Source organism: Helianthus annuus, chromosome 17, assembly GCF_002127325.2.
Source record: "Helianthus annuus cultivar XRQ/B chromosome 17, HanXRQr2.0-SUNRISE, whole genome shotgun sequence".
Lineage (NCBI taxonomy): Eukaryota > Viridiplantae > Streptophyta > Magnoliopsida > Asterales > Asteraceae > Helianthus > Helianthus annuus.
This window is the reverse complement of record NC_035449.2, coordinates 188760205-188904383: the sequence shown is the minus strand read 5'-3', so window position 1 is coordinate 188904383 and position 144179 is coordinate 188760205. Positions and strand designations below refer to the sequence as shown.

The following is a 144179-nucleotide window of genomic DNA, read 5'->3' as shown; positions in this document are numbered from 1 at the left end:
GAAATTGTAAAACCATTCAAGAAGCCGACAACTTTGCTAATATGGACAATTCTTTCAAACAAGGAGACATAAGTGCATGGTTCAACTATTGGACATGCAGGACTGGCCTTTTTGGACTAATGTACTGAGATTATGACCAAGATTCGGACATGTGAATACTTGGGTGAAGTGTGGAAGTTTTTAAAAAAATTTTGTCTTCTGGTCAACGGTTACGGACCGTATAGCCTTAGGCTTACGGTCCGCAAGGGAGCTAACTGGCGACATGAACTGAGTTCGGTTACGGACCGCAAGAGGACGGACTTACGGTCCGCAAGGGTTCATTACGGACCGCAAGGGGATTTCTTTACGGTCCGTAAAGATGTCGCTGGGCAGAATGTTTGGACAGGTGTATGTTAACCCGTATAACCGACTTAGATTGGTAAAAATTGATACCATGGATGCTTGAACGGTAATTAAAAACCACTAGGACACCTGGGGTGATCCTAGGGCCTTCACAAACACCTGGAAGTGATCCAAGATCAAGATGTTCACTATATAAGAGAGGCTAGTCATTTGTTCATAACTCACACTTGCAACAACTCAAGCTTGGGACTTGCTCTGGAGCTCTCAGCAGTAACAAGTGGACTTGAAGTGTAGAAAAGACAGCTTGGACCTTAAGTGAGCTTCTAATTACTTGTTTAGTTGTTTAATTTAGTTTAATTGCATTAAAGTCAAACTTTTAGTAAATTCAGTTTGACTTTCATTTTATTTATATAAGACTTAACCACTGATAAAATTGAAAGTGGTTATGAAATCTTATTAGCATAGGTGATTAACCCCTGAAAGGGTGTCACCTAATTATCTCGTTTGACTAATTAATTGTCGGGTCAAAGTAGTTTGACAAAAAGTCAAACTGGACAGAAATGATAAAAATGATTTAAATTAATAAATCTGAGTTTCTAAATTATGTTGTAACATTCTAATGACACAATAATGATTATATAAGCATGTTTTACCTGTCCTAATCCGACAATTAATTGTCTAAGCTTGAATCGTATTAAAAGTCGCAAAAGCATAACTTTTGCGATGACTATCATTCTAACCCATTCAAGCTTCTTTCTTACATGATTTAAAATTTCCGTTAGGGCCATACCATAGTATAATACAACTCCCTGAAGTTATATGGCATGGCACCTAACCATTTGTACTTTATGCTCTTGATCGTAATTATGCTCATAAATGCCTAAAACGCCCTTTTTGCATAAAATTGAGATTTTTAACATAATGATTAAACTAAAACCTTTGCTACTGATATTTAGTCATGTTCTAAAAGTTTGACATCAGTTCTTGGTCCCAAATAGGAGTTGTGCCCGATATCGTAAATTGAAGCTTTTAACTATGTAAATAACGATATCGTGCATAAGGCATGTTTAAACTTAGTTTTTGACCCGAAACTCATTACCTACTGTTAAGATATTATTTTTAGGGATTATTGGAATTATTGATCAGATTATAAACTGATCATACCATAGAGTTCTCGTATTATTCGGTAAATGACGGTAATACCCTTTTTATGCATAAAATGAGTTTTACAAATGATTTGAATGCCAAACCTTTTTCTACTGATTTCATATATTGAATAAATTATTTTAAGCATTCAAAGGTGATCAAAATCTCATATTTTCATAAAACCCCTTAACTATCGTCAATTAGCGAATTTACACTATTTTAGCGCATAGTATCGTTCTAAACTATAATTAACACCTAAGACCTAATACCTACTGAAGTTTTACATAAATTTTATTATTATTACAGTAGGTATAAGTCGTGAACTCAGAATTCCAAAAATGCCCTTAAAAGCCTATGTGAAATGACCAAAATACCCTTACGGGACATAGTTTGGCCATGAATGATAAAACTCACATAAGTATAATATCTTACTGATATAATGAGATAAAATAAATATTTTTGCTGATTAGTTATGACCAGAACTTCAGCTTGTTATAAAATCTCTTTTATAAATATTAAAATTATCAAAATGCCCTTAAGGGACATATTTTGATTTAAAATTTCTTTTAGGCATAAACATTAATATATTACTGATATATTAACATATTATGAGCATAATAATGATTAAGACCTGTTTATAATTTGTCCGGTTACCCGTTACGCATTTACGCGTTTCGATCGGTTCACGTGACTAGTTGCGTAAAATAACCGGAACGGGCATAACCATGTCATTTTAAACCTCACTTCCAGAATGTGTATAGCTTACCCATATTATACAAGCATCCAAGCTTGTCGGGTCAAATTCACATTCTATTCCGGTTCCCGCTTAATCTATCGGTTAGGTCCATAAGGTTTCTTTCTAGCTAATCGGTCTAAGTCCTTGACTTAGGAAAAGACCTAATAGCATCCTAATAGATAATTAAACCTTCTATACAGATTTATAGCTACCAGTAAAAAGTGCCTTTCAGAAAACTCTAGGAAATTACTGCTACGCCAGGTAAATACTTTTAACTTATTTTCCCTATACGGGCTTGGGATACGGTATACTAATACCGCTTGGTCGGGTATGGGATTGTTACGTTGGATTGTGATTTAATAAATCCGCATAACCCGTTTTAATCTGTATTGTTTGATAACATAAACATTTGGGGGTTAACGACCGTGTCCTGGATATCCTTGACTCATTTAAGTTATTAATGGCCACGACCGTGCACGGGGTGCAGGCATGCACCCGACAGATGCAAATGCTAAATATTAATTTACCCACAAGTTGGGGATAACTCCTTTGTGGGTTCAAAGTGGTGAGTCAGTTAATCATGTCCGGCTTACAAACCGGCCCCACATGTATGACAAGCATATAAAACTGTATACAAGATCTTAATAAGATTGTCCCAAGTTATAAAGGATTTGTGCCTTGTGCACCTAAATCAATTTTCTTAACATTTTCAAAATGAGTCAGTTAAATTGTATTTACCAGTGTATACTGACGTATTTTCCAAAGATTGATTTGACAGGTACTTATCGTAATATGCTGGAGCTATAGGGTGTTGTAGAGGATCTTGCAAATCCCGTAGATGCCCGGAGTCTGTTATTTTTAATTTTCTTGTAAAAATTGTACTTTTGATCCGCCTGTGGATCTTATTACATTCCGGTCTGTATTTTATTTGAACTCCGACAGACAGTACGGTTTGTAATAGTTTATTACCCAGCCTTCCGCTGTGCTATATTATTGTGTGTTTGACCATGACGATATCAACTACGTCACAATACCCCCACCGGGCCCACCGGTAAAACGTGGAAATTTTGGGGTGTGACAGGTACATCAACCAGTTGAACCACTATATCCTGTAGCGTCCCCTTGGCCGTTCATGAAATGGGGGATGGATATAGTAGGGAAGTTACCAAAAGATCCGGGAGGAAAAGTCTTTATGCTTGCAATGACGGATTATTTCTCTAAGTGGGTTGAAGCTGGAGCATTTGTTCAAGTTAGAGACCAAGAAGTAGTATCCTTCATAAAGAGGAATATCCTGACCAGGTTTGGAGTACCAGCTGAAATTATTTGTGACAATGGATCTCAGTTTATAAGCAAGAGGACTACTGACTTTTGCAAGAGTTGGGGAATCAAAATGATCAAGTCTACTCCGGTACATCCTCAAGCAAATGGACAAGCAGAATCCTCAAACAAGATAATTGTCAATAACTTAAAGAAGAGACATGGAGCCAAAAAAGGAAGATGGGCAGAAGAATTACCCTTTATTTTGTGGGTCGATAGAACAACAATAAAGAGTGCAACTGGCCAAACCCCTTTCTCCTTAGTATTTGGAGCAGAAGCGGTGATCCCAACAGAAATGGTGATACCTACAGCAAGATCCAATCTTCAGGATCCTGGGCAGAATCCTGAAGCAATGTGTGAAGAATTAGATACTGTGGATGAAACAAGGGATGCAACAAAGCTAAGGATGGCAGCATATCAACAGTGGATATCCAGGTCATATAACAAGAATCTAAGGACTAGAAGGTTCCAAGTCGGAGATTGGGTGTTAAGGAAAGCTTTTCAGAATACTACGAATCCTGCTGATGGAAAGTTGGCTCCAAAGTGGGAAGGACCCTATGAGATAGAATCAGAATCCGGAAAAGGAGCATACCAGCTTAAGAATATGGAAGGGGGATATACTACAAAGATCCTGGAATGTTATACATCTCAAATCCTATTTCAAGTGAGTTTAGAATTTAATTTCTGACTCGGGATGGTATGAATTCTATCTCTTTTAGATATAATTCTATTGTATTTGAACCCAACACTGACTTAAGCATCGGAGAGGTGCTAGCCAGGCTAACACCCACTTTAGTTTAAAGTTGTTTTGCAGTATATGCCTCGGGATATAGCTCCAGGATACACACTCAGGATACTTCGGAAGATTAGAGGATTGGCCCCCTCTCTCACGTTTAAGGGATCCTGATCCCTTCAAAGGTTTAAAGGTATTCACCTTTCTCACGAATTGGGTTTAAACACCCCGCCTAGAGCGCAGGTTATCCAGGGATAGTTCAAGGTGGCGGGACCAGTTCATGTAAAAGTGGCTGACAATTTCGTTACTGTTGGCTATACCCTGGATCCTCAAGGTATATGAGGATTGATCACCCTCTCTCACGAAAGGGTATTTTCATACTCTCTAAGGTTTAAAGGTTTTCACCTTTCTAAGTCTTGGAGTTTATACACTCCCGCCTGTAGCGCACGAAAACAAGAGTGTTTTCACACTCTTCCAAGGTTTAAAGGTTTTCACCTTTCTAAGTTTTGGGGTTTCCACACCCTCGCCTGTAGTGCACGAAACGTGGGTAAAATCCCCAGTAAAACTCAAAGACTTAAAGGTTTTCACCTTTTCAAGTCTTGAGGTTCTTATACTCCGGCTTAAATGCGTGGAAAATGGGTTTAGTCCCAATAAAATACAAAGTTTTTGGATAATCCCAAAGTATATTTTCAAAAAAAAAAAACATAATCATTTACGAGTCTACATAAATTTTTGAAAAAAGATTACTAAGTTTAAACAACTGGTTGAAGAATTGCTAAAGGATCATATCCCGGTACAACATACTAGTCTTGCACAGACATGGGACATTTATGCTGGAGCGAGAAGGAAACCTATGCCAACATTATATCCCACTGGGGACATTGCGAATGATTCAAAGGTTTAAGAATGAAGATTTTTGCCTAGGTGTTTCTGGTATGGATTCTTACTGTTCCTAAGTTTGAAGGCCTTATCTGAGTAAGTTAAGTTTTTATGAAAATTTGAATTTAACTAAGTTTTTGTCAAACATTTTGAACAAATGTGACAAAGCAATTAAGTGTCATATCAGTATCCTGATCAGTATATTCAGAACAAATTTTTCAAAATAACATATAACACGGAGATAAGGTCGAAAAGGTTAGTTTATTGTTATTGGTCCAAAAAATTGTATTCTTGGTTTCGTCTCAAAAAGCGACCCATTCACCAAGAATACAATTAAGTTTTTAAAACATATTTACATAAACAGTTGAAGGCTTCGTCCTGAAAACACAGGATCCCTCCACCTTCAACTGTCAAACTATTCTACTTGCAGGAAATTAAAATTGTTCTAAGTGCAGGACGACCAGATAATTTAGACCCTACAAAATATAAGTATCACTAAAGACAAACTAACCAGGATACATGTTCAGTATATGTGTACGGGATACAGGATCTGGATACTTACCTTATTAGGGAAGGAGATCATGGGCTCGATGGATTCCATGAAGCCAAGGTCACCATTAGAGAAACCTTCGGCAGTAGCAGCAGAGGGCTTAGAGCTAATGGCAACATATGGCTCCTTTTTCACCAAGGCAGGCTTAGAAAAGCTGCCAAGCTCCTCTGGATCAAAAGTAGCAGGGTCCTTGATGGAATCTGCGTAAAAGGGAGTAATTCTAATTTCATTACATGATAGTATTCTGAAGTAACCAAACCTATGCAGGAATATTTAAAACAGATATCCTTACCAGACATGTTGGAATGACTAAAAAATATACCCGTTGGAATCAGGATATCCAACAGTTATATTTTTGGGGACAATTGTTATGGGTGAAATTCTGAGCCCATATCCTGACTTTGTATCTTGATTTTTTATTAGTTGTATATGATCAGGATACCGGATCAGGATACCGGATCAGGATACCGTATCAGGATACCGGGCCAGGATATTGGTAATATCCTGAGGCAGTATCCTGACTATTACTAACGATTGGCTTGTAAAACGTTGGTTGCAAGGTACCAACGTTAAAAGACTTGATCTACCTGAAGATTCGCTCAAGGTGGTTGAAAAATGGACGTTGATGGTGGAAGAATGGGTCTTGTAACGGTCAGAAAGGCATATTCCGCAAGAATATCGGATGTTGGTCAATGTTATTGACATTGTAACGGTTATATGAGCTAAAGACCCGGTTTTGTAGTCAATAAGCACGTGGAAAACGTGTAGAAGCAGCCCTCAACGTTCAGAATGGAATATTCCAAAGTATCCCGGAATAATAGGATAGTTTGTTGGTTTCTTTTACTATAAATATGGATGGCCAGATCTCGTAGGACACTTCACTTCAACTCACTCCACTTCTAACTCTCGAATTCATACACAATTCACTTGTAATCGCACACTAACACTCATCACTTGCAATCATTGTAACACTTAGTAGAGATCTGAGCTTCATCCTGCACTGTATCCTGGTTATTCAAGCAATAAGAAGAACAAGGCAGCTGCGATTGTCAGCTCCCGAGGTTTTATGCCGGCGATCTAGATTGATCAAGGGCTTTCCTCGTACATCTCGTGTCATTTACTTTACTTTTTTGCTCATTGTTTGATCGTAGATACAGCTCAATATCCTGAGCCGTATCCTGAAACTGTTTTAGCAAATAACTTAACTTGAATATTTTTCACACATATTTCTAGCACACTACCTCACTTAACTAATTTGATCACTTAATTACTTCGGTAATTTTTGACCAAAACAAAGGTTATATGAGATGTTGAGTGAAATTGATGTTATTAGAGTTATTAATATGAATGAGTCAATTGGGCATAAAATAGTTGTACATTATGCTTAATTATTAGTATGCACGCCAAGTGTTTGTCAAAATGCTCGAATGAATTAATCGTAGGATTTACAATGTTGAAGGGTTAGAATAGAGAATCGGTTGTTTGTTAATGAAAGTATGTTGATATTGGAATGAAAGGAATGACATGAACCTAAAGCATGTGATTTTTGGATATAGGGATTAAAGAAGAAAGCTCGAGTCACTCCGGATCACATACAAACAACGACAAAGGTAAGTTCTTCGCTTACAAAATATTATTAGCATGTAACAATGTGATGCGTCAATGTTCTTTTGTCAAAGTTGCATAATTGTAATGAGCTTAGTGTAAATTTATACATGATATGGATATGGGTCGAATAAGCAAGAAATGATGTTGTGCTAAGTTGAGGAGTTCATGTTCGAATGACGGTTGAAAAAGAGTATATTGTAGTTCGACTAATAACTTGAGGTTGTATGAATTATCTAATTGAAATGTCTATTGGTTGGTTGTATGTAGGTAAAGCTACTTGATGGATGGCATAGTTGGACCGAACACACTTGCGATGCACGCTTCCGCGAAGTCTCTAGTCATGGTCTAAACTTTTGTTAAATGTTTTCTTTCGTTAAAAACGGGTCTTGTATGTAAGTTAACCCGGAAGTAGTTAGATGTTGAACTTGTAGTCAAGAACTTGGTTTATATTTTGTGAAACGTTTGGGGTTCAAAACTTGTTCATAACTATATAGTTGGTTAATGTGAAATTAAATGCAGAATTTTACTTATACATTATTCGACCCGTTTGGTATTTCGTTTAATGTAGTTCGATTGTCCTTTTACAAAGTTTGGACCTTACAATTCTAATGAACTCTCGATTGATTTCCAAAATTCTGTCTGATTATTAAAACTCCTATTCTGGTTTACAAACCCTGATTTCTAATGAACTCTCGATTGATTTCCAAAATTCTGATTGTTATACTTTCTAAAGTCATTTTGCTGAAAATTTCGACCACTGGTATGCTTGTATCAATTTTGTTGTTGACCTTGAAAATTCCTTGATTGACCATAATATTTGTTTACTCTCGGTGAATTACTTCTAGGTCTGTCAAATTTTTCCGAGGCAGATTTAGGCTGAAACCTTGGTTGATATCTTTGAAAACGAGGAAATTGTTGATTTCTTGCCTCAGCCTTATCTTCACAAACAGATTTCTTTGGTGAGTTGGAATTTTTCAACTCACAATCACCCTCCTTTTCTGGTGATTTTCTCTCTTTAATTATTTCTTTGAGTGGTGCTTCACTCTTCTTGTAAGGACAATAACTAACTACATGTCCTTTTGTGCTACAGTTGAAGCACGATCTTTTACCAAAAGCTTTCTTTTGGGAAGCTTTTGGATTAGATGGTTTTGATGATGTTGGTGATATCTTAGAAAGGCCTGCTTTTGTTGTTTGTGATTTTAAATTATTCATTTTATTTTCAACAAACTTTTCATTTGACTCTGTTTCAATTACTTTTGTCTTATCATTCATGACACCTCCATTTACAAAAGACACCTTTTTACCATTGTTGTCTCTTGTTGTTAGGTGGTGCATTTTTAGTTTTCAAAATAGTGTCTCTCACTGTGTCGTTCCTAACATCAACCACTTCATAATCAGACACATTGTCACTTTCCGATGCGTAAATTATCCAGTACTTTTACAGTTATCGGATCCACCACAACTGGTGTAGTGGATACAAAGTCTATTAGTTCATCCTCATGTGGCAAAAATGAATAGTCATGATTCGTAGAAGGTGGAACTTCATTGAATCCAACACACGTACCATCACTACTCTTCTTCAGATTTCCCATCATGTGTTTCATAACAAAAGATGAGTTTCTGAATTGATCTATTTTTCTTTCAAGTTCAACACTCTTAAGTTGTGCATCAGATAACTCTTTTCATTTATCATAAAGTTCTTTTCTTTTATCACTCATCGTCTCATGTGCCAAATCTATCACCTAAAGTTTTTGTTTTAGGTTACTAGTTAAAGTACTAATCTTAGCTTCACATAATTTTATTATCTTTAAATTAAGAGACTCCTTTCTCTTTATCAAAAAGTTTGATTCTTTTAGGTTACTTTATTCATCTAACTGAATTTGGTTGTGAGTGGACAACATGTCAACTAAGCAAATAGATCTAATTGTTTTTCAACTTACCTATCATATAGCGTTGCTTAAGTCTGCCATGAGAGCAGCAAAATCTGTAACAGTTTTCTTTTCATCTACATATCTCTTCTCATCCTCTGCAGCTTTCTTCTCATTCTCATCCTCTATTATTTCTACAGGCTTTGTCTGATCAGTCGCTTCCTTAATCTCTTAAGTTTCTACCTTTACCTCATGTTCAGCTTCCACTTTTTCCTCTTGATCATCATTTATCACAACCGAGATCTCTACCATGAACGCTTGTGTGATGGTTCCAGCATCTTCCAGATGAAGACTCCAATCATAAGAACCATCCTCAGTGGTAGTAGAAACCAGTGCATTTGATCCATTACTTCTAGCTACGATCTGTTGCAAGAACCTTGAGTAGGTGAGTTATGAAACATGGAAGTTTGATGAGATTCTCCCTTTTTTCTTTGAATTCTCTAGAAAAATGTCCAAGACCTTAACAGTTGTAGCATCTCACCTTGCATTTGTCAAATCCAAACTTTTTCCCAATAAACTTACGACTTGTTCTATTCATAAATCTCCTGGCTCTTATCGAGACCATAGCCATCTGCCATTGGATATCCATTTCATCTAGATCATCATGGTCAATTTATTAATAATCTTCATCTAGTGCGGCTGGATCAATCTTTCCTTGAATGTAGTTTTCGTATGATGCAACAAACGAAACAAGAAAAGATAAATGATCCTCTACTGATTTCATAACCATAGGGATGGATTTAAGTATTCTATTATTTTACACACCTTTTTGTCTCTTCCCAACTGCCAATCCTCCTGAAGATGCAATAAAACATGCTTCACCATCAGTATCAGTTACAATCTTATTAGTTACATTCTCATCAGAGAAGGATGATGTACCACTTCACTTGAGGCATTCACAGAAGACGAAGACAACAATCCATAATACATCTCTGGATCTTGGACCTGATCATACCCTGTCTCCTTCCTCTTCATGTTAAGTTCATAAGATCTTAACTTTCCTACAACCTCTTCTAGCTCCATCATTTCATACCCTTGATCACCTTTGAGTATAAGAGTGTAAAGCCCCATTTTGCTAGAAGTGCATCTAAAATATTGTCATTAATTTCACTCTATTCCGTAGTTCTGTATTTCAGTAAGTAGATAATAAAATCTAGTTATAATCTCCTCTAGAGACTCGTTATTCATGCACTTGAAACCAACAAACTGCTCTTCAGCAAATCAACCTTACTCTTCTTGACTTCAACATTACCTTCATATCTTTTTTCTAATGCATCCCATAGCTCTTTTGGGGTAGTATACCTTCGAAAGGTTTGTTTAATTTCATAAGGTATAGCCATTTTGATTGCATCCAATACTCTCTTTTTAGCTTCATACGTCTTCTTCTCTTGACCTGTCATATCAGCATAAGTAGTCAGTCGCTGTCTTCCTTGAAACTCAGGAGTCGGATTTACATACCCATCATTGATACACATCCACATTTCGTATCTTGACATTCGGCAAATGATTCTTACCTATTCTTCCATCCCACATACTGTGAGACTTTAAGTAATTTAGGCAGTTTGTTTGCCGTTCCAACTTCATGATCCATTTTGAATAACTCGTTTAAATTTGCCACTGGAGCCATCATTAGTAGTCAACAATCCACAAGAAAATGTTAACTTTCCAGAAACACTTGAATAATTTGGAAGAAAATAATAGTTCTAAACACTTGAATAATTTGGAACAAATTAATAGTTCCGAACACCTTAATAATTTGAAACAAATTAATTATCCGTAACACCTTGTAATCCTGAACAAATGAGTACTTCGGAACTTGGATAATTCGAAACTTTGATAATCCGGGACTTGAGTAATTCAGAACTTTGATAATCCGGAACTTGAGTAATTCAGAACTTGGGTAATCCGGAACTTGAGTAATTCGGAACTTGGGTAATCTGAAACCTGAGAAATTCGAGAAACCCTGAACTCCTATAATTTGTGTTGTTTTGATATTTCAGCAAAAATATGATCAACACACTAATTGTAAAGATCCACAAATCTAGGAAACCCTAGTTCTAATCCCAACTTCAGTGACGGCTGAAAACTTCCAACAGATCTGGAAATACTTGGTTTTCTGCAAAATCAATCTCAAACCAGATAATATAGAGCTGATTTCTCTGATACAAATTGCAGGTCCCTCTAACACGGATTGATAACGAGATTGATAACCCAATAAGAGTGTGGAATCCTCTTAGTAGATCAGACGAACACAGAAAACCAGTAGAAAGATGGCAAACACTTTTAAACACGGTTTTCTATTGATTATCGAACAAAACATGTTACAATCAATCAATATCGAACAAGAACTCTCACAACCTATCTCTGTGTAATTCTCTCAAACTCTCTGTAATGCCGCTCACAACGTCTAATCTAAACCCTAATGCATAACTGTGTTTATATAATACACATGCATGCATACTAGGCCAAGCCCAAATACAATTAATATCAAAACTCGGAATCACACAATGTATATAGTTCGGAATAAACAAAAACTTAAAGACATGAAACCTGGAAACTCCCAAAGCATTCTTTCTCGGAACACCTGTATAACTCAGAACACTCTTTCTCAGAACTTCCAACTTGTCTTTTCTGGAACTCACATAACAAGCACTGTACTTCGGAACCTTCAAGATCATATAGTCCAGAACTCTATAAGCCCTTGTTTTCCTTGAAACACTTTTCCTTGAAACCTCACAAGTCCATGTAGCTAAATCCACAAACACCGTTTAACATTTTCAAGATATCCAAAGACCTAACTAATAAGTTTTTGTCACAGAATATGCACCAACATCGACTAAGTATCTCCACAACCTTAAGTGCTAGGAAAACAAAAATATCAAATGCAAAACATGTGTTGGTTGTCAAGACATGCTTTCTTGTGTTTGGTTACTTTGCATGAAGAACCTTTTAATGCAGCCGGACCCCCCATGAAACCACCGCTCCCCAATCACATAAGAGAGGAAACCCATATTGGAGCCATACACGTGTGTTCCATTTCTATCCATCCAAAGACCAAAATGTGTTGATCTGAGTGTTAATCTTCCTTCAAACAAGTCAATTTTGAAATTCACAATGTCTTTTTCTTAACATAAATCCCGACACACCTGAAGATGTCATATGGAACGTCCTAACCAAATTATGTCGGTAATTGAACTCTGAAATCTCTCGACAATGTACAGTATGCTCCCCAAAGGAGTCCAATTATTCCTTGTGGCAAACAATGCATATCTCATCATTTGGAAATAGGGGAATCCCTAGACAATACTTAAAGATCGTACGATACTCCACCATCGACATATGTTGGCCTAGCCCATCAGCAAGAAGAAAATATTGAGCATGCAGTTCTCGATGACATTCAAAAGCGGATTTTTGTCTAACGGACATGTTAAAGTGTACCTCTATGTGCTGGACAAATTTACTAAAAAGGGCACTCGTCAATGCATATTGGGCTTAAGGGAGGTGGTCTCCTTGTTAGTGAAACCGCTGAAGTCGAAGCTTGAAATCGTATCATAAAGACAAGGCAAAGCACAACCATAATTAGAATCCATAAAACATATATTATAGTCTTGTAAGATGTGGTACTGAAGCACCCAAGATTGATCATTCGAGTACACGAAGGGATAGGATGAAGCCTCTATTGACGAATACAACCCCAAACCACCAAACTTAATGGATAATGAAGCAAGTCACCACTGAAAGACACCAATGAAAAGACCTCCACAAACTATCATGTCCTCAATCGCCCAACACAATCCTTTGTCAAATGACAACACAATTCTCCATTATGTGTATGGGTTGGCATGACCTCAGACCAAAGAAAATTTGACAAAACTCGTACAAGATCAAAGCAAAAGTATCTAACTCTGTTGGTCACCTATTTTGGGAATAACCGCATCAAATCTACGGCATTAGTAACTCTCTTATTTGCCAACCCATTAGTAAACCCCGCGTCTCTGCTAAACAATCCCCCACCTCCCACGAACTTCACCCCAATAACACCCTTCCCATGTTTACAGGGAATAAACCCTCACAAAACTTCCCACTTTATGGTTTTATTTTGTTTTTTCAGGAGCGGCAAACTAATATACTTCTATTTTACCCGCTTATTTCTCATCACTTGAAAACGATTATACCATAACAAACACTTTGTTACCACGATCTCATTTTAAATACTAAAATCCAAAGATATCACAGCTTAATCAAATATCATTAGTATCCATTTTTGAACCTCATAACATTGTAAACACAATGAAATGATAAACATTAAGTGGTTTTTAAAATTATGTATAACAACTCTCCTAGAACTCTTAAACTTGACCCGAAACAACCTTATATCTCGTACGCGAGAAACAGACCCGAAACAACCTTATACTTAGAAAAATCAACAAAAAAAATTCAGCAGTCGCTTGCAGGGCGCGAGTGCCTTAAGCTTAGGCTGTCGCAGGTCGGGACTGCCTTTGATTGACGGGCAAGTCATAGTGCCACGTGGCACGTGACTCGTGACTCACCAAAGCTAGACCGGTGACTGGTCAAAGCTATAGTCGACACGCGGTTCCTCGCGGGCCACAAAGGTCTTCTTTGCCTTCCTCGCGGGGCGCGAGCCTCCCTATTCCAGCCCTATAAATAGGAGATCGAGGTTCAGTTGCAACTCGTTCAAAATTCAGAATTCTCTCTCAATTTCTATATAGTAAAAGTAATACCCGGGCATAATACCTACTATGAAGCGAAGCTCTGCCTCGTTGTAAGTACTATAACCCTGCTATTACCCTACGAATCGATTTAGGATTCCATAACGCATGTCGGCTCTGCCCGACTCAGTCGTTGGAATTCTGTCTCGTGTTACACCCGATTGATCAAGGACTCCGTAATGCATGTCAAGGCTCTGCCTGACTCAGTCATTGGAGTTCTGTCTCGAGTTGTACGGTTAATGTGGTTTGGGTTATTTTACTAACACGTGTGCATTGTTTAATTTTAATAGATAATAACCAGGAAATTCCCAAGAAGCTTTAGTATTACTTAAATCTACAATGTGAGGCATTCCTCTTTTATAAACTCTTTTTGTAAATAAAACCACAAATGTTTTAAGATATAATCAACAGTGATTGAGTCTATGTATTCTACAATTACTGCCGGTATGTTGGGGGTTTTGTATAAAAAAATGTGAAAGACGTTACCATTGGACAACGGGTTAGCCAATGAGTAATATGACCCACAAGTCTAGTTTAGATAGTACTGAACGAGTAATTGTGTATATATAAACATTGTAATCGCTCTCTGTACTGTGAAAATATAAAAGTTGTTTTAATTAAACTGGGATGCACTCGCCAGTATTTGTTGCTGATAAAATGTTTTTAAAACGAGTTTCATGTAACAAAATGTGAAAGCCAATAGAAGCCAGCTGGAGAGCACTGAAGGCTTGAAAAAGTGGCTATAAAAGTTATCTAAATAAAAAGGAGTTTTTGTTTTCAATAATTAGGGTTTACCCCTACAAATGTATTGTCAAATGAACTTGCATTTTTATCCCAAAGAGTTATTATTATAAAAGTTTGGTGTTTTACTCTTATTAAAATATTTCCCAACTACGATCCTGATGTATTCCGCTGCCAAATTAATAAACACCAATACCACCCATCCAAATGTTCACAGCGCCTGCTCCTGAAATAGGGGTCGGAGGCTGCGACATTATGAAAATACATGAGTGAGTTTAAATAAAAATCATAAAAAATTGCCATGAAATAAATTAACATACACTATGTGGATATAAAATTAACATACACCATGACAATACATGAGTGACTTTAATAAAAATCATAAAAAAAACTGTCATGAAATAAATTAACATACATAATTAATGAAAGTGCACTAAATTTAACGTTATTTTACTAATTTCATGAAAATAATATTAAAAAAGGGGATGGTTAATCATGCTTCATGTGATGGCGTTGATAGCCGAAAGACAAGGGAGTATATGCACTAATTCGCCTTTGTCTTAATTCCTAAGGTCATGCGCCTTATGTCCAAGGCTTGATACAAAACTACCACCGAGTCGGGGGTCTCACTTGAAGCAGCCTCTCTATTCCTACGGGGTAGAGGTAAGACTGTTTACATTTTATTCTCCTCAGATCCTACTTTAGCTTTGCTATTAGTGGGATTTAGTGAGTATGATGATGATGTACACAAAAACTCAATCTTATAAACCTTGGGTTTTTCTTTCATACGATCCTAAGATAATACATCATTAATAGTCAGTATTAAATTTGATGAAGTGTCACGCGTTCACGGATGATTTTACTTGTAACTTAGGTAAGATGTGATAATATGAAATCTTGTGAGGTGAGTAATAAAATATTAAAAAAAAAACAAATTGATTATGTTATTTGATACTATGTTAGAAATCCATGTATTATACGGATTGAATAAATGTAATTTTATATATTAAATAATAAAAAAGTAATATCTTTGAGAACCCCGTGTATTGTACGGGTTGAGTAAATTTAATTTTATATATTAAATAATGAAAAAAGTTACATTTTTAAGAACTTCACGTGTTATACGGGTTGAGCACATGTAATTTTATATACCAAACAATAAAAAGTTATATCTATATAAATCTTATGTATTATATTGATTGAATAAATCTAATTTTATATATTACATAATAACAAAGTTATATTTTTAAAAACCCCGTGTGTTACACGAGTTGCATAAATGTAATTTTGTGTAGTAATATCTTTAAAAAAAACTAACAGATATACTCGATATACGATGGATGGGGTGATTGCGGTGATGGTTCTTATAAATGTCACGTAAACATAGTAATTACCGTATTTGAGTTGAGAATTGAACACGGAAATAAAAGTATAAAGCCAATAAACATTGATTAATATTTCTGTTTACCCCATATAAACATTTTTTAAATAGGTTCTGTCCTTAACTACTTTAGTTTAATAAAATAAATAAATCATGATATCGAAGGGATTAGTCCAAGCGTTATGTGATGTTTTAACCATATAAAAACGCACGTTTTGACATATCCGATTGAACTCAATATATCGTATAGTTACATTGCGATTGAATCAAAACGTAATGTAAATCGAATTTATATCGTACAATCATAACGTATTATACTCGACCCGATTAACTCGAATTTATATTGTCAAGGCAAAAACCCTTGAGGGGGGTCAACGTGGCATTTAAAAAGTCTATAAAAAGTTAAGTGGTTAAAAATTATGTTTTCTGAACTTAAAGGCTAAGAAAGGGTAAAGATAAAATTTGATAAAGTTTTGGGTAAGAAGGAACTATAACAAAGTTATAAATATTATAAAATATTATATTATCTCCTAAAAAATTGTTTAAATTTATATTAAATTTAATTTTATAATTAATTTTTAATTAATATTAATTATTTATAAAAATAGATGGCTTTAATGAAGGCATGTGTCCGTTCATTGGTTTCTTTTATGTTATATAGTATAGATAGATTATGTTATTATGGCCACACTAAATTGTAAAATTACTAGATACCCAAAACTAATTCGTGCTTACAACTACCATGAGAAACTAAAAATATTGTTTAATATCATTCATATTACATTCTCTATTCCATCCGTATACTAAAAAATATTGTTTAATATCATTTGCATTAGATTCTTTATTTCATCCATAGCATTAAATTATGGATAAAAAAAATAGAGTTTTTCATCTTTTGTTATTTCATCAACATTTTCAAAATAGAGATAAGATATTGATATTTACTATGTATCTCTAAATATAATTATGTGAGTATGTAAAATCGCAAAACAAAACAATAAAATAAGTGTTTGTGAATAAAATAGAAATAGAGAATATGATGTAAGAGCATTCATAATAGGTTATTCATTCTCTAAATTTATCCTTCATACATCTCATTCTCTATTATTATCTCTCTTTTAACCACAAAACTTTTATTAAACAAAATGAGGCTAGCCAAGCAAGAAAATGAGACATCGACTAGCTACACACATAATTAAGAACCAACCCGTACATCGAACCCTTTACATGGTCGTCAATCTTCAATCTATTCGCGAGTCAAAGGAGGGTTAATTCCTTAATGTCATCCAGCACCTTAGCTAAAGGATTAGCCTTGCCATTGAATACCTCCATGTCATGGTCGAGCCATAGAGTCCACACTGTATTGTAGAATATCGAGAGAAGAGTTTCCCTTTGTTCTTATTCGGGCTCCACTGTTGAATGTACTTCACCATCTCATTGACTTCACTTACTATAGGAGGTTTAGGAATTTTAACCCACCTACACATTGTAACATCCGAGATTGAATTTGGGAATTAAATCAAATTAACAGGAGGAGATGAACGGGTAAAATATCATTAATGGTAAAGATTAACCCAGTAAACATTAGAATTTAATCTAATGTTAATTAAAGATGAACGAATGCTTTATACAAGATAAAGTTTATAAAATGCTCGGGCTACCAAGACTTAAATTAAACCGGGTCGGTCATACCGGGACCCGAGATGGTAGAGACTAGGCTAGTCCACATTTAAAGATTGAAAGGTAAAGTTTATGAAATATGAACTTGGAGCTTTTTGCGTTAAAAATCTTAAGGACTCAATTAGTCTATTCATGCGATTAATTGATATTACTACTAAAAAGAAATGTGACATACTTTCTTAAGACTAATTTATGTTTATAAACATTTACTAGGTTTAATAATGGCGAATAAAACATTAACTCTTGGTATAATATTGAGAGTTAAGTTAGATTTGGGGTTAAATACTCACAAGGGTTAATGAGTGCTAAGGGTGAAGGGGGTGCTCACCTAATAGGTGAGTCCCCTCTCTTACGCCAAACCAATCCCCGTGTGCCACGTCAACTCCCCTCTTAAACTCCCCTAACACCCCAATTTGATGGCGCCACTCCCCTCTTAGGTGAATTGGTTTTTTTTTTAAAAAAAAAAAGAAAAAAAAAAGAAAAGGTGTGATTGGACCGCTGCCTTCTCTCTCCTCCCTCTCTCTCGGTGAGCCGCCACCGGTCCCCCTCCATCTCTCCTCCCCGATTTCCTCTCCCGCATCATCGGCGGTGCTTTGTCGATCGGTGTTTCATGTCACCGAAGGGGTCCCCGAAGGGTGCCCCGTACGCCCTAAGTTGAGAGAAAGAGACCATTTGTGACTTTTGTAAGTCATAAAATGGTCAAAATATGGGTGGACTATGGTCAAAATCAGAACTTAGGTTTGGATGGTGAAGATGGTGACATGAAAGAGAAAGAAAGAGAGAGAGAGAGGGGGATGGGTCAAAATTATGCTTGATTCCTTAATTGAAGCCTTGCATGAATGATTTTCGTGATAATCAAGTGTTTTTCACGATAAGGTATGAACTTTTAGCCCTAGATGTTCCAATCATCCCATACTTTTTTATACAACATAAAACTTACTAGTATGGGTTAACTAATGACCCAAAAAAAAACTGACATCACAATTTATTACACATATATTGCAGCCCAAAACACTAAGGTTTAAGACTCGAAAACTTTTGTCACACGTGAGCGTATTTTATCTTTTTGAAAAGATGTTCTCAAGGAGGTGGCGGTTTAAGAGTGTTCGGTTCTTCGCATGCTTGATCGTTCGTCCGATACCAACTTTTTTATAAATCTGTCATAAACAATAAAAACAATTAGTGTTTATATTTCTTTTGTGTTAATGGATCGAAAAATGACAAAATAGAGTGTTTGGAACAACTGGGTTCCATTGGGTATCGCGACAAAAACGCCTTTAGACGTCGCGTGTCACGACGACTAAACATGTGCGTGCACTTTACTGAAGTGTGCAGTTCACAAATATGTGCACTTTGTTGAAGCGTACACCTTACTAAAGCGTGCACTTTAATAAAGCATGGACATTACTGAAACGTGCACATTGTTGAAGGGTGCACTTCCCTGAAGTGTGCACTATGCATTTGGACCTGGTTTCTTAAATTTCAAACTTTTCCGTTCGATTTAGCGTTTTACCCAACCAACCCGCTAAAAAGGCATTAGCTCAATGCATCCATTTTTCTATATTTTCATTCTTATTTCCTTTTTTCCAAGTACAATTATACATAATATCACATGTTCTTTCAGTTTAAAGTTTTACCTAACCAACCTGTTAAGAGTCTTTGACCGATGCTAGCTCAAGCCTCCCAGGCTCCCATATTTAGTTAATGGAATGATCACCTCGATCATAGGACTCATTATCAAATCCACCTTAAAAATCAACAATTGCTTCTTCGATCTTTTCCCATAAGTGATCTTGTTCAATATTAGTGTCCCAAATTATATAGAATAAATAAATGATTATATAGGCACTAGATTAATTTACGAAGATAGAAAAAATAGATAATAAAATATATACAAGTAGAAAAAATAAATATTTGAACATGATTCACACGTTATTTGTTTTTGTGAATTGTGATGTACTCTTATAATATTACCACACAGGTAACGATAGTTGCGTATCTAATGACTATATAACCACTTATAATTTAAAAATACCTATGGTTATGTGTATAAAATATATAATATAATATATGTGTGTATATTAAAGAGACATGTATGAAACAGGGTCATGCTCAATCACGTGAGGCAAGTATTTAATTGTAGAGAGAGAAAGGTGGCGCATGTACACAGTCCCTAACATGTTGGTTCAGTTCTGTTTATACATGAAGGAAAACATGAAAACATACCTTTGATTGCATCAGTACAGGCCAGCAGAGAATCCAGATGTAGATGCAGCAATAGTTGTTTGACATAGTTGTCAGCTTTGGTCTGGTTCCTCCTTAGGGTGCAATCTAATGATGGTGGCTAAGAAAACCGAAAAGGGTATCGGCCGTAGGAGAGGAGGTCGAGCATTATGATGTTATGGCTAATGGGATGTCTGATTGTGTAACTGAGTAACCCCTTAACCTCCACATAAGTCTCCTTATATATGAACCCAGGAGGAAACCCTAATTAGTTAATAATGGTAATAAGGCCCATCAACAATTACCAACTAATTATTTAATGGATTGTTATATATTTTGATCCATATAATGTAAATGATTATAATGGCCATATATAAATAAATATATTATTTATTTATTCTTACATTCTCCCACTTGGCCGAGTAATCATTTACTATGAGTATTAGATAAGCCTGATCAGGAGTTAACACTCATTTTAGCCTTAAACAAGTACTATAGCAGAGAAATACAGCCTTTGAATCATTATGCGACTCAGGACCCCCATTAATCATACTATAGCCTTAATTTAAAACCTAATCGTTATGATCAAAATACGCGTAAGCCCTTTGTTTGATTTGTAACTATATTTGTCTATATGCCATTATGCTAGCTTGACATATTCTTAGAGACATACAAAATCAAACCGATGAGGAAAATTAACTAATACTTAGTCATTCATAGTACGATATGCAATTGCGCACGACTATTAATTAATACCCGTCTATGAGCTCTCTTAATAAGACTTATGGGTAATAGCCCTTCAGTTATAGGATCCTTAAGCATATCATGAATGTATTCGATACAAAACTTAGTTTCCTCAATTCGTTCATAAACGAATAATTAATTGCGTATCGAAACTTAATGCAGCACCTATTGAACTGTTACTGTTCAAGGAGTTATGGTAGCTGACTTTATCACACTAATTCTTCAAAACATTAATTATATGGAGTTAATAAACTTATGAGTCCACTGATAAATTTCCAACAACATTTAGTGACTATGTTATGTCGTTATAACTTAGGTTGTTAATATCAGTGCATTATGACTCCTCCATGAAATAGGTTTTGTCTGCTGACATAAAGATATACCCGAAATTACATTTTATAATCTTTGAATATCTCAAAGGTAGAGTAATAAACCGGTTTTAATTCTCACTTCTTCTTTAAATTGTAGTCTCTCGTTTCTTTTAAAGATATTGTAATACTCCGTTAGATGCTACACATTAATCTAGACATATCTAGTGTGTTGCAATGTGAGTAATATCTAAACGAGTATAGACTTGAACTTACATAAGGCTTCCAATTAATGAAGCGTAACTAAATAATCTCATTTATCCTATTATCCTCTTAAGGAGAGCAGTATTGTTTGTTACATATGTAAGGACCCATTTAATGTTAAACTTATGGAACGAAACTAATATCCCATTTGGTCTATCTCAGTACGTTATGATATCTATTACATAAGAGACATCTCTGAGATCTATATTATATCAAAGTTTGTGTTAACAATGCTTTGACTTATGTAACATATACTTGTCAAGAGAATATCATCTATATAGACAAGTTTATCTTAGTTGCTCCCACTCATCTTGAGGTAGGTTCATTAATCCACTTGATTCTTGATGAAAATAATTACGTTAAGATTTCATCACATTATGATGTTTGCATTAACCCATACATGGATTTTATTGGCTTAGAAATGAAATGTTCTTTAACCTTCAGTTTGGAACTTTCAGGTTGTTTTATGAACATGTAAATATATCAGCCATTTGTTAGGGAAAATTGTTTTTAATGTTCATCTAATGTAGCTTTAAACCATTATAAGCTACTAGAACAGTGATGATCCTCAAAAGAAAACTTTTGTTAGATATGTAATAAAGATTCTTTAATAATTTATCTCTTCCTGAGTACAACCTTTGACAACCAATCATGCTTTTGAGTGTCTTAACGCTTATATTAGGATTTGATTTAGTTATGAACACTCTTAGGTAATTCAATCAAATCCCAAACGTTACACGAACACATAAAATCAGTTTTACTAGAAAACTGTTTTATTTCATTCAGAGGATTGATTGACACTAATGGCTTAATTTTAAGAGATAAGATTAGTAAACTTTTCCAAAATCCATTACAACTTCAATTAGGGAGGTTATGTAATCATCAAAGTTAGTAGGCTTTTAAACCTAGATGACCTCCTGAGTTGATTATTGGGTTCATTAGAAGTTTCAGTTTTATGGATTAGCTCTTGGTTAGGTTGCTATCATTTTTATTCTAAGTTTGTAAGGGTTGGTGCAGTATGGTATACAAGAGGTGTAATCGGAGTTAAATTCGGAGTTAAATTTAATGACACTCTTCCCCCCGCCTCTTGTATTCCTTGCAAATCATGATAAGGACTTTGACTGCTCCTACTAACCTTGGAAATCTTTAGGAACTCAGCATGCGAAGGGTCAATATGTAACGACCAACAAATTCTAATAGAGAAACAAGTTAGTGACGTTAGTTGTTGTAGTTTCTCTTATTGAGGATTATGTTAGTTTAGGTAAGAAATCTAAGTGCGCCCACAATTAAGCAACAATGAAACTTTTGTAAGAGTAGCATTAGATTTTAAGGAGACAGGTGATGATAGAACAGTGACATGATGGAGCAGTGTCTTGTACAAGAGGTGCAAACTTATAAGGTAATGTAAAATTTTCACTCCCCCACCTCTTGCAACTATTGCAAGTTATTATTAAGACACTTAATGCTCCCACTGATCTTTAATATCTCTAGAATGCTACAAGAGAAGTTTCAATGAGATACATGACGTGGGAACCTATCATATATACATTAGACTTTATTTGATTTCTTTAATGTCCAGATATCATAAGAAAACTTAGGGACACTTTTAATAGAAATCTTATTAAGTATATATATGAATAGATTTCTTCTAAGACCGTGTACCATACGTGACAAAATTTAGATACAAGTTGATAGTCTTTCAAATGATAAATGAATTATGTCTGAATATTCCATTTGGAATAAGTTCCACGAATGTCAATGAATGACTTATGATGGACCCATGCTTATTCCTTAAGCCAAGTCATATTTTAGGGCTTTAACGTCATGATTTAAAATCACTTAAAATGAGATTAGATGAAAAAATCATCCTCATTAACCATGTTATGATTTCTCATGAATTTTGGTTCTAATGGATGAAATTTATAAGTCTCATTTTCCCTTTGTCAAATTCTCATTTGCATGATGACAAAAGTTGTGAAAAGTAAGGTATCATCTAGTTTCATCTTAGTAATGTTTCTATCCAGATATTTAGAACAAATAAAATGAGAGTTTACGGTAAGTGTGACTTTATGTTGACTATGCAAACCTCACAATCTTCATATCTTTGCTTAATTATGATACTATATTCTGATTAATCAGAATATATAAGGTATCGAAAAGCGTTGTTTGAAGACTGCTTATTATGGTTCTTATAGTCTTAACATTTAATTTTGTCACTAACTCTCATGTTAGTTATTTGTCGAATTCTGGTAAGGAAACGTATGGAACTAGAGTCAACTAATCATGTGTTAATTGGAATATTAAAATTATCAGACTTAAATATCATTAGTAAGTTACTATCTAATTAATTTATCCAAGTGTTCTTTAGAATAATGGATAGTCTCGTTGCTTATGCCTAGTCTAATGACATAATTATGCAGTGAGATTTTCCCTTGAAGAACCTTAACGTTGGGATTAGCACTTGTAATTTGTCTATGGACCTTAGAACAATCCTCTTTTAAAGTTTTAGTGGTTGTAAGGTGAATAACATCTTACTTTCCAGTTTCAAACATTTATTTCTATGTACATATGTTGCTTATCAACACACTCGTTATACTTTGGTACTTTTGAGTGTTATAGCTGATTTATAATGCATCAAATTGTACAAATGAAAACTTAGTATGTAATGTACTGGAAAATGTACTTATTTCCATGCGTAAGCCCTTAACTTTATGGGTCATGGTATTGTACATTATAATATATTCATATATACCACTTAACCTTATAATTTATAATTTTAAATGAAGACATGCACCTTAGGAGTTCTAGTGATTATTCCACAATTATAGATTAGTCTTAGGAAAAACTTAATCTGGAATAACTTTAGTGATAGCAATTATGTTAGAGAGTTCTTGATTATCATAAGAGACATCATGTTCGATTTATCCTAATCATCATGCTCTACTTTTCTTCTGTAGTGCTTTATCAGAAGAGAGCAATAGGGTTATCGTGTCTTAAGAGATAATCAAGGATTTAATTTAAGAGCTAATTCTTATAGAAACTTTAAATAAAGCAAAACATTTTAGGCTTAGGAATTAGAGTGGATGAGATATAGACTTATAGAAGAAAAATATAGTGAGCAAAAATTATGGGCACTAAGAATAAGGCAGACAAAATGATCACAAAATTAATTGAGGATCATTAATATAAGGATCATTATGTGAAGATGTTGTGATATGTCTATTACTAACATCAAAATAATAGACTACTTAAAGTTCTACTTAAACGAAGACAAAACAGCTTTGGCCAGAAGTGTAATCATTTAAGCATATGTGCAAAGTGGTTGTAACAAATCAGCTTTGGCCAGAAATTGAGACAATCACTTTAGTTATGCACTTGTTAAGTATGCCATCTATGAATGAATTAAATCAGCTTTGGCCAGATATTAAAACATTCATGCTTATGATGCACACTTAACATAGCTTTCATAATACTTGAACGATAAGTAGATGTATCAAGTCAGCTTTGGCCAGAAATGATATATCAAAAACTCATTCAAGTTAAGCCATTTTGGTTTTGTAAAACATTATTTGATCCTCATTAATTAACTAAGTAATTACAAAAACCAATCATTTAATAGCAAACCACCCGTTAGCGCGGATCGAGTTATGAGATCTTAGTTCACATTAAACAGCCTAAAATAATGAGGTTTCGAGTCAGGTTTTGACTGAGTTATGAGATCTCGAGTCAGTTATGAGGTCTCGAGTCGCAACCTTGTTGTCTCGAGTCGGAACCATGGTCTCGACTACTATATCTTATGAGATCTCGAGTCATGATGAGGTCTCGAGTCGCAACCACGGTCTCGAGTCGCAACCTTGGTCTCGAGTTATGACGTTATGGTCTCGAGTCGAGACCTTATGTCTCGAGTTGCAACCTTTGTCTCGAGTTAAGACGTTATGATCTCGAGTCGAGACCTTTGTCTCGAGTTATATAAGGTTTAAGGACCTGATGATTTCGAGTCGAGACCCTATGGTCTCGAGTCGAGACCCTATGGTCTCGAGTCGAGACCCTATGGTCTCGAGTCGAGACTGATGGTCTCGAGTCGTAGTCTGATGATCTCGAAGCTTCCTGTCAACAGCTGTTAATTGTGATAACATAACCGAAAATTCGAAATCTAAGGGATTTTATGATAGTGTTTCCTGTTTTAATAATGATTTAATTTTATCAAATATTTCAAAAACATAATCTGTTTATCTAATAACAGTTTTTTTCGAAATCTTTAGAGGACAAAACAGATCAAAAAAACAGGAAAACACTTAATAATCCGAATCATATTCCAAAACATAATAGAATTTTCGAATTTTCTAAGAACAAGTGATGAACCCTAAAAAAATTAAAACATAAAATTCTGGAACCCGAAACCTGAATATTAATAATTTTCTAAACAGATTTCGGCTAAAACATAAACCAGTTAATTTCGAATAAACATATGATTAAGCTTTTATCCGAAAACAATGATCTCGAGTGGACAAGGCCGACTCGAAACCGGCTGTTATGATTCATAAGGTTTCAAAAATTCCGTTTTCCAAGTTTCAATCCCAGAATTATGGATACGAAAACAGAACTGACTAATCAACATATGCTCTGATACCACATGTTGGTTCAGTTCTGTTTATACATGAAGGAAAACATGAAAACATACCTTTGATTGCATCAGGCCAGCAGAGAATCCAGATGTAGATGCAGCAATAGTTGTTTGACATAGTTGTCAGTTTTGGTCTGGTTCCTCCTTAGGGTGCAATCTAATGATGGTGGCTAAGAAAACCGAAAAGGGTATCGGCCCTAGGAGAGGAGGTCGAGCATTATGATGTTATGGCTAATGGGATGTCTGATTGTGTAACTGAGTAACCCCTTAACCTCCACATAAGTCTCCTTATATATGCACCCAGGAGGAAACCCTAATTAGTTAATAATGGTAATAAGGCCCATCAACAATTACCAACTAATTATTTAATGGATTGTTATATATTTTGATCCATATAATGTAAATGATTATAATGGCCATATATAAATAAATATATTATTTATTTATTCTTACACAACAAATTCACACAGTCTCAGTCTGTGGCTATGCATCTAACCCAGAACTCGAGGTGCCACTTCCTGACACGTATTCGTACGCACACCTCGGTCAAACTGGTTATTACCCGTCTTTACATTTTTTTGACTTTAACTTACCTGCTCATTTTACTACCTCTGTTAGCGATACCCGTGGAGTTATTATTGGAGAAAGACTTGTTGTTTCTTTTTAACTCAGATTCGACTCTTATTTTCCCTATTATTTTATGCACTATTCAGGTAAAAGACGAATACGGGTGACCTTGGTTCGTCTTGGATAGAAAGCGAGATTTTACCGATTATTCCACTGTGATGCCTTCGAACGGGTGGAGGTCGGATTTCCGCACATCGGAGAGAGCCAAGGGGCTGACGGCGGTCAAGTAGTCAACTTTAATCACAGCATCCAGTGTCACGATGTTTAAGACATCATTCCTTGAGGTTCAAAAAAATACCTATAAATTTTACCTGTATAATTGTATATCATACTTTTTTTTAGCTATTTTTTTTTCAGTGGAGATGGTTTTTTAACGGATTTACAGTTTTTTTTAATGGTTAAATTGGATATCATGAGAATTAGGGCTATCCTATTTGTTTTCCTGTAAGTTTTGACCCAAAACATGATACTTGTAATTTTTACACGGGGCTGTGCTTTTCAAACATTTCTTTGTGTCTAGTATCTGATTTTTTAAAAGTTTATTGTTTTAAACCTACATTTACACGTTTAATCAAATCTAACTTATTTTAGAAATATTAAAAACGTCAGGGGGACTTGAATCGTTTGTCCTAAATCAAGTCTTACACAAAACTCTACTTTGAACCGCTAAAACACCACAAATCTTTTTCAAAACATTTTTTATGTCTTGTTTTTTGTTTAAGTTAGAAAACCAAATTTTAAAAATTTACGTTTTTAAAAGTTTACAACTGATAGAGTCGTGATAAAAAGAACCATATAAAAAATCTATAAAAACCCATGAAAATCTTTTTAAAATTTGATTGTATATATATTCACATTTTTACCGTTTTTCCACAAATTATGAGTTTTGAGCCTTTAACGAGATTCAATTTCATATCTTTACTAAATACTCACTTTTCATTTCTTGTATGAATAACCCGTACGTTTCTTGCAAATCTAGAATTTGACAAGACAATACATTACTGGTCCTTACCAACTAATCCAAGTAAGTAAATGATTGAGTCATTAGTCTTATAAACCATTTTTATTTTTCAACCTTATTTTCTTTTTATCTCCTCACCAAAAACAAAATTTTCCTTAGTTAACCTCTTTTGAACCTAAACCTTTCGTTTCAAAATCCGAAAAATACTATTTTGCATAAATCACGCATCACCCAAAACCTTTTTATTTTTACACCCTTATTTTAATAAAATTCGATTCTTTTGAAATACATAAAAATATGTGATTTAGTTATCTGGTGAATATTTATTCTATAAAAAAATCTCTCTAATTGCTTAAAATAAAATAAGCAAATTTATTGCTTATAAACCTTTAGTTGTAGCTAAGTCACAAATAAATAAAATTTTCAAAAGAAAACCGACATTTTACGCTTTTAGCCACTTTTCAAATAAAACTACTCTACTCCTAACCAAAATCTACCATTTTTAAAAGTCTCTTGATATTTACAAAGATTATATTAAAAAAGAGGATATTTGATTACTTTTCAAGCATATGGTATGAGTAAGTTTCATACCGGAACCGAGCGTTCACTACGTCAAAAACTAGATACAGCCACACTAAAAAACTGTGACCATACGCCTATGTCCACATATTTTTTTCCAACTCAAGTGTGTTCATAGGTACCATACAGGCACATTCACATATGTGTGGTCGTAGCTCATAAACGTGTGGCTAAAGGATCTTGCTAGGATCAAGCATTTTGTCCAATAATTGTGACTAAAGGGTTGTAACGGCCACATGATTTAATATAAGTGTGGCTATTTCTATTATATAGTCACTGAAAAGTTTGTTTTGGCAACGTCAATTAAAAAAACGTGAAAAAAGGTTTGTTGTAATCAAGAAAATGGTCTATTAAGTGTGGCTAAATAGTATTAACGACCACACGAATTTACTATAAGTGTGGTTGTTTCTATTATATAGCCACATGAATTTACTACAAGTGTAGCCGTTTCTATTATATAGTCACTAAAAAATTTATTTTAGTCACATTAATTTAAAAGAATTGTGGCAAAATGGTTGTAATCAAGCAAATGGTCTATTAAGTGTGGCTAAATGGTATACATGGTCACATGAATTTACTGTAAGTGTAGTCATTTCTGTTATATAGTTGTATAAATTTACTGTAAGTGTGTCTGTTTATATTGAATATTCACAAAAAAGTTTGTTTTAACCACATCAATTTAAAAAAAAACTGTGGCTAAATGGTATTAACGGCCATATGAATTTATTGTAAGTATTATCGTTTCTATTATATAGTCATACAAATTTAATATAAATGTGGTATTTTTTATTATATAGTCATATGGATTTATACTTTAAAAGTGGCTATTTTATAACATTTGGTCACACATTAATTTTTGTTTCATGGCAACTTTTATGCAATTAACCATTTTGATTTATTTTTATTTTGTAAAATAAAAACAACATTAAACATGAAAAACCTAAAAAATATAGGATATAAACACATGTAGAAGCCTCGTAATAAAAAAAAACCTTATTTCTGTATTTGTTTTTTTACCTTTTTAAAAGTCAACAATACGTTTTAACTGATTGTATCATGTGCTTAAAAATCGTAATTACTTAAACTCTTAAAATAATATAAATTAGACTTTTTTTCCAATTTATATGTATTATAATATCGTACGTCTATATGTTCTCTAGTTATATACTAGCGGTAAGACCCGTGTGCAAACACGGGTGGTTTTTAGAAAACTATGCATAACACGTTTTTATAGAAAGTAAAAAAATAATTAGTGCAAACTTACAAAATTGAAATAAACTAATGGTCAATACGTTTAGTCAACATGAATTCCATTGTGTTGATAACCAAACCACTGTTGTCTATCGACTGTTAAAACCTCTGTTGCTTTCCAACAGACGTTTGCTAACAACTGTCATCCATTATCTATAACAGAGTTTGCCACATTGATAGATGGTAAGTATCAGATGTTAGTCAGCCTATGTTAAAAAGGTTAATCAACAGAATTTAAAATGGTTAGTGAACAAATGTTAAGAGAATAATGTTATGAACAATGAATTTAGTGCTCTCATTAAAAATGAGACATAGGAACTTGTTACTACAACACCAGATATAAACATTTTTCACAGCATATGTTCTCAGGATAGGCTTCATGCAGAGCAAGTATCAGATGCTTTCAGAAACTTCTATTTCTTTCCAACAAACATTTCCTAACAATTGTTCCTCCATTATACCCAACAGACGTTGCCAGCTTGACAGATGTTAAGTATCATCATAGATTTTGTAAAACTTCTTTGTAAACTACATTAGTAGTGGTTGTACAAACTCGTTTTTCTTTATCACAAATCAAAAGTTTCAACCCCTTCCTACTTTTTACCCTAGATACAGCAACATAGAGTTGGCCATGACTAAACACTGGACGTGGAAGATACAAACTAACACGCTCCAACGATTGTCTTTAACTTTTATTTCTTGTCATAGGCCTATAGCAAAACACAGTGAAAGTGGGAATTGTCTTCCAGAAATTGTAAGACCCTAACACGCTTTAACTGAAAAGACGCAGCGGAAATTCGTACTATAAAATTTCTTTCGTTAAAAACGTTTTGACCTACTTGCAAGTTCATTATAAAATATCTTCTTACAATATAGGCATCTTTTATACACATTTACAAAAATAAAAGCATAACTTATAACTATCATTTTACATAATCAAGCATTTCCGTACAATCTATCCCGTGACTCGGTCTTTGATCGCTACACTTCATGGTGATAATCTGTGATTTGTACAACCTGCACCCACCACATATATTCAAAACATTAGTACACGTTATATACGAGCGAGATTCTTAATCATGTAACCTCGTTACGTTCTATCCACATTTACTTTCCATCACATCATCCTTCTAGAATTATTCATTCCATTCGGGTGTCTAATCCTTGACGAAACTTCAATATTGTACTTGCACTACATTCATTCTCGAGGCACACTGTTAATAACGTTAATACTTAAGTGTATTGAAACCACGTATGGAATACATACATGATTGTGTTCATACATTCCTACTCACATAACAAACAAACATACATAACTACGTATAAACATACATTCTCGCATACATACGTACATACATAACTACATACCACATACATACTCACATACATACATACATACATACATAACTACGTATAAACATGCCTTCTCGCATGCATGCATACATACATACATAACTACATACAACATACATACTCACATACCTACAAACATACCTTCTCGCATACATACATACATACATAACTATATACAACATACATACTCACATACATATAAACATACCTTCTCGCATACATACGTACATACATAACTACATACAACATACATACTCACATACATACATACATACATACCTTCTCGCATACATACATACATACATACATACATACATACATACATACATACATACATACATACATACATACATACATACATACATACATACATACATACATACATACATACATACATACATACATACATACATACATACATACATACATACATACATACATACATACATACATACATACATACATACATACATACATACATACATACATACATACATACATACATACATACATACATACATACATACATACATACATACATACATACATACATACATACATAACATACTACATACATACATACATACATACATACATACATACATACATACATACATACATACATACATACATACATACATATACATACATACATACATACATACATACATACATACATACATACATACATACATACATACATACATACATACATACATACATACATACATACATACATACATACATACATACATACATACATACATACATACATACATACATACATACATACATACATACATACATACATACATACATAACATACATACATACATACATACATACATACATACATACATACATACATACATACATACATACATACATACATACATACATACATACATACATACATACATACATACATACATACATACATACATACATACATACATACATACATACATACATACATACATACATACATACATACATACATATACATACATACATACATACATACATACATACATACATACAATACATACATACATTACATACATACATACATACATACATACATACATACATACATACATACATACATACATACATACATACATACATACATACATACATACATACATACATACATACATACATACATACATACATACATACATACAATACATACATACATACATACATACATACATACATACATACATACATACATACCATACATACATACATACATACATACATACATTACATACATACATACATACATACATACATACATACATACATACATACATACATACAACTACATACCAACATACTCTCTCGCATACATACTTACATGTTTAACTACATACAACATACATACTCACATACATACAAACATACATAACATACTTACCTACTCGCATACATACGTTTCTAAACGCGTATGGCGCATTCGCCGAAGGATTCTCTTTTACTAACCATGTAGGTAAATCCATACTTATATTTACCTATGTCTTTCTACTTATTTCGCTCCATATAAATGCACACACGCTCATCGCATCCCATAAACATTCTATAATAAGTTTAGAATACGATTCGGGACTCCTTTTCAGTTACGGGACTGTTTTGGACGTATTCTGCACATTTTACTGAACTGGCAGCTGATGCACGGCCGTGCGTCCAACCGCACGACCGTGCAGTACCTACGACGTCGGGGGCACTGGTAGTGCACAAGCCCGTGCACTGATTTACTCGGATACGCACGACCGTGCGGCCAAGCGCACGACCGTGCACCACCAACTCCTTACGGCGACAACCTACTGCCTTACGGTAAAAAAAAGTTCAGAGCCTATCGTAACTTATGGTAGCTACCATAAGTTACGGTGGCACCCAGATCAGCTATCAATCATAAGTGCTAAAACTCGCATAACTTGTTCGTTTTGCATCCGTTTCACTCGATTCTTTTCCTACGCGACCGTAATTAAATTCCCCATCTCATGGAGTTAACATTCGACATCCGGATTAACAAAATTTTAATCTTTTAAGTTATCGACATATTACCTTTTTACTAAGTTTTGACCCGTTCATGCTTTTATCAACATAATCTGATTATTTGACCTCGGCTCCTCATGAACCTTATAATTTCAACGTTGTTTATCATAAAGGATCAATTTCTTAGATGCCTTGCATCCTCTTAACACACTTTCGCTCAAAGCTTATTTTGACCCATTTAATCCCATCAAATTACCTTCGACTTAGATAACTTCCCTCGTCTAAACTAGATCCATACTTATCTTAAAACTTTCATCATTTCATAATCTTACATAATTTCCCACACTCATGAACATGAAATCTATATGCATACTAAGAAGTGAGTCGAAAGTCACTTACCTTAAGCGTTAGTGTTCATGCTTGCTTCCTCGCCTCTGCTCGACCCGTTAACCTTCCGTTCTTGAGTCCATGCTAATGTGATTCCTATCCTTTCATGTCATCACAATCACATTATGGTTACCATATATGTTCGTTCATACTAACATTCGTTTCTTTCCATTCATACATTACTTGACTTTTTATTAACCAAATACCACATACATAAGGCATAGACTAACAGTCACATTAGCCCATATATGTGTGTATTGAAAACTTAGGTTTTACCCATATGTTTAATGTTATAAAACATGGTGGTTTACTCTGATTAAATATATTTCCTAACTACGGTCCTGATGAAAATTTCCGCTGCCAAATTGGATAAATAAATGTGATACCACCGAAACTGGCTCACGGCCGCCCGTTCCCGGGAGATAGGGATCGGGGGTTGTGACAGAAGGTGGTATCAGAGCTATGCCACTGATTCAGTCACAGAAGTGTTCTGCTGACATCAAAATTTAAAAGTGTTAGGAAATAAATTATGGAAATACGTGTATAATTGTATTTCTTGCTATGTGTTATCTGACTATTTGTTAGTTTACAGTATGAGCGACCAAGGACCTTCTGACGCCTATCGTCAACTGTCTGGTTCGCCTAGGAGCGAAGGCACCTCCTCTTCTCAGCCTGCCCTCTCGGGGTATTCTGCTGACACAGAAGAAGGAATCTTTGTGTTTAAGGCTCGGTCTGAAGAGCCATTTCCTCAGAAAAAGAGGGGATGCTTCAGTAGGGGAGCGCACGAGCGTAGGAAAAGAATGAAAAAGTTGCAGGAACAGCGAGTGTTAGCCGCAGCAAAAAGAGAAACTGATGCTTATAATCAGGACATGCTCAATAGGGGTATCGCTAATATCCATATTTTAGCAACCACTGCTGCTGACCCAAACCTGGAACAAATGCTAGCACCACAACCACAAAATCCTGACCAACCCATGGAAGTAGAAAACCAGATAGAAATGCCTGATTACAACCCGGAGGAGATACCTAGGGTACCTGCACCTGATCCCCTAGACCCAAACAATTACGACCCCTGGTGGGACGATGTTAGGGACTACGTGCAACAAAACCCAATACAGGAAAATGTGCCAATGCCCAACTTAGGAGCTTACCCAGGGTTAGATCCTCAAGATCCCTACAACATTAGTGATGCATATGTTAGGGAAATTTTAGAGAATCCATACCCGTACCAAGCCCCTATGCCTCCGTATCAGGAACCCGTACCCCAGTTTCCAAACCCAGTCCTAGAACCTGCACCCCCAATGAGTGCAGAAAATGTCCAAGAACTTAGGACTTTTGGGGAGGAAATTTTAGAAAGCAGTGATAGAATGCGACAGGTGGGAGAACGCCTCGTATGGAAATACGATGAGCGTAATATGGATTTTTGGATGAATCCATATCAGTGAAGGTGATGGCAGAAACGGTAGTAGTAATAATAATAATAATAAAATAAATGTGTGTATGTGTTAGAAAAAAAACAAAATAATACGGATGCCTACTATTAGTATTGTAGCTTTACATTTCAGTCAGTATTGTAATTTAAATTTCAGTACTAGTGTGTAATGATGCATACTATATAAATAGAGTAAAAGTCGCAATGCTCGACGTTTTTGGTTAAACGTGCGCGTCATGTGATTGGCTATATTCAAATATTAATTGTGATATTAATATTTGATAAATTGTTTAAAATTCAGATGGCCGACGAGGAAAATCAGGATAATCTGAATAACGATAACCAGAGTAACATTAACGTGGTTAATGAGAATCCGGACAACAATAATGATACGCGGTTGAAAACCGGTGCTTGTTATTGTTTAACTTAACGTTTTTACGTAAGTTTTAGTTCGAATAGCCTACTTTTAATCAAGAATGTGTCTTGCAGGTTTGATGGAGTTTAAGGAGCTTTTCGGGAGCTTTACGGGTCATCGGGTCGAAAACCGGAGCACCGGGATGCGTTACGGATCAACCGGAAGTGCAAGGAGCGAAAAATGGAAAGTTGGTTTTTAGGGGGCCGTCGGCGACGGGGTCCAGGCCGTCGGCGACGCCCCCTGGATAACCCCGTATGCTGAGTTACCCGTATCCAGTTGATTAGGCCGTCGGCCAAACATGCATTTTTGGGAGCCCGTCGGCGACGGGGTCAGACCCGTCGGCGACGGGTGTGGGATTTGAAAATCGCGAATGTTGGCCATTTGGGGGTTTATTTCGATTCCTATTGGTCCTAGCTCCTTCAATTCGGGAGTTACACTTCATTTGGAGTTTGAAAACAAGTCTTGGAGCCATTTATTCATCATCATCTCATCTCCAATCACCCTACCATCGATCCTACAACCCGAATCAAGAAATCATCATCATCTTCTTCTTGATTTCAACAACCCTAGTTCCATCCTCCCATCAATTCACCACACCACACATCCATTTACCATCATCATTCAATCAAAACTCCAAACCTCATCCATCATTCCATCTTCACGCTTCATGATGATCCAACTCAAGTCTACAACATCCGGTGATCAAGTTTATTCGATCATGCGCGGCTAATTCCTCGGAGGTTTCACCCCGGTGTAGGTTAATTGTAAGTCTAGGGTTAAAACATTGTTTTTGGATTGATTTTGTGACAAATTGCTTATTGATTTGAAACTTATGATAATTGTCTTGCATTTGTATTGAATTCGTAAACCGTCGAGTGAAGATTAAACTTGACTTTGTGAAATGAATATGTGCAATTATGCCTTGTCTAGGTTAGAGTTTACATGTTCTTGGTAACGAAGTGCATTGTGGTCCGTTCTTATAACGTTGATAGCTCTTGGCACCTAAGCCGTGTAACACTAAACTTGTTAATCGTTTTTGCAATTGAATCAATCTTAAAACGTGTAGGAACCCTAGGCATGCAATTGCCGAACCGGGTGTGAGCCTTGTTTTCTTATTATTGTCCAACCAACCATTTTCACTTTTTGCGTTTAGTAATCGTGCGTAGTTAATTTAGTTAATCATTTTAGTTATTCTAATTCACAACTTCCAATTAAACAAAAACACAAAAACATATTTAGCAAGCTTCATAAAAGTGACATTTTCAACATTTCATTCAAAGTCCATTCGCAAACCACATACTCTTCGTGGTTCGACCCCTTGCTACCACTAGCTATTTGTTAAGGGTAATTAGAGTATATAAATATTATCTTTGACCGGAGTGCGACTCTCCGATCAAATTTTGGCGCCGTTGCCGGGGAGTGCGTGCGCTTTGTGTTTGGATATTGTTTGAATTTGTGTGATTAACTGTTTAATTTGTTTTGCTTTCTTTTTGTATTGTCTTTTTCCTTGTTACGCGGGGTGTGTTACTTGTGCAGGTTACAGGTAGTGCATGCGTACACGAAATTCCGGGAGGACTTCACCTCTAGTCTACGAACCGGAAATTGAAAGACTCGCAAGAAGAAACTTAGCAAACCGGTTAGAAGCAACTCTTGCTTCTAATCAAACCAACCAAACACCACCATTCACACCAACCATTGAAACCGATTCAATGGCAAACCACAATTCCAACCAAGAATTTAACCCAAACCAAAACCTCCACCCAAATCAATTCCAATCCCGAGGAGCCTTTTATCCCGCTCAAGAGCAACCGGGTGGTAACACCAATGCAAGACCACCCACTCCACCTTTCCGAAACCAAAACACCAACAACACCCAACGAACACCTCAACAACAACTTCTTCACCGACAAGCATCGTTACCTATTAACCTTGATGATCGGAATGTCAACTCCGATCGAAGAGGTAACCGTGATCACGGCAATCCCGTAAATGAAGACCCGTTTTTCAACATCGATGATTTAAGGAATGCAATTCCCGATGACGAACCGTATAGTGTTCCCGGTTATCAATCGCCGGAACACGTGAGCATTCATACGGAAAATTCGGACGATGGGGGTTATTATGATGATCGAGCCAATGATGATGAAGATTGGGGTTACTTGAATAGGGGAAACGTATACAATGCTCGAAGGTACGACGATGAGGAGTTTGGGTCTCAAAACGCCAACTATGTTGGGGAAGAGGAATATGGCTACGGGGGTGGAAGAAACAATGGGTATGGGAACAACCGTCAACCACAAAATAACAACCAACGGAACCGGAATGAAGGGTTTTACAACAACAACAATAACAACAACAATGTAAACCCTAACCGGATTCCTCGTTTTGTGGGAGGTGGTAACCCGAGAGATAATCGAAGAGAGGAGCGAAGGGATGAAAGACGGGATAATCGAAGACCGGTCGATCAAGAAGTTAATGGGCCACAACGTCGTCAACAACCTCCACGGGGAGTAAACGACCGTTTCCGACCAATAGTGACCGAGAACAACTCTCCAATAGTATGCGAAAGGAGGATGTTCGATTGTAAGCCGCATTACATCAACATCCTTCCTCATTTCAACGGGAGGTCCAATGACGAGCCGTACACTCATTTGACGGAGTTCTCGTCTATTTGTGATACTATTGGAGGACATAATTTCGCACTAGAGGAAGTGAAGCTTCGGCTATTTCAATTTTCATTGAAAGATAAAGCAAAACAGTGGTTCTTTACACTTCCGGCCAATAGTATTCGAACTTGGGAGCAAATGCAACAAGCGTTTTTGGATGAGTACTATTCCATGGCCAAGACCGACGATGCTAGAGATGAAATTCGGTCATTTCGTCAACTTTCAAGTGAACCTCTACATGAAGCATTCACCCGATTCAAAGAACTCATGAGGAGATGCCCACATCACCAAATAGAAAAATGGGAATTGGTGAAATGTTTCGTACGGGGTTTGGATGATGCGACTTGGAATCGGCTCGAGACGACAAGCAATGGTACACTCTTGAGCAATCATGAGGATGACGATTGGGAATTTTTGGAGAGGATGAGCAAACGGTCCAAACAAAAAGAATCGGCCGATAGAGCAAAAAGGCATCCGGTTTCCCGATCACTTCCCGATCTCGATTCCAAGGATAGGATTTCCACCTTAGAGCGAGAAATAGCCCAATTGAAGAAAAAGAAGGAGGTGAATGCGGTTCAATTTGAAGTGTGTGAAGATTGTGGTGATATTGGGCATAGTACCAAGCAATGCCCAACGGGATCGAGTGACTACACCGAAGAGATAAATCAAGTGTATGGGGATCGGAAGCAATACGACATGAATTCCAACACTTACCATTCGGGTTTGAGAAATCACCCTAATTTCCGGTATGGTAACGCCTCAAATCAAATGAATCCGAATTTCCAATCGGGTAATCAAGGTAGTCAAGGTGGGTCCTCATACAACAATCGTCAAGGTGGTAACCAAGGGGGTTATCAAAGGAATTACAATCAAGGGGGTAACCAAGGGTATCAAAACCGTGAAGGTAATTATCAACGAGGTTACAACCAAGGCGGAAATGGGAGTAGTGCTTCAAACTCTCAAGGTGATGATTCGATAAATTCAAAATTTGATGCTATTATGAATGCTATCAATCATTCAAATCAAGAGATGAAGAAAGAGTTTGAGGTACGAGATAAATCCAATAAGGCGTTGGAGAAGCAAGTGGGGCAACTTGCTCAAGAGATGGCTCAAATTCGTGGAAGTGGAGGAGGACTTCCAAGCGACACCACGGTGAACCCTAAGCATCAAGGGTCGAGCTCGAAAAACACACGTGAGGTACCAATAAACAAAATTTCTTTACGTAGTGGTCGAGTGATAGATAACGGTGTTGAGCCACCACCACCCAAGTTTGTTGAAGGGGTGGTGGAAGATGCGAGTGATGATGAAGAGAATAACGGTCGAACGGGTCAAAATAAAAATGAATTAAAAATTAACAAAGATACACCCGTTGCGACCGTTCCCATCCCAAAGGCTAAGGACAAGGGTGTGGAGGGTAATACCGCCCCTTTTCCCGAAGCTCTTTTGGGACCATCTAAGAAAGTGGTAAACAAAAGAGGCCCACATCAAGAGGAGATGTGGGAAATTTTTAAACAAGTTAAAATTAACTTACCACTCTTAGATGCTATCAAACAAATTCCTTCATATGCGAAATACTTGAAAGATTTATGTACCCAAAAGAGAACTCACAAATTTCCTAAAAAACTTGATTTAACCGAAAATGTGAGTTCAATTCTTTCGGGTGCACTTCCACCAAAACTCCAAGATCCGGGGGCGCCCATTATTTCAATACAAGTGGGTGAATTCAAAATGACACGGGCACTTTTGGATCTTGGGGCGAGTGTGAGTATCTTGCCGGGTAGTTTATATGACCAATATGATTTTGGTCCACTTCAAGTGTCGAACACCACCGTGGTGTTAGCCGACTTGACCCCTAAACTACCCCGTGGGATAGTCACGGATGTAATAGTCAAGGTCGAGGACTTTTACTATCCGGTGGACTTTCTTGTGTTAGATTATGTTTCTTTGGACCGAACCAAGCAACCAACGGTGATCCTAGGTCGACCATTTTTGGCAACATCGAATGCCCAAATTAATTGCAAATCGGGCACGGTCGACATGACTTTTGGTAACCGTCGGTTGCGGTTAAATGTCTTTTCAGGATTAACGGATCCTCTAGTTGGCGATGAATGTTATATGGCGGACATCGTTGACGAGTGTATACCTCTATGTGACACTGGTGTCGAAGAGGAAAACACAATAGAGGAGTGTTTCATGTTTGACAGGTTACAAGGAGAAACAAATCGGAGCATGGATGAAGAGATGAAAGAGTTGGAGGTTATGGCGGCAAAAGAAGGAAGGCCCACTTGGACACATCAAGTGGAAAGTCTTCCGGAAAGCATAGACACGAAGCTGAAGCCGTCATTGGAAGAACCTCCGGCATTAGAGTTGAAGGTGCTACCCAAGCATCTTAAGTATGCTTATGTGGGTGAAGGTAGCACGCTCCCGGTCATTATTGCATCCAATTTAACCGGGGAGCAAGAAGAGAGGTTGATGAAGGTATTGGTCACCCATAGAGCCGCTATCGGGTGGACCATTGCGGATTTGAAGGGAATTAGTCCCTCGGTGGTGATGCACAAGATCATCAAGGAAGATGGAATGAACCCTTCTCGCGACACACAAAGAAGACTAAATCCGAATATGCGAGAAGTAGTGAAGAAGGAAGTTTTGAAGTGGCTAGATGCGGGTATTGTATACCCTATCTCGGATAGCCAATGGGTGAGCCCGACACAAACAGTTCCAAAAAAGGCGGGTATTCAAGTCGTCACAAACGACGCAGGTGAAGAGGTCGCCACTCGGCCGGTAACCGGGTGGCGTATTTGTATTGATTATAGGAAGTTGAATGCCGCAACTTCCAAAGACCATTTCCCTTTGCCGTTTATTGACCAAATAGTTGAGAAATTGGCCGGACAAAAATTTTATTGTTTTCTGGATGGTTATTCCGGATACAATCAAATTGCTATACATCCGGAAGACCAAGCAAAGACTACCTTTACTTGTCCATATGGTACTTTCGCATTTAGGCGGATGCCATTTGGACTTTGTAATGCCCCCGCCACCTTTCAAAGGTGTATGATGAGTATCTTTTCAGATATGGTGGGGGAGTCTTTGGAAATCTTCATGGATGATTTCTCAATATTTGGGTCATCGTTTGATACATGCCTTGACCAACTCGAAAAAGTTTTGAAAAGATGTGTTGAGAAAAATCTTGTTTTGAGTTGGGAAAAGAGCCATTTCATGGTTCAAGAAGGGATTGTGTTGGGGCATGTAGTGTCGAGTCGTGGGATAGAGGTTGATCGTGCAAAGGTGCAAGTTATTTCTACTTTACCCTATCCCACGAATGTTAAGGGTATTAGATCGTTTTTGGGTCACGCGGGGTTTTATAGAAGATTTATAAAAGGGTTTAGTGATATAACCAAACCCCTATGTAAGTTATTGCTAAAAGACCAACCGTTTGAATTTAACCAAGATTGTCAAAATGCCTTTAATGTGTTGAAACAAAAGTTGGTTGAGGCCCCAATCTTGCAATCACCGAATTGGTCGTTACCATTCGAAATTATGTGTGATGCAAGTGATTATGCGGTGGGGGCCGTGTTGGGTCAAAGGGTAGATAAGAAACCGGTTGCTATTTACTACGCAAGTAAGACTCTCTCGGATGCGCAATTGAATTACACAACCACCGAGAAAGAGCTGCTTGCGGTGGTATATGCGTTGGATAAGTTTCGTGCTTATATATGGGGTACTAAGGTCATTGTTTATTCTGACCATTCTGCAGTTAGGTATCTCGTATCTCATGGACAAGAAGGATGCGAAGCCGAGGCTAATCCGATGGGTTCTCTTGCTACAAGAGTTTGACCTAGAGATTCGAGATAAAAAAGGAAGTGAGAATGTGGTCGCGGACCATTTGTCGCGGTTGAGTGTAGAGGATTCTTCCCGTGAAGAAATCAATGAGACTTTTCCAGATGAGCAAATTTTAAAAGTTGGAATATTACCATGGTATGCTAATATTGTCAACTATTTGGTTACAGGTGACTTGCCGGCTCATTGGGATAGAAGGAAGAGGTTGCACTTCCTGTCTCAAATCAAGTATTACACGTTGGAGGAACCGGACTTATTCAAGATTTGTCCGGATCAAGTCGTTCGAAGATGCATACCCGACGAGGAGATTCCTAGCGTCTTGATGCACTTGCATTCATTTGCTTGTGGGGGCCATTTTAGTGGTCACAAAACTGGACACAAAGTGCTCAATAGCGGCCTTTATTGGCCGACTATTTTTAAGGATGCTTTTAATTTCGCTAAAAATTGTGTTGAGTGTCAAAAGTTAGGGAGTATATCAAAAAGGGATGAAATGCCCATGCAACCGATCCTTATTGTAGATATTTTTGATGTATGGGGGATCGATTTCATGGGCCCATTCCCTAATTCACATGGCAATTTATACATTTTGGTGGCGGTCGATTATGTATCCAAATGGGTCGAAGCGATTGCCACCAAAACGAACGACCACACCGTTGTTTGCAATTTTGTTCAAACGAATATAATTTCTAGATTTGGGGTTCCCCGGGTGATCATTAGTGATGGGGGATCTCATTTCAAGAATTTTAATTTTGGCAAACTCTTGAAACGGTATGGTGTTGACCATCGAATTGCTACTCCCTACCACCCACAAACAAGCAGTCAAGTTGAGGTTTCCAATAGGCAAATAAAAGAAATTTTGCAAAAGACCGTTCGACCCGACCGAAAGGATTGGTCAACGAAGTTGAATGATGCTTTATGGGCTTATAGAACGGCTCATAAAACACCTATTGGAACCACTCCTTATCGTTTAGTTTATGGGCGAAATTGTCACTTGCCGGTTGAGCTTGTGCATCGTGCGTGGTGGGCTATAAAAGAGGTTAACATGAAATATGACGATGCAGGAAAGGAGCGAAAGTTAAAGCTTTGTGAGTTGGAGGAGCTTAGGGAAGAAGCGTACGAGTGTGCCTCAAAGTACAAGGATGACATGAAGAGGGCACATGACGCGAAGTTGAAGCCAAAGGAGTTTGAAGTGGGTCAAAAGGTTTGGCTCTACAATTCGAGGCTTAAATACTTCCCCGGAAAGCTCAAGAGTAAGTGGATGGGCCCGTATGTGATTACACGGGTCGGGAAACTTGGAGATGTTACAATCAAGGACCCGAAGGATGGGTCGAAGCAAACGGTTAACGGTCACCGCCTTAAACCATTCCTTGATGGTAACGAAGAGAAAAAGGACGCAAATGTGGAGTTGGTATGTTTCTTGGTAAGCGTGCCAACATATGAGGTGAAGTAAAAGGACCGGTAACACGTTTTGTAAAGTTATGTATATTTATTCAATTGTTTGCGTAGTTAGATGTGAATCGTTTTCGGTTCATACTAACCTTTCTTGATTGTGTGAAGTTCGGGCACTCCAAACGGGTCATGAAGATATAAGGTATGTTTTGGACTTGATTTGGTGCATTGAGGACAATACACGATTTTTTTTTGGGGGGGTGGTAGGGCCGTTAACGGTTATTTGTTTAAAATTTTAACTTATAAAAAAATCACAAAAACATTTTTAATAATTTTTAGGAATTTCTTATGTATATAGTTCTTTTGGTAAAAATTCATAATTTTCCTTATAAAAAAAAAAAAAAGGCAACCCGTCGGCGACAGGGTCATGACCGTCGGCGACGGCTTGTGGAAATGACCCGTCGGCACCTTTTTGTCCGTCGGCAGACACTTAACCCGTCGCCCCCCTCTTCAATTCCAAGGCCCGTCGGCGACGGTGGGGGACCCGTCGGCGACGGGTTCTCAAATTATGTCCGACGCAGGTTCGTTCCAAACCTCTTAAAAACGATTTTTAACCCTCTTTTACCTCACCAACCCTCATCCAAACCCATTATTCACCACAAATTCGGTCCACAATCATCTTACACCATCTAAAGGCCACAAGGTTCCCTGCTCTCTCTCTCCTACGTACCCAACTTCTTCACCTTCTTCATCTCCTACTTCTAAACCCTAGCAACCTTCAAGCTACCATAACTCTCTCAATTCTCCACCAAATCCACTAATTTTTGGGTCCATCTTGGGTAATTTTTCAAGACGAACAAAACCCCCAACACGGTTTTCATCAATTCTTGCTATTGTGCAAGATTTCTGGGCGTGTTCTTTAGGGTTTTTGAAAGGGTGTTCATCAAATTGCTTGTTTGCCATCTTTTCTTAGTTCTTCTTGTCTAACAACATCAAAGGTATGGATTCTTCTCAAATTTATGCTTGATTATCATATATTAGTGTTTTTCTTCCGAAATTTTAAACTATTTGGTTTAAGAGTAGGTTGTTTAGACAATGTATGTTGTGCTAGCATGATTTTGAACAAGATTAGTTGTTTTGAATGGAATTTGAGTATGTCATAACCATAGTGAAGTGATTACACTGTTATGAACATGATTGAACATGAAGATGATGTTGACCTTTGTTAAAATTATAAGATATTGTAAGATTGACAAAAGATTAATAAGTTATGATAAAGTGAGCGACTTTGGAAGTTTAAAGAGGCGACTTTGCGTATACTTGTTAATTAAATTGTCAACATCATACTTCATGTTCAAAGTTTGGGAGTTAATGAAGGTTGAATCTATATTGATGTTTTGCTTGTTTGTGATTGTAGTCATGGCAGGAAGCAAGAGACAAAAGACTACGGGTCAAGCTTCATCATCCGGGATTGGGTCTTCTTCCGGTTTAATACCGAAGAAATGGGAACAACAGAGCACTGTTGCAGAAAATGATCCAAGATTATACCGACAAGATTGGGAATGGGCAAAGTTCAGGGATAGTCAAAATGCCAGAATTTGGGATGACGAGAAGAACAAACAGTTATCGAGCTACCAAGATAGAAAGTTGGAAGCTAAGTTGTGGAAATGGAAGATGACAAACGGGGTGAACACGTCGGTTCCAACAAGAGTGATATGTGAACGGACCGTGAATGTAGAAGAATTCCGGAAAATCGGGATTGTACAAATGTTTGAGAGGTTGGGATGGGAGAGCGTTTTGGATTGGTGTGAAGACAATACTCACCGGATTTACTTGTCGGAAGTATGTGAGTGGTTGTCCACTTTGAAGCTTGTAAACAAGAATGAATCTCCTTCGCAATGGAAGTTAGTGGGGAAGACATCTCGAGGAAACATGACGATGTCTTTCGAAACTATGAATCGTATTGCTAGGTTTGACTCTTTGGGGGTACAAGCCTATGATTACCCATCCATTGAGAATTTTTTGGATAATCACTTGAACATCAACGATATGGATCAATTGATAGATGTTATTTTGCCAACCCACCCAGGGGGTGACATGAAACGGAAACATATGTCGCTCGAGGGAAAGATCCTTCAAGGGATCTCGGTTGAGAACATTTTAGCAAGATTTGGTGATCGTGGGGGTGTGAGAGTAAGTGATTGCAGGGTGGTGCATGCCTTATTGTATGGGACCCCGACACTGTCGTGGAGGCACATAGTCATGATGAACACATGGGCTACCAGGGAGTCGTCTCAGAGGCGGTTTATTCCGTATGCACGCCTCATTAGTGCCATGCTTGTGCAGCAGAATTGCTTACCCTCGGAAGCACTATGGGTCTCTAAGCCAGTGGAGGAATTTACTTGGGGTTACATGAAGAAAAATTGGAGGATAGAGGTCAAGTTTTCAGGAAATAGGTATGTGGTGACCGATGATTTGGGGAACAAGTTTGAGGTTCGTACTTCCGGGGCACCACCCGTGCAGGAAGAAGATGTGGAGATGGAGGAAGAAGAGGAGGAAGCTGAACCCTCCGATGCACAAAGACCAAGGCAACGTTACATGCGGCCACATAGGGAGATCAACGCTGAGGTGGCAGGTTTTGTGACCCGACGACGGGTGCCCTCCTACAAAAACTTTGACAGGGGGCAACAGGAGATATATGATAATATCTCCGCGTGTATAGGAGAAGGTCGGGAATACAATCAAAGGAGAGAAGCTTGGAAAGGGTCTTACGGAGCTTCAATGCAAGAATACTGGGACGCTCAAGGAGCCCAACGTGAAAGAATGAATAAGTTCATGGAAGAGCAAGAACTGTTCCAAGCCATGCAAAGATCACACATGGAACAGTTAGCAAAGCAACATGAGGATGAAGCAGCCCGAAGGCGGGCATGGGAAGAAGCAGAAACGGCGCGTCGACAACAAGAAGAAGAATTGAACCGCCGCCGTTGGAGTGCCATGTACGTCTCTCAAGAGATGGCGCTTAATAACGCCAAAGTGTTGCATGATCAGGAGCGACACCATAGAGACTACCAAGCCGGCCTCCCCTACGCCGAGCACTCGGGGTGGACAAATTACTCCGATCTTCCCTATCCTCAAGGCCCATCCGACCCGACTCCGCATTGGCCCGAAGCGGTAGGGTCTAGCTTCGTTCCAATCCCGTACCAACCACCGCCCCAAGGGGAGCAAAGCCCCTTAGATAACTATAGGGAGATGTTCGAGGCCCTCACTGGTTATCCATACCAACCCAACCCGCCCATGGATCCAAACGAGCGATATCAGCGGTAGAGGTATGGTATGTTTTATGTTGTTGTTGTTGTATATTATTTTCCGTTATTTCTTTTTGTTTTTATTTAATTATTGCCTAGTTAAATGAACTTTGTGGGTGTGTTCCCTATATAACCCTCACGAGACCGACTCGTCCTCCCGAGCTATCGGGAGGTTTAAAGGGCTTGCGTGCATATGCTAAATGCCGTCGTGATTCCTACGAAAGTGAGTTAGGTTTATTGTTGTTGTAAAATATTTTCCACATAAAGTCAAAGGTACAATAATGTATGGCTTGGTAATAATTTCATAAAAGTGGTAGAACTAGGTAACTAACAAATTTTGATGGTTGTGAGAAGCATGCTTCTACACAAGGGTTAAGATTTGTAGGTACACTATGTTCGTGAGACGACCGCTTGGTTGAAAAGATGAATAGCACACGAGGAACTAGCGAAAAACCAGGTGCATACGTTTCTTTTTACCTTTGATTTTTAGTTAGCAAATAAGTGGACTGTATTTTGTATTTTATTTTCCGGGGGGTAATTTTGGGGAGGTTAGCCGTGTCACATCCCTTGTGCCCTAAAAACTCTAGTTCTTACACATTGAGGACAATATGTACCTCAAGTGTGGGGATGGGGGAGTAGTAAAAATTTTCGATTTTGACCCGTTCATTTAAATACTACACATTGAGGACAATGTTTACCTCAAGTGTGGGGATGGGGGAAAATTTCAAAAATTTTTCAAAAATGTCTTGTTTTCAAAGCAATCTCAAAAGCACAAGTAACCAAGTCGACGAGGGATGTCACAAACCATTTGGTCTTTTGTCATGGTCAAGTTCAAATTAATAAGCATATCGGGTATTTAGCGGGTGGTTATTTGAGAATAATTCGCCTAAGGAACTAGCAATGTATGCATATCACATATCATACCCTTATACGTGAGGATTGAGCCCTTTATACATCATAGATTCACATTCACATGTTTCTTTGTTTGAGTGGGCCATTAGTCGCGTATTGTAGAACTTGCAACTTTTGATACATTTGAGACTATAGACCAAATACAAGCACGAGAATGATTAAGGCATTAGGTAAACCTTTTCCTTTTAAACCATTTATCTATCCTTACCCAAACCAGTACCTTAGTTACCCATTTTGAGCCTATACCTTTCGTTTGATCACCCACTTAGCCCATAACCATAAGCCTTTTCGTTTTTAACCCGTGTGATGAAAAATTCGATTATAGGAATTTAAGTTTGTATAGTTGTGATTCATTTGTCTAAAAAAAAAAAAAAAAAAAAAAATTTCAGAAAATGTTGCGAAAAAGAATGAAAAAAAAAACGATGAGAAAAACACAAAAAGATGTGTTAGTAGTTTGTTGAATAAAAGGCGAAAGTTTTTGCCCATTGTGGATGTTTATAGTTTGCTTTTGTTTAGGATATTCTTTTGTAATAAAATTCGAATTTTTCATCACCATAGCCACTTAAAAATATCCTATTCCTACCCTTCGCCTAGCCCCGTTACAAACCCTCAAAGACCTTTTGACTTGTGCTTAGTATTTATGTTCGATAGTGGAGAATGATTGAGTTGCAAGCCTATGCGGGTACGTGTTCTATTTGGTTTTGAGCGATTAATTGTTGAAAAGCTAATACATTATACATGTTAGCAAACTTTAAGCCGAGTGGAGAGCACATTGTGAGGGATATGCATGATTTGTTAGTTTTACGGGCGGGTTAATCTTGGGTAACCATTTGTGTATCTAAAGCACGTCACCGCTAAATACATTGAATATCGTAAGGAGTTTGAACTTTTGTATGACATTAGACCTTAACCTTTGTCTCGGGAATGGGATGTATATTCATTGTTTGACCCACGTGAAAGTGAAAAACAGATTTGCTTGAGGGCAAGCAAACGACAAGTGTGGGGATGTGATACGCGGTTGAAAACCGGTGCTTGTTATTGTTTAACTTAACGTTTTTACGTAAGTTTTAGTTCGAATAGCCTACTTTTAATCAAGAATGTGTCTTGCAGGTTTGATGGAGTTTAAGGAGCTTTTCGGGAGCTTTACGGGTCATCGGGTCGAAAACCGGAGCACCGGGATGCGTTACGGATCAACCGGAAGTGCAAGGAGCGAAAAATGGAAAGTTGGTTTTTAGGGGGCCGTCGGCGACGGGGTCCAGGCCGTCGGCGACGCCCCCTGGATAACCCCGTATGCTGAGTTACCCGTATCCAGTTGATTAGGCCGTCGGCCAAACATGCATTTTTGGGAGCCCGTCGGCGACGGGGTCAGACCCGTCGGCGACGGGTGTGGGATTTGAAAATCACGAATGTTGGCCATTTGGGGGTTTATTTCGATTCCTATTGGTCCTAGCTCCTTCAATTCGGGAGTTACACTTCATTTGGAGTTTGAAAACAAGTCTTGGAGCCATTTATTCATCATCATCTCATCTCCAATCACCCTACCATCGATCCTACAACCCGAATCAAGAAATCATCATCATCTTCTTCTTGATTTCAACAACCCTAGTTCCATCCTCCCATCAATTCACCACACCACACATCCATTTACCATCATCATTCAATCAAAACTCCAAACCTCATCCATCATTCCATCTTCACGCTTCATGATGATCCAACTCAAGTCTACAACATCCGGTGATCAAGTTTATTCGATCATGCGCGGCTAATTCCTCGGAGGTTTCACCCCGGTGTAGGTTAATTGTAAGTCTAGGGTTAAAACATTGTTCTTGGATTGATTTTGTGACAAATTGCTTATTGATTTGAAACTTATGATAATTGTCTTGCATTTGTATTGAATTCGTAAACCGTCGAGTGAAGATTAAACTTGACTTTGTGAAATGAATATGTGCAATTATGCCTTGTCTAGGTTAGAGTTTACATGTTCTTGGTAACGAAGTGCATTGTGGTCCGTTCTTATAACGTTGATAGCTCTTGGCACCTAAGCCGTGTAACACTAAACTTGTTAATCGTTTTTGCAATTGAATCAATCTTAAAACGTGTAGGAACCCTAGGCATGCAATTGCCGAACCGGGTGTGAGCCTTGTTTTCTTATTATTGTCCAACCAACCATTTTCACTTTTTGCGTTTAGTAATCGTGCGTAGTTAATTTAGTTAATCATTTTAGTTATTCTAATTCACAACTTCCAATTAAACAAAAACACAAAAACATATTTAGCAAGCTTCATAAAAGTGACATTTTCAACATTTCATTCAAAGTCCATTCGCAAACCACATACTCTTCGTGGTTCGACCCCTTGCTACCACTAGCTATTTGTTAAGGGTAATTAGGGTATATAAATATTATCTTTGATCGGAGTGCGACTCTCCGATCAAATAACAATGGAAACCAAATGGATAATAGTGCCGTTCAACATATAGTGGCACAAGAAATTATAGATGCAATGTCATTTATTATTCAAACGGTTCAAGAAGCGAATAATAAAAGTAAGCATAGCAGTAAACGACCAAGTGAACTGGAAAACAGCGTGAATAATGGACCCGTACTTCAAGCGCCCATTCCCAAAAGAAGAAGAACCATGCTATATGGTTGTTCTTACAAAGAATTCTGGTCCTGTAAACCAATAGAATTCTCGGGCAATGAAGGACCCATTGCAGCCTTACGCTGGATAGAGAAAACTGAGGCCGTTCTGAAAATAAGCAAATGTGCTGAAGAAGATAAGATAATGTTTGCTTCAAATCTGTTTAAAAACGCAGCCTTAGAATGGTGGAACACTATCCTCCAGTCAAGAGGAAGTGATAAGATTTATCACATGGAATGGGAGGAATTTAAAAATATGGTAGAAAGGAAATTCTGCCCTCCCAATGAAAAGGAACAGATAGCAAATAAGTTTCTAAATCTTAGAATTACCGGGGTAGACAGTAAGGGTTACACTACCACATTCTTTGAATATGCTAGGATAGTACCAACCCTTTCATCACCTGAACCGGTATTAATCTCCCGTTATATCTGGGGATTAATTGGAGAGATTAGACATGTAGTCAAGGCAGCTAGACCCAAAGCTATAGAAGAAGCTGTAGAACTAGCCAATACCTTGACAGATGAGTTAATCCGTACTAGAGAAGAAGACCAGAGGAGAAACCTAACCCAAAGGCTTACCCAAGAATTCCGTTCTGGGAATTCCAACCGTAGAAATATAGGTTCTACCTCTGCACCATACTGCAGGAACTGTAAGAAGAAGCATTCTGGAAAATGCTCCACTTACTGCAATTACTGTAAAGCACCAGGACACAAGGAAGAAAATTGCAGAAGAAAAGCCAGTAATGGAATGTGCTACAACTGTGGAGAAAAAGGTCATATTAAGACCAACTGCCCAAAATTGACTCCAGCTGCAAACAACAAGAATACTAAAAATGCTAGAGCATTCGTTTTAACTGCGGATGAAGCCAGAATGATTCCAGACGTAATTGCTAGTACGTTTTTAGTTAATGATATTTTTGCGAAAGTATTATTTGACTCTGGTGCAAACCAAAGTTTTATTAATACTTCATTTTGCAAACTCCTAAATCAATCATTAACTAAACTACCACAAGAATGTTTAGTAGAAACCGCAAATGGAGAAACCGTTAGAATTTCTGAAATCTTGCAGGGAGCAAGAATAGAAATTTTTAATCAAAAATCTATTGCAAACCTTTACCCAATGAATCTGGTAGGATTTGATGTCGTGTTAGGAATGGATTGGTTAATAGCCAATAAAGCCAATATCCTATGTGATCAAAAGTCAATTCAGGTAAAATCACCAAGAGGTGAAAAGATCACAATTAAAGGAGATAAGCCATCTAGATCCACTAAATTCATCTCTGTGATGAAAACTGCAAGTTGTATAAGGAAAGGATCTATAGTGTATTTGATTTCTGTAATCACTAACACTAAAGGAAAAGAGTTAAAAGACATTCCAGTAGTGTCCCAATTTTCAGATGTCTTTCCAGAAGAATTGCCAGGACTACCGCCAGACAGGGAAGTTGAATTCAGAATTCACCTATTACCAGGGACAACACCAATTGCCAAAGCACCTTACCGTTTGGCACCCGCTGAAATGCAGGAACTGAAGAAACAATTAGACGAATTGTTGGAGAAAGGATTTATACAGCCAAGCTCATCGCCGTGGGGAGCACCGATTTTATTTGTCAAGAAGAAGGACGGATCAATGCGTATGTGCATTGACTACCGTGAATTGAACAAAGTCACGATTAAGAATCGGTATCCATTACCAAGAATCGATGATTTGTTTGATCAACTTCAAGGAGCTCGATTTTTCTCTAAAATCGATTTAAGATCAGGATATCATCAACTAAAGGTACAGGAAGAGGATATTCCTAAAACCGCATTCAGAACAAGGTATGGTCATTATCAATAATACTGTCATGCCATTTGGTTTAACCAATGCCCCAGCCGCATTTATGGACATGATGAACCGAATATGTAAGCCATATTTGGATAAATTCATAATTGTTTTCATAGATGATATTCTAATTTACTCTAAAAGTAAAGAAGAGCATGCAAAGCATTTGCACTTACTTTTAAGTTTATTGAGAAAGGAAAAGCTTTATGCTAAATTTTCAAAATGTGAGTTTTGGATAGAACAAGTACAATTTCTCGGACATTTAATTAACCATGAAGGAATTCATGTAGATCCAACGAAAATCGAGGCAATTACCAAATGGAAAACCCCAGAGTCACCAACTGAAGTTAGACGTTTCTTAGGATTGGCCGGTTATTATAGAAGATTTATCCGAGATTTTTCTAGAATAGCCATTCCTTTAACTAAGTTAACCTGTAAATCTGTTAAGTTTGAATGGGGACCAAAGCAAGAAGAAGCCTTTAGAATTCTTAAGCAAAGATTAACCCATACACCGATACTAGCGTTACCAGAAGGAACTGAAGACTTTGTAGTCTTTTGTGACGCTTCTAAGTTAGGTTATGGATGCGTATTAATGCAACGCCAAAAGGTTATAGCTTATGCATCTAGACAGCTTAAGAGTCATGAAGGAAATTATTCAACCCATGATTTGGAATTAGGAGCCATAATTTTTGCCCTTAAGATTTGGAGACATTATCTTTATGGTAGTAAGTTTACCATATTCACGGATCATAAAAGTTTAAGATATGTCTTCGGGCAAAAAGAGTTGAATATGAGACAGAGACGCTGGATGGAGTTACTTAGTGACTATGATTGTGATATCCAGTATCATGCAGGAAAAGCCAATGTGGTGGCTGATGCTTTAAGTCGAAAGTATCACGAAAAGCCAAAAAGGGTACGTTCTCTTAAATTAAATCTACAAGTAGATTTAAACAATCAGATTAGAAAAGCACAAGAATCAGTAATCAAGAAGGATACTGAAAAATTAAAAGGAATGATTAAGTAATTAGAACAAGGAACAAATGGAATTTGGAGGTTCCATAAAAAGAGAATGTGGATACCTAAATTAGGAAATTTACGTCACCGTATATTAGAAGAAGCCCATAAGTCTAAATATACGATGCATCCAGGAAGTGATAAAATGTACCAGGATTTAAGGAAAAATTTCTGGTGGATAGGAATGAAAAAGGATGTAGCAGCTTATGTTTCTAAATGTTTAACTTGCTCACAAGTTAAAGCTGAACATCAGAAACCCTCAGGTTTGTTACAACAATTAGAAATACCAGTTTGGAAATGGGAATTGATAACAATGGATTTTGTTACCAAATTGCCTAAAACAAGGAAAGGTAATGATACAATCTGGGTGATTGTAGATAGTTTAACCAAGTCAGCTCATTTCTTACCAATGAAGGAAACCTTTAGTATGGAACAATTAGCCAAATTGTATGTAAATGAAATCGTTTCTTTACATGGAATTCTGTTGTCGACTACGTCTAATGTCGAGTTCGGGTTGCGATGCGGATCTGGTCAAGCATGATGTCATCATGCTTAATGATGACATCATGTGACATCATCAAAATTCTATTATAATCATCAACAACAAACGACAAAAAGGGATATATGAAGTCAAAGGTTCATATTTTCCATGTTTGTGTTGATTGGACCTTTTGATGGTCCAATGAGATGCCTTGGTTTGTAGGTCCAATGATATGCTTTCCTTTAAATAGCAAATGACATGAAGAAACTCACAAGATGACAAAAGCATGTGGAGATCGCTTATACAGACTTTGTGGAACCGCGTTTATGTCACATGTCAAACCGCTTTTATGTCAATAGTGGAATCGCCTTTACGGCATATTTGTTGGAACCGCCTTTTTGTCAATGTCATTTGGAGCGGTTCCTAAATAGTATATATAGGTTCATTGTTGAGTTCATTTGTAACGGAGTTTAGAACTGATACCGAGGTGCTGCCGGTATTTCCTCTTACTGTAATCGCTGTTATATCAATATACAAGAGGATTAAAGTGTGATACAAGCTGTGTATACGTCCGTTTCTTTGTTTCCGCCGCTGAAACGGATTTGAGCTCTTCCGAACGACTCGTTTAGGTCGAAATCCGATCCTACAATTGGTATCAGAGCCAAGGAGGAGGAGATCTCGCATATACAGCTCGTGTTCATCACTTTTTCTGCTTCTACACCTTTCTTTTTCGAGAAACGCAACTTTTTACGGTCAAAATCGCTTCAAATTCTCACAATGTGTGCGGAATCATGATTTAACAAAACCTGGAAATTTTCAGACCTTAATTCGGATTAAATTTGGTTAAAATTGAATTTTTGCTTAAAAAGCGGTTCGTGTTTGCTGACGTCACTTCTGGAACCGCTCGAAATAGTATTTGGAACCGCTCGAAATAGTGTCTGGAACCGCTCGAAAATTCAGTCTGACTCGCTTTTAAGACCTCAGGTGGATCGCTCATTGGTTGAGTTTTTGGTCCGCTCAAAATTTAACAAGTGAACCGTGTTTGTGTCCCACTAAAACAAACAATCATTTTCTATTTGTCGGACTTGTACACCGCCCCACAAGCCCATGCTTTAGTCAACGCCCATTTAATTAGCCTACCTTTAATGTTTTGGGCCAAATCTCAGTTTTGTCTGCCATGTTATCACTCCAAAAAGGCACCGCCTCAATTGCCAATAATATCATTTTAACAAAACTACCTACCGCCCACATTAATAACTCAAGACCCAATCACAAGCTTTAAAAGAAAGGCCCAATCTCTGTTGTTCTTGTTCACTGCCCCATTTAGATTTTTTTCCTCGAAAAATGGCAATGGTGTTTGATGAACAGGAGAACTATTATTTCGAAAGATTTAATGATTGGCATCACGGATTTCTAGATGAGGGTTATAGAAAAGTGAGCAAAGATGGATGGGCAAAAAGGTTTAAATATTTCGTGTGTCTGAAAGACGAAACGTTGGATGATCTTAAAGACAGATATAGTGTTTTATTGAGTTATATGAAAGATCATGAGATATACCCGTCAAATGTTGAAAAATTGGAGAAGTTTGCAGATGCATTACCGATTGAATGGAGTAAATGTTTGAAGAATTTAAGGGAGAACTCAAATTTTTCAAAACTACCTCTAAATCAATTCATCAGCAAACTTCAAACTCATGAACTTGAAACCAGAAAGAAAAAGAAAGATTTGATCAAGGTTTTGGAATATAATGTGCTAGATCTAAGTTCAGATGTGATTGAAGAGATGCACAAAAGGGTTACTAAATGTATCAGGGCAAAACATGTGCTGAAATACGATTTCAAACGAGGTTGTTATATTGATAATAATGGAAATCCTTTTGATTTCGTTAAATTGTTTTGTGCAGGTACATTGATAGCAAAGGAAGAAGAAACTTCAAAAGCTGAAGAATCGGTGAAGAATGAAACAATGTGCTCAACATGCGATAACTTTAAGAATGACAATGACAAACTTGTGAGAGACATAGAAAGTTTGGCATTTGAAGTCAAAAAGTTGAAAGACGAGAAGCACGTTGCTGAAAACCAGATTCTTTCTCTGGAAAAAGATTGTGAGAAGTTGAAAGCAGAAAATGACAAACTGTTGATTGATTTTAACAGTTTGACTTTGAAATATCAAGAATTTGAGGGGCAAGTGAAAATTCTTGAAGATGGGAGAAATGTGTTTAGTAAAAACAACATTGAAAAACAAAAAATGATAAATTCCCATCTTCAGAAGATTGTCGAACTTGAAAAAGAAGGTGAAAGCGCTCAAAAGAGAATCAAAGAGTTGGTAAAAGAGCTTGAAAACAAACAGAAATCTTCAGAAGAGTTAGATTTCTGGATTAAGCTTGAAAACAAGAATCTGAAAGCGAATGAATCAAAATTTCAGGAACAGATAAAAGTTTTGATAAATGAAAAGTCTGTTCTTGAAAATTTGAAGGTTGAGAATGAAAATTCCATCAAGTCTTATCTTGAGAGAATATCTCAGCTTGAGGAAGAAGCTAAGAATTCCAGGACCAAGATAGATAAACTTGAGAAGAAATTGATCAGTTTTGCGACTAAATCTGACAAGTTGAATATTCCTTGTCCAAAACCGATCAATTCAGTTCCGATGAGTGAAAAGGCTACAAACGTTGACAAAGTTAAAGTCAAAGATTGTGATGATAAAACTGATGAGGAAAATGAGAAATTTTATTCAGCAGATGAGTCTGTGACAGAGTCTGATGATGAAAATGTTAAGAAAGAAAAACAAAAATTGTTTTTAAAGTTGAAAGAAAAATTTCAGAAAACTGTTCTGCAATCAACTGAAAAAGGTGAATGCTCTAAGCAAAAACCTGTGAAGAAGATTGTAAAACAGAATCAAAACTTTAAAAATGAAAGAAAAAACTCATCAGTACGATCATCCAATCAAAAGAAAAAATTACAAAAAATTGAAAATGAAAATTCAAAATTTATTGTGTGCAGAACAAACCACAGTGCAAAAGCGTCAAAACCAGCACATTTGAGGAAAGAATATCACCAAGCCAGACAATGCTATGATCTGAGCGTTTGGTGTGAAAATGGTAACTGGTATGATAACAGGGTGTGCTACAGCTGTGGATATCAGGGGCATATTGCTGTTAACTGCCAATACTGGAGTTATGAGACCAGGAGGTGCTATAATTGCAATATCAAAGGTCACATTGCCCGAGATTGCCCAAGGAGATCGCATGAAAGATTGAGGGCCAATTCTCAGAAAATGGCAAAGAAGATACCAGTCGTTGTCAAGCCCAAAGAATTGAAAGCTTCGGGTCGAAACGTCAAAGAACCGAAGGTCAAAGAATCTAAAGTTCAAGAAACAAAAATGAAGCTTTCTCAGGGGCAGAAAGATCGACTGAGGAAAAAGAGAAAGAAAGCGAGAGAATATCTCGAAAAGATTTTGTCCTCGGGTTCACGAGACAAACAGAATAACAGTTCTGATGAATCTACTCCCTCAGCTGAAAAGACAAGCAAAAAGAATTCATCAGATGCAAATCTGAGGACAAAAGAGGAGAAAAAGAAGAAAGTGAAGTTTTCACTTCCTGGCGATGAATCTGTTTCTTCGAAAACAAAGGAGCCACATGTCGGCAATGAATCTGACTCATTAAAGTCAGACAAGCCACATTCAGGCAATGATTCTGGTATGGTAAAACCAGAGGAGCCATGTGTTGAGGTAAAGGTCGAGAATTCTAGTTTAACAATGGATGAGAAAAATTTTCCACCATTGTTGAACAAGAATTCAAAATCACCCAAGGCTGGTCAGGCTTGGGTGAAACTTTTCAAATAGAAAAAACCTGATTTGCCGGAGCTCCCAGGTTTGTAAGAGTGGAGCATGAATCGGCATCTTTTTAAATCTGTGTTTGAAGATTTTGCAGGAATTGCCGGAGATCCCAAGATGGTATCGTGGATCATGAATCGGCATCTTTCTTGAATTTTATTCGGTAACGTCAATCATGCAAACGGTAAAGAGGTTTGGTTGTGTTTGTGAATGTTTTACAAGTGGTACAGAGGATTCTGGACTGCATATGGTAAATCAAGGACATTAACTTGTACTTGGATTTTCCTACTTTTGTGTAGAAAACAAGATGATGAAGTAACCCCGTACCTAAACTGTTTGGTAAACAAACTAAGTTTTCCGGAAAAGCCATTTTGATTAAAACAAACTTAAGTGTTTTGAAATCATAATGGGAAAATAGTTTGTTGTGAGGGGGAGTTCTGATTGTTTACGCCAAGTGGATGGAGAATTGAAGTGATTCTCATCAGGTTGTCAAGTTTGTACAGTTTGTTTCAAATTTTCCCAGAAAATCAAAATTGAAACATATTTTGATTTTAGGGGGAGAAGAATTTTAAAAAATTAGAAAATTTGAAAATGTCAAAAACATTGAAAAAGTCAAAAATGAGTTTTGTTGTGAAAAAGAGGAAATGATAGTAAATCATTTGAATATCACAGCATGCTAAAGAAATGTAATGCCAAATGTGATAAACGGTCTCACTGATGATGTGACGATAGGTTTTTGTACATTTAGTAGATTTATTCGGGATATAAACCTAAAATTTCAAACTTGTGAAATTTGTGGGGAACACTACTTGGATATATAGGTAACCCCTGAAATCTCGTTTGAAAGGTCGTTTGTGTTATGTCTCAAAAACTGATATGATCCTCTTGCACAAACTCACAAAAATATATTTGTTTTGCATTTAAATTTCTGTTTTTGCATTTATGTTTCATATTTTCAAAAATCCAAAAAGATTTTCGACAACTGATGGTGAAGAGCTGATTTTCGAAATCTCAAAGGCTAAACTTGATGAACAGACAGGTTGGTTAAGTCGTTTGAAATGTTTAAAATGATTCATTAGGTTGAATCAGTAATTGAAATGTTTCAAATTTGTGATCAGTGTTTAAATTGTAAAAATTCTCAAATGATTTGTTGATTCATTAAGTTGAATCACAACTTTATTTGTTTGTGATAGAGTGTTTGAGATGATGCAGATGATGAGCTGAACAGAGAGAAGCCAGGAGATAATTTCGATGGTGGTAACAAAATCCCAGACAACTATCCTAGCAGAGTGATAGGGGGAGTCTGATGAAGGTTATAGCCAAAGAAAGTTAGATCCAGGCAGAATTCTTGAAGAAGACCGAACTATATCCGAGAATGTCATGTTGAAGACTCTCACTGAAGATTCTGTCAACATTCAATCTGTTGATACGCAAAGCCAGGTGTCGATCCCAAAAGCACGGAAGCTTGACGAAAGGGGGAGCCTGAAGATTCTGAAGATAGAGAGAGAAGTCCAAAGACTGTGAGAAAGACTGAAGTCGTTGAAGACTCGACACTTAAGACTCGTCAACATCTGAGGGGGAGTCTGTTGGTGCAGTCATCTGTCGACTACGTCTAATGTCGAGTTCGGGTTGCGATGCGGATCTGGTCAAGCATGATGTCATCATGCTTAATGATGACATCATGTGACATCATCAAAATTCTATTATAATCATCAACAGCAAACGACAAAAAGGGATATATGAAGTCAAAGGTTCATATTTTCCATGTTTGTGTTGATTGGACCTTTTGATGGTCCAATGAGATGCCTTGGTTTGTAGGTCCAATGATATGCTTTCCTTTAAATAGCAAATGACATGAAGAAACTCACAAGATGACAAAAGCATGTGGAGATCGCTTATACAGACTTTGTGGAACCGCGTTTATGTCACATGTCAAACCGCTTTTATGTCAATAGTGGAATCGCCTTTACGGCATATTTGTTGGAACCGCCTTTTTGTCAATGTCATTTGGAGCGGTTCCTAAATAGTATATATAGGTTCATTGTTGAGTTCATTTGTAACGGAGTTTAGAACTGATACCGAGGTGCTGCCGGTATTTCCTCTTACTGTAATCGCTGTTATATCAATATACAAGAGGATTAAAGTGTGATACAAGCTGTGTATACGTCCGTTTCTTTGTTTCCGCCGCTGAAACGGATTTGAGCTCTTCCGAACGACTCGTTTAGGTCGAAATCCGATCCTACAAATTCCTTTATCAATTGTTTCTGAAAGGGATAGCCGTTTTACCTCTCATTTTTGGTCAAGTTTCCAAAAAGCAATGGGAACCAGGTTAAATCTAAGCACAGCTTATCATCCTCAAACGGACGGACAAAGCGAAAGGACAATTCAGACAATGGAGGACATGCTTAGGGCTTGTGTAATTGATTTTGGAGGTAACTGGGACGAACACTTACCTTTAATAGAATTTTCTTATAATAACAGTTATCACACAAGTATCAATGCTGCACCATTCGAAGCACTTTATGGACGAAAGTGCAGAACCCCAGTCTGTTGGGCAGAAATTGGGGAAAAACAATTATCTGGACCCGAGATAGTACAGGAAACAACTGATAAAATCATTCAAGTCAAGGAACGACTGAAAACAGCACGTGATCGACAAAAGAGTTATGCCGATAACAGACGCAAACCATTAGAATTTCAAGTAGGAGATAAAGTATTATTGAAAGTCTCCCCCTGGAAATGAGTGGTAAGATTCATCAAAAGAGGAAAGCTAAGTCCCAGGTATATTGGACCTTTCAAAATTCTTGAAAGAGTAGGACCGGTAGCCTATCAGCTACAACTGCCAGAGGAAATGGCAGGAATACATGATGTGTTTCATGTATCTAATCTCAAAAAGTGTTTAGCTGATGAATCACTCGTAGTACCTCTCAAGGATATAGAGGTTAATAAACAACTCAAATTTGTAGAGAAGCCTCTACAGATTGAAGATAGAAAAATTAAGAATCTCAAGCATAAGAGATTAGTTCTGGTCAAAGTGAAATGGAACTCTAAAAGAGGACCTGAATACACATGGGAACTTGAATCAGAAATGCAAAAGAAATATCCACACTTGTTCCAGTAGATCTCGAGGACGAGCTCTAAAACAAGGTGGGGAGGATATAACAACCCTCGGTAAAACCGACATCCTCATAATATTTCTGACACCCTAATATATCTTAAAATATATCAATATGTCTTTATATACACCCCGTATGTGAAAAACCGAGCCCAAAGTAGATTATATATATATATATATAGTAAATTAAAAACAATAAAAATTAAGTTGAGGCGGGCCGCATGGGACCTCACCTCAATATAACGCGGGCCGCGCAAGGGTGTAACCAGACTTCTCTTAAATCATAAGTTCATGCGGGCCGCGTACAAGTTTGGTTAAGTTAAAGCGGGCCGCGAGTGTCCAGAATTGTGGCATAGCCCGGTGCGGCCACGTGTCTGATGCGTGTCGAGCCTATATGGTGACCGGACCAAGCTACGCCGTTGACCCAGGTTGACGCGGGCCGCGTAAGGGTTGGCCTGTTCTTTACGCGGGCCGCGTGGAGACGCGATTACAGCCCTATATAAGAAGGCAACGGGCTTTCAGTTTCCGTCGTTCATTTCCTTTCTTTCTTTCTTAATTTCTGTAGTGGCGTTACTATACCCGGGCATTATACCCCCTAAAATAGCGAGGTTCTGCTACGATGTAAGTATTATAACCCGTGGAGACGTATTAGATACGCTGCCCGATTGATCTAGGGTTCCGTAACGGCTGTCGTGGTTCTGCCCGATGATGGAGAGTGTGAGATCCGTGTGTTAAAGTGTTTAAATTGCGTATTTTATTGTCGTTTACGTGACTGTGCGCGTTGAATGTGTTAACTACGAAGGTTTGCGATTTTTCAGGTTAAACGCGTAATACGATGAAGTTAGAGTGATTAGAGATGAAGTGGAACGGTCGATGTCGATAAACATAGTGAATGGTGTTGTTCGGGATTGGTTTCGAGCCGAAAGCTATAGCTTAGAGTTGCGAGAAACAAGAGAGAACGAAATTCACAAGGACCTATTAGTCATTTATTGGAAGTGCAGCAAATAAAAAGAAATCAAACAGAAGCATTGGAACGTAACCTACGGTATTAAACCGTAGGCTACGGTATTAAACCGTAGGCTACGGTTTACGGCCGAAAGAGATATGGCATGCATCACTTCATTAGGTGACTTGACGTGAGGAATTAATTGAAAGTCAACAATAAAGAAAGACATCATCATTAGGTGGGAACTCAATTAATGAATTAAAACATCACTTCATTTATTGGTTGGGGAAGTCACGTGAAAGAAGAATTGGCAGCAACATCAACTCATCATCATCACAATATTTCATTTACATCACGTGAGTGGGACTTCTCATTGGGCCGCATATGTGTGAAGGAGGGATTGGACTGGATGGCACATGCTGAAAGGAAAGACACATGCATATGGAGCCGACATGAAGGACTTATGGATTTGTTTGATTAGGCCGATAACAAGGCATCACAAGTGGGCCGTAATCATCATAAGGGTGAGTTGTTGGAGCAGTTTTTCATGACCAAGAAGTCACAATCACATCATATTAGATATGCACGTGGATGTGGTGGAAGGGAGCTAACATAAAAATTCACGTGGTCTTAAGGAACACACGTGGGCTTAATTTTTGGCGGCAGACATTAACGTAAGTGGGAGGAGACATTTTTTTGGAGGCATCATTACGTTAAAGTCAACATAGTCCTCACTTTGGTGGCTGAATTAGTTTACGTGAATCACAAGTGGGCCGATATTATTAGGGAATACACATATGGACAGCCCAATATTAATTGTCATTCACGTGGGCTTGGAGGGTTTATCTAGTAACAACATCACATCAGATCAATCTTCGACGACAGGAGGAGGGGTTTTTCAATCATAGTTCGGGATGACAACCGAAGCCGGTGAAGATCAACCAATCCAGATGAGCGGCTAGTCTCTTAGTGGTTTCCTCCGGATGGAGGGTTTTTGTAAGTTAATTGAAACTATGTGTTTGATACAATCGTTTTAATTTGGTGATCTAAGCATTCGATGCTTTTCACCATTGATTTGATTTATTGGTTGTAAACAGTTACGTTTATTTAAACCTTAATTTCTAAGCATTCAGTTCCCAAGAGTTCTAGTAATTGGGATATATTTGACATGGGGTTAGGATTTGTAAATTGTAATTGATAATCATTCGATAACCTCCCGTTATGTATTGACCGGAGTACTTAGTCGTTGGTTATCACAATTAATTAATCGAGTTTAATACCTATGTCTATGTAGGTTACGATTAAACACATAGTGGAAATTAACTGCAAAACCTGAAATTTGGAGGAACCATTTTCTCACCTATTGATTTAAACCTTAGTTTTTATTCGTTAATTTAGATAATTCTCACAATCAAACAAACTGATTTTCCAATTCTGTAGTAGTTAATTAAAACTTTTCATTACGACACTTTCCACAATCCTCCTCTGGTTCGATATCCGACTTACTCTAGCTACTAGTTCATTTCGGTTTTTGCATGTCACTAACGACAGACATCAAAATGGCGCCGTTGCCGGGGAGGCGTGCGCAAAGTGTTTAGTGTTAAGTTTTAGTTAAAAAAAATAAATAAATAAAAATTAAAAATTAAAAATCCAAAAATAGTGTCAGTTTTGTTTTGTTTTGTTTTCTTCAGATTTATGCGTGGTGCTTGTGTTTTTGTGTTTGTGCAGGATGAAAGATCTTACAATATTATGCGGCTCTTCTAGATGCATTTTGTGTAAGGAACCACTTCACCCGTGTATCGGTTGCCACGAGGCCCGATTTAGACGGGAAAGAGCGAAATTGGCAGAACCACCGATGCCTTGCTATGATAATCCTTCCCCTCCACCATATTTTTATGATTATGATACAACGGTGGAGGATGGTTATTATTCTGATGGATGGGATCGGGACGAGGATATTTATTATGAGCCAAGGACGGATGGACGATGTTTCTGTTGCGGTCGTTATCATACTTCTTATGATGAGGATGCGTGCGCGGTGTATTTGGAAAATCCAGAGTATTGGAATAAAAAAATGATGGATGTATACATCTCAACACCGTATCAGGGATACCGACAGTATCATCCCGAGGAATATCCTGAGCCCGAGGGTGTCTATACTTATCAGACCGAGGAGGAGAAAAAACTTGCTACGTTGGAAGCGAGTTTGTCCAAACTCGAACAATATTTATTAGCACCCAACCTTTCCGATGAAGATCGAATCAGCTGCCTAGTTTCCAAGTGTCAGAAGTTAAAAATGAAGATAGAAATAGAAGAACGTGTCTCACCATTACCTGTTGATATTAGAGATTATTCTCACATGGAGGATGAGGTTGTGGAGGATAATACCACACCAATTATTGTGGAGGATATTACAATTATCGTGGGTATGTTGGGGTTTTGTATACAAAATTGGTTACAACCTGGTTAAGGAGTAACATTTCCACAAGTCGGGTGTCGACAGTACCAACGGATGATAATTGATATAACTTGGAAACAAATGTAATTGCGGGATCGCCCTCAATACTGTTCACTGTGAATTTTATTTAAACTTGATTAAACTGGGATTCACTCACCAGTATTTCCCACTGACAAAATGTTTTTAAAATGCGTTTCAGGTAACAAAATGTGAAAGCCAAATAGAAGCCAGCTGGACAGCACTGGAGGCTTGGAAAAGTGGCAATAAAGTTACCTAAAAATAAAACAAAATGTTTTTATTAAATAAATAGGATTTATTCCTATGAAATGTGTGTATTGAAAACTTGGGTTTTACCCATATGTTTAATGTTATAAAACATGGTGGTTTACTCTGATTAAATATATTTCCTAACTACAGTTCTGATGAAAATTTCCGTTGCCAAATTGGATAAATAAATGTGATACCACCGAAACTGGCTCATGGCCGCCCGTTCCCGGGAGATAGGGATCGGGGGTTGTGACACATAATGAATAAATTGTAGCATGTAAAATTAATTTGTAAAAACACAAGTGATTGAACAGTAATAATAATAATATAGTAATATTACAAAGAGAGAACAGTAATAAAAACAGAAATGAATGAATAGTATCGGGTACCGGTATCGGTATTAAATTTACCAAACTAAGTGTATTCTCGGTATCTATTCGGCACCGGTATTCATCGGGTTTTACCCTCAAATACCAGCGCCGTACCAGTAACGACCGTATCAAGCCATACTGTACCAGGTATATTTGGTACCGATACCCACTTTTGGGGATTTCGGTAACGATATTTTCGGTACCGGTTTGTACCGAGCTCATCAAATCCTGTAGCAACGTAGCTTGCACAGTTTAGATTACTTTTCATACACACAGTAAGTAAACTGTATTTCGTAATGAGGTTTTATATGCACAACAACTTATTTTGCTTTATTTTTTTTTTTGTCTTTTTACATAATGAATGAATTGTAGCATGTAAAATTAACTTGGATATTTAGATTATTGATGAGCAAATTGTATCAAATCCTGTAATCAAACCGGTATCGTATCGGTACCAAATTTACTATACGAAATCATTTTCGGTACCAATTTGGTACCTACCTTTTGACATTTTCATAATCGTTACTTTCGGTTCGACACCGGTCTAGCACCATACCTATATTTATTGATTTTTACCTTCAAATACCATATCGTATTGTACCGAGCATTTTCGGTGCCCGTACCTAATTTCGATGATTTTCCGGATCGGTACTTTTGGTGTCGTTACTGGGATCGAGCTCATCCATATTTTAACGTATTAGCACCGTAATAACTGAACTGAAAGCAACCGAATTTCCAACGTGTAGGTCCTATTATTATATATTAGGGTATTTAAAATCGTTTTTTTAGGATGAACTGACTATCCTTTTCACGACATTTTTACTTATGTTTTGATATTCGGTATCTACTTGCCGTTACTGACACTCGTTTTGCAGTCATTGGGTCTCCGCCGCAACGCGCGGGCCGAAATTTAACTAGTATGATTAATTTTTTAAAGTAAAAAAATACTAGAATTAGGTTTGTATGATAATGTTAAAAACCTAACAAGTGTCAGGAGGGTTATTAATTATTGATAAAAAATAATCAATGGTTGAGATATGAGGAGGGGTATTAATTATTGATAAAAAAATAATCAATGGTTGATGAGATATTTATGTATTGATGTGATATAAGGGTGCCAATGTCATCGAATTTCTTGAATCGAAGGGATTTACGTGGTAAAACTAGAAAATCAAACGCAAATCAATTGGATTTTCAGATTAGGCAAACATTTACTACTTAAACCCTTCACTCCAAGTTAAAATCCTTCCCACTCTCTCATGTTTACATAATTTGCATTTAGTAAGAATCGAACGTGAAACTTCCCTAGGAGAAAACCACTTAGTGAAAACCTATCTGATCAACTGAGCTATACCATATTGGTAGAAAAGCAAACTACTATTGACTTTTGAACTTTTACAAAAAAAAAAAAAAAAGAAATCAAAACGTAAATAACTTTTTAATATATCATTTTAACGACAAATTGAATCACTGACGGACCGCTGGAGTATTTAATCGTTAATTTAAGTGTGTTAGACCATCTCCAATGCAAGATGGAATTTTTTGCAAAAAAAATGCCACATCATCTCCTTATTCTACTAACAAATTTTTTTAACCACAAATTTGAATCACTGACGGACCGCTGGAGTATCATCTTGCCACCAGCGGAACCACCCGATCATATTCATCTCCACGAAACATAATGCATATACACCAATTCAGAAGGAAACCCAATAAATATGAGGAACCCCCCTTATGGGAATCTAGGTCCTAAAGTCTTGTCCCACCCACAAAATGTCACTAGGCTATAGCCATAGGCTCACAAATATTATTTTCTATATACAAATACATGCACATTTATACCCTTTCTCTCTCCTCCCACTCATCACCCGTGTCACAAATATAACTCAAATGCATTGCATTAGGGTTAGACTTACAATGGATGCGTTTTTCAACATGGTGTTTCATATTATTTCAATATGGTGTTTTAATTATTTTCAAATGACATCTTATGTGTGTTCAGGTGTTTTAGTTTTTTTAATATGGTGTTTTAATTCCAACAGGACGTTTTGTTTGGCTCCATTTTTTTGACGTGTCAACTATTATCCCTTTATGACACGTGACGTTTCTTGATGGGTTTCTACACATTTTTTTTTAGCATAACTCACCCTATATACACGAAAGTAGCATGCTAATGGTATACCTAGCTCCATCGACTACTTTAATACAAAACTAATCTTAAATAGAAATATAAAAAAATCGTATAAATATTTGTAGGTAGTATTGATAAGATAAGATGCAATTTGAAAGAGAAAGACTTGCATGTATGATGCTTATTTAACAAATAACTTTCTAAATGAGGTAATTTTGATGGAGACAATAAAAGGTTAGAAAATAACACGTAGCTATCCAACTAAATTAATATTCTTTTGATGTAAATGACATAATTTAGAAAGGTTTTATCGACGTAATCCCCATCCAAACACCACATTACGTTCTATAATAAAAATGTATAATAATAACACCTATAAGAAATAGGGATGAGCTCGGTATTTCGGTATTGGTATCGAATTTTCCAGTACCAAAAGTACTAATATTGAATTTCGTCAAATATGACAATATATTTAAGGGTGAAATTTGATAAAATACCAGTACTGTATTGTACGGATACCGAAAACACCAAAAAAAATAAGTACCGAAAAAGATCGATGATACAGAAAATTTGATACCGATACGAGTACCGTATACTCATCCGTAATAAGAAAAGATAAGAGACAAAATTGATGAACATGGACACAAAAACTAACGCAAAATACCTTTTCCTTTATGATCAGAATCCATAAAAGAAGTAAAGCCTGTTGTTTGTTAACTTGTCACAGTTGTTGGATCATCAACACCTGCTCTGCTATCTTCTTTCTTCTACAATTCCTCTTACAATTTCCTTCGCATTTTCCTTCCAACATTTCACATCAATTCACGTGATTACCACCACTTACAGACACAACTCGCTTTCATTAGGGTTCTTGGTTTGGTTTAACTCCACCGACAACCTTTCTGATCCACCAATTTCAACCAGATCCGGCTACTTTCTTACATTTCTAACCTGGGTTTCTTTCCAATTTTTCATTTTGGTCACTATTCAGTTTTGCACACCAAGTGTTCGACGAAATTACCCTCAGTTCTGTACGGTTCTTTACTCGCGATTTGTGTGTTTTTGAAGAGGAGTTTTATTGTTTTAACTTATACTTGTCCGAAACTGGCTTCAATTTGAGGTTCTCTTTGCTGTAAATGTTAATTTGACATATTAGGGTTTATGAATTCAATTGTATGAGAAATTGAAGTGTTTTCAAGCCAATTTGGGGTGGTTTATGCTTAAGGACATTGCATTTGAAGCTGCAGTTGGGCTTCTTAACGTGGGTATATCTGTGTGATGGAAATATGTTGTTCAGTTGCATATATGGGAGCTTGCTTGATGTTAAATGATGCATATGTTGGTTCTTCAAGTGGGAATTATGTTACACCTATTGCTTAATAATCAGATTTTTTGAATATATCTTGGAGTTTCAAGGGTTTCGTTGATCATCGAGCGTTTAGTACTTCAATATGAATATGTTTCGTACTTTCGTCTGAATTGAGTCGTTTGGCCGGACAATAGTGGTGGTGGTTACCGGAATTTAGGGGTAGCAAAATGCCTCCGTCACCTGCGATGAGATGTTCTCCGGGAAGGGAACCAAGAGGCGATAATCATAAAAGAGGACGCAGTTTAGAGAGTGTAATACCGTTGAAACAAATTGACGATGATCTTGCTTTATTCAATGAGGTGCAAAGCAGAGAAAGAGATGATTTCTTGCTCGAGGCCAGTGATGATTTTGAAGACATTTTCGGTAATGTTTATTTGCTTTTTTGTTCATTTTAAGAAATTTCGGTTTTTTCAGATTACATTATTCGTAAGCATTCATTACAGGACCCGTTTTAAACAGAGATACACAAGAAGCTCGTAAGCGCTTGCACGAATTGTTTAAGTAGAAGCACGTATCAACTTAATATTTAAAAAGTAGATAAGCAACCATGAGGGGTGTGGATTAAGAAAACCGCTTGTCTGCATTTATTAGGGTGACATAAGCTGTTAAGATTAAGCAGTTTGAGATTGCTTATTTCAAATTGATTTCTCGGTGGATTCAAAATTATAAATTTGCTGATTTTGCTCTATGTGCATAAGCATATGCATACGCATACGTAGGGGTGCAAACGAGCCGAGCCGAGCCGAGCCCGAGCTCGATTAACTTATGAGAGCTCGGGCTCGAGCTCGGCTCGATTCGAGCTTTGTTTTCAAAGCTCGCGCTCGGCTTGTTTGTATTTTCTCAAGCTCGAGCTCAGCTCGGGCTCGGCTCGTTTATTATCAATTTATTAGTATATTAAATAAAAATAATATAAATAATAGACTTTTTAGGCTCGCGAGCTCGATAAGTGAAGCTCGGGCTCGGGGTCGTTAACTAAATAAGCTTATTTTAAGGTTCGAGGTCGCCTTGTAAACAAGTTTAAATAAGCTTGGCTCGACTCGGCTCGTTTACACTAAGGCTCGATAAGGCTCGACGAGCCTAACGAGCTTCACATGCGAGGCTCGAGCTCGGGCTCGATAAACAAACGAGCTTTGTTTTGAGGCTCAAGCTCGGCTCGGGCTCGATAAGGCTCGGCTCGTTTCGAGCTTTTTCCCGAGCCGATCTCTAGTAGCTCGCGAGCCGCTCGGCTCGTTTGCACCCCTATCCAGCATACGGTGTTCAAATAAGCAAAAATTCCAATCTCCAAAATCCAAACACTCTGTGGTCAGCTGATTATTTATGGCCGTTGACCTTTTAAATTCTTCAGTAGTCAGATGTTACCAAACACTCAACTGATTTTGTTATTATCACAGCTTAAACAGCAGATGCGCATCCAAACACTATTTCCTGCAAACCATTTTGTTACATCTGATTAACTAATTATTACTTAATAGATTATGTATAGAAGAACATCGTTTCAGATCTTCGGTTTGTTTTTTAAAAGGGAAAGTAGTAGTAAGTGAAAATTTTCTAATTTTGTTTTTGCAGCAAGTAAGTTGCGGTATTTTTCAGATTACAAGCTTGGGATAAACGTTCCTGCTCGAGGCGAAAGCAGTGATCTCCTCCATGCAGAAGAGGAGAAGAACGATTATGAATGGTCGGTACTTGTGCGTTCCGTATGCTCTTTATTTCATGTTAGCCCTGAACAATAAAACAACGAAGAAAAATAATGGATAATTTGGTTTGAAAAGAATATACTGGAAAACTGTAGAATGACGATATTACCCTAAATTCAAAGCTCTCGTCAAATCCACAATTGTAAAAATGACAAAAATGGACCCGAATCTACTGAAAAGAATCAACTCTAGATGGAATTATTATAATATTCTGAGTAGACTCAGGGCTATTTTTGTCATTTTACAACTCTAGAAGTGATAAAAATCTGTAAGTTCAGGGGAATTTTGTCATTTTAGTTTTACTATTTTCCAGCAAGTTAATCTTTTTTTTTTTTTTTAATCTTTTCTGGAATTGACACAAACGAATCCAAATTTACAGTTGAGTGGCCCCTAAAGTTTTAATATATGTGTGGTCTATATATGCATCATCACAAAAGCGAACCTGAACTATGAAATAATTTAGAGTAAATTACGTTTTTGACCCCTGTGGTTATATCACTTTTACTATATTAGCCTAAAATAAGAAATTTTTAACATATCTGCCCCCATGGTCTCTATAACTAACCATTTTGACCCCTAAGTCTAACCATTTTGGCCCCCATGGTCTCTATAACTAACCATTTTGGCCCCATGATCTCTAGACTTAGGGGCCAAAATGGTTAGTTATAGAGACCATGAGGGCAGATATGTTAAAAATTCTTATTTTGGGCTAATATAGTAAAAGTGATATAACCACAGGGGCCAAAAACGTAATTTACTCTTGTTTAATTCCATGATGGTTATATTTTTAGTTAGTATGTGTCTAACTTTTTTATAGTTAGTATATGCCTAACTTATTTCTCATAACATTAAAGGTTATTAACTCCTCCGGATACACCTTTGTTTCCGTCTTTGGATGATGAAGTGCCTCAAGTTAATGTTGCACAAAGGGGTAGACCTAGGACTCAACCGATTTCGATTTCAAGATCATCGACTGTAAGTCATCTTTATTGGTTTATTACCAACTATAATTTATTTGGCGATAAAAAATAACATACAATAATGTATGAAATCTATACTTTTAGATGAAGAGCCATAGAAGCAGTAGAGGCAGTGCAAGCCCGAACCGTGTGAGCCTATCTCCTCGATCTCATAATAGCGCGTTTGAATCTAGAGGTGTCCGTGCCATGTCAGCACCTAGTGCTAGTCCACCTACCGTTTTAAAACCCGCTACCTCGCCACTTAGATCGTCTCCACCATCTCGAAAACCCGTAACACCCGTTCCACGGGCTTCAACACCGCCTTCACGAAGGTTAAGTACGGGATCCAATAACAGTACCCCGGGTTCAAGGGGCAGTAGAGGAAATTCACCTTCACCAAAAGTCAAAGCGTGGCAGTCAACCATTCCCGGTTTTTCCTCCGAGGCCCCGCCAAATCTTAGGACCTCGTTGGCGGATCGACCTGCTTCGTATGTACGCGGGTCCTCACCGGCTTCTAGAAACAGCAGACAGTCGATGTCCCCCACGGCTTCTAGAAGCATCAGCTCATCTCATAGTAAAGGTTCGGTTGGTTCATCTAATGATGATGACGTGGAATCTTTTTCATCTGTTGTTGTCAGTGGTGGCACACAACGGTTAAATTCAAGAAGAGTTGGTGGCTTACAATATAACCATAAGAAGACGCCACATCAGCAGTTTTCAAAAAAACCGAATAGCATGGTTTCATCTAGTTCTGCTCCCAAGAGATCTTTCGACCTTGCGCTCAGACAAATGGTATTTCTTCTAGTCCACTTTAATTAATCGATGGTTGTAAATATTTTCATGAGTAGAATGCCATTTTCGTCCCTAAGGTTTGGCCAGTTTTGCGACTTTTGTCCAAAGATTTGTTTTTTTGCATCTGGATCCAAAAGATTTGAAATCTTGTCATTTTCATCGGCTCGTTAACTCCATCCATTTCTCTCCATTAAGTCAGGGGTATTTTTGTCTTTTTTGTTAACTTAAAGGGCAATTCGGTCGTTTGAATACTTGTACATTATGCTAAATGCTTGTACATAAAGTGAAAAAGACTGAATTGCCTTTTAAGTTAACCAAAAAGACGGAAATACCCCTGACTTAACGGAGAAAAACGGATGGAGTTAACGAGCCGGATGAAAATGACAAGATTTCAGACCTTTTGGATCCAGATGCAAAAAAACAAACCTTTGGACGAAAGTCGCAAAACTGGCCAAACCTCAAGGACGAAAATGGCATTTTACTCTTTTCATATTATTGTAAATATTTTTTGTTCTTATTTATTAATTTCTTTTGTAGGATCATAGAAAAGGTCCTCAGAACATGTTCAGGCCACTACTTTCGAGTGTCCCGAGTTCGAGTTTTCATGCCGGGATATCAAGTTCGCCTCACAATACCATGATTACAAGAAATTCTTCAGTTACTAGTAATAATGCAAGTTCCGGGCATGTATTAGGCGGTGTACATGAACCCGAAACGGGCCCGGATGATGCAACTAGTGAGCCCGTAAAAATTCAAGATCCCGATGTCAGTGATGAAGTGTTTCTGATGGAGAAAGATGATGGTGGTCTAAATGAATCATGCGATCCAACAACTTTGACTACCGGTTTGACTTTTGATGGTATCGGGGATATCGATATTCAAGTGGGTTTGTCAATATGTTCGAAATGTGGGTGTAAGTTTTCTCCAATTGGATTAGAAGACAACATTAATCTTTGTGGAGAATGCAGAGAGTCGTATTCGCCTTTGACTGTTGTTGACCCGGTAACTGAATCTGCTACAACAGTTGACCCTCAAGTGGCCGTAGCTGTAGTCAAACCCCGATCTAGTCAACATGATGTTGCGGTCAAAGACGGTCAAAGTACATACGGGGAACCAATTTGGAATTTTTTAGCACAAACTTCTCTTTCTCGATCACGGTCAGAAGAAAGCGAGACAAAACAAGTCAACCATGACACGGTCGACTCATCAAATTCAAAGGTTGACTCTTTAGAAGGTGCGGGAATTTCGCTACTGCTAAAAAGGTCGAATAGTATAAAGGGTACGGTTGTACGGAACATGACCTTTTCAGCAAGTAGTATTTCATACGATGATTTTTCATATGTTAGAGACAGTACAAATAATAGCATGAGAAGCTTGTCGGTTTCGTCTTCAACCGACTTTTCTGGAGTCAATCGACAACCCGGTGCCCGATTACAACGGGAATTGAGTAGCACAAAATCTGAAATCGAAACTTACAAATTTGACCTCAATAATACCAAGAGTGGATCATCATTATCTGCTACCTCGAGCCATGCTTGCCATAATGAAGAAAATGACACTTTTACCCCCGAAAACAACAATGGGGATGACTTTGAAACCGGCCCGACTCAAACCCATGTTGATTCTGCGGAATCTTTATTAACCGATTGTTCGAAAGTTGAAAAAGCCGCTGAATTTCAAGAAATTGACGGCTCTGGATGTGACGATACTCGTGTTTCAGAGACTTGTACTTTGGAAGATCGTACTGATGTTGATAAAGTTCAACCGGATACAGTTTCTGGAGAATCTGATCAAGCGGGTCGGGTTTCTCCTGGTTTAAAGCGTGACGGGTCACTAAGTTCAACAAACAGCATAGAAGAATCACAAGAAGTTGTTTCTGATCAGGACCGCGATACCGCTGACGATACAAGCAACATTATCGGTACGTATTTCATGAATGATGATGTTTTTCGTAAGTTATTAGTTTATAATGAGTTTCTTTTGTTGCAGAAGAATCAGTCGTTGTGGTCAAACACAAAGGCGAAACGAGAGGAAGAAGTTTGACTTTAGAAGAAGCAACAGACACAATACTCTTTTGCAGCTCAATAGTTCACGATTTGGCACATACTGCTGCGACGATAGCCATCGAGAAGGAATCCCGTTTGGCTCCCGTGGAAGACAACGGTTCTTGGCCGCTCATTCCCGCCACCCGGAAATCTGATATCGGGAAACCCGAGTTTCAAACCCAAACCCAAACCACAACCAGACGCCCGTCAAAGTCTCAAAGGTCTAGACAGAAAAAAGAGGCCGAAACCGACCCGACAAAATCCCCAAACACCACGGAACACCAAGGTCAAACGGGTCAACAGAAGACCCGTATTGTCGGGGTTCGGGACTGGAATAACGGAGAGAGTAAGAAACCTCCAATGCTGGAATCAAAATGCAATTGCAGAATAATGTGAAGGTGGTCAAAGGTGGTCAAAGGTGTATATTGGTGAAATGTAAAGGTTGGGTATTAGTGAGTGGGTAGGTTGACCGTTGACGGATGTTAAAGAGTGGTTGTATGGTGGGGTATTTACTATTTAGTGTTTGTATCCTTACACGTATAAACAAGAAGGAAGCCCGTTGTTGATTTATTATTTGTCTTGTACATTTGGAATGTGGGCTATTTTTTTGTAATTTTATTCAGGTGAAAAGTATTAATAATTTTTTTTTTCATTTCTATTCGTCTCCTTTTCTTCGGTTTCGTGATATCATCATATACTAACATAGGCACATGTATTTAGCTAAGTTAAACTTTTTTAAAATGCAGCTAAATATATGTAGTAAGAAGATTCAGTCAGATATTACTTTACTATGATATAAAATATGGGGGAGACTATTTACACATTTGGTGTGTAGATAGTCAGCCCAAAAAGAGTTTTTTGTCTTATATGCACATCCAACAGTGTCGAGCTGTGGCCAAAGCGCGGTGTTTTGGTCCGGTCAATCAGACAAAGACTGACGAGTGTTTGACGGGTCTTTTGACCGGACCAAAACGCCGAGCTTTGGCCGCGTGTTGGTCCTGTCGACCAGACACCCAATCAGTCTTTTGTCTTGTTGACAGGACCAAAACGCAGCCAAAGCTCGGCGCTTTGGTCCGGTCAACAGACCCGTCAGTCTTTTGTTTGGTTGACCGGACCAAAACGCCACGCTTTGGCCACAGCTCAACACTGCAGGATGTGTATATGGGACAAAAAAACCATTTTTGATGTGCATATAAGCATTTGAGAGTGTGCCAATAGGTACAAACCACAAGTTGAGTAATTTTTAAAAAATTAATATACCTTTATTAACATGGAGCCACCGAGGACACAAACATAAGCTTAGCTATTTATTATTACTTACACTATTTTTATCATCATTAATATTTCTTAAACGTGGCTTACATATTGTTTTTTTTAACGGCCAACAAATCAATCCCGAGCATTCTCGGGGCACCCACTGAACAAACGGAGTACTCCGAGAGTAACCCGAGTCGTCCACCACCAATTGCGAGGAAAACCTGGTAACCCACCCGCTCATAGGCACGACGGTAAATTACTAGTAAAACCCGTTTGGCTCAAGTATCGAACCCAAGTTTCCCTGGGTCTACTATCACTGCCCACCAGCGCCTCACTCTTTTTATGCACCAAATGAGAATTGAACTTGAGTGTTCAAAGAAAAACTCAACAGGTAGAGGTAATTGGCTGGCTTACATATTGTTATGTGCAAATTCTATTAACAAGTGTAATTAATTTTAAAACGTGGCTTGCCTACCTTATGCCTTATGGTTACTTAATTAATGATTACTCCCATTAATTCAAACAGTAATTATTATGTTATCAATAGTCATAACTTATTATTATTATTATTATTATTATTATTATTATTATTATTATTATTATTATTATTATTATTATTCTATGTGTTCAACTTGAAAACACAAATGATGTTTGACACTAGTATCTCTAAATCCAACATGTTTCATTTCATGTACATGTGAGATCTGATAAAGAAAGAATATTATTATTAAATTAAACCAAGTAAGTATATTTATTATAAGTTTTTAGATGAATAATAATTGATAAGAAGGTATCAACAAGAAATAACAAGAGCATATTCTACAATATTCGAATTTTCCAATATAATATATTAGTTCAAACAGACAGACAGACAGCGGTGAGCATCTTCATTCTTCTTCTTCTTCTTCCTCTTCCTCTGCGCACACTTGCATCTTTACTTATCCTAAAATCAGCAATTTCTGATTCAGGCACACACACACACACCTGTAATCATATACGAAAATGAGATCAGTAACAATAAGGCTGTTTACGTCAGTTACATCTTCTTCTCCTGTGTATTATATGAACTATGCCCTCATTTCTGCACTCGTTGCTTTCGCTCTTGCTCAATCCATCAAGGTCTTCATCACCTGGTACGCACGCTTCCTTAATTAATTTACACCTTTTTTTTTTCTTCTTCTGCTTGAATTGAATGTGATATTATTAAGTTTGGATTATCATCTTACCTACCGTAGCATTGTTCAAAAATTTCGGGCCGATTCGATTGCGTAAATCCGTCTTGACAAGCTTCAATTTTGAAATTTTTTTAGTTATTTGGGCTAATCTAGTGTGCTATTATTTAGTTAGAAAGAGTTAATTACTGTTTTCGTCCCTGTGGTTTGTCAAAAATCACTATTTCAGTCCATTAGTTTAAAAATTGCGATTTTAGTCCCTGTGGTTTCACTTTCATAACCATTTCAGTCCCTGTGGTTTCACTTTCGTAACCATTTCAATCCATTTATTCTGTTAGTACAGGGACTGAAATGGTTACGAGGTGGACTGAAATGGTTACGAAAGTGAAACCACAAGGACTGAAATCGCAATTTTTAAACTAATGGACTGAAATAGTGATTTTTGACAAACCACAGGGACGAAAACAGTAATTAATTCATTTAGTTATTTGGGATTATTATTTGGGTTTGTATCATCATCACCCAACTGGGCTTATTATTGGTTTGTAAAAATTTTTTGACGGGTATTCTCGTAGTTGTTTAGAGTTGTCCTTAGTATAAAAATCGAAGAAAAAAAAAATTACACTACCGAAAAAAAGTTGAGCCGTAGCCCGTGCTACGCCTGGACGTTCTTTAGGTCCGCCCAGGGGCTTAGATATTCCTACACTTTAGGTAAACTTTGCATGCGATTGAATTACGTCGTTTTGTGATGTTATATATGCTTCTATTTTCCAACCCATCGGGCCAAAGCATTTTAGGTCTTAAGTGGAATACCGATTCACAATGAACATGCAATAAACGAGAAAATATAAAGCACGAGAATTTTACGTGGTTTGGTGGCTACAACTAGGGATCTTTTTTTATTAAGCTCTGACAATTTTTACAATTACATAGATATCGATATGTATAGAGACTAACTACGAACAAGAAAACCAAACATCAACTTAAAAAGCTCAATAGCAATAATTAGCCCAAGACTTCACACCTAACAAAGCAGACAATTTTGAAACAAATCTGCTAAATTGCCACTTGATTGATAATCCCAACAATCATTTGTTTCTGCCATATTGTCTAAACTGTTTGTTAATTACAAATAATAAACGATTACAATAGAGATCCAAATGCCTCCATTTGCCACATGTTTGAAAGCGATTGATGGTTAGTTTTAGTGATACATCTTAAGAGTCTTATTATCATTTGGTAGAATTGCAGGTATAGGGAACACCGATGGGACCCTAAGCGGCTTATAGGATCTGGTGGCATGCCTTCATCACATTCTGCAACGGTAACTGCTCTTGCGGTTGCTGTTGGTTTACACGATGGCCTTGGTGGTTCAAGCTTTGCAACTGCCCTCATTTTAGCTATTATAGTATGATCTTTTGTCTACCATTCCTTTTACTTATTTAGAAAATTGGATTAAATAATCTCAACTATTACCAACCTATTGGCCGGCAACTAACGAAATGTTTCGTGAGAGTCCCACCTTTTAACCTATTTTTCTTTAGCGATCTCATACTAACCGAAAGTTCACCCAATTCGTTTTTGCTGACGTGGACTGCCACATAAGCAATCCACGTCATCAAAGCTTTGCCACATAATCGGTTCACAACATCAGAAATTTGACTTTTTGCCACATAAGCAGTCCACGTCATCTAAACTTTGACTCTTTGCCACATAAGCAGTCCACGTCATCAAAAAACTAACGGGATTGGACGGTTTGACCTCAGTTAAAAAAAGCTCGTTGGGAGAAAATAGGTTAAAATTGAGATTATGACGAAACATTGTTAGTTGGGACTGTTGCTGGCCAACAGGTAATACTTGGATTATTTAAATCTAGTTTTTCTAATCATTTTAAAACGTTTATACAAGGGATAATACATAGGCTACCAAGTAAAAAAACCCCTCTAATCAGGGGCGGAACTAATGAAGAACTAGCCGTAGCACAGGCTACGGCTCAACCCCGTAATCGTAATGTTTTTTTTCGGTTTATATGTTAGGATCAGTAACGGATTTATGTACAACTGAGGGGAGGCATGTGCCCAGCGTACATGGCTGACCAGAGTTATTGTTAGATATGGGATGATCGGACAATTTTCCGGCTGACAGTTGAGATGATTTGAGGAGTGGCGGCTGCTCTGTTACTACAGTGAAGAAGATGACTTAAATGATAAACCTAAGTCTAACACTAGTGAAGTGGGCCACTTTTTATAAAACCCAACCCAATATAGTTTCGAGGTGTTTAACCCACAAGCCAGTGAAGCCACAACCAAAACTCGAGAAGTACAAATACACTTAAATCAAACTTCAAACATTTTTATCTACTTAGTTACCTGTGTATTTAATTACTTTTCCTTTATTTATTCATTTAACTTAATATTAATATTAATATTGATATAAAACGCTGTTAACATCTGTTTTGTTATTTAACTTTTAGTTCTTAGTTTATACCAAACATCTATTTTGTTATTTAACTTTTAGTACTTAGTTTAAACCTTTTTATCACATAAACTATCTTTTTGTAAAAATATTTTTTGAAAGAAGTCTGCAATCATTCATGCGTTTGTAATATACTGACTGTAGAAAAAAGAAACTGACATATGTTGTGCTATGATTTGTGTGGTCGAAAAAGAAACTTTTGATAAAGTAAAAGATGACAACGTGATGGAACGATTTCAAGCTATGAAAAAAAGAAGAGGGCAAATCTATTAGATATTATCTTTTTTTTATTATTGTATTTATTATCTTTTTTTTATTATTGTATGATTGTACGGTAAAAAAATTTTGGAATACCCCTGGTTTTAAGGGCTAGCTCCGCCACTGCCTCTAATTTAAAGCTTTTTTCATATCTACTCATCTATAGTTGTGAAAATGACAAACATACCCTTCAATCTACTCAAAAATCTCTTTGACTAGTTTTTTTTTTTTTTCATTTTACAATTTCTTAAAGTGACCAATCTGTTATTTTATGGGATTTTGTCATCTTATAATATCTTCAATATTTGGGGCTGCACTAATAAAATCCTTACATTACTTGGCCTATATATATATATATATATATATATATATATATGTATGTGTTACCTCTTTATATAATTCGTATATTGTGATTCTAAAGATGAAATTGATGACAGGTGATGTATGATGCGACTGGTGTAAGATTGCACGCTGGGCGCCAAGCAGAGGTTGGTCTCTGTTATTTCAAGTGATCGTGCAAAAAATTTACCCAACATATAGTTATTAGTCAGGGACATATATTCTTGTATATATATGTCACTAAAATTGTAAAATTGTCAGGTTCTGAATCAAATCGTGTATGAACTTCCTGCCGAACATCCCTTAGCTGAAAGAATGCCATTGCATGAACTTCTTGGTCACACCCCTCCTCAGGTCCATTTTCATAATTTGGTCGATTTGATCTGTGTTTTATGTTAAACGGGCCAAATGGTTCAGATTATTAAAAAATAGCTAAAAAGGGAACCGGTCAAACGGGTTGCAAGTTATCAAAAGTCACTTTTATTGCATACAACCTCTTATATTGTTTTACTCATAGATTCAGATTATTATTACGTTGAGCTAAAAAGGGAACGAGTGAAATGGGTTAAATGTTGTTTTAAAAAAATTAAATTGAAGTATCTTGATTTTTGTAATCAAAGTTAACATATTTATTATTTATAGAGTAAACTGCCATTTTGGTCCCTGTGGTTTGGACAGTTTTGCCATTTTAGTCTAAATCTGAAACTTTTTAAATCTGGATCCCTGTAGTTTCACTTTTATTGCCATTTTAGCCCAAAATTCAAAAACTCCATTTTTTTACTGTTACAACCTGCCTATTTTGTTTTTTTGTGCAGGGGTATTTGATTAAGAAATGTATTTAATTTAGTTTTTTAATTAAAAAAATGTTAAATGAAAAGCAGTTGGACAAAAATACCTCAGCACAAAAGGACAAAATAGGCAGGTTGCAACAGTAAAAAAAGGAGTTTTTGAATTTTGGACTAAAATGACAATAAAAGTGAAACCACAGGGACCCAGATTTAAAAAGTTTCAGATTTGGACTAAAATGACAAAAGTGTCCAAACCACAGGGACCAAAATAACAGTTTACTCTTATTTATATAAAAAAAACTATTTATTGAACAATAATAATGTAAGGATGATTATATGATATGCAGGTAATTGCTGGTGGGTTATTGGGGATGATGACATCAACAATTATTTACTTGATCTCACATTCGAGTAATAACGCTTGAATTCATTCTGCATCAAGGATGAATGTTTGAAATTTTTTAATCTGAATGTGAAGATGGTCCTGGTTGTTTGAATTTAAAAGGCATCATGTAATTCCTAGTTATGTGTAGAATGCATTTTTTTTTTATTTACTTAATTGTTAATTGTAGATATGGTTGTAAAAAAAAACCCTAATGCTTTTGTATTAAATGTTATATATAGTTTGTTTTATTCAAAAAAGTATAAAAGAGTTTATTGTTTCAGGTAGTTAACTTTGAAGAGTTAATCTTCTATATTTCACCTTAAGAAAATAATTAAGTATGCTCAATAATATAGTGAAATGGGCTGAACCTGGAACCGGGTACGGGTCGGTTCTACCGGTTCGGGTTTGGAACCGGTCATTATGGTCATTATGCCCATCTCTAATCCTAACTATCTCTAATGTTATTTTTATGTTTCAACACCAATTTTGTACTCCTAATTACCACCTAATCAATTGCACAGATTTGAACCCACACCACATTTGTAAAGGGTAATCAACAATGTCACTAGACCGCTTACGCCATGGGTCACTCGCTCTATTTAGACAAATGTTATTTCAATGGTACGAATATTCGTGATTTCCTTTAAAAGAAAACTAATATTTGTGATCGGTTAAGCGTGTAACACATCACATTCTTGTGTTGGTAAATTCACCCGGCCCAGCCCGACCCGTGTAAGCGTGCAACACATCACATTCTTGTGTTGGTGAATTGGCCCGGCCCAGCCCGACCCGTAATTCTAAAAATATACTATGTTTTTGTGCATTACCCAACCTTTGGGGCCAGGCCATTTTAACAGAGAAATAAAGCAGCCCACCACATCATGGAGGAGGAACATGATAGCAAACTGTTTTTTTTTCCTTTTATGTTTTACTACTTGTACTTTAAAGAAGTTGCACATTTAACCCATTTAATTTAATTTTTATTTAATTTGAATTTCTCTAGCTTCCACAAAAAAAAAAAAAAAAAAAAAATTAACTTGCATTCGTTAAATTTTAAGAAAAGTTGAATACATGTGTATTTAAGTTTTTTCTCTTTGGTATCGCAAGGTATAGCGAGTGCAAGTGTCGTACCAATATTGTGACGAACCGAATCAATACTGATATCAGGTATTATCAGAACCAGTATCGGTATTCATCTTATAGTTTTCACTCGATATTAATGTACCAGTACCGTAACGTAACGAACCAATACCGAATTCCCGGCGCAACGCACGGGGGAATCCCACTTGTTTATTTTAAAACTAAAACTACAATATTTAAAAGGTACGGTTATAATTAATGATATTTAAAAAATCATTAAAAAATACCAAAATTATACTGGAACTAGATTTGGAATGGAAAAGTTTTGGCTGGGGCCTGGGATAAATTGGTGAGCTTTGTAGTGGTCCAAAACAGTTAATTAGTTACACTAATGTTGGGTTCGTAGGCTTTAGGGTAGCCGGCCCTAATTAGGGTTAGCCGGCCCTAGTTATTAAGCCCACTTAGTTAACTTGTTGACCAAGTAGGAAACCCTAATCTTGTTCTATAAATACCTATGATGTAACTGTAGTCTGTGTCATTCTGAAAACAGTTGTGAGCATCTAATAAAGTAAAACCCTAGTTGCAACCCGTGGACGTAGGTCACCTTGACCAAACCACGTAAATTCTCATGTTCTTTATTTTCTGCTAGTGTGTGTGTGTGTGTGTTTGTTCCGCTTCCGCTCGAGCCTACTCTGATCCGATACCCCTAACAACTAAACCCCCATGAACTACTGCCTAATATCATATAACCCCTTATACTATATAAAACTATCATAAAAGTACTAAAATTTTGGCATATAGAATGTCTTCACAGTATTTATATATTTTATATATATTTCATCATCTATACATAAAAAAACTATAAACTGCTTTACCTCCTCATATACATGTATAAAAGACAGGCTTGTGTTGACCCCAATTGCATTCTCATGGTCAAAATCCTGCTGATAAAACAGTCCGAGCTCGGTATGACACAAAAAAAAAAAAAAAAAAAAAAAAAAAAAAAAAAAAAAAAAAAAAAAAAAAATCTTGAGACTAACTGTAAATTACAGGATAAAAATAAAGAAAATCAATTGGTTGTGGTAAATACGGTTGTTCTTCCAAGTACAAAGAGCACAAGCGACAACTCGATGAAGAAGATCGTGTTTATAAGACTTCGGTCAACTGTCCAACCGTACAAAGTAATTCCACCTGGATTATTCTGCAAATACATAACTGCACAGAAGTTTAGTAATTGCCCTTTTTCGTGTGGAATGATATTGTTCTCTTAAAAAAAAAAAAAAAAAAAATTTAGTATTGTATTTTCATGTGCACATACTCAGAATCATAAAATTAGTTATTTACTTACGAAATGCTTGTCGCCTGTGATAAGACGAAAAATAAGATGCGAGTTGTGCATTTGTTGGCAGTGGAATATAACTCGTAGCTTCCGTATCACTTTCTAGAGAAACCGATCTTAACAAAGTACTTGCGGCATCAAAATTTCCGTTTATATTGGAAAACGCGATTTGAGACGTATCATCCGCCTCACATGAAGCTAAAGCATGCCACCTACTTGCTAATGATGCAATTCCTTGTGCCCTGTGCGAAATCTTCGCTGCAGCATTTAAGCAAAAAATTACTCCCATAACTTGCGCAATCGACGACACCTGCCAAAAAAGAAGCGCGGATTTATATGGGACGATTACACATGTACCCTATGACTTTTGAATTCAAATATACTCATTTAGTACTTTTTTGATACAAGATATATAATGTGTTACTGACATAGTGACATGGGTGAGTACATGACACATGATTTTTGGGGGAAATATTATATATGCAAAAGCAAAAGAGTAAAATGCCATTTTCGTCCCTGAGGTTTGGCTACTTTTGCGACTTTCGTCCAAAGGTTTGTTTTTCCGCATCTGCATCCAAAAGGTTTGAAATCTTGCTATTTTCATCCGACTCAATAACTCCATCCATTTTATCCGTTAAATGAGGGGCATTTCCGTCTTTTTAGACATTTTTATTCAAATAAAAAACACTATAAGAAATAAAGATCCACCTCTGTTGACTTTCTCCCCACCCAAACCTTTTAATCATCACAAAAAATGTCTAAAAAGACGAAAATACCCATGATTTAACGTTAATAAATGGATGGAGTTAACGAGTCAGATGAAAATGGCAAGATTTCAAACCTTTTGGATCCAAATGCGAAAAAACAAACCTTTCGACGAAAGTCGCAAAAGTAGCCAAACCTCAGGGACGAAAATAACATTTTACTCTTCGCAAAATATCCTTCAAGGCATAAAAAAGTTGTCCTTTATATGGAACAGTGACACAATGCTAAGTCAGGAGTCAGGAGTCAGGAGTCAGGAGTCAGGAGTCAGGAGTCAGGAGTCAGGACAAAAGTGACATGTTTCTATAAAATTCAAATGGACCATAAAAACGCAAGTATAAATTGAACTTACCGCAAAATCACCACCATTTACGAACGTAACTTTATCCCTAAACTCTGTGATTTGGAATAAAGTAGCAAACTGGCTCGACGTGACTACTAAGAACACAAGCAGAAGATAAATCCGAAACCGGTGGCTTATTTTCGATAGATGATGGCGTAATCGTGCATGTTCTTCAATGAATACTAAAACATCAGTTTCTCTTTCCAAAAGATTTCCATAATCATCAAAGTGGATAATTTGTAAATTGCAGACCAGATGGAACACTAAACATGACGATAGAAAGATCATCGTCACGTACGTCCATGAGAAAGTCAACGTTACCAAGATGCCACAAGATCGCCACCATGATTCGTGTCGCATGTACATCATGCGGATAACTTCTCGAGAAAGTTTTAAGAGAAGACATGGAAGAAACCACAATACTAGTGCGCGCTTAGATTCCTGTAAATTACCATCAAAATGCTAATTAATTGATCGAGTGAATTGCAAGTTTTGTCCTTTATCTTTAGGCCATCTTGCAAGTTTTGTCCTTTATGTTTAAATTTGACGAGTTTTGTCCTTTATGTTTGAAAATCAAGCACGTTTTACCCTTTGGGGCAAAACGTGCTTGATTTTTAAGGACAAAACGTGCTTGATTTTTTAAACATAAAGGACAAAACGTGCTTGATTTTTAAACATAAAGGACAAAACGTGCTTGATTTTTAAGGCCCAAAGGGTAAAACGTGCTTGACTTTTAAACATAAAGGACAAAACTCGTCAAATTTAAACATAAAGGACAAAACTGGCAAAATGACCTAAAGATAAAGGACAAAACTTGCAATTCACTCTTAATTGATCATAAATTCACAATTTAATTAAATGATCACAAATTCAAAATTTTAATCAATTGATCAGAGATTCATAATTCTTCAAAAAGATGCATAGATATTAGATTCCTGAGTATATGTTTTTTTTTAAATTAGAGTAAATTACAAAAATCGTCCTTTATGTATGTCACTTATTGCAAACTGTGTCCTTTGTCTTCAATAATTATAGAAAACGTACTCGATGTTTGCAAACCCTTGCAAGTTATGTCCTTTGGCCCTAACTTAGTTAATTTTTGTGGTTAAATCTGACCAGATGGACCCCACATGAGGGTATTTTTGTGGTTAAATATGACGAAATGGACCCCACATGAGAGTAAAATGACCAAAATACCCTCATGTGGGTCCATTTGGTCAGATTTAATTACAAAAAGTTAACTGAGTTAGGGCTAAAGGACATAACTTGCAAAGGTTTGCAAACATCGAATATGTTTTCTGTAATTATTAAAGACAAAGGACACAGTTTGCAATAAGTGAGATACATAAAGGACGATTTTTGTAATTTACTCTTTAAATTAAATAGGCAATTTTGAGTGCCTGAATGAAAAAAGTGGTTATGCTTATGAGCTTAACTGTTTATTTTGGGATGTAATAAGTTGTTTTCAACAAGCAGTTTGACATTATTTATAATACTGATTATTCTTGATGAACTTAATTACAAGTTTACCCACACGGTAAAAAATAAGTTGATTACCTACTTTTGCTTACATGCATAACATAAGTTCTTTAAAATCAAATAAGCAATCCCAAACACCCATAACACCAAAAAATACACATTATCTTGGTTTTAAAAAGCGAGAGGCGCACAAAAGTGACGAGGTCTAAAATTGAGGCGCAAAGCGCAAAGAGCAAAAGCGGTGGGCTTTTCGTACCCGAGGCGCAAGATGTTTATATAATTTTTTTTATATATCCCACAGGTTTTTAGCTTCCTTTAACCAAAATATAGCTATAAGTAAGGCTTTTATACCATTTTAGTTACATGTACAAGTCAAAAAACCCAAGGTACAACATTTTTATGCAGTAAAACGCCTAAGTTACATGAGGCGCGCGCTTCAGGCCAAAAAGCCCACAAAAAAAAAGATCAAAAAATGCGCCTTTTGGTCGCTTCCTGTAATTACACAAGGCGAGAAGCAAAAAAGCCCCAGGCCCTGCGCCTTGATGCGCCTTGCGCGCGCTTTTTAAAACCAACCACATTATACATGCTATTTTGTTCAGCTCATTTTTTCTAAGTAGTTTGAATACTCCAGTATTTAGATGTTATCTCTTACTTTTCAAGTGACTTTAAAAAAAAGAAGCAAACAGCCCTAAATGTTCGTACGGAACTTGTGTTGAATTAGTAAAAAATGGATTCCAGACAGAGAATATGGCTCTGAAGCATAGTGAGGTTAAATTAAAAAAAAAATCAAATATAATATGCTTCAACATTTGATGATATACAAGCATGGGGTAGGGATAGTGTACATTAATTCAGAAGTGTGAGAAGTGTATTATAACACTATATATACACCGTATAACACTATGTAACACCATATAACACCATATAACACTATGTAACACTATATGACACTATATAACAATATATAACACTATATATCTATCATAGACATGCTATCAGACAAACTATAGTGTTATATTTGTTACATAGTGTTATATGGTGTTACATATTGTTATACGGTGTTTATATGGTGTTACATAGTATTATAATACATTTCTCACACTTCTGGATTAATGTACAGGATCCTCTACCTACAAGCATGTTTATTTATTGATTGTTGACCTCTTTTAAAAAGAAGCAAATCTGTGGTGGAGCTTTATGAGGGGATTAGAGGATGTATCATGTATGGATGTGCCTTTTTAAAGTGATTATATTGACCAAAGAATCTGAACATATGATAATCACTTTATTAAAGCTAGAGAAAGGCAGGTGATTTAACATTTATTTTAATAATCAAATTTCTGACAAAAAGCTTCTTGTGTTCCAAATCTGATTATTTAAACCTATTTAATCATAGGATTATAACTTCACCCAAACACTCAAAACCAATTATTGCACTTAAACCTCTTATAAGCCTGCAGATCAAATTCAACTTTATGCCTAAAGTTTATCATGGTCACCTTAATTATTATTATCCAAAATAGGTTCACTAAAACATGCAGGGGCGGAACCAAAGGGGGGTCAAGAGGGTCCGTTGACCCTCCGGTCACCGGAACTTTTGGAATTTTTATTGAGTTAAATGCCATTTTAGTCCCTGTGGTTTGGGTCATTTTGCCAGTTTAGTCCAAAGGTTTTATTTTTAACCTGTGGGTCCAAAAAGGTTTCACAGTTGCCATTTTAGTCCACTGGGTTAACTTCATCCGTTTTTTCTGTTAACGAGAAGGCCAATTCGGTCATTTTATATGGCTGAATTGCCCTTTTAGTTAACAGAATTACATACAAAATGACCAAATTGGCCTTCTCGTTAACAGAAAAAATGGATGAAGTTAACCCAGTGGACTAAAATGGCAACTGTAAAACCTTTTTGGACCCACAAGTTAAAAATGAAACCTTTGGACTAAACTGGCAAAATGGCCCAAATCACAGGGACTAAAATGACATTTAACTCTTTTATTTATAAATTTTGAGTTTTTGAAGAACAAATTATCTTAGAGATGGACCCCTAATTTGAACCAGTATAGAATATAAGCTTATGACCCTCTAATTAAATCGTTCTGGTTCCGCCACTGAAAACATGTAATAAAGTAATGTATATGTAGGGGAAGGTTCATTGGGGAACACTAAAAAAGTGGGGAACATCGGGGAACCGGCTCAAACGAACTCCGATTGGAGTCATTCCAGCGGCGTTGGAACCGGCTCGTCGAACCCTAACTAGGACCTCTTAACCCTAAACCCTAAACCCTAAATCCTAACTCTTAAACTCTAAACCCTAAAGCTAAAAAATAAGGCTAAAACCTAAGCTAAACCGTAAAATCTAGACTATAAACCCTAAAAGCTAAGCCCTAAAGGCTAAACCTAAAGCTAAACCCTAAAGGCTAAACCCTAAACCCTAAAGCTAAACCCTAAAGCTAAACCCTAAGGCTAAACCCTAAAGCTAAACCCTAAAAGCCAAACCCTAAAAGCCAAACCCTAATATATTTAGGGTTTAGGGGTTATTATTTTGGGTTTAGGGTTAAGAGATCCTAGTTAGGGTTCGACGAGACGGTTCCAACGCCGCTGGAATGAGTCCAATCGGAGTTCGTTTGAGTCAGTTCCCCACTGTTCCCCACTTTTTTAGTGTTCCCCAATGAACCTTACACTGTATATGTAAATGCTAAAAAGGGACACACATGATGGTAGTTCACTTACAGAAATCTTGTGAACATACTCCCTTGAAAATCTCTCAACATAGCCATTATACTGATCAACAAACAAAAACTTTCTAATCCCATATTTCCTAAGATTATGTGAAAGGCAAAGCAGAGCAGAAGCAGCCAAAGAAGCATGTGAAGACACAACAACAAGCTCAAAGCCTTCAACTTGATACAGGTCACATTTCAAACAGTTGGTGGGCATTAGAACCACCACCCCAACAGGAACCACAATTCCGATCAGAACAAACGTAACCCATGTAATCCCAATTCGCAAAACTGAAGATTGGTTGAATCCCAATAATAACATGTAAAAATCCAATCTTTCGAGACACCCGTTTAGATCACTGCTCAGTGTTTCGTCTTGGTCGTGTAAGAATTGGATTTGGGGGTGGTTTTCTGATGACATTAGTGGAAAAAACTTGTGGGTTTTGTGTAAAAATGGGATCTTGATTGAAGCATGAGAAAGTTGAAGGATTGAAGATGGTGAAGACAAGAAGAAACTGCATTATTATTGTTGTTGTTACTATTCAGGGGTGGTTTAATAATAATAATGTGGTGGAGTCTATTTGGGAAAGTTGCACTTGTCTTCATCTTCAAGATTGAAATTTCTTATGGGTTATGACCACACTATAAGGGGTAACATATAAATCATGATTGATTGATTTTTTTTTTTTTTATTGTGAACGTGATTGATTGAAACGTATTTATAAGTAATAACTCATAACATATGTTGTTCCTTTAATAGAACTAGTAATAAGGTCACGCACGTTGCGGCGCGGGTACATCACAAACATCAAACAGATTAGCGCAAACGTTATGTAATGTGTCAACCATATAAAAACGTGTGTTTTGATGTATCTGATATAAATCAATGTAACTTATATAAGCATTTAACTTAAATAACAAATTCCAAACCGGGTTGGTTCATATAGTGGGGTTCCACCTAATTACTACACAACCCTTACATTTTCATTAAGACTTAGCGGCATCATATGCATAGTGACTCGTATGTAAATCATAAACCAACTAAAAACATACATAAAAATAAGCACGAAAACATATTATATTTGACCATGTTCATTAACATGAATTTATATTGACATGTACATACAAAAATGAACATGTGAGAAAATAAAGTGTTTGCATCAAAACGTATAACAACCTAAAACATACATAAAAATAGGCATGAAAACATATTATATTAGACCCGACTCATTTTTAGGAAAACTTTAGGTCGAAACGTAAATGTGTACTGTTTACGTTCATCGACGATACATGAATACGTACCGAAATATCCATAAAAATAAGCACATGAGGAAACGATTTTTTTTTAAGTTAAAGAATGAAAATAAGGTGCTCGCGCGTTGTGGCGTGACATTTAAGGGGCACATTATCGTTCGTTAAGCGCGTTGGCACAGTGACATTAACGTGCTTAAGCACACGAAAGAAACGTATAAAGATACGGTACGATTAAACGAAATGTATTAAGTTGTGACGAACCAACTACCCGTTTCGAATTTATAGCAACATGTAAACGTGATATAAACTAAAAACACAAAGGGAAAAAAAGAAAAAAAATTAAAAACCAAGGAAGTAAAAGTGAAAAGTTAGAAATTTAGATGATAGATTTATTATTGTGTAAGTTTTTGGTGGAAAACAAATTGGTTAAAAAATGAGAGAGCCAAAATAAAAAATTATGAAAGACAAAATTATAATTTTGAGGTGGTTTGTCGGTGGCCTTTGCCACCGACTTTCTAGTTTAAGTATATAGGGTAATATATTTCTTCAATGTTTTAAAACCGGTAAATAGTGGCCGGTTATACCGGTTTTACCATTTTCGAATTTAAATCCGGTCCGAAACACCCCAGTAAGTAGGAGAAACGACATCGACTTTTTACTGCCGCTAAAATCCAGTATACCAGTTTGAACCGTTATACCGGTACCGGCTTAGGTCTGTTTTTGGGTTAGGATTTTACTTTTTATCAGCCCATCTTCATGTTTACTTTCAACTTTCATCTACGACCTTTAATATTTTAATCTCCATCGATCAAAATTCAAAACTTACTACATCAATCCATCAATCATGACTTGTTCTAGACTTCCATCACTCCATCATTCGTTTCAAATTTACATCTACATCCAATTTTAGATTATTTTTTGAGTTGATGTTGTAATTTATGGAATTATACAGTTAACTAGTTAACCCGGTTGAACCGCCCGATAAAACCCGGTTCAACCCGTTAAACCATTTTTGTGCCTAATCCGGTATGATTAAAAAACCGAATTTTAAAACATTGTATTTCTTAGTGTTGTATATCATATATAGGTCCGACATAAGTTGATACACGTTTCTTGGATTTTTTTTTTTCAAAATTCTAACAATTTTTTTAAAAAAAAAATCTGAATGCTTGTATGATTTACACTCCCCTTGTTATCAACACAACTATTTTTAAAAGTATTAGTTGTGAAAAAAGTTGAGATTTAAACGAATTGGATTTAGAATTCGTGTAAGAAAAACAAAATAATAATAATCCCATTCTTCTTTAAAGCCCTAGCTTTAACAATGATAAAACTACCTCATCATAAAAAAAGTCAAAATTGAAAAAGGCCGTGTGTCATGGTCAAATTACCACATTAAAAAATTACAACTATGATGTTGGGACATAGTTTAGTATAACTACCAAAACAACCCTATAGAAGAAATTTACATGTCAGTATTGAGTCTCCAATAGATTAAAAAATTCTCTATTACAAAATGCATGTTTCTGTACTCTGCATTTTGGGGGTTAAATTTGACAGTTGCCATAAATGAGGGTACCAAAAGTTTCTATTTATTTGCTTTACGGGCAAGAAACCGGTCCCGAGCTGCTTGTATTCTACTGCTGGAGTCATCAGTGAGTCCCTCTTTCTTGGGAATATTCTGGTCCTCTTGTGTGTTCTCCACGGGCTGGTTGGATCCACCACTGCTTCCAAGATAGTAATGAAATCAATAAATATAGATATGCAGGCAAAATCGATATATAACGGTCTAATTATTTATATCAATTTTGAGACGGAGAAAGTATGTATATGTGTGTGTGTGTATATATATATATAGGGTAAGGATAATGTAAAAAGGGCCTAAAGTGTGAGAAGTGTGAGAAGTGTATTATAACACTATATATAATACTATATAACACCATATAAACACCGTATAACAATATGTAACACCATAACAAATATAACACTATAGTTTGTCTGATAGCATGTCTATGATAGATGTATAGTGTTATATTTGTTATATAATGTTATATAGTGTTACATAGTGTTATATGGTATTATATGATGTTACATATTGTTATACCGTGTTTATATGGTGTTATATAGTATTATACTATGTAGCACGGGGACGGCTTGGAACCATGAGTACCCGTCCCGGGGACGGTATGGGGACGGAAACGCGACGGAAACGCCATGGGGACGTCCCCCAAACGTTTCCGGGAATTTGGGGACGACATCGAAACGCTTCCAGGAAAGCGGGGACGACAGTTCGACGTTTCAGGGACGGCCGTTCGACGTTTCAGGGACGGCAGGCAACAGTGGAACTCCGGCCATCGTCTGACGGGTACTCATGGCTCCATGCTGGTTAACAGTTGCTGTTCCGGCAGGTGTGTTCATTGCTGGTTAACGAACGGCTGCTGTGTAGGGTAGGATGGAAGAAGAAAGAGATAAACTAGGTTATTTATTTTATTAACTGGGCTTTTACTTGCAGGCTTGCAGCCCAATATAAAATCTACCAAGTATTGACCCATTTAGTAAAATGGTTAATAGATAATAGTTGCTTCTAAAACTACGTGAACTTTAATATTTGATAAATTAATTTATAAAACTAATCAATTATTAATATTATTATTATGTTAACTCGTGCCTTTAATTTCATTATTACTTTTTTTAGTTACAACATTATTAATAAATGTGGTTTTGTATTTTTTTTACATATATTTAGGTTTCTGCTTGTTTGTTATGTATTTTTTATAATAAAGTTTCATAACTTAAAACAAATATCAGTAAAAATGTATAAGAAACCGTTAGCTGGTAAATGTGACTAAAATCGAAAACAAGGTTCGGTAGGAGTATATCAAGTAGTGCTTTTGGAATTTGAAAATGATTTTATTATTGATAATTAATTACCTATGGTTGATGTAGTGTTTTTGGAGTTTACACTTTACATCAATATATATCTATTTTAGACTTTGTTTAATATATTTTTTATTTTTTTTTTATATTTTTTTGCCGTACCCGTATCTTGGATTTTTGAGTTTTGTCGTTCCCCGTACCCGTATCGTCCCCGTACCCCAGTCCCGTACCCGTTCCCGTGCTACATAGGTATTATATATAGTGTTATAATACACTTTGAGCACTTTTTACAGAATCCTCTACCTATATATGTATATGTTGTCCCAAAACTACTCTCCACATTACTATTTTGATTTGTACCAAACTTAATGTACGCTTGCAAAAGAGAAACGTATAAATTACTAATACAAAGTTACACACGTGTGTAGCTCTAAAGAAGCGATTTTCTGGAATATTTATGTACCTGAGTTTGTTGACATTTAGTTTCTCAAGCTTCTGCAATATTGGGGTAACCCATTGCATCTCTACTTCACAAACATTACGCATAAATGCGCGTGAAGTAGAAATAAGTTCATGGTATACGACATAATTTGGAAGCATTCCTTCCTCATCTTCCCGCAATACAGAAGAAGGATGCACCTAAAGAGAAAAAAAAATGAAGTTGGTTACTATAATCAGGAAAAACAATAAAATTCATTTCCACTGGTGCAGTTTATTTGCAGATATATTATTATAATTTAGACTGAATTTCAAGGATTGCCCTTTATCTTTATACCAATTTTCAGGCGATGTCCTTTATGTTCAAAATTGACGAGTTTTGTCCTTTATGTTTTCATATCATACACGTTTTGTCCTTTAGGCCTAACCTAGTTAGTTTTTTCAGTTAAATTTGGTCATATGCTTTACACATGAGGGCATTTTTGTCAATTCAAAGGTAAGTTCAATGGCAGATTTACAGCTCAAAGCTTCTGCAACCTTTGAATTGACAAAAATGCCTTCATGTGCAAAGCACATGACCAAATTTAACTGAAAAAACTAACTGGGTTAGGCCTAAAGGACAAAACGTGTATGATATGAAAACATAAAGGACAAAACTCGTCAATTTTAAACATAAAGGACAGCGCCTGAAAATGGGTATAATGATAAAGGACAATCCTTGAAATTCACTCTATAATTTATTACCTGAACAAGCTGAGACTTGAAGCCAAGAGTTTTATAACCGTTATGACGAATGGACCTTTCCGCCAGCTGGCTTGCATAGCCAACACACAGAGACTTCCTCAAATTCTTATAATCATGTTCTCTATCTCTCCGTCTTTCCTTTCTTCTTACATCCAAGCTCCCTGATATTAAAAAAAAAAAAAAAAAAAAAAAAAAAAAAACGCTTAACTTCATACACATCCTTCTATAATTTTATAAACTGAAAACTTGAGTACAAGTAAACATATTCTCTGTAACCTTCAAGTCGGTTATGGCTAACCTTTTGCAATCTTCTGCATTATCTGAGACAGCTGTTTACGGACATCTTTGGCGAACAGCATCCCCCGTACCTGAATATAACAATTTCAACAAAGCGTATCGTAAGTTCAAACTTTCGAGAAAGATTAGCATGACACCGACACGTCAGAACAACACATTAGTTCCGTTTATTGATTTTTGGAAAAGTTAAAACGGGCTCTGATTATCCTCAATGGTGATTCTGAGAAGTTCAGAAAAAGTGTGTATATACCTAACATGAGAATATACACATATATGGTACGTTAATTTTCTACCTGTAAGTTGTTATCTTTGCACCAGTCAATACTATAGTCAGTTTGGTCCCAGAGCTCGTAAATTTGAAGTAACTGAATGTGATCACCCCATCCTGAACCATCCGGAAGCTCTGAAGGAGGATGCTTCCTCTTCTTCTCAGTGCTTTTACTGCTTTTACTGCAAATCAATATATAATAGATTATCAATTTACAAAAATATTTGTATTTATGACATCCATAATAATGCATCTAAGTAACATGCTTGAAAATATACCTTCGTCCAGGAAGCAATGTACCTTCAACCGATAACATAGCAGCTACAGTCAAAGCTTGGGTCAAACAATCGTACTCATTTGCCTCGATCAAAGTCCTTGCTAGTGAAGGTTCCAAAGGAAGCTCTATCACAAAAAAAAAAAAAACATTAAACACGTCAGTATAGGTCTAAATGATGTTATTAGTTATAAAATGCAATACCTGACATAGTTTTTCCTATTCTCGTGATGGTGCCATTTTCATCTATAGCATCAATCAGAAACAATTGTTTAAGAGCATCTTGTAAAGACTCAACTGCAACAAAAGTCATTAGGGTCATCCTATTAGTTAGTGGAAAAACTTGACATTTTAAGTGTGTAAGTGGGCCCATTAAAAGCTCGAGCTCGGCCCACTAAATTCATTACAGAGTAACACAAAGAAAAGAACTTACGTGAAGGTGAATCAAGAAAATCAAATTTAAGAATATCAATATCGGGAAGGTCAAGTGATTTCAAATAAAGAACACTTCCAGCTAGAGAAGACCGTTGTATTTCAGGCACCGTAGCATCTAGCAAATTGTCATGATAAACAGCCAATGGGTATAAACGATAACACTTCCCAGGTCTCGTTCTCCCAGCTCGTCCCGCTCGTTGGTTGGCTTGCACCCTACAATTAATAACTCATGATCGCTTATAACTTCAAAAAGATCATAAGAAGTAAACTCAAACAGATGGCGTTAATTATTACCTGCTAATCTGAACAACATCAAGGGAATACATTCCAGTTGATGGATTATACTGTCGTTGCTTCACGTAACCAGAGTCAATGACATACCTATGAATTATGAAGCAACATTCTAGAATCAAAACCTTGTTGTTAATTGACACGATAACGAACCCTCTTGCGAGTGTGAAGTTACTTACACAACACCATCAACAGTCAAAGAGGTTTCAGCAATGTTTGTAGCCACAATAAAACGCCGACAATTTGGAGGTGGAGGACTAAATACTCGCACCTGCAGAATCATATAGAACTTAGGCATCATTAGTTATAACGCGAATGGTTGTATAATAATATAGTCATATAAGAACCACAAGTGAAAAAAAGGAAAATAACAGCTTGCCTGCATTTCAGGTGGCAAAGAGCCGTGGAGCGGAAGGACTAATGCATCCATACAAGATCCTACCTCGAGGCTTTGAATTTTTTCTTCCAATTTAGATACCAATTTCTCTATGTCATCCTAAACAAAAGATCATCACTCTTTAATAGAAATAACAGAAGTACATTGTGAAGAATATAAGTTATTAGTTATTACAACAAAAATTGGGGGTGTGCAAAAACCGAACCATTAACCGAAACCGAACCAAAAACCGACAAAACCGAACCGAAATTAACCGAAACTGAATTAACCGAAAGTCGGTTAACGGATATTTTTTTTACCATCGGTTAACCGAAATTAACCGAACCGAATCATTTATTTTTTTATATATTTCTAGCTTTTATACCTCTATTTCATGTATTTCATGTTTTATACTTTATTTATGCCTTCATTTCATGTATTAATACCTCTATTTCATTTATTTATGCCTTCATTTCATTTATTTATACCTTCATTTCATTTACTTATACCTCCATTTTATGTATTTAAACATCTATTCATGCATTTATACCTCCATTTCATTTATTTATACATTCATTTCATGTATTTATACATCTATTTCATGTATTTATACCTCCATTACATGTATTTCTAAGCAAAAAAATTAGCCCTTGTTTGAATTGGTTACTAACCGAAAATTAACCAAACCGAACCGAACCAAAAACCGACAAATTAACCGAATTAACCGAACCGATTAACCAATGACTTCGGTTACGGTTACGGATAATGCTAATAACCGAACCGTGCACACCCCTAACAAAAATAGATACTGTGTGACTTGATATATGAATTACCTGTCCAGTCATAAATATCAAAATGTCCCCTTCAGGTTCATTAACGTGTATGTCTGTAACAAAGTTTATTTAAAAAGCTTATGAGTAAGAATCCAAGAAGTAGCAAACTACCAAATTATCATAAAATAATCAGGATTGCTTATTTAAACAGCTTATGAGTATATGCTTAGAACTAATGTCACTCGAAGGGTAAAACTGTAAATAAACAGGCTCAAACTGCTTACTTAAAGTAGCTTATTTACATTCCACCCTAAATAAGCAGATGTGATTCACGCATTTCTTCATCAGACGCTTAAAGGTACTGTCTGCTTTTAAAAATGCCACTGTCTAAATAAGCAATGTCAAAACATCCCTAACATATTATCTACTGAATATGAACTGTAGACGTGAAAACAAATGAATGAAACAACGCCAGTGGTCAAGGCATGAATGAAAAAGTTATATATATAGTTATGCTTACCGATAGCTTTTCTCAAAGAAGACTCGATATAACTTTTGGGTTGCTCTGAACTATATGATATTTCTACGGGGTACAACTTCCCAGGAACATTCAAAATTGGGCAGTCAGAGAAAAATTTGGACACCTTTTCACCATCAAGTGTAGCCGAAGTGATCAACACTTTCAAATTGGAGGCACGCAGTCTAATCAACCGCTTCATCAACCCCATCAATATATCCCTACAAACAAATACAATCATGGATTAGATCCGTATATAAGTCCTTGAACTTTATTTTTGCCTGATGAAGCCCCTAAACTTACAAAAACTCAATGAAAAAGGTCATGATATAAACTTTAGAAACTTGATCATACAAAAAAAGACCTTAGTTTTTTTTTAAGTTTAGGGACTTCATCATAGAAAAAAGGGGCCTTATTTTTTATAAGTTTATAGACTTAATCATGCTAAAAAGGACATATTTGTAAATCAGATGACTTCTTCTTTGACTCCTTAAATGTTAACAAATTTTATAGTGTTAACTGTTAAGGTCCAAGAACTTAGGGTGTTAGGAGTGGTTAAACACTTGAGATTGGCAAACTAAAAAATCAACCAATGAGAGTGTGCCATGTCAAAGTGGTAAACTATGCTCAAAAGTGTTGGCAATGGTTTAGACACTTGGTGAAGTGGTAAACTATTTAAAAAAAAAGGAAAAAGGTGTGATTGGTTGAGATTGGAATGGACCCCACCCCACAATACCCCCTCTCTCTCTCAATCATCCTCCCCGCGTTGGCATGCACCCACCGATTCCCTTGATTTTCGGCATCGGCAAAGGTTGGCGGCGGTGTTTGCCGCGCCGCAACCCCCTTTGCCAACTCCACTCCTAACACCCTTATGTTTGAACTCGGCGAAAGTGCATAGGTTAATTTTCTGCATTGGCAGAGGATAGTGGAGGCCCGGGGGTGCCCCGGACCTCACCGATTTTTTCGCCCGTAGTATTATTTTTACCGAAAATTTCCGAAAAAAATTGTTTTTTAGTGTAAAATATTGGATTTTTTTTAAAGTTTGGCCCTTGCATTTTTAGAGTCCGGCCCCTACCGAGTTTCCATTCAAGCTCCACCACTGATTTTCTGCATTTACCGTCTAAACAATACGATAAAACTTCCACCAAGATAATAACCTAGCATGGCATGACATCATAAAGCTTATATAACTCATTCTAGGTTACTGAATACCACACGAGATCTTACGTGTTTAGACTCCTTTCATGAGCTTCATCCAGTATAATCACCGAATATTGTTTAAGCTCCGGGTCGGAAAGACTTTCGCGAAGAAGTACTCCATCAGTAAGATACCTGTGTAGCAATTTTATATTAGAAATCATTATAACTTGAAAGAAGTGTTAAAAAAGTGGCATAGTGAAAGAAAGAAAGAATTAGGTTACTACTTAATACAAGTTCTCTCTGAAGTCCTGTCCTCAAATCTAATGGCATAACCAACTTCATCACCTAACCGGACATCAAGCTCCTGTGCAACCCTCCTATACATTCAATAACAATAATAATATTAATATTAATAAATAAATGAGTGATATTCAACCAGGAAACAAATGCGATTATGATACCTGGAAACGGATACGGCGGCGACACGGCGGGGCTGGGTGACGGCGATGGCTCCGGATTTAGTGTAGCCGCTTCTGTGTAAGATTTGAGAGAGTTGAGTGCTTTTTCCTGAACCGGTCTCTCCGATAATGACGACCACGGGGTTTTGATTGACGGTTTCCAGTATCTTGTCTTCGAATTGAAGAATTGGGAGGTTTGCCATTCGAATTCGAAGAGCGAAAGCTAGGGTTTTGAATTCTAAAACCTCACAGATTTGGTAACAAAAGAAAGAAATAAACAAAACACGGAAGCCTTCTAATTGAATTGAAACTAATAATCTCATTCCCCGCGCTTGGATCCGGATTTAGGTTGGTGCGACTTATGTTTGTTACTTTCCTAATTATTTCCCCGCCGGCGTTGTATGGCACCAAACCGAATATTTCCCTCTCATAATATGTCGTCTGTATTTCGGTTACTTGTACATACTACTCATAACATATTCTCAAAAAAAAAGTACATCGACTCAATCAATTAAAACAAAACACTACCATACTTCTAAAAAAAACTAAAACGATGGAAAAACTATAATTTTAAACTTAGGGTAAAATTGTAATTTTTCAGGACAAATGAGCGTGTGACAGCCAGCCGCCTGGCAAGAATAAAAATTACACTGAGTCAACCAATTAAAACATAAACACTACCATAATTTTGTCAAAAAAAGGTAAAACGATGACATTACTGAATTTTTACACTGGGCAAAATCGTAATTTGATAAGGAAAAAAAGGGAAAATGATGGTAAAACTGTAAACTTGAACAGAGGGTAAAATCGTAATTTGGCTGGGAGGGGAAAAATAAAACAAATGACAAAACTGTAAAATATAAAGGGGACAAAATTGTAATTTGACGGACCAATGGAGAAGTGTCAAGCAGCTACCTGGCACTATTCCCCTCCATGGAAAATGTAGTGTATTAAAATAAAATTAAAATTGGTAGGGTTTTATGCAAAGACTTATGTTTAAGAGGATGTTGATACGTATTTTAAATCAATTCTAATTATTGCAATACATATTTGCATCAGTACTGACGTTGTTCAACTTGTATCAGTTCGGTTACTATTAAAACAATAACAGTATAGCAGAGGGAAGGGCCAGCAGCAGGTAGCTTCTTGATTGGAATATACAAATAAAGAACATCGTTAACCTTAACGCAAGAGGTGGCCTTCCGCGTTTGGACTCTGACGTGAGAATCAGTAAAGGGTTCTCTAGGAGTTAAGCATAAGTGAGAGGATGTTTTAGAGAGAGAGAGAGAGAGATGTGATACCTTTGGAGTTGTGAGGAGGCCCTTTTATATAGGCAGAGGTGTCCGCCCTGGGGAAGCCTCCTCGACAGCTCATCGTCCCATTGTGGTAGGTCTTATTCTCTAAAATGTTGCTTGCGTGAATAGCCTTGCCTCTTTAGTGAGAGTTCTGCTTTGTGAGTCTCGATGCTGCTTTATGTACTTTTGGACGAAGTCCCATCACTTTGACTTCGCAGCCTCGAGACTTGGTATGTGTTTGAGCTCCCAGCTGCTAGTCATTGGTGTGATTGCTTCTAGCTTGTTGTTTCTAGCTTTGCTGAGTGGGAGCTTCCGGACACCCATGTTATCAGCCCCTCCATCATAAGTATCTATGTTGTAGATGTAGATACTTATGACTCGATAAGGCGTGTTTCTGGGGAATCAGCTAATTTCGAGTATGTGCCTTAACCTTCTGTTTGTTAAAACAGTGGTGTGGTTCATGTGAGGGAGTTTTAAGTCCCTTTTTCGTAGTTTATATTCGTGGCGTATTTGCTATCAACTCGATTGGTTTATGAGAAGCTTAGGGGCATGCAAAGTCGGTTAACCGTGGATTCGGTTAACCGAGGGTTCGGTTAATTGAAAAGTATTAACCTTAACCATAACCGATGGTCGGTTAACCATTGATTATGGATCGGTTTCGGTTAATTATCTTATGTGTATAAAACTTGTAAAATATAAACTCATGAATGCAAAACTTGCAAAATTATATATATATATATATATATATATACACCACATGGATATTGGTAATGGGCCCTATGTACATAATAAAACGAACCCTAAGGGACCCTCAATTGAACTAGAAGGTTAAACAAATCTTGGGCTGTGAACTTATAAATAATATTACATTAAGTGAGTTTGGTATGTGTATATATGTGTGTGTGTGTGTTTGGGTAATCGATCGGTTTGGTTATTTTCGGTTTTAGATATATGACTAACCGAAAGTCCGGTTATTAAAAAAACGAACCATCAGTTATTGCTTCGGTTCGGTTTTTTCAGTTCAGTTATTCGGTTTCGGATAATTCAGTTTTATGCTCGCCCCTAGAGAAACGGTTAGTTAATATGCGGGGAAGCTATAAACTATGAGCTCAAAATATTGCTATATGGCTAGGAGCTTGTTGGTAGAATCTACTAGCTATGTGTGGAACAGGTGTAAAAAAGTTACATTTTTCTCTTTGCGCCGTTTCTTCTTCCCTTGCTCCTTTCCACTTGACCCACTTGCACATGCAAGTTATCTGGGCGGCATGGACTTTATTAGTGGGACGTCGCAGCAGGGAAGGATATCATTACCCTAGCCTTCCAGCTGGCAGCGGTTAATCCCCACCTTTCATTTGTCCTAAAAATGTGAGGATTCCAAAATTTGAATCAATGATCCATCTATTTAACCGTGTAACCGCCTTCATTTCTTCATTTTTCCCAATTTCACCAAAAACCTTTGGTTATTTCGGTGATCCTTCATTTTTCCGGCGATATACTTGTAATTCTTATAAATCGGTAAGTGTGTTTTATCCTTTAGTTTGTAATGGCTTCGAGTTATAATAATGATATTGGTGTCACACCCCGACCTGCAACGGATATGGTACGGGGCATGATGGATTGCCCATAGCTTTTGACAGTATTTAAAGTTTAAGTAATTAATTCGACCATATTAAATGTCACACATAACCATATAATTTCAAATAAAATACAATACAATATCCAAAGAAAATACGAAACAAAAGTCTTGATTAATTTATTCTAAGGCACAATCCTATGTGTCTTCTCATTGTGCAATCAACCTTGTGTACCTGTATCACGTGTAAAATAAATTTGGGTCAACAATAGTTGGTGAATAGATCTTTGATTTTAATTGAGATAAGACAATTCATTTAATTAATTTTATTAAAAAATAATTAACATGCAATTTTAAGTGTATCTGTGACATCTATCAATAATTCAACACAACCACATCACATAATGAAACGACACATAAGTAATGAAACAATAATGTGATTCAAGCCCCGAAAGGCGAAAAGCGAAACTATGAAACAATGATGCGATTCAAGCCCCGAAAGGCGAAAACAAAACTATGAAACAATGTGGCGATACCGAGTTTGACCCACGGCTGTGGGGAACTGGTGAGCCAGGTGGATCCACATGAAACCAATGACACAAAGCGATAAACAAGTAAGTGCATGTATATCAAACAAGTAACGAAACATATGATACAATTCATGAGCACATAAAGACATTTTGATTTGCATGTTGAAATAAATAAGAAACATTACGAAATTTTAACACACGATACAACCCAAAAAGTTAAAGTGACAAAAATGGGGGAAAAGTAAAATTTACTCAATGATTGCGTTCCATTAATCCTTAGTGAAAAACCGCACGAGAATAAGGGGTAAATCCAAATGACAAGTGTGATTTAAAACCTAGATAAACGAATGCAACAAGGAAATAGTAAATGTTATGTTTGGCATAGCTAAATGAACGAACACGATATGTTGGACTCGTTGGGCCTAACAAGCCTCTACAAGGCTACGCCAAGCCTAAAGGCGAGCCTAAATAAGGCGAGCCTAAATAAGGCTACCTAAACTAAACTAATTAAACTAAGAAAGCAATAAATAAATGAATAACAAAAAGAAAAGGAAAATTTCCTCAAATAAAACTTTACAAATGAGAAGAGATTGAAGGCAACACCAGAGCGGAAATAATAAAAACTAATACGCACAACACCCAAAGGGGTATTGCACATGTGGAACAACTAAATTTGGTTATTCCATTTGTTTATACTAAACTAGGTGTTGCAAGCTATAAAGAACCAAGCAAGGGTATTTATAGGTGTGAAAGGGAGCACAAAATGGTATTTGGGGCGATGTGGGACGAATTTAAAATGGGTTTTCACGTCTGGCAAATCAGCAACAAACACCAACTTGTTTTCGCGATTCCCGCTTCGTTATAACTCCGTTTCACGCACGGTTTTTGCCTATCTTCATTATTTTCAGAGTACTATCATATGGAAGAAAGTAATCCAACATTCATGGTGTCAAGAATTGGGCTTAAACCTTGGATCTTGATACGGGTCAAGGGTTACGTTCTCAAATTTGTGTTTGTGATTCCCGTTACACTTGGGTTCAGTTTTATGCATCATTTGAACCTACTTGCTCCTTAGTATACCAAGTATATATTGGGGCTTGGAATGAACCAGAATGATAGCTCAAGGACGGAGAAAAGTTGGTAAGAAAGTCACCCGAAAGTCATCTTATGACAAAACTAACAATGCAACATGTAGAGCTTTTTACTTGCTATCATTTACATATAAACCTTCCAAAACACAATATCCTATCTTAAGGCATGTACTAAACATGCCCCAATAATACTTTCAAGGGAAACTCGGTTTTGCATCAAATATGAACATCAACTTGGGGGGGGGGGGGGGAATGGTTCCTAAGACGAAGACGGGCCCGAGATCGAGACTGTGCCAGAGACACAAGCCGAGCATGAACCTAAGGCCTCTTAACGTGGAAGACGATTGCATAAAAAGGAGGCTACCGCTCCTTGGGCGAAAAAGACCTACCAACCTTGTTCAAAAGACGAGGAGTTTAAGCTCGCAAGGGCTTAGCTCGACATCTCGGAGGATCCCAAAGTTGATAAGTGTTATTTTTTGTTTAAATTGTAATTATTATTTTAAAAAATAAAGTGTAACAATATATTTTCTAATTTTTTAGCCAACTATCAAAAATTACCCATTTTTGGGGAAAAATCCAGGCAAACTTTTTTGATCTCACGGGTAAAGGGGAATATTGGGACAAAGATTCAATATCAAGTAAGTGGACCAATATAAATGGCAAATGCCATGAGTTTCAAGAGGTTTTACAACGTATTAAGGACAATTGGTGTAGCGGTGAAAGCGACACGGATATATTAACAAAAGCGTTGAAGGAGTACAGCTCAACGTGAGGGACATTTACATACATGAAGTGTTGGGAGTTTCTACGTGCAAGTCTTAAGTGGGCCAAGGTACCAACCATAATATCTAGTAGTAGGCGCAAGGCAAAACGGTCCAAAACCTCCTCTTCGGTTGATCCGGAAACGCACACTTTCGATGCTCGAAACGTGATTTAAACAATCCTAATAATGTGGATGATGAGGAGGAGGAAATGGATTTGCCCTGACCGGCCGGTAAAAGAAGTGGTGGAAATGGGAGAAGGGCATAGTCGTTTTAGGTGGGTGCCTAAATGAAACAAGATTTCGAGGAGATGAACAAATGACTTCAAGATATAAGATATACGAGACCTTGGACATAGGCGTTTGAAAACATTGCAAGAAAGAAACGCCGAAAATAAAATGTTCGTCGCGATCCAAGAAGCGAGACATTGGGTATTTATCTAAACCCATCGAGCACCTCCAAGGAGATGCCTTGCGCCTAGTACAAATTCATAGCCAACAAATCTGTGATAAATATGGACTTTAGAGCTTTATTTTTTAAGCATTCGTATGTTTTTAGTAGTTTTGAATGTTGTCTTTATTTTAAAGTATTACTAGGGAGAAAGCCCGTGCGATGCACGGCATGCATAATAGCTATTGTTTGTTCGTGGTAAGACGTCTGACACGGCCGGTGCATAACATATAAGACAATACGCCTACAAAGGGGTGTGCTTAAACTTTATTAAACCATGGACCATAAGTTGTTTCCTTGGCAAAACTTGCCGGCCAAAAAGAAGTGAAAAAAGATGTCTTCCAAGAAAAAAAACATGAAACAGAAAAATGAAAAACGCATAAACTCTCGCACGCCTTCCTATCTTATTGGATAACACATAGACCAAACTTTAGCTAACGCATGCCACCGTCATCCCCAATCCCATCACCAGCCAACTGACTGCAGTGAAATAACAAAAAGAAAACTATTAAAAATGGTATACTATGTTTACGTATATATGCATCGAAAAGTAGTACGGGTTTTCATTACTAACGCTAAGTGCAGACGGTATACCTTTCATGTGGGTCACTGTCAACTGTTTCTTCTGAAACCGAATCTGCATAAGCAGGCCTGGGAAGGAAAAGCACGAAACATTTATGTAGACGGTTATCCAAAAATAAATATGCACAATTACATTGTTTATGGAAATCAATCAATTATAGTTGAAAGTTTTTTTGTTGCCTTTCCATTTATAACGACACCAAGTTTATTTTTTTCAAAAGCCAACTTCTCCCCTTATATGTCTTTACAAATTCGAAGTGATGCGTTACCAAGTTTTTTTATTCCTATTTTTTTTAATGTAGAACAATGCACTTTTATATTTACGAACTCAAGTTTCCGACTGTTGTAGCCTCCTAATTTTAAAATAGAGTAAACATATACCAAGTATGTAAATAACATTTCAGATCGAGTAGAAAGGTAAATAGCACATCTTTAATTAAAATGTTTTATTAAACAGGGCACGAATAAAGTGTAAGCCGATATATACCTTACGATCGCTTCAACGCGCTTAACTGGTGTCGGTATGGGTAGCACCCCCTTGTCTTTAGCGGGGATCGATGGAGGTGTGGAAGAACTAAAGGGCTTACAACCATCCCCATCTAGCAGGACATTCTTGCAGTTGAAGGATTCAAAATGGCCATGATCATAATACGTACACGAATCAAGCTGGAGGGTCTGAGTGCTGCCCATAAGAGAGTGCAAACAATTCGGAAGTGTTGAAATGCTTCCATCAGCGTTCCTTACCATCACCGGAGTGAACTTATCCTGTATGTCAGTGGAATAAAGACTGTAGACAGGCCAGACTCTGCTGTGAGTATACTATGAGCAGTGGTCTTTGTCAAGCGTTGGGCGGTGTCTTCAAAGCAGACAACGACAGCTTCGGCTGTTGAGTCAAACACCTCGAGTTCTAGCCTGAAACTGTGCAAGGTTTGTAATTTATTTTCAGTTATAAGACTGCATGAGAATGGCTACAAATTAATACAACTAAACATTTTTAGAAACAAACCTTGCTCTCGGGAAGACAACGGGGTTTTCGCACCCATCACACCACATATCGTTATCTTCACGCCCCACACCTTTCATGCAATTCCCACCGCCACATGTCAGCCTGAACCACTCTTGGCTATTGCGTATGCGTTTGACTTCAACATGACAGGTGAATTCAGCACTCTGCATATATTACCAGCATAACTATAAACTTTAACCATTTGATTCAAAAATGATAACCAATATTGTGCTTATCCAAAATGACATATCCTAAGTGTATATTACGTTCTAATGCAAACCTGATTTGACCTTAACCAAAATGACCAACGTTTACATATGCTTGGTTCGCCACGAACTACGTACGCTCTTTATCCACCCAATATTAAACATTTTATGTTTTCAATAAATATTTATAAACGTGAATTGGGTATTAAAAAAACATTACTTTTTTTTTGGGTATTAAAAATGTGAATTCGGTATTAAAAAATATTTATAAATATTTATAAATATCTACAAATGTGAATCCCGTAATAAAAAATAGATTTCGGTATTAAAAAAAACTTTAAATTTTCTTTTCAACTGCTTTAATATAGTCCTCCTATGCCATGGCCACACGTGTAGACAGAGCGGTTATAGGTTGTTGGAGAGAAGGCGGGTATGGGCTGCAATATGGGCAAAGATTTATAAAGCCATTTAGATGGTCTTTTGGAATGGACAACAATAATTAACACAAAATTAAATGATGATTGTTATGGGAAAATGATAAGTCACTTACTTTTATTAGACTGAAACCGAGAAGTTAGGGGTTTGCATACAAAGGGCATAACAATTATAGCCATATTAATATAATAAAGTAGAATTAAAAACATCATTAAAGCTGTATTTATGAAGGTAAATATGTAGTTAGGGTTTGGAATCAATGTTCTTTAGTTGATGTATGGTTAGAATATAATTTAATGTCATGTTATATTAGAAACCATACATACTGTAAGGAACATGTATAACAATATATCACTAAGTAACATTAACTATTGAGTATTTTTAAAATATGGTTAAGAACACATAGTAAATTAGGTGACATATACAATTATTATGATTGTTTCTTATGTTATAATTATTAACAGTATTATTATTGTTATTATTTTTATTAGATGACATGGATAAGTCAAAAGGCATAATGTAAACCTATGTGCTATTTGAGTAAATGTTTATCAATGATTCATATGATAGTAAGATGGTGTAACCTAAGCGAAGCCCCACTATCATGATACTTAAGATGCTTAGATGGTTATGAATAATTCACAAGACGATATATATGATAATATAACATTTATGTAGACGCATTCTCTCATGTTATTCCTTTTTACTTAAAAATTTTGCAATTATTAAACATTATGATGCATTTTTTAAATAAAAAATATTAGAGTATTATAAAGGTTATGTTCGTACAAAAATCAGGGGGGTTGCTTCTTGTCATACAATAACAAAAAAATGATTTTGACCATTTTGCCTTTACTACTTTCTCATGTTGTAAGACCCAAACGTGCAAAAAACTAATAGAACTGGGACACAAAGCAACTCCACTTTTGGTAAACTCCAACTTGGCCCATTTGTAAGTTATTTATTTGGATATACTCAATTTGAGATAAAATATAAATTAAAATCAACCTATGACATAAAATTGAAAAATGCAAGTTCAATAGTACACCTAGTGTTATATTTCGAGAAAAAGCACTGTGGATTAAAAATTGAGCTACTCGTGATACTTTATTGGTGATTGCTTTTATTTAGATAAAGAAGATGTATGTAATATGTTTATAACACCTATCAAACATTACCACTGAGTTATTTATACCCATTTTTATATAATTTATAATTTAAAGATGCTATTGGTATCACACTATCAGTAAACACATAATCTTATATAAGCAATGGTTTTTATTTTGTGGGTTCGGTAAGTTTGGGTCAAACCCAGTAACATATTTAGCTAAACATAATGTGTTCGTGTGACCCGTTTGTCCCATTTATTTTATTTGTTTTTTTTATAATTGGCGACCTCGATCACGCCCTTTGTGGCGGGTTAAGCCTCTTTCCAAATGGGTAATATTGCACAAAGGGACAATCCACGACATTGTGGCAGACACTAATAACCTTCAAGTAAAGCCAAAACTAAATGTTCATATTGAATGGATGTCATAGAATTTGAATACGAAGCATTGACAAATGCTAATACATGTCCAAATGAATCCTTTACAAATGCTAATATTGAGATATTACATATTTTTGTAAATGAACTACAAAATGTAAATATAAACCATAATTTGGTTTTACATAGTTGGTGCTTGTACTAACCACTACTTCAAATAAAATATTCTAGTGGGGTACGCGTGTGTTGCGGTGGAGACCACAACACTTAGATTAGCAATATAAAAAAAAAAACCTTTAAACCATCAACCTGACAAAATTGGCACCAAAAATTATAAAAAACCTAAAAGTCCCAACTTAAATTGTTTAAACCACAAGTTTTAAAAATGATTATGTTCTGATGGTTTTTAAGAAACCAATTCAGTAACAAAAAATGACAGTCCATTGATTTTTGAATCTTAATCACCCCTTCAATTCCTAACTCTAGTTTCGATTTAAAAAAAATGTAAGAAGTGATTTAATAATAATAGGATGTACCATACATTGTTCAATTTAGGATCTTCGGTTATCTTGCTTGACCTTTTAATAATAATAACAATTCTCTAAAAAAATTGATTTAGGAGTTTTTATGCATCAACTGCACTTTAGGAGATCTTCGACAACATTTGACTTGTTTTTTAAGCCAACTTTTGATTTTAAAAATGATTATGTTCTGATGGTTTTTAAGAAACCAATTCAGTAACAAAAAATGACAGTCCATTGATTTTTGAATCTTAATCACCCCTTCAGTTCCTAACTCTAGTTTCGATTTAAAAAAATGTAAGAAGTGATTTAATAATAATAGGATGTACCATACATTGTTCAATTTAGGATCTTCGGTTATCTTGCTTGACCTTTTAATAATAATAACAATTCTCTAAAAAAATTGATTTAGGAGTTTTTATGCATCAACTGCACTTTAGGAGATCTTCGACAACATTTGACTTGTTTTTTAAGCCAACTTTTGATATGTTTGACACGACCCCTTCGTAAGTAAGTGGTTAAAATCTGCAAGGAAAATAGATTCTACTTCTTGAGTGTGTTTTCTATTGATATTAATCTATTAAATTTGACCAAATTACATAGAAAAGAACACCATTTGGACTACAATAATATCAGAAAGTGAAGTTGATGCTTCAAACATTAAACCACCTTTATGGTCATTTCTTTGATGAAGATGACAAAATAGGGGGTTAAGGTGGGTTGGGTCAAGTGCACGCATGTTCGAGTTTGAAAGGATAATATGCAATATGGGTCACAATGGGTCAGGTTGACCCGCATTCATATCGGATATAACTACATAAGCAATACCTCAAGTTGACCCACATTTATATCTAGTGTAAATATATCATGTCACTGATTTCCGCCTGAATATTGCTCCCGAAATTTAATCTTTTAAGAGCAATAGGAGCCTGCTTTGTAAGAGCATTCACTGTGATCAGTGTCTGAAATCTTGAAATCCGTAGCATTTTTCTTGCCTGTCAATTGTTCATGTACAAACAACACTATCTTTAAGAATTGTTATTTTAAATGGTACCTAAATTTGGTGGGTCACATCTTCCTTTCAAGTTAAGAGAGACTCGAAAAATAAACACATACCTTATATGCTCGAAACACAGTTTGGATTCGAGTGGCGGAATAATATTGATTATTAGAGGTAAGAAACTTTGATTTATTCATAGCTGGATATGTTTACCTTAGCATCTTTTAAATCAATGGAATCCTGCAATAAGGATCATTAGCCTTTAAATTTCCTAAAAAAGGAGCTATGCTTTGACTTTTGAGGTGAATACGACCATTTTCGAGCATTAGCATCCAATTTTGTAACCTAAAACTTAAGGTAACAAACGAACATTAACACACAAGTTCAAATAAAATTACTCTAGAAATTCGTTAAACTACATGCCATAACAAAGTAAAGAAAATAAACAATAATAAATGAAATGAATCCCTGAATTAGCTCTATCGAAAAGTGCAAATCCTTTGCGTAAAGTTCTGCAGGCAGAGTCTTCTGTTCACAACCGGATGAAGATCTTCCGTCAACGGGTTCGGTTCTCCCCCGATTGAAAACTTATCTCTTCCACATGCTCCTTGGCCGAAGCCATTGCAGACCAACAGGCACACAATGCACAATATAATTTGAATATTAATCACTCCACAATGATGCAACAATAAGCTAATGGATCAATGGCCTTATATATAACAATGGTAAGAGAGCAGAAGAGTAAAAAATTTACGCTGATGGACTCCTTGTCTTCGTTAATTATGAGTCTTCATAACAATGCATAAATTTATTTAGAATAACAATTAACTTAGACTCTTCACATGGGAGAGTATTATATTTGTTATTTACTATACATGTATTTGTACAAATGATTTCAAACTTTCGGTGACTTTTTGATTGTTATATAATTGTTAATTTAAGATGAGTCATAACATTCATTTAATTATAGTCCCTAGAGATCCATTTCAATTAATTATAATCGGTTAGAATTAAGATATTAATTTAATATTCATGTTGGAAGACAAATGTACCCCTAAAACATAATTAATAAACACATCGTGTGTTGTATACTAAGTCTTTCTAGTTGTACCTCTTAACTTTTAAGAAGTCCTTGTAGAAAAATGACAAATTTAACCCTCAAACACAATTAATATATGCATTGTGTGTTGTATACTAAGCATTGCTACTTATACCTCTTAACTTTTAAGAAGCCCTTGAGGAAATGCTTTGAAAGACACAAATGTATTTAAGAGGCTCATAATGAAGGTTGTAAAAAAGTTGATATAACTAAATTTTTAAGTATATATAGATTTCAAGTTAAGAGAGACTCGAAAAATAAACACATATCTTATATGCTCAAAACACAGTTTGGATTCGAGTGGTGGAATAATATTGATTATTAGAGGTAAGAAACTTTGATTTATTCATAGCTGGATATGTTTACCTTAGCATCTTTTAAATCAATGGAATCCTGCAATAAGGATCATTAGCCTTTAAATTTCCTAAAAAAGGAGCTATGCTTTGACTTTTGAGGTGAATAAGACCATTTTCGAGCATTAGCATCCAATTTTGTAACCTAAAACTTAAGGTAACAAACGAACATTAACACACAAGTTCAAATAAAATTACTCTAGAAATTCGTTAAACTACATGCCATAACAAAGTAAAGAAAATAAACAATAATAAATGAAATGAATCCCTGAATTAGCTCTATCGAAAAGTGCAAATCCTTTGCGTAAAGTTCTGCAGGCAGAGTCTTCTGTTCACAACCGGATGAAGATCTTCCGTCAACGGGTTCGGTTCTCCCCCGATTGAAAACTTATCTCTTCCACATGCTCCTTGGCCGAAGCCATTGCAGACCAACAGGCACACAATGCACAATATAATTTGAATATTAATCACTCCACAATGATGCAACAATAAGCTAATGGATCAATGACCTTATATATAACAATGGTAAGAGAGCAGAAGAGTAAAAAATTTACGCTGATGGACTCCTTGTCTTCGTTAATTATGAGTCTTCATAACAATGCATAAATTTATTTAGAATAACAATTAACTTAGACTCTTCACATGGGAGAGTATTATATTTGTCATTTACTATACATGTATTTGTACAAATGATTTCAAACTTTCGGTGACTTTTTGATTGTTATATAATTGTTAATTTAAGATGAGTCATAACATTCATTTAATTATAGTCCATAGAGATCCATTTCAATTAATTATAATCGGTTAGAATTAAGATATTAATTTAATATTCATGTTGGAAGACAAATGTACCCCTAAAACATAATTAATAAACACATCGTGTGTTGTATACTAAGTCTTTCTAGTTGTACCTCTTAACTTTTAAGAAGTCCTTGTAGAAAAATGACAAATTTAACCCTCAAACATAATTAATATATGCATTGTGTGTTGTATACTAAGCATTGCTACTTATACCTCTTAACTTTTAAGAAGCCCTTGAGGAAATGCTTTGAAAGACATAAATGTATTTAAGAGGCTCATAATGAAGGTTGTAAAAAAGTTAATATAACTAAATTTAAGTATATATAGATATAGATAACTAATGTTAATGAAAATTTTTATTTAATGAGATTATTCATTTTAATTTAAAAAAAAGAAAGAAATTAAAAATAAATAATTGGGTAATGATAATTAAATGATGGGTTATGTGGCATTATAGCAGTACATATTTTTTTTTAACTTTAATACTTACAATGGCTCTTGCTGATTGAGATGTTACATGTCAAATAAGAGCATTCACATCTATTTCATCATATCTTTATCCTAAATTACAATAAAAATACTATAATTTCTCTCTCCTTTTCAATTAAATAATATTTTTTATACCTTTGTCATTACCTTTTCTCTCTCATCCACTCACAACCACTTTCAAAATATATTAAAAAATTACAGGGGGTGAACAGTGTCCCCCTAAATATAAAGATGAACAGTAATATTTTCTCTCTCCTCCACTCACAACCACTTTTTATACTCTTTACTTATAAAAACTCCACACATAGAATTTGATGGAATGGATGTGAATGCTCTAAGACCATCCGTAGTGGGACGTTTTTTTTTAAAAAAAATTGAAAAAAAAAAACGCCCCAAAACGCCCCCCACCCCATTACATACGGCGTTGTTGGGCGTTTTATTTGGAAAATTTCGTTGTAGGCGTTTTATTTAAAACGCTGATTTTGTTTGTTGAATGCTTTGACCCACCAATCACTATCCACCTGCCCTGACAACTTTGACAACTTTTTGCATGTGGCCAATGGGATTTAAATACGCATTTGATTCTTGCAGAGTTATCAACTGTTTGCTTTATTTTTTTTTTTGTTTAATGATTGGAATGAGGGTTATTGGCATAATGCCCCACTACGCCACTTTTGCTATAATGCCCAAATGTGACTAGGATGCCACGTGTCGGATAATGCCCCATGATGGGGGCATTATAACAACTTACCACTACACATGGTCTAATACCCTCAAAGAATAAGATTTGATCCAAAGGACATACAATACCTGTCAACGGCAAACAAGCACTCATTTTCTTGTTTTTGTTTTAAATTTGTTAATCGCTCGTGTACATGTTCTTCAATCTATTTTCTTGTTTTTGTTTTAAGTTTGTTGATCGCGTTCATGTCCTTCAATCTGTATGTATTCAGCGTTTTGGGTGTACACCTAAAAGTTTATTAATTTAAAAGATTTAAAGGAATGGGTCAAAATCTGAGGAGCCAAAACCAGAAAAGCTAAACCTTTTTGAAAGCCATATGTTACGTTTGACACAAAATGCCTTTGATTAACACTACGATTTAAAACGAGTAGAATAACTAAAAATATGAAATATGCACTCTAAACTTTCATAATAATTATATATTAATACGGCTACACAAAAAGAGGGTAGCCTTCCCCTTTAACATAAACATGAGGATTTGCCTAATGAAAACATTGATAAAAGCATTTTCAAAAAACAAACACGAGTTACGGTAGCTAATTAATCTATATTAATTAATACTCTGAAGGAGCAGTTTTGTCTCTCTTCGGTATTTTAGTTACCTTTCAAAGTGATGCATTTTAAACTTCAGTTTCCACCGCACAATACATATCAATGGCAAATGTCTCACTTTTCGTCTTTGGAAGTCCCTTCCTACCACCGCGACTGCCACCACACTGACACAGTTTCAACAACTCGTCCACCACCACGTCTATCTCCTCCTCCCCTTTCTCTCTCAAACCAACACTCATTTTCTTGGCTTTTTCTCTAACACATGCCCCTAACTCACTCACCACCACACGTTGCACAACCGCGGCCACCTTCTCACGCATGAGACGTCCATTTCCGTCTCTAACCACCTCCACACCGACCCCAACCTCAACCGCCAAACGAGCATTGACAGGTTGGTCAAGTTGCATTGGCATTGCAATTATTGGAACACCAAACTTCATTGCTTCCATAACAGAATTCCAACCACAATGACTCACAAAACCACCTATGTTTTTGTGCCCTAATATTTTTGTTTGTGGAGCCCACCCTTCAACCAATAAACCCCTATCTTTTACCCTTTCAAGAAACCCTAATGGCAAATGTTGTGAAAGTTGAACTTTTGTTTCACATTTTGGAAACCTTAGAACCCAAATGAAATTCACATTGCTCATTTCCAACCCGTATGCTATTTCTTCCAAATCCGCGCTAGAAAGAAAATACTCGCTCCCAAAAGAAACAAAGACAGTGGATCCAGTGTCTTTTGTGTCAAGCCACTGTATCACACTGTCTTGTTTCGAGTCTGCATGACATGGGTCCACAACAAGAGGACCCACTGGTACAATCTTTTTACCGGTTAACGTAGAAAGATAATCAGCATACTTACTTTCAATCTCTTTAAAAGACTTAACAAGAACAATGCTTGATGAATTCCCAACACATTCCATAACACGATCTTTATCCTTCCGGTTATTCGCCGAGCTCTCAAGAATCTCATGCACGTGCTTGTATTCGTAGGTACGAAAGTAGATGGTCCTAAATGGAAAAGCAATGCCTTTAGAGTAGTTCAAGTAAAGGTGAAACATAGTGGCAGCCATGGTGGCACTTGTGGTGACGAAAACCACCGAAGGGATTCCAAGGGCAGCAGCCGAAACAGGAGCCCACGATTGAATCATGTCGTAAATGAGCAAATCGGGACTTAGGGTTTTCAAGATTCTTGAAAAGCGAGGGCTTGACATGTCGAAAGCTTGCTTGAGGGTAGGCATAAGATGGAGAGGGAGGCCATTGGTGGTGTGAAGGTGTGGTGGGAGATCCGGTAACGTGGGAAGGTGGAGTTCGATGAGACGAATCGAGGGGGAATCACACTCGTTCTTCAAGGTTTTCTTGACAGATTTAAGGTTAGCAGGGGTCGAACAAAGGTAGATGTTGAAGAGGTTTGTGTTGCTTAGTTTTTTGGCTAGTTCTAGAAAAGGAGAAATGTGGCCATGGCCTAACCATGGGAACATCAAAACAGTTCGTTTTCTTCCGTAGTTGTTCATCATCATCTTCGAACTCGAAAACAGTTTAGAATTCTGGTTGTTTTTTGAGGTTGTCTGTGGAGAAGAAGCTGTTTGAGGGGTGGTGTTATATAGGGGAAGATGCTAGCTTATTTTAATTACGTATAGGATTCACTTTCGATATTCAGTTATTTGGTAATAAAATATTAACTTCTAAATTCATAATTTCGATAACAATTACGTATTCTAAATTAAAAACCGTTTCGTTATTATGGTTTGGATTATAACCGCCATAACCATTTCATCTAACTATGGAAAGTATCAACCGTTTCTAGTTATTCATGGGATTTGATTTAGTGATTTTAGTAGTGAGATATATATGTATATATTTAGTGTTACCAAATGATTTTGCATTATAATTACATCTAAATAATGCCCATTTTTAGACGTTTTATTGGATCAATTAAGATTCGCCGTTATGGTGGTTATTATCCTAAACGAAGGTAACGGTAAATGTTTTATTTTTTATTTTTCAAGACTTCAGAAATATATTCTTTTTTATTTAATTTGAGAAATATTTATGGAATATAAAGCATATATATTTGACGAATTTTAAAAATTTTAATAGCCATATTATGTATTTAATTAAAATTTCAAAACTTCTTTTATGTATAATTTCAAATTCGGAAAGGATTTTCACTAGTTTGCTGGTTATTTCATTTTTAACTGGAATATATGTTACAAAATTAAAGGAAACTTAATTATTCTACTATGCAATTCAATACACCAAATAAACAAATAATTTACTTTGGGTTTATTTTATTCTAATATATACACACTGAGAGCATTGTATTAAGTAAAACAAAATCGATTTGATTCCAGTTTTGAAGGAATGAAGATTTTTCGATAAAATCTGAATTAAAAACCTAAGTAAAGATAATTTCCCGTTTAGTCATGGTCTAGTTTAGTTTATGTGGATAATGGTATGTTATGCACTGACTAATGAAGCTTATGTTTTCTTAAAATCAAAGTTTTTTATAGAAAAAAAAAAACTTAGTTTAAGCACGAACTTATATAGCAATTGAGTTTGAGCTTCACACGTCAAATTTGAAAAGGCTCGCATAGCAAACTTATTTTTAAGGCTCAAACTATCTACACACTTGGTGTGTAGATAGTCACCCCCAAAAGAGTTTTTTTGTCCTATATGCACACCCTGCAGTGTCGAGCTGTGGTCAAAGCGCGGCGTTTTGGTCCGGTCAACCAGACAAAGACTGACGGGTGTCTGATTGCGTTTTGGTCCGGTCAACCAAATAAAGACTGACGTTTTTGGTCCGGACAACCAGACAAAGACTGACGGCGTTTTGGTCCGGTCAACCAGACAAAGATTGACAGTGTCAGTCTTACTGTCAGTCTTTTGTCTGTTTGACAGGACCAAAATGCGGCCAAAGCTCGGCGTTTTGGTCCGTTCAACAGACCCGTCAGACACCCGTCAGTCTTTGTCTGGTTGACTGGACCAAAACGCCGCGCTTTAGCCACAGCTCGACACTGCATGGTGTGCATATAGGACAAAAAAACACTTTTTGATGTGCATATAGGCATATTGGTGTGCCAATAGTTACACCCATTTTTAAACCTTTACACTCTAAGATTCCTCGTCACTCCTCTAGCCTATCATTGGGGTTAATGTCTAATTATCTATCAAAACTCATGTTTATGCATGCTAATCTTTATTAACTATAATAACACGATTAATCACAAATAATCTAGTGCGTATTGTTATAATGCGAGAGGCTGCAGTACCCGACTAAATTATAAAATTAGAGAAATAAACAACTGAGATCCGTAACATGTATCAGATTAAGCAAACACATCCAAAAGATTCAACCGGATAACACAAATAATCGAACTCAGTAGCATGACAAGTACAACGTTGCTACATTAACTACATGTAGTCTCTTTATTTTTTTTTAAGGCGAATTTCTTACGATCCCCCTGTTGTGTGAATGACTTGAACCAAGACCAAACCTAGGTTTTTAAAATCTTTGTAACACCCCCATTGGTTATGCAATTTCTTTATGGTATTATGTTTCGTGTACAAAAACACAATTATAATATATATTTAATTTGACAATTTACAAACGCTCTAATATTCTCTACATTTACAAATAAGTTCATTAAGTAATCGAATACAATCAAATCATGATAACTTATTAATGGAAGTTTTCGATTAACACGAGTGGATTTGCTTTGACAATGTGTGGATCTTGTCAAGGCGATATAGGACTAAAAGATGTCGAGACAGTAGAGGCTTGATCTTCTCTAAGATGACGATCAAGACGACTACGTGGAAATCTCTTTGGACCTTGAGATCCCCATCCATCCTTTACATAGGATAAATTTTGAAAAGGGGATCTTACATTATTTGTTCCTTGTTGTATCCATGTCGAACCCCTTTTGAACTCCCCATCGTGACTTTGGTCTAGTCGACCACGAGCGCTCGTGGTTGGTCGGGTCAACATTGCTCTCTCGTGCAAAACCACTACTTTACTTTGTAGCAATTTCTTTTCCTACATGGAAAATCATAAATGTTCACATGTAGTTATGTTTCTTTTAGGCTCATTTAATTTGTTTTAGTTCTTATACATGCTCCCACATATACAAAGGTATGTTTTGAAAAAGAGAAGCAAACCAAAGATGTACAATAAATTACATCAAATATATGTACTAATTAATGTTTCATTTTTAATGTTAGTTTTAAGAAAATATACGATAAAGTATACATATTATTGTTAGCAAAGATCGTACCCTTTGGAGTCGTTGCTTCTCTTCTTCCTTTTCGCGTCTCGACGTGTTGTACTCTTCCATCAATGCCAATAAAGGCACCTACGCAACCAAACACGCATAGACACCTTCATAGTACACACATGATTACAATCATTGAATAATTTTTAGTATTAGATAATTTTTTACCTCGTCATATAAAAACACCTTCTTCCTTTCTTCCTCCCAACTCTTGGTCTTCGCAATCAACGAGTCCACCAAAGCTGGCATTTTGTTCACCATGACACGGGCACGCTCAGCTCGTTTTAGGTTCTTGTGAGCGCCTCTACTAACCGAATACCTATTGTCGTCCTAGAAAAAAAACACGTGTTAGTGACTTGATAAGTTATAATGTTAATTAGTAACAAAACAATCCGGCCAATAACTAACCATGTTATACTCTTCTAGCCATCGTTCCTCATCGCGCGCTAATGCCCATTTCTCCACCTTCTCCATAATCGTTTTCCTACTCAACGCTTCATCTCCGGCCTTTGCTATTTGTTCATCCATTCTGTTTAGAAGATCGGCATAATCCATCTCCCCTACCATGCTCAATAGTACGTTAGTATGCTTGATATCAAACTTTGACTATCATATATGTTAGAAATGAGAAATCTAACCACGCTTTATGGAATTAACGATATGGTCCATCTCAGACAATGGAGGAACCTCCATATGTGACCGCCTACAAATGTTTTCGAGCTCGCTCTGCTTCTTTACGAGAAGCTCTTTCATTTTGCTTGCTTTCACTTGATCTAATCTTTCTACTTCATCCTCCGCCTGCTCGATCATCTTAATGGCTAGGCTTCCTGGAGTGGAGATATTTTCCAAAGTCGTAGAACTTGAGATGTGTGAAAATAATTGACGGTCGATGTATGGTGTGTCCAATAGATCCCATAAGTTTTTCAAAGAATTCCCAAGATTGTGAAGCTGTGGAAACATTGAAGAGTTTTATGAAACAAGGATAGTAAACTTTGACCTTTTAGGTCAAAAATCTTATTTCTTAAATCCATATTTAACCATATAAGTAGAAAGATTATATGTCCTAAACTTTGGGACTCATAAAACTTGTTACATAGATACATATACGTGTTGGTGTTTATTAGGTGATATTAATAATCTAGATGACATTTGAGAAATAAGTTCAAATGTTAATTAGACCAAATAAAATTTACCTTTTCAATACGCGAATGTTTTTCTTCTTCTAGGGATTCTACTGTGCTATCTAGTTTAACCAAAACACGGTCACTCATGTTCTTGGAGAGGCCGGATAACTCGTTCAAGCTCGGGTGAACCTTTGTAATGATCATTGATGCATCCATTCCTAATGTAGCCGATAAGTTTTGGATCTTGCTTATGTAGTTTTTCACTCTTTCAAGCCTGTCACTCTTTATGAAATAACTTCTTAATAGTTAGTAAGTAAAAATCTTACGCCGGCCAAAAGAAAAAAAATAGCAAGTAAAAATCATCAGCTTTACACATTTATTGATGAAAATCGTCGCGAAATTAAAAAAAAAACAGGAAGGTGGTTGGGATTCCTTGTTGTTATTGTTTTCATATGAAGTTTTAATATTTATAAGCCAAATAAAACGATTTAAATAAGCATATATAAGTTATATATCTATACGAAACTACTTATGTTAAAAAAGCAATGACCAAATAAACACTTTTAACAAGTAATGAGACAATGGACATATTTACCACACGACATACACGTCCTTAGAAACTATTTTCGTCCGCAAAATGCAACCATCCGTGTAAATAGTTTCGTCGCCACGTTTCAAACGACAAGATCACAGACAAAATTATTGGTAATCGCAAAAGTCGAATTAAGTTGATTTTTTTCACAAATTGTGGCGAAAGATTTTCTCCTAGCTAAGTTAACAAATATTTTCAAATGAACAAGTTGGATCATAGATCCAGTTTGATGTATGTACCTTGTCGGCGTGAAGTCTTTGAAGCTCCATTTGATATTCTTCAAGTCTCTTTAATGAAAGATCGTTTTCATTTACAATAACATGAGGTAATACATCCTCATATTCAGATTGTCCGGCTATTTCTGCGGATATTTTTTGAATTTCTGATTGTATGGTTTCAAACTGTTTCATTCTCTCCGCTTTCTTAATTTGCAACTTCTGTAACGCAGGTGCAATCGCCCCCAGTTGCTCTTTTAGTGTTCCCGCCATTTTCTCCGGCTACGATATATACCATTAGACACGACCGTTTTATGCTTAGTTTTCAATATGTTACATGTCAAACATTACCTCATGCTGGTTGGAAAAAAGGTTTTTTTTTTTTTTTTTTTTTTTTTTTTTTTTTTTTTTTTTTTTTCTTTTGAGTGGGATCTGCTTTATCTCAATTAACGAATCTAAATGTGCTGAAATGAAAAAAAAAATCAATTCTAAGGGCACACGGGGTGGTCTGTTATACCACCCCGATCACGCGTTATTTTATAACGCTACACCGCCGCCGCCGTTAATTTAACGCGTTATTTTTTAAACGCGTGGAATTGTTAACGCGTTATATTTCGAAGTTGTTGTTGTGAAGTCTGACAATCATTTATCCAAATGGAATTTAAAGCACTATTTTATCCAAATGGCCGACAATATTTAAAGCTTCTATTTTCTAATTGGACCAATCTTGTATGTGAGTTGACAATCTTTTATTCAAATGGAATTTAAAATAAAAAATTAAAAAAATTTGGGAGTGATAGAAATCCATCACTAGTGATACCACCCCGCCTACATTTCTATCACTAGTGATAGAAATTTGGTTGATGACATGACATGATATGATTGGACAATGGGAGTGATAGTTTCTATCACTAGTGAACCACCCCGTGTGCCCTAACAAGTTTAGTTTTTTTTTTTTTTTTTTTTATAGTTGGTATGTAATGTGGTTTTCTCTTATAACATGTTAATTTTTTTAATTTTAACAAAATATTTTTTGGCATGCATGGTAATATAAGAAAAAAAAAATATATTCTGATATTTTTTTTTAAATTACATAATGTTAGAGAAAAATTAAATTTGCTATTTAAATACCAATTTTTTTTTTCATTTCAGCCCTCTCTAGATTCGATATATAACACAAAAGACCTTACTTTTGTAAAAGTAAAGAAAAATACATGAGGTGCAAATAAATTAAAAATAACCCAATTTTAGAAAAAAAAAATCAAACAAAAAATAAAAAGAGTTGTTACAATTAGTTAGTTTGACCTAATTAAAATAAAAAAAAATGAAATTGATAGAAGTTACCCTAGTAGGAAGTGAACGTTCATCAAGTGACAAAAGCAAATGAGTAAACTGAGCTTCAGAATCTGCCAACTCTTGATGCAAACGTGCCCGGGACATATTCGCATTGTCGACTTTCCTTCTATAAACTTGAAGACACTCGTGCTCCAGATCAACTAAAACTTTTTCTCGTTCGAATTCATCTTCGCCAACTTCATCCCATATCATCTGTTAGATCTCATAAGTCATGCAATGACATTGTATAAGTCGTGTAAGAACCATGCAACTAAAAAAAGAAACTTGCCTGTAATTCTTGTAGCAAATAGCCACAGGATGTCTCGAGCATTGCTGCGGATCGAGTGGCCTGAAGAGAACCCATTTGAAAATTAATTTGTGGAGGGGAATAATGGAGTTTTGAAGGTTAAATGATGGATGGATGTATGTGAGTGGGGTTTTGCTTAAAGGACAAGGTTGCAAATACTATAGAGTTGGTGAGTATATGAAGCTTCGAGTTCAAGAATTCATATTTTGCAAATACTATAGAGTTGGTGAGTATATTATATACATGTTTTTAAAGATTCTATTAATATATTTATATAGAATCACATTTAGTTGACCTTTTATTTATACAATAAAAAGAGAAGAGAGAATTGCTCTATAAAGTTACATATGTTTTTATCTATTAATCAATAATTTTAGTACATTTGGGTTCAAATCTTAAATCACTTGGTAGCTAAGAAATGTACCTGGAAAGGGTATTAATTGTAGTGTCCCTTTCTGAAGTTGAAGTTAACAAACAAGTCATACCTTGCATAGCCGTTTTAGATGTGGCTATAGGAACAAGTTTTTTTCTCTCTATGAATTAGGATGGACGATGTAATACGTTGTACCTATGTCCAAGGATTAGGAATTTGGATGTCACTTTCTTGACTTTGACCTTCCAACAGTCTTACCATTCTATGAATTTTATATGTATCTTCAATTTCAAATGTTATGTGTTCTATTACAAGTTTGAGTATTTGTTGTACTAGTGGGAATGCCCGCGCGTTGCAGCGGGTGTCCCGTCTAATATTAGAGTCAATTATGGTTTCCTGTGTAATAACTTGTCATGTTTAATGAGTCTCATAATTAAAATATGCCACATCAAGTTAAGCCTGGCTTAAAAATATACCAAATAAACAACTCAAGTTAAATAAAAAAGAAAAGTAACTGTATTCAAATTATCACATAAAAGAGAAAACCTTATGATGAAGTTCATCATATCTTTACCTTATAAATATTGTTGCCATAGACCAAATCACTTTCTTAAAGAAAGTGAGAAGCTAAGAGTATGGTGGGGTGGAATATAACAAGAAAATAAATAGAAAGAGAATTGTTTTATATGGGTCAATGAATTAAATGAGTGGATCAAGTGTTATACCAATTGGATCCGTCAATCCCTGTATGGATCAGATCTAGATCAAGACCCAATCCTAACATGCCTAATCTACATAACATAACTATGACTCATCATGTAGCAATGGTTTGTCTAACTTGACATCAGCTCAAGATCCCACAAACAACCTTTCACAAAAAAACAAAATACAACTCTACCGAGCAGTTGATAGATCTAAAATTTTAAAGGGCGAGTTTGGAGACCCCATTCTTCTCTTCCTCAACCATTCTACGATGATGAAAGACAACTCAAGGGGCTGAGAAGCGTTGAGCCTTGGGGTCACAATGGATGTGGTAAGGCGAGCTTACATCATCAAAAGTCATGGGGTGTGATCCACCAACACATTCTGTCATATTCTGTTATGTAACCTCCAAAGGAATCCATCCTGGATAGCTTCTTTCTTGCTCATGAACATCAAAGAAAGCTCGCACATACGCCTACAAATTTTAGTATTCCAAATTGGTTGGTTAACATACTATATTTAACATACATTTTTTAACAAGCGAGGATATTATTATGAAAAAACCAAGCAACACATACCAAGTTACTAAGGGAGACAACACAAATTGTGACAAGAGAATTGATCAAAATAAGATGTGAACTTTGCGAAGAAACAGTCCCATTCTGTAACATCTTTTAGCATATATGATCACATGAAAGTGAAGTGCAACTGCACGTTGTGGTGGAAGTTTTGTTACAGTAGTATTATCAAAATTAATTGTCATTTAAACTGAATTACTTTTTGATTCAACAGGTCAAAATCTTCAAGAAAAAAGAGTAATAATTACTCTCAGTTTCTTGTAGGGGTGCTAAATGGGTCGTGTTCGTGAGTTGACGGGTTCAACCCGACCCAAACCCAACCTGAACCCGAAAATCGTGTTATACATATGAACCCGAACAAGACCTGAAGTTCTGTGGGTTGACCCAAACATGACCCGTCCAACCAGAGTTTTTTAATTTTTTTCCTGAAATTAAAATTAAAATTTACTTAAAAACACAAATGTATATAACACAATTATATTAAATTATAAAATCATATGCTAATTTCTCTTTTGAAGTTATAATTATGGCATAAAATACACCCCCCATTTAATTTATAACATAAAATAAGTTGTAAAAAAATAATATAATATAAATGTGTTAAACGGGTCAACCCGACAACCTGATCGGGTTGACCCGAATCTGACCCGTTAACCTAAACGGGTTCGCCGGTTCAACCTGAAACTGACCGAAACCTATCTAGACTAAACCTAAAGCCGCGAATTTCGTGTTGTGTTCGTGTCGTATTTTCGGGTCGTGTCCGAAATTCACACCCCTAGTTTCTTGTCTTAAAAACAAATAAACTAAAAACTTACAATTTTAGGGAAAACGTTGTGAAGTCAATGGCTTTTGCCATCGCTGGTGATATCATTCGAAGACACGGTTCAAAATTATAACTGATGGTTACTTAAGCGGCTGCCAGTGGTTGGAGAGCTTTAAGTGGATTCATGATGACACCATCTATAAGCCCATATTCTTTACTTTCTTTGGCACTCATGAAGTAATTGCGGTCCGTGTCTTGGTTAATTCGGTCAATACTTTGACCCGTGTCGTATGCCAGATACCCATTCAAATTCGTCTTGTGATGCCAACATTTCATTAGCCTACAAGAATAATGCCGTCATTAGTTACCACCAAATATAGTAATTTCATTAGACATCTTGTGTTAAGTTTTTAAAATCGGACAAAAGAAGACATACCTGAATATACAAATCAGTTTGTCCACCTTGTGCGCCTCCAAGAGGTTGATGAATCATTATCCTTGAATTTGGAAGACTATATCTTTTTCCTACATTTTGTATAATACGGAGTATTTCACTAACTGAAATCCTAAAGTAAGTAAAGCGAAAGTAAATTAATACCTTTTGTGCGGGCACCAAGCAGGAAAGTACCCATACTGTAAAATAAACGAGTCAAAATATAATTTTTATTGATAAAACAGAAATTTACAAGTATTACGTAACGTTATAATAAATATAAATTGATTACCTTGCAGCAAGTCCGACGCATACAGTGGAAACATCGGGGCGGATATGCTTCATGGTGTCAAAAATGGCCATACCTAAAGAATCGCATAAATAAACAACAAAATTCATATTCAAGAATCACAAAAAAAAAAAAAAACAAAAAAAAAATACGAAGAGAGCAAAATACCAGCAGTGACCGACCCTCCAGGAGAGTTTACATACATCACAATATCCTGTCAATAATATTAAAAACGGTGACAGTAGCATGTAGTGAGCAGTCGTTAGAGGAATAACTAACTTTTGATCAGTTAAGTAATGGATCTGATCAAACCTTGTTAGGATCAACAGCATCAAGATATAAAAGCTGAGCAACGATAATGTTTGCCATATCATCATCAACCGCACCACCACAACGTATGATTCTCTATAAACACAGCCAAACACGCGCATAATTACTATAAATAGATTAAACAAAGTTCACCAGCACAAAGAAGGTACCCACGTATTGAAAGAGTTGACTGATAACACTTTAGAACCGCTCTTGCATCATCGGAGGTGGCCCTTGACCTTGTGCATATGTCGGGAAGTAGGGTGATGATGGAACTTGTACATCCTCCCTGCGTATTAGAAATTATTCAACAATTACAATAAATAAATAGATTGATAATAATAACGAAACAGAAGCACAGAACCCTACCTAATGGACCATATTCCCTGTCTTGAATTCTTGTCTAGTGACGGATAATCACCGGAATATACAGCTTTCACCGAAGAAGTCCTAACGATTTTCTGATTGCTTCTCAATTTACTAACATTCCTGCAAACAATAATGCTCACACAATTAAAATCTCACACTCGTGTCAGATAAATGAATTTCCCAACTGAACCTTTAGGGAAAATTTTACAGGGTTGTAATTCGACCGGCTTTGTTATATGGAACATAATGTTGAGCCATCGAGAAGACGCAGAAAAAAAAACGACGCAAAGGCCATAAGGAAATTATAAACCAAGAATCGATTAGGGGTATCAACTGGTTAAAGTTGATGGATTTGATTCTTACCAGATGCTTTCAAGGCCATGAGAATCTGGGGTTGAAGGGGTAGAGTTGAGTTGCCGACGCGTGTACGATTTCGCGATTTCGGGTCCGGTAATGTTGATGCCGTTTTTAACTGATGAGAGGATGAATTGAATGTGTGCCTGATCTTTCCTTGCCCACTTCTTAACAGGGTAATTGAGAGGATGAATTGAAGAAGGTGAGACCCTTCCTTTGGCCGCCTCCAATTCTATTGATGAAGATTAATTTAGGGTTCTTTAATTCCATGTGAAATCCCAAATTTAACCCTCTAGTGTCTTAAAATTTTGGAGAACTTGCAACTTAAATAGCTTTAAGCATCTTGTACATGTTGCTTTAAAATTGATACGCGTGGCAAAATTACCATCTTGTACATCACTTCTCATTTTTATAATAGTATAGATAGTGTTTCACTCAAACTTGGGGAACTAGAGGTTGTTAATGGTGTGTTATAAGAGTTGTTCTTAATCACTTTGCTAATTTAGGTCTTCTTTTTTTCCCAATAGATTTGTTCTTAATCACTTTGTTAATTTAGATCTTTTTTTCCAATTCTATATCAATTATTGTTGTTAGAGTGAATAAAATCGTTAATCGTACTGTCATTCTTCGTTGTTCATTTCTTTGGTGTTATTTTCAACATTAAACGATACATTTTACATAAGTTTCATCATAATTGAAACAATTTCAAGAATTCATTTTAATTTTACGAACCTCATCTATAAGAAAAAAAATTTATTACTCATTAGCCAAAAGGCCCAAAAATATCGTGAATCGACCGGTTCATTTACACGGTTTGAAGCTTCAAAATGTAAACTGCCAAACCATTAAAACCGAATAAAAAAACTAGGCTGTATATTGACTTTGAACGGTCCCAAGTAAAAAAAAAAAAAAAAAAAAAAAAATTAATTTTTATATAAACGCGTTTTGGTGCAATTTTACAACACAAACCATTAAATTAAGAAAACTGTAGCCAAAACAAAGCAAAAGATCACTGGTTCGTAATGTAGTATCTTTGAACTAGAAAATCGAATCACCGTGCTATCAATAACCGGTCCACATAACACTTGTTGGTCACTCGTTCGAGTCACGTTAAAGCTAGAAAAACTAATAGGAACCGATTCAGTCTTGCTAAATTCCGCCTTGAACGTCACAGAATGCCTCACCCTTGATCCAACACCAAGGCTCCTCATAGTAAAGTTCCACATCATGTAATTTCCCACTTGCAAATAAACCGTAAAATCTCCCACACATGAGTCATTAGCATCGCCCATGATAAAGTCTAGAGTAATTTTTCCGTGTCTTGAGAACCTTCGATTATACAAGATACCCGATGGATTGCCGGACACTAGCATGACTGCTCCTCGTCCTCGTGGGACCGCATAGTGTTTTGAGTCGATATACTTTATCATACCTAAAATGGTCCACTGTTGGACAACCTTGAAAGCCTCTTCGTTGGTATCGTCATCGAGTAGGATACCCTGAGAGGAGTTATCGAGAAAGGCCGGTCCAACTTCGAACCCGCTGTTCATAAACCCGTTATCTGCCAAAAAAATGTATAATCATACTTAGATAGCTAGTTCTTAGATGTGTATCTAGTATATCAATCACAATAATTAGTTGTCATTAGGGCTGTAAACGAACCGAACGAACACGAACGAGGCCTTGTTCGTGTTCGTTCGTTAAGGAAATAAATGTGTTCACGAACGGTTCATGAACACTTACCGAACGAGATTTTATGTTCGTGTTCGTTCATTAAGGAAATGAGCGTGTTCACGAACGATTCACGAACACAAGCGAACACAAATAAATTTGGCGAACGCGATGAAGGATAAAGGTGGATGGCCTAGAGAGTAGCACTAGAATTTGAATCCCTTATTGTGGAACGGAGGTAGATCATATTCGTCGATGTAAATAATGAGAAAAGAAAGGGAAATGGTGCATAAACAATGTGAAAGAGGGTTTCCTAGTTTAATTGTTAGAGTAATGATATAAATAAAAGTTTAATAGTATAAAAAATATAGATAAAATATATGAAAGTATAAAAAACTTTAATTAAAACACAAACATAAACGAACGCAAATGAACGAATGTTCACGAACACCTTACCGAACGTTCACGAACACAATTGAACGAACGAGACCTTTGTTCATGTTCGTTCATTTAACTAATCGAACGAAATTTCTTGTTCATGTTCGTTCGTTTATTAAACGAATGAACATAAACGAACTTCCCGCCGAACGGTTCACGAAATGTTCGCTGAACGTTCGGTTCGTTTACAGCCCTAGTTGTCATGTTCTAGTTTTTTTTTTAATTAGTCAAAAAGTTGACTATTTCCGTATTTGGATAATAATCAGTTTATTTAACTGTGACATATACATAAAGACATAAAAAATTGTCATGTAACTTATTAACACATGACAAAACACAATATATACATAACGACACAAAAAATTGTGTGTCGTGTAACACATGAAAAAAACACAATATATATAATCTTCATAACGACATACCTCCATATAAACGGGGACTCCCGATTCCGTTAACAAGAAGAGTATCAATGATAGGCCAACAGTCGTTGCTACCCGCGACACTTTGAAATTGTATTCCCATAATACCCCTTTGGATCTCGCGACTCATCGAATAAGCATAAGTTTGCCACATTTCACTCCCAAATGATTCTTTATAAATGAATACTTTGGACTCATCGGAACCGGAAACATTTACGGCTGTGAAATTGCTGGCACAATTCATGCTGCTTGGAGCAAGGGTGAATGTGAGGGTATAATAGTAACTTCCATCGGTTTTAAATGTTTGGTTGATCACACCATTTGGACCTAGTTGCAACCCGTGACCGTTTCCAGGTAGGGAAATGTTTCCGCCAGCTGTCACGTACCAGACCGTACCATTAAACGACCAACCGGGAATAACGTTGGTTTTGCTATTGAGGAGAACGAATTGGGAGGTCGAATTCGTCGTTAGGTTTGTCGGTTGAGATTCGAAACCCGAATTCTCAAGTGTAACTGTTTGATTTATAATGTATGTGAGTTTAACAAAGTAATAAATTAAATGTTTTAAATCACTAGAGGATCATATAGGGCTGAGCAGTACATGGTTCAGAACCGTCAGAACCAGGGAACCGAACCGGAACCGCTAGATCCAAACCGTATTTTTGTATATAGGGTCCGGTTCCGGTTCTTAAAATTGGGTAAAAACGGTTCCCGGTTAAAACCACGGTTCCGGTTAAAGAACCGCTAGAACCAGTTGGGATTATAAATATTTAAAACCCTATTTTATTAATGGGCTTTTCAACATCATACGACCATCCTAATTCTTATTCCCTTCTCATATATTCATTCCACGATCTCATCTTTCATCTTCTGATTCTTCTCCATCTATCAACCCTAACCCTAATTGCTATCATACAAGTTCATTTCCATCAACACCCTGCAAATACAAGTACGCTATTCTACATGACCTTTTTTTTTATGATTGCATATATTTTCTTTTTAGATGTTTACTTTCTGATAGTTTTATTTAGAGTTTGTTTTATGGTTTGAAATTTTTTATTATTGCTTTGCTACTTTTATTTTGGTTGGTTTGAACTTTGAATGTTGCAACTCTTAGTTAATGTTTTATATGGTTTGATTCGTTTTTATTAAATTGTTAATTTTCTGATTTAATTATCAACCGGTTCCCGCGAGAACCGTTTACACGAGAACCGTTTAACCGGTTCGGAACCGAACCGGAACCGTTATAATACAGTTCGGTTCCGGTTCTTAAATTTAGCAATTAACGGTTCTGGTTTGGTTCCGGTTTGATTCGGTTCGGTTCGGTTCTGAACCATTGCACAGCCCTAGGATCATATAGTGTAAGAAATACATATACCGTTAAAACTAGACGAACCATCCAAATTGAATAAGTCGGCATGTTAGAGATTCAAATAGTTTGATTTTGACAATTTTTCGATTTAACCAAAAAGTTTTGGAGCTTAGAATTGTTCAACTTTTATGATTTTGTGCTTTTGGAATATCATGTAGCTATAATTATGTATTATAACCCTGAAATATGTATATCATTTCAAAAATTCAAATACAAACAAATGTTATTTAAAAAAATAAGTAACATCAGTTTAGACCGTTAACTGATGAAATGAAACAAGCTGTTGTGGCCAAAATACTCAAACCTAGAGGGTTTGATTTATCGTTTTACTAGTACCATAGTTAATGGTTCGCCACGCGATTTTTGTCAAAACCGATTGAACCAAATTGTAAACACTCCTAGTAATAACATACCTTTAGAATACACTGTCGATACCAAGAAGACAAATTTAACGATGATAATCGTGAGAGCCATTGTCCACCATGAACTACTGAGATTATTTGAGGTTTAGAAAGAGGTATTTATGGAATAAAAAAAGTGATGCCTAAGTCAACTCCCTTTGGCCAATTCATACAGGCGATCAGCTTCTTAATATATTTTTTTTATATAATTGGTCGTCACCAAGTTAGAATAATAAAAAGATAATAGAGTTTTAGTCTTTTAGATTAGTACTTGAATTAAATACGTATTAATAAACTATTAATTCTTTAAAAAAATAACAGAAATTCTATGTTTTGAAGAAATGTACTTTTGTATCAAGTCAAAGCATTGATGAATGGTTTTGGATAAGACCACCCGTAGTGGGGCGTGATTTTAAAAAAAATTGGAAAAAAACGCCCCATAACGCCCCCCCTTCCATTACACTAGGCGTTATAGGGCGTTATATTTGAAAAAAAATGGGTTGAGCGTTTAAATTAAAACGCCATGCACAAACAATACTATCCAATCACTTGAGAGCACTTGCCTGACAACTTTGACCAACCAATACTATCCATCCATATGTTTGTTTTTTTTTTTTTTTTTTTTTTTTTTTTTTTTTATAATGATTGGAAGGGGCATTATGGGGGCATTATACCAACTACACCACTTTTGCTATAATGCCCCCTTGCTGACTAGGACGCCACGTGTCGTATAATGCCCCATGGTGGGGGCATTATAAGCTTCTACCACTACACATGGTCTAAGGTTATAAAAAGAAATGGTTGCTGATTATTATATTCTGTAAACTAAAAAACTATGTATGTAGTTTTTAATTTTTTTTTTCTATAGGTTGCTATTTTTTCTATATCGTTTTTATAAGTTTTATAGAATCACACATAGCTTTTATATTTAAATTTGGGTTATGCAGATTGGGCTGGATGTCCGGACGATCGACAATCGACTACTGATTATTGTGTTTTCTTGGGCCCAACCTAGTTAGCTGGAGTTTCAAAAAAAACAACACATTGTTGCTCGTTCTAGTACAGAGGTTGAGTATCGTGCTCTTGCTTGCTCGTACTGCTGTTGAGATGCGATGGATTACATCTTTATCATATGAGCTACATATTGCATTGTCTTATCCACCTACTCTGTGGTGTGACAATATTGGAGCCACTTATATTGCTGTCAATCTTGTATTTCATTAGCGCACGAAACACCTTGAGATTGATTTGCACTTTATTCATGACATGGTTTTGGCTCAGACTCTTTGTGTTCGCTATGTGCCCAATGATGTTCATTACAGATATTTTGACCAAACGGTGGTTTTTTGTTTGTTTTGACACTCTCCAATCCAAGTTGAACGCCCCGTTTAGCTTGAAGGGCAATATTAGTATGTATATGATTAGTTGAGTCTGTTAGAGTTAGTTAGCACTTAGTAGGGTGAGTTAGTGTTATTTCCTCCTTATATTCTCATGTGTATCATGTGTGTATATAGGAGATGTGTGATTGTGTTACTCTCTTGATTTGATTCTATTGATTTGATGCATTACCAATCTTTAAATAACAACTTATAAATATTATAATCTTCATTTTTTATAAATTGATCACAAAACTTATGTACTTTGAAGTTTTGTCACAAAAGTTTTTCTTTTAGATATTTATTTTTTAACGGTTGATATTCTACTTTGAAATATAGGCACAATTTTTTTGCCCCCTTGAATTCTTGGCGTAAATTTTAATCACTTTTTAACCATTCTTATTATACGTTTCGACGTAAATTTAAACAAAACACAAACCTACAAATTATCTAAACCACCTCACGATTTTGCTTTTGTATTAAGTCATCTAAAATTTAAACTGGTTTTGTAGTCACTCTTATCATACACTTGAAACCTGGTAGCATTTGCTTGATGAGAATTGCAAGCCTATGTTGGCAGATTTTGGTTTTTCCTGGAGGAACACCAATGTCGGCATTGGGCGAACACCTCGACTCATGGGTACCCACAGGTACACGACACCTGAATACCTATTGTCAGGTAGACTCGCTGAGTATGCTGACATCTTTGCTTACGAGGTTATTCTATATGAACTATTGAGCGGAAAGAAAGTCAACCGCCTACCCATGATTCATCTCAAAGTAAGAACACTCCTTATCCTTTCATTTGATTTTATATATATTTTGCCTTGTTATAACTAGTAAGTTACATGTACATATCAGACCCAGTCTTAATGAAGTCGTATGATGTGGAGATGTGGTAGGTGGTTAAGAGTGAGTTGTTAAACGACCCAACATACTACGGGGAGACGATACAGGATACCGTGTTGTGCGGTAGTGTGCTATAGGAAGAACGATCGTCGTCGTCCGAGTATGGAAACGGTCGTCCGGGTGCTCAAAGCAACCATTCCAGTTGAAGAGGTGTTACATGTGAATGTCGGGCCTAGGCCGGGAGAAAGCCCCATGCCCTCTTGTTACGTTTGATTGTCATGAGTTGGTTATTTCAGGATGTCTGTTACATGTTGTAACACCCCGAAAACGGGTTTGGTAATCAAACCACGTTAATACTAAAAGACGGGTAAAGTACCGTTAGTGATAAAATTAATCCGATGAATATTAGGATTTTTAATAAATAAGCCTATTATTAAATTACAAGCTGAAAGAAAGCTTTTGAGAAAATAAGGTTTATAGAAGCCCGAGTTAACGGGACTTAAAATAAACTGAGTTATAGATTCCCCCAACCCACTAATTTAACTAGGAATGTTTAACCTACTTAATAAGTGGGAATATTGTTAGAAATAAGTAGGTTGTGCCCTACTTAATAACTAACCAAATAAGAGGGCCCAAATCTGGATAATTATGAACTTAAATTATAAATAAAGAAGTCAAAACAAAACACACACTCAGAGTGTGTGTTCTGTTCAAACCCATGAGGTTCTCCAGGAGCCAACTCTCAACATAATCATCAAATTGAAAGCTCAAACGAGGTCTAAATTCATAATTGAACATGAATAAATGATCACCCAAGCTAGGGGATCATAAGGTATGTCAATTTTTAATGATTTGTGAAGTTGTGAAATTTGGATAATCATCATAATCGCGAATTATGAATGAATTATTGAAGTTATGATTGAATTAATGATGTATACATGCTTAGGAACCAAACCCTAAGTGAAAATTTTACATATGACGTTATAATTTGAATGATTTGATGAATTACCACACTAGGATAAGTGGGTATTAATCATATGATGAAAATGATGATATAACTATGATTAGAATCATCATACATGCTAGTAATCAGGAAATACTTGAACAAATTGTGTGTTTGAGTATATAATCATACTTACTATGAAATAAGTTTAGTATGATATGATAAAATTTGATGATAGGTTCATGTTAAATGATGTCTAATATCATCAAGTAATAATTCGGTAACTTATGGTTACAAGAATTTGGTAAATAAGTGATTAAACGGTAGCATAATAAGGATACTTACCGTATAGTGGCAAAGTAATAAACGAGTAGTTAAGCTACATCGTGTAATTACTTTTGTCAATAGGCAGTTTGACTTTAAATGAAATGATCGAATGATAATTTCGACATAAAGATCGTAGGATGGAGTAGTCGTGAATGATTATGACTAATCTAACCATCTTACCACTTACAATGATAGTTTGACGCTTGACAAGTTAGGTGAAAGCTTGGGAAGGAAGCGGGTCAAACGAATCAAGAATGACGGAAAAGCATAATCAGGATGCAAGGTAAGTCAAAGCTTACACCTTTTATTTAATACCTATTGTTTTATAGGTTATGAATAATAGAAAGTCATGTTTGAATTATGATGTTCCGACACGACATGTGCGGTTCGGAACAAAAGACAATGGTAATAAACCATGTTTAATGGTTAGAAAGGACTAAAACGATTATTTGGTCATGTAATGACTAATAGATAATGAGTTTCGAGTGGTTACCTCATAGGGTAAAACAATACAGATAATAAGGGTAAAACAGTATTTTGGTCACTTGTTGACAATAACCGTTACTTTGTGAAAGACACTTTATAGCGTAAGTTATAATGGGTCAAAAGAATCAATAAATGATTTATAAGTAAAATGACTATACGGTGTAAACTAAAGCGAGTCATATAGATAAGATGGTAATAAATATCATCTCATAAAGACTCACGGTCATTTAGACCAAACGGGTCAAAAGGTGAAATTATCACCCTTTGACAATATCGACTAATGGTTTGTCGAGTTGTATGATTATAGGAATAAATATCAAATGTATATTTACATCGCTATTTCTTAGCGGCTACTAAGGCAAGGTATCGAAACGGGTCATATATTGACCCGAGTCAGGTATGCATAATAGGTTAACTACTCAATTTGAAGCAGAGGTTCATTAGGAGTTAAATGAAGTTAATAGACATTCGGTTACTTTAAATAAGTAAACCGAATGATTTAAATGATGGTCATGGTGTTTTGAAAACCTAATGACCTTTAATATAAGATCATAGCTCAAAAGAGGGATTTTGGGTCAAACATGCTTTCCAAAAGCCCTTCATCATAAATGAAAGGCTGAAATGGACCAAAACGCCCTTGTAAGCTAAATCGAGCAAACGGCCCTTAAAGGTTGTTTGGAAACAAGTAGTATGCTTAAATAAATACTTAGAATAAGTATAAAAAGCGAAAAATGTAAGTCTTTGGTCATTTGACTCTACAAGAGTCTTTGCCGTAAAATAACGACCCGAGGGGTAAAACTAGGAATATAATGATTGCCACGTTAAATCCACCCCAATTATAGTTGTGGTGGAAGATCATTTGATAAATAAAGTGGAAATAAGATGCTAGAAATAAACAAGCATGAATTATGCGGAAAAGTGCTTAAATACCCTTAACGGGTCAAAATAAGCATTTAAGTAAAAACGGGTTTAAGAATGTACATAAACTCGTGAATTGAACCTAATATGATAGACAACATCGAAATTATAAGGTTCATGTGAAATTGGGATCAAACAAACTTGTTTGTTTGATAAATGCATGAACGGGTCGAATAATTTGGAAAACCCCTACGATTCAGTGAACACTCCTACTGTACAGTGAATACTCTTACTGTACAGTGAAAAATCTTACTGTACAGTGAAAACTCCTACTATTCAGTAAAACCCCTACTATTCAATGAACACTACTACTATTTAATAAACATTCCTACTGATAGGTGAACATTTTTTAGAAAGGGGTTAAACTAGAGCCCTCGCGGCCCGCAACCAACCTAAATGACTGCAAAAGTGTGTTGGTTGTTAAAATGCGGCTGCGAACTCGTTTAGACATGTTTTAAGCGCTATATAACTAACTCATTTCATGTTTTATGAAATGTAGGTACTAATTGAGTTACCGGAGGACGATCAAGCTCAACGAAGAACCGAACACATAAAGAACAAAGCTTCCGCGAAATGATTCGTCGTCACGTTTTAAACGGCGAATGTTTTATAAAATGTGGAAATGTTTTATTTCTTAAAATGTTGTGACGAACCTGTATTTTTAGTGTATGGTTAACCGTAAATACACTATTATAGTCGAATTTATATAATAATCGTGTAATTGGACTAAGGGTCTTACAAGTTGGTATCAGAGCCCTGGTTTAAGAGATTCAAGTATGATGGGGAAAAAAACTATGCTTGAACTTAAACCTTATGCTCTTGATAAAGATTGGTGTTCGGTTCAAGACTTGATCGCAAAATCTGGTAAGTTATTCTGTACATTAACGGTCTAGCATGTAAAGTGTTGAAAACAACACATAGGGTTATCGTGTAAAACACGTTACCCCAATTAAAGAGATAAAAGACCGATATAGTTAAACGGATTGCGTGTGTTAAAACGTGTCATAGAAAGTCTTGTATTATAATACGGGCGCTTATTAATGATAAACGTTACTAATCTTTGTATACGTTTTTAGCTAAAGGACCCTCGTATCCGAAGATGACGAGAGTCTAAAGAATTATCGATACGATAAAGAAATAGTCAGAAGTATGACAAGTAAGTCATATACGCTAAAGACTGGAATGGAGAAACGATCTCGAATGAGAGATCAAACAACAAGGAAAGTTTATCAGGGCAAGTAGCTACAAGGTACATGTCTTAAACTTATAGTGCAAATAGAAATATGCAACAAATACATAGTGAATGACAAGTTGCATATACAATATAAAACTTGGAAAACCTGGATAGGATTCATATCCAGGATGACGTTTCCAAGAGAAATTTAGTAGAGATACGTATTATTCACAGTCGTGAATAATGAGATAATAACGGAATTTAGTTTAAAAATAAACTTGGACGAAAGTAATCATCCAAGTAAGTATTCTCAATAAGGATTCAAATTGAGAAAAGTAATGATCACATCGATGAATGTGATTGTATAAATGGTTATAAAAGGAATATTGTAAATGTTCAAGGATAAAACGAGTAAAACTAGTAATTGTTAATTGGCAATTAAATAAAGTTTTACCATTTGAAATAAATCGAGAGATTACTTACATGGGACGTGATGTGGTAATTATAATAAGGTCATGCGTACCTTGTGTTGATCGCTTACTCTGGCCAAGTAAGTAGTGAACGTATGATACCATGAGCTTCTTATAATGAGCACAGTTATGTCCGATGTGGTAAGGTCGAGACGAATGAAAAAAAAAAGTTGAAAGAATCTTGGGGTCACGAAATCTTATGGGCATACTCGTATAAATGGTTTTCGAGGGAACCATAAAAATGATGTATGGCGTGCATTGAAATAAATGACCCAAGGGAATTCGTGAAATAGGTCATTATGGACGGAAGAGCCAGGGTTGACAAAAAGGGCATGTAAAACCAAATTATAAATGACCCGCGAGGTCATAGAAACGAAGGTATTGCCCATACAAAAAGACGGTCGAAGTCATTGACTTTGGTCTTAGTAAAGAAAGAATGATGATGATAATCATCGTTCAGAAATTTTAAGACCATCAAGCATGGTCACATAAAGAACAAAGGTTTGGTTAAATAAAGCGATGGATTTCGCTAAGACAACCAAACAAGGCAAAACGAAGTCCTAATGCATATCTAAAAGGTTGCATTAATAAAGACTTCGGTAAAATCACCTGGTTGATGGATAGGAAAATAAACACATGCGTAAACCGAGAGACGGGAACGCGGATTTAAAGTCAAAGGACTCGGATTCTGAATTACGACTAAAAGACTATAAAAATTTCGTAAATAGAAACTTTGAATAAATATGTTCAACTATTTTGAGGTTGAACGGGTTGAATAAAGAATAAAGTTCGATTGTTTATAAGTGATGGATTTCACATTAACAAGTCAAACGGATTAAATACAATATAATGTCGGATGGCATAAGTATACGTAAACCAGATAACGTGAGCATAAGATGAACCGACGCATAAATGACGTGAGAGGTCATAGAGTCGGGATAATGATCCGAAATAAAACGATTGTAGTCACGAACTACAGTCAAGGTTAACGGATCTGAAACTTGAAACCAAATGATTTTGCAAGTATAAACAAGGTGCCTTAACACCAAACATATATTTTAAGTTTTTATAAATATAAATTCTGATAGGAATTTAGATAATAAATACTAAAGATACAGGTCTTGACACTGAAAAGTGCAAGACGATACATTCGAAAAAAAAGGTTTTCGATAAAGAAAGGTTAATGTAAACCTTAACATGACGTAACACGATCACGGTCAAGAAAAATAATGTGAAATATAATCACATTATAGCCTGAGTGATGGGTGTAAAGTGACGGGACTGATAAGTCTAGTTAGTAAGACCGGTTAAGGTCAAAATTCAAATTAAGAATTTGTTTAATACGCTATTCACTACGAAGATTAGCGTAGAATAAACATAATTTATAAACTCATGTGCCTAAGTGGCCAACTTTTGGCGACTCAGTCAAGTAAACAACAAAGGTAACACAAGGCAACACAAGCAAAGTGATGGCCCATGAGATCTTATTAACGGAAAATACTGATCACCTATATTGAGGAATCATAAGGCAACACAAGCAAAGTGTCGGGAGATCAATTCGAGCAAAAGCTCGATTAAAGGATAAAGCTATAAGGTATGTGCTTATATGCTTTACAGAATTTCATTAATATCATCTATTATATTGTGTTAGATAATTAAGACAAAAATCAAGAAATTGGTTTGTTTGTAAGCGGTGGATTCCGTATAATTGAATTGAATAAATGAATTCGAAAACAAAATAGTATGCTAAAAAGTGAAAGATTTCACTAAAGACCTTTAAACAGGTCAAAATAACGGATTCATAAAGAATTCGATAGTATGAAAGCGATGGATTTCGCTAAGTTAACTAAACTAGTGGAAATAATGAGATTATGTTATTTCAAGTTACATTATTTCGTATAGAATACGTATATACTTTGTAACCAAAAAGATATTACCATACTTTTCTGGTAATACTAACAATTGGTTAAAGTATGAGTAATGCTTAAAGGATTACTCAAAACAAATGCATTGAGTTTAAAACTCAATGAACTATGTAAGAAAGGTTTCGAGGACGAAACCTCTTTAGGGGGGGGGGGTAGACTTGTAACACCCCGAAAACGGGTTTGGTAATCAAACCACGTTAATACTAAAAGACGGGTAAAGTACCGTTAGTGATAAAATTAATCCGATGAATATTAGGATTTTTAATAAATAAGCCTATTATTAAATTACAAGCTGAAAGAAAGCTTTTGAGAAAATAAGGTTTATAGAAGCCCGAGTTAACGGGACTTAAAATAAACTGAGTTATAGATTCCCCCAACCCACTAATTTAACTAGGAATGTTTAACCTACTTAATAAGTGGGAATATTGTTAGAAATAAGTAGGTTGTGCCCTACTTAATAACTAACCAAACAAGAGGGACCAAATCTGGATAATTATGAACTTAAATTATAAATAAAGAAGTCAAAACAAAACACACACTCAGAGTGTGTGTTCTGTTCGAACCCAGGAGGTTCCCCAGGAGCCAAAACCCTAACTCTCAACATAATCATCAAATTGAAAGCTCAAACGAGGTCTAAATTCACAATTGAACGTGAATAAATGATCACCCAAGCTAGGGGATCATAAGGTATGTCAATTTTTAATGATTTGTGAAATTTGGATAATCATCATAATCGCGAATTATGAATGAATTATTGAAGTTATGATTGAATTAATGATGTATACATGCTTAGGAACCAAACCCTAAGTGAAAATTTTACATATGACGTTATAATTTGAATGATTTGATGAATTACCACACTAGGATAAGTGGGTATTAATCATATGATGAAAATGATGATATAATTATGATTAGAATCATCATACTTGCTAGTAATCAGGAAATACTTGAACAAATTGTGTGTTTGAGTATATAATCATACTTACTATGAAATAAGTTTAGTATGATATGATAAAATTTGATGATAGGTTCATGTTAAATGATGTCTAATATCATCAAGTAATAATTCGGTAACTTATGGTTACAAGAATTTGGTAAATAAGTGATTAAACGGTAGCATAATAAGGATACTTACCGTATAGTGGCAAAGTAATAAACGAGTAGTTAAACTACATCGTGTAATTACTTTTGTCAATAGGCAGTTTGACTTTAAAAAGTCAAACTGACCAATGAAATGATCGAATGATAATTTCGACATAAAGATCGTAGGATGGAGTAGTCGTGAATGATTATGACTAATCTAACCATCTTACCACTTACAATGATAGTTTGACGCTTGACAAGCTAGGTGAAAGCTTGGGAAGGAAGCGGGTCAAACGAATCAAGAATGACGGAAAAGCATAATCAGGATGCAAGGTAAGTCAAAGCTTACACCTTTTATTTAATACCTATTGTTTTATAGGTTATGAATAATAGAAAGTCATGTTTGAATTATGATGTTCCGACACGACATGTGCGGTTCGGAACAAAAGACAATGGTAATAAACCATGTTTAATGGTTAAAAAGGACTAAAACGATTATTTGGTCATGTAATGACTAATAGATAATGAGGTTCGAGTGGTTACCTCATAGGGTAAAACAATACAGATAATAAGGGTAAAACAGTATTTTGGTCACTTGTTGACAATAACCGTTACTTTGTGAAAGACACTTTATAGCGTAAGTTATAATGGGTCAAAAGAATCAATAAATGATTTATAAGTAAAATGACTATACGGTGTAAACCAGAGCAAGTCATATAGATAAGATGGTAATAAATATCATCTCATAAAGACTCACGGTCATTTAGACCAAACGGGTCAAAAGGTGAAATTATCACCCTTTGACAATATCGACTAATGGTTTGTCGAGTTGTATGATTATAGGAATAAATATCAAATGTATATTTACATCGCTATTGCTTAGCGGCTACTAAGGCAATGTATAGAAACGGGTCATATATTGACCCGAGTCAGGTATGCATAATAGGTTAACTATTCAATTTGAACTAGAGGTTCATTGGGAGTTAAATGAAGTTAATAGACATTCGGTTACTTTAAATAAGTAAACCGAATGATTTAAATGATGGTCATGGTGTTTTGAAAACCTAATGACCTTTAATATAAGGGTGTACGGGGCGTTCTCGGGGAAGGGTTGCGGTGACCCTTGTCCCCGATCGGGAACACCGCCGCCATCGAAGCGGGGACCCGAATCGGGGGGGTCATCCGGCGAGGACTTACCGCGTGGTTTGGCACATTTTTCGAAATAATACCGTTGTCAAACGGTCATTTTTATTAAAAAAAAATTCAACTTTTTTAAACCATATATATTTAACCAACCTAAATCAAATTTTTTACCACACTCACCACTCTCAAACTCACACCAAAACTCTCAAACTCAAATCTTTCAAATACAAAATGGATTCCAAGCTTCCGTTTCTTTCTACCCTACCCGACTTTCCCGACGATGGAGATGCATCGTCAAGCGATAGTAGCTTAATTTTCTTCCAAAATCTCATCCAACAAGCGGAGCTACTAGACACCGCATCGTCTAGTAAAAAAAATTATGTCCGTCGAGATCGTGAGGGGGGCCATGAGACACTCATGGCCGATTATTTTGATGAAAATCCAAAATTTAATGAAGATACTTTTCGTCACAGATTTCGTATGTCCAAGTCTTTGTTCCTAAAAATTGTTAGTGACGTGGAAGCGTATGACGAGTGGTTTAAAGAAGGCTTAGACGGGAGAATGAAGAAAAGTTTTACACCGTTGCAAAAGGTTACTTCGGCAATTAAACAACTTGCAACCGGTAACCCACCAGACGAGGGGGACGAGTATTTAAATATGTCTGAAAGGACCTCTCGTGAGTGCCTTGAATATTTCTGCGAGACGGTCTGTAAAAGGTATGGCGGTGAATTCCTACGTAGACCAACGAGCCACGACGTCGCGCTATTGTATCAGGCTCATGAGGAGAGGCATCACCTACCTGGTATGTTGGGTAGTCTGGATTGTACACACTTCGTCTGGAGAATGTGCCCCACAGAATTGCGTGGACAATACATGAGAGGCGATCATCAATACCCGACGGTTATGTTAGAAGCGGTGGCGTCTCAAGATTTGTGGATTTGGCATGCTTTTTGTGGCCCTGCGGGTTCACAAAACGACATCAACGTGCTGCAACAATCTCCATTATTTCTTGCTCAACGAAACGGAACAGCGCCAAATTGTCCATTTCAAGTGAACAACCACTTATACAAACGCGGGTATTATCTTACTGATGGGATCTACCCTACCTGGTCCGTGTTTGTGAAGTCTTTTCCATATCCACACGACCCGAATGAAAAAAAGTTCAAGAGGCAACACGAGGCCGCAAGAAAAGATGTGGAACGGGCGTTTGGTGTGTTAAAGTCGAAGTGGGGAATACTAAATCGTCCAATGCGTTCGAAAACGGTGAGAAAGATACGGTCCATCGTGTATACGTGCCTTATTTTACACAACATGATTATAAAAGACGACGGAAGGGCGATAGCACCGGTACATATTCAAGATCCTCCAGTCGAACCCGTCTTCGATGATACAGCCTATACGGATCTCATTGACGAAGACACGCATTGGAGGCTAAAACACGATCTCGTTGAGCATCTCGGAAGTTTAGATTTGCCTCACCTTGAAGTTGATTCGGACGACGAGTAGTTTGTTTTTATATTTTTCTAGTTTGAATGTATTTTTTTCTAGTTTGAATGTATTTTTTTTTAATTTAATGAAATGTCTTTTATTTAATTTTTATTTTTATTAATATTTTTTTAATTTGTAAACATGCATAATTTTACAAAAAAAAAAAAAAAAACCAACTCCCCTAAGAGGGGAGTGCCGCCATCAAAATGGGGTGTTAGGGGAGTATTAGAGGGGACTTGACGTGGCAATAGCTGGTTGGTCGGGCGTAAGAGAGGGGACTCACCTATTAGGTGAGCACCCCTTACACCCTAAGATCATAGCTCAAAAGAGGGATTTTGGGTCAAACATGCTTTCCAAAAGCCCTTCATCATAAATGAAAGGCTGAAATGGACCAAAACGCCCTTGTAAGCTAAATCGAGCGAACGGCCCTTAAAGGTTGTTTGGAAACAAGTAGTATGCTTAAATAAATACTTAGAATAAGTATAAAAAGCGAAAAATGTAAGTCTTTGGTCATTTGACTCTATAAGAGTCTTTGCCGTAAAATAACAATCCGAGGGGTAAAACTAGGAATATAATGATTGCCACGTTAAATCCACCCCAATTATAGTTGTGGTGGAAGACCATTTGATAAATAAAGTGGAAATAAGATGCTAGAAATAAACGAGCATGAATTATGCGGAAAAGTGCTTAAATACCCTTAGCGGGTCAAAATAAGCATTTAAGTAAAAACGGGTTTAAGAATGTACATAAACTCGTGAATTGAACCTAATATGAAAGACAACTTTGAAATTATAAGGTTCATGTGAAATTGGGATCAAACAAACTTGTTTGTTTGATAAATGCATGAACGGGTCGAATAATTTGGAAAACCCCTACGATTCAGTGAACACTCCTACTGTACAGTGAATACTCTTACTGTACAGTGAAAACTCTTACTGTATAGTGAAAACTCCTACTATTCAGTAAAAACCCCTACTATTCAGTGAACACTACTACTATTTAATGAACATTCCTACTGATAGGTGAACATTTTTTAGAAAGGGGTTAAACTAGAGCCCTCGCGGCCCGCAACCAACCTAAATGACTGCAAAAGTGTGTTGGTAGTTAAAATGCGGCTGCGAACTCGTTTAGACATGTTTTAAGCACTATATGACTAACTCATTTCATATTTTATGAAATGTAGGTACTAATTGAGTTACCGGAGGACGATTAAGCTCAACGAAGAACCGAACACATAAAGAATAAAGCTTCCGCGAAATGATTCGTCGTCACGTTTTAAACGGCGAATGTTTTATAAAATGTGGAAATGTTTTGACGAACCTGTATTTTTAGTGTATGGTTAACCGTAAATACACTATTATAGTCGAATTTATATAATAATCGTGCAATTGGACTAAGGGTCTTACACATGTGTGGTTTTTTTTTTTGTTATGAGTCATGTGAATGTCGGGCCTAGGCCAGGAGAAAGCCCCAAGTATGGAAACTCTAATTTTTTGGTTGGTAAACTAAGACTTTTGGAAACTCTATTTTTTGGTTGGTTAACTCTATCTAAATACACGTCCGTAATTAACAACTTGCTCATTACCATTTGACCCTTTGCATGAACAAGATTTTTTAGTTTATACATTTAACCCCGTTAGTTATAAAATCTAATGGTGAGAAAGTCTCAACAAAGATCCAACCATCTACACAAGCACCATCGCAAGAACACAACTATCACCATCGAGTCAAGCTATCACCTCCCATTGTAGTTATTTTACACCAAATCCCACCACCTCCGTCACCGTCGTCTGTCAGTTCGGTGCAGTATCATAGCTATACAGTGTTAGTTTATCAAAATAAAAAACAACACAAGTAAATATCGGTACCGATACGGACGTTGTTCACTTGGCTTTTGTTCGGTTTGGTTCTGTCACACCCCCAAAATACCACATGCGGAACCACCGCGGGACGTGTGACGTACCAGGATCCAAGCCACCAATCACATTGAACTATAACATATATTTAAATAAAAACTTTCATTCATTATCATAAAGTGCTACAAATCATTAAATGTAATTCATTGTATACAGCGGAAGCATAAATCACTTGTTACTCGTTTCGCAAACCACGTGTTCAAAAACCATTAAGCTTGTGTTACTATTCCATGTATCTCGACCCATGACCACTCCAGCCTTCCAGACAGCAAGTTCCATGATATAAACCTATAGACCTGCAAGCATGCAGACAAGTGTGTCAGACGACGCTGGTGAGTTCAAAGTTTTGTTAACGCGTTTAGTTACCAAGTATGTATATAACACAGTTCAACGATTTGTTTTGATGTTGTTATTACTCGCTTACCGTATGTGGCGACTAGATGTGAATGCCCAACCCCAATGCCTCCATTTAGGCATTGGTCATGATGTCAAGGTATTAAACAACCTTGAATAGATGTAAGGGGTCTTATATGTACACGATGTGAATGCCCAACCCCAATGCCTCTAACTAGGCATTGGTCATGAAGTCCAGGTAATTAGTTCACGCCCGTCCTTTCGGCCCGGTGTGAGGGTGCCAAACCTAATAGCGCTATCAACTAAATACCTCGTTGCTTCTTCAGCAACACGGTAGATGTACGGGGTCTTACATGATTTATACTGTGTTCAATAACCAACATCCCAATTAAACAGTTACCCGGTATTCCCTTCAGAAACGTTTACCAGATGTCCCAAACCACCGGGACGCATGCTTAGAAAAGTGCAGTGAACTCACCTTAGATTTGCTCGGTGATCGGAGAGTCGCGCTCCGGTCAAAGATAATATTTATATACCCTAATTACCCTTAACAAATAGCTAGTGGTAGCAAGGGGTCGAACCACGAAGAGTATGTGGTTTGCGAATGGACTTTGAATGAAGTGTAGAAAATGTCACTTTTATGAAGCTTGCTAAGATATGTTTTTGTGTTTTTGTTTGATTGGAAGATATAAATTATAACTACTAAAAACAAGCAATTGCAATAATGTAAATAAGGTTTTGACAAGATAGAGAAAACAAGGTTCACACCCGGTTCGGTTATTGCAATCCTAGGGTTCTTACAAGTTTTAGATTTAATTCACTTGAATATGTTATTAACGGATTTCTATCATCAAAGCTTAGGTGCCAATTGCTATCAACGCATACACGGACTACAATGCACTTCGTTACTTCGGACAAG

The 144179-nt window shown here is 36.3% G+C and overlaps 7 protein-coding genes, 1 long non-coding RNA gene and 1 pseudogene across 9 annotated transcripts in view; 3 read left to right on the top strand and 6 right to left on the bottom strand.

Moving 5' to 3' along the window:
* The window catches only part of LOC118488970, a 65258-nt gene extending 57582 nt beyond the window's left edge, over positions 1–7676 (top strand). The window contains exons 2-3 of the long non-coding RNA XR_004885474.1: positions 7260–7313; positions 7579–7676. This is a non-coding gene — a long non-coding RNA (uncharacterized LOC118488970). The remainder of the gene's footprint in view (positions 1–7259; positions 7314–7578) is intronic.
* Positions 7677–66758: 59082 nt separating this feature from the next.
* Positions 66759–73631, top strand: LOC110922679 (mucin-17). The gene is made up of 6 exons (XM_022166920.2): positions 66759–67855; positions 69059–69167; positions 70041–70161; positions 70251–70937; positions 71475–72858; positions 72927–73631. Exons 1-6 carry the CDS (start codon positions 67660–67662, stop codon positions 73376–73378), a joined length of 2949 nt encoding a protein of 982 aa, XP_022022612.1. The 5' UTR covers positions 66759–67659; the 3' UTR covers positions 73379–73631.
* Positions 73632–75118: 1487 nt separating this feature from the next.
* LOC110922918 (uncharacterized membrane protein YuiD) lies at positions 75119–79945 on the top strand. Its single transcript, XM_022167109.2, has 5 exons — positions 75119–75372; positions 76663–76819; positions 78582–78632; positions 78745–78837; positions 79619–79945. Exons 1-5 carry the CDS (start codon positions 75242–75244, stop codon positions 79694–79696), a joined length of 510 nt encoding a protein of 169 aa, XP_022022801.1. The 5' UTR covers positions 75119–75241; the 3' UTR covers positions 79697–79945.
* Positions 79946–81592: 1647 nt separating this feature from the next.
* On the bottom strand, positions 81593–87992 carry LOC110922541. Of its 2 annotated transcripts, none has more exons than XM_022166828.2 (4): positions 87387–87992; positions 83190–83621; positions 82085–82385; positions 81593–81951 (listed from the first exon to the last, which is right to left on the bottom strand). In XM_022166828.2, exons 1-4 carry the CDS (start codon positions 87795–87797, stop codon positions 81806–81808), a joined length of 1290 nt encoding a protein of 429 aa, XP_022022520.1. In that variant the 5' UTR covers positions 87798–87992; the 3' UTR covers positions 81593–81805. The 2 variants fall into 2 exon arrangements, with proteins under 2 accessions (XP_022022520.1, XP_022022521.1); XM_022166829.2 differs by having other exon boundaries at positions 81828–81937.
* A 2012-nt stretch (positions 87993–90004) lies between these two features.
* LOC110921441 (probable pre-mRNA-splicing factor ATP-dependent RNA helicase DEAH4) lies at positions 90005–97860 on the bottom strand. Its single transcript, XM_022165763.2, has 16 exons — positions 97522–97860; positions 97345–97437; positions 97148–97252; positions 95924–96141; positions 95464–95516; positions 94634–94750; positions 94434–94525; positions 94258–94344; positions 93962–94176; positions 93733–93825; positions 93533–93656; positions 93280–93436; positions 92988–93057; positions 92690–92850; positions 91971–92146; positions 90005–90354 (listed from the first exon to the last, which is right to left on the bottom strand). The coding sequence occupies exons 1-16, from the start codon at positions 97839–97841 to the stop codon at positions 90219–90221; spliced, it is 2217 nt and encodes a 738-aa protein (XP_022021455.1). The 5' UTR covers positions 97842–97860; the 3' UTR covers positions 90005–90218.
* An 8207-nt stretch (positions 97861–106067) lies between these two features.
* On the bottom strand, positions 106068–114007 carry LOC110925410 (UDP-glucosyltransferase 29). The gene is made up of 2 exons (XM_022169364.1): positions 112656–114007; positions 106068–106146 (listed from the first exon to the last, which is right to left on the bottom strand). Exons 1-2 carry the CDS (start codon positions 114005–114007, stop codon positions 106068–106070), a joined length of 1431 nt encoding a protein of 476 aa, XP_022025056.1.
* A 2104-nt stretch (positions 114008–116111) lies between these two features.
* Positions 116112–120447, bottom strand: LOC110923512 (65-kDa microtubule-associated protein 8). The gene is made up of 9 exons (XM_022167594.2): positions 120320–120447; positions 120040–120243; positions 118720–118977; positions 117958–118170; positions 117403–117712; positions 117173–117324; positions 116933–117094; positions 116768–116845; positions 116112–116529 (listed from the first exon to the last, which is right to left on the bottom strand). Exons 1-9 carry the CDS (start codon positions 120392–120394, stop codon positions 116230–116232), a joined length of 1752 nt encoding a protein of 583 aa, XP_022023286.1. The 5' UTR covers positions 120395–120447; the 3' UTR covers positions 116112–116229.
* Positions 120448–121529: 1082 nt separating this feature from the next.
* LOC110925409 lies at positions 121530–124914 on the bottom strand (annotated as a pseudogene).
* A 501-nt stretch (positions 124915–125415) lies between these two features.
* On the bottom strand, positions 125416–128881 carry LOC110923546. Its single transcript, XM_022167620.2, has 3 exons — positions 128821–128881; positions 127039–127548; positions 125416–126068 (listed from the first exon to the last, which is right to left on the bottom strand). The coding sequence occupies exons 1-3, from the start codon at positions 128879–128881 to the stop codon at positions 125479–125481; spliced, it is 1161 nt and encodes a 386-aa protein (XP_022023312.1). The 3' UTR covers positions 125416–125478.
* Between the last annotated feature and the right edge of the window lie 15298 nt (positions 128882–144179).

Excerpts from the sequence above, each read along its gene's own strand:
- LOC110922679 (XM_022166920.2), top strand. The coding sequence starts at position 67,660 with ATGCCTCCGTCACCTGCGATGAGATGTTCTCCGGGAAGGGAACCAAGA. Across the intron at positions 67,856-69,058 it reads TGATTTTGAAGACATTTTCG|CAAGTAAGTTGCGGTATTTT; the intron begins GTAATGTTTATT and ends TTGTTTTTGCAG. Across the intron at positions 69,168-70,040 it reads GAGAAGAACGATTATGAATG|GTTATTAACTCCTCCGGATA; the intron begins GTCGGTACTTGT and ends ATAACATTAAAG.
- LOC110922918 (XM_022167109.2), top strand. The coding sequence starts at position 75,242 with ATGAGATCAGTAACAATAAGGCTGTTTACGTCAGTTACATCTTCTTCT. Across the intron at positions 75,373-76,662 it reads ATCAAGGTCTTCATCACCTG|GTATAGGGAACACCGATGGG; the intron begins GTACGCACGCTT and ends GTAGAATTGCAG. Across the intron at positions 78,633-78,744 it reads ACGCTGGGCGCCAAGCAGAG|GTTCTGAATCAAATCGTGTA; the intron begins GTTGGTCTCTGT and ends TAAAATTGTCAG.
- LOC110922541 (XM_022166828.2), bottom strand. The coding sequence starts at position 87,797 with ATGTCATCAGAAAACCACCCCCAAATCCAATTCTTACACGACCAAGAC. Across the intron at positions 83,622-87,386 it reads AGTATGTTCACAAGATTTCT|GAATCTAAGCGCGCACTAGT; the intron begins GTAAGTGAACTA and ends GGTAATTTACAG. Across the intron at positions 82,386-83,189 it reads TAAATGGTGGTGATTTTGCG|GTGTCGTCGATTGCGCAAGT; the intron begins GTAAGTTCAATT and ends CTTTTTTGGCAG.
- LOC110921441 (XM_022165763.2), bottom strand. The coding sequence starts at position 97,841 with ATGAGATTATTAGTTTCAATTCAATTAGAAGGCTTCCGTGTTTTGTTT. Across the intron at positions 92,851-92,987 it reads AATGCAGAAGATTGCAAAAG|GGAGCTTGGATGTAAGAAGA; the intron begins GTTAGCCATAAC and ends TTTTAATATCAG. Across the intron at positions 92,147-92,689 it reads TCAAGTCTCAGCTTGTTCAG|GTGCATCCTTCTTCTGTATT; the intron begins GTAATAAATTAT and ends TTTTCTCTTTAG.
- LOC110925410 (XM_022169364.1), bottom strand. The coding sequence starts at position 114,007 with ATGATGAACAACTACGGAAGAAAACGAACTGTTTTGATGTTCCCATGG. Across the intron at positions 106,147-112,655 it reads GAGTTGTTGAAACTGTGTCA|GAATAACATGAGAGAATGCG; the intron begins GTGTGGTGGCAG and ends TTAAGTAAAAAG.
- LOC110923512 (XM_022167594.2), bottom strand. The coding sequence starts at position 120,394 with ATGGGTTCTCTTCAGGCCACTCGATCCGCAGCAATGCTCGAGACATCC. Across the intron at positions 118,171-118,719 it reads AAAGACTTCACGCCGACAAG|AGTGACAGGCTTGAAAGAGT; the intron begins GTACATACATCA and ends TATTTCATAAAG. Across the intron at positions 116,846-116,932 it reads AGGTGTTTTTATATGACGAG|GTGCCTTTATTGGCATTGAT; the intron begins GTAAAAAATTAT and ends TTGGTTGCGTAG.
- LOC110923546 (XM_022167620.2), bottom strand. The coding sequence starts at position 128,881 with ATGGCTCTCACGATTATCATCGTTAAATTTGTCTTCTTGGTATCGACA. Across the intron at positions 127,549-128,820 it reads ATCGACAGTGTATTCTAAAG|TTACACTTGAGAATTCGGGT; the intron begins GTATGTTATTAC and ends TAAATCAAACAG. Across the intron at positions 126,069-127,038 it reads GAGTCCCCGTTTATATGGAG|ATAACGGGTTTATGAACAGC; the intron begins GTATGTCGTTAT and ends TTTTTTTGGCAG.